General features: G+C 43.0%; 2 protein-coding genes across 9 annotated transcripts; one reads left to right on the top strand and one right to left on the bottom strand.

The window, feature by feature from the left end:
- Positions 1-36,000: 36,000 nt before the first annotated feature.
- On the bottom strand, positions 36,001-136,451 carry ATG2B (autophagy related 2B). Of its 4 annotated transcripts, none has more exons than XM_030558801.1 (42): positions 135,893-136,451; positions 130,900-131,062; positions 123,106-123,258; positions 122,246-122,348; positions 120,373-120,535; positions 119,670-119,849; positions 115,251-115,347; positions 113,944-114,126; positions 112,825-112,979; positions 111,860-111,980; positions 111,055-111,316; positions 105,557-105,707; positions 104,739-104,831; positions 104,357-104,545; positions 103,134-103,407; positions 102,463-102,565; positions 96,586-96,778; positions 96,312-96,454; positions 93,308-93,465; positions 92,863-93,035; positions 92,322-92,472; positions 91,272-91,471; positions 86,249-86,329; positions 84,250-84,356; positions 83,934-84,026; positions 80,239-80,309; positions 71,670-71,746; positions 71,160-71,330; positions 70,391-70,532; positions 69,329-69,531; positions 67,777-68,003; positions 67,055-67,163; positions 64,773-64,967; positions 57,067-57,168; positions 48,971-49,049; positions 43,943-44,147; positions 42,872-42,941; positions 42,159-42,241; positions 40,441-40,562; positions 40,155-40,309; positions 38,366-38,515; positions 36,001-36,964 (listed from the first exon to the last, which is right to left on the bottom strand). In XM_030558801.1, the coding sequence occupies exons 1-42, from the start codon at positions 136,052-136,054 to the stop codon at positions 36,734-36,736; spliced, it is 6,243 nt and encodes a 2,080-aa protein (XP_030414661.1). In that variant the 5' UTR covers positions 136,055-136,451; the 3' UTR covers positions 36,001-36,733. The 4 variants fall into 4 exon arrangements, with proteins under 4 accessions (XP_030414661.1, XP_030414663.1, XP_030414662.1 ...); XM_030558803.1 differs by having other exon boundaries at positions 43,943-44,057; XM_030558802.1 differs by having other exon boundaries at positions 92,322-92,469.
- A 34-nt stretch (positions 136,452-136,485) lies between these two features.
- On the top strand, positions 136,486-142,058 carry GSKIP (GSK3B interacting protein). 5 transcript variants are annotated; one of them, XM_030558806.1, is made up of 3 exons: positions 136,486-136,584; positions 137,778-138,036; positions 139,852-142,058. In XM_030558806.1, the coding sequence occupies exons 2-3, from the start codon at positions 137,779-137,781 to the stop codon at positions 140,011-140,013; spliced, it is 420 nt and encodes a 139-aa protein (XP_030414666.1). In that variant the 5' UTR covers positions 136,486-136,584; position 137,778; the 3' UTR covers positions 140,014-142,058. The 5 variants fall into 5 exon arrangements, with proteins under 5 accessions (XP_030414666.1, XP_030414669.1, XP_030414670.1 ...); XM_030558809.1 differs by having other exon boundaries at positions 136,487-136,603; XM_030558810.1 differs by having other exon boundaries at positions 136,487-136,646.
- Positions 142,059-144,179: the final 2,121 nt, after the last annotated feature.

Genomic DNA, 144,179 nt, shown 5'->3' with positions numbered 1-144,179 from the left:
CCCATTCACTGCCTCAGTGGCTGATAAGGGAACCCAGGCCTGCCCTCTGCTCTAGACACCAGTCCAGGGACCCTACTCCCAGCAGTTCTGGGCTTTCCTCTCCCACCCCTTACTGCTCCTTCCCTGGACTGCTTCCTATAACTCCTGGTTTTCCCCCCACCCCCCGCTTACTCTGGGTGTACTAGCTCCAAACCCCTCTCCTCCTCCTCAGAGATGATGGCAACCTCCATGCCCCTGCAGCCTACAAACAGGCCTGCCTTTTTTCCAATGAGAAGTTACCTTTTCCCAGGAGCAGCAGCCCCTGGGTGTTGCCAGATTCCCAGTTTTATGGGCCCTGTTTACTCCTGCACAGCTGAATCTGCTTGAACCTGCTCCCTGGCTCTTCCTCCAGATGCATCATGTGGAGTTGTTAGGTAATAAAGCAAGTCCTCACTCACCTCTCCAACACCCAAGCTCGTGCGGAGTTGGAATTTTGGGCACACAATTCTGTCAGAGACCAGACACTAATGCGTTGATCAACGGGCTCACACTAACCCAAAAGCTTTAGAATAAGTGTGGCACCTTTATTAGGGGTGAGCATCAATATTTATACACAGAAGTAAACAAAGTGATTAATAAAAGATAATGGTCATGCATAATCAATCAAGATTTTACAGGAAGAGCAAGTTTAACAAGTAAATGCATAGAGATAAAGGCTAATGGCTACTTGAGGAAGGGGGTGTCATGAGTAGTTTGCAGGTCAGTGCTTTGTTCAAAAAAGGTTCAGAAAGGATTATGCAGAGACGGCCAGTCTGGGTGTTTTTTGGCTCCAAAGTTCACCAAAAGTTTAGACCCAACATTCCTCCATTTGTAGCTTTGAGATAACTATTAATCAAAAAGCTACACCCTATTTCAAGATCTCAAGGGCCGCTTGGCAATTTCAGCCTGGGCCAATTCGAAGAGAGTAAGGCTTTTAGTTGAAGTGGGAAAAGAATAAACTGACTTACATGAGTTTATGAGGGAGGGGACACACTGAATACAGCAACACAGTATTATAAGGACTACCATGGCCCCAACAACACCCACCAAGAGGTTTTTAACCCACCCAAATCCGGGCAGCCAATTCCATAAGGCTCCCCACCAATCATAAGGTGGCTGGCCAGAGGAGTAGTTTTTAGCCATTTCCCTTAGGTGTTTGGTACGTTGAAAAGTGTCAGAGTAGGTGTCATTTACAAAAACACAGCATTCTTCATTTATGAGGGCGCAAGTTCCTCCCTGGGCTGCTAACATCATATCTAAAGCCATTCTGTTTTGCAAAGCCAACTGGCGCAGCTGGGACATTTCCCCGGCCTGGTTCTCAAATAGGGTTGCAGTTTCATTGGTCAAAGATTCTAATAGTCCCTGTAGACGGATGATGGCACCCTTCAAGCTAGTGTGACCAGCCCACCGCTGCCAGGACAAACCATCACGGAGATTAATATCTCTGTCAGTTTCACGGATGTTACGAACGTGGGGAAAATGAGGGGGAGTGAGGGAGATCCGAGAAGGCGGTGCTAGCCATGCCAAATAACATGACCCTGCCCAATCAGGGGAGAGAAAATAATAAGCCTTGGGCCCGCACACCCAGTATGTTCCATATAATGCGTTTTGGGTATTCCATTTCTCAAAGTAGGAAGTAACCCACCACTCGTTGTACCACTGTTCCCCTGGTAACGCAGAGGGGTCGTTGTGTGAACTGCAGAGGCACAATTTGGTAGTGTTGTCCTCAAAGGGCAGTGTAGTACTGCTTGAGCAGTTGTAGAAGGCAATTGTGTATCCTTTAACAATTAGTTGGACACCCTCGAGATCTGAGCAGGGCTTTTTAAAAACTGACTCTGAAAACCTGCCCCTCCATGAAAAAGTTGAAAAGGTTGGATCGGGGTGAGGGATCCACATATGGGATAAGTGGGATGCGCAAGGCTTGAAGCCAAGATTTTTACTAAAGGCGGTGCCATTAAAATATATGTTGCATTTACTTGTTCCCACAAAAGTTGACCCTTTTTCTTTAACAAAACACAGTGATCCTGTTTGATTGGTTACCCTGAGATATTTGTTAATTGGCACTTCTGTTTTGTCCCATGTAAGATTGGGTTGGACTGGATCTTTTATTCTAGTCGGTGGCATCCAAGTCATATTAGCAGTGGTTAGGGGAATGGGTGTGAAGGGGAGTCCCTGTGCTGCATTTACTGGAAATTGAGTACATACCCAGCAATCACTTCTATTTCTTAAAATACGAGTTTTAACCTCGTGGGAATATCTAATAAAAGCATTATCTTCATAAGCAGAAAATAAACTGAAAAAGCATAAAAAACATACAGTTGTCAGAATAAAGGGTCCTCTCATTTTTTTCGAGTTAATTTAAGTCTAATGTCTGAGAGAGGTAAGCTGGTCCACTGGTCGAAGGCAGTGTCCTCAGTGGTGACAAGAGCTGCTGGTCCGTCACTGTGGTCCACTACGGCTGGCTTGACGTGGGAGTGGTGGATCCAAGATTTGCGTCCTTCCAGGAACACTGCAGTCTGGGTTGTCAAAAGAACCTGGTGGGGTCCAGTAAACCTTGGCTGGAGGGTGTCGTCACGAACGAACTTTTTGGCCCAGACGAAGTCCCCTGGTTGGAACGGGTGGATTTGTTCCTCCAGCGGCACGGTCTGGGAAAACTGCGAGGCTTTCCAAAGGGTACGGAGGCGAGCCTGTAGGGAGAGAAACTGACACGCAGTCATATGATCCCCTCCCAATAGTGAAACATCAGCACGTGGTAGCGCCCCGCCTTTGAAAGGGGGGTGTCCATAGAGCAGTTCAAAGGGGGATAATCCCAATGCGCGGGTTGGGCGAGTACGAAGGTGAAACAGGACCAAGGGAAGTACCTGAGGCCACTTTAATCCTGTTTCCTGACAGTATTTAGCCAATGTAAACTTAAGTTCCCTATTCATACGCTCAACTTTCCCGCTAGACTGGGGGTGGTAGGGTGTATGAAAGGAGTGTGAAATGCCCAGTCCTTGTTCTAAATGGCCAAGGACATGACCAGTAAAGTGAGGTCCGCGATCTGAGTCGAGCACAAGAGGGATGCCAAAACGGGGTACAATATCTCTAAGGAGAATCTTCGCCACTGTGGCAGCAGTACAATTAGCAGTAGGAAAAGCTTCGACCCAGGAAGTCAGAGGGCAAACCAAAACAAGGAGGTGCTTTTTCCCAAAAGCCTTTGGCATATCTGCAAAATCAATTTGAAGATGTTGAAATGGAGCAGCAGGCGGAGGTCTTCCACCCTTAATTTTGTTAAGAGGTGGAGCAGGTCCATTACGCTGACATGTGCTGCATGCTTTCACTATTGATAGGCAATAGGGTTGAATGCCTGGAGCATACCAAAAGCGGGCGATAGTGTCCACGAGGGCGTGCGTGCCGTAGTGACCCCCTTTATCATGGTGCCAGCGAACTGCCACGGGGTATGTGGAGCGAGGGAGGCAGGCTCGGCCATCTGGCATAAGCCAGGTCCCTTTGACCAGAGTGGCCCCGAGGCTTTCCCATGATTTTAGTTCAGCAGCGGGTACTGGTACGGGGTGCGGTGGAGTAAAGGAGGAGGTTGCAATAGCCAATGTGGGCATGGCTAAAGGTAAGGTGGCAGCCTTCTTGGCGGAGGCGTCAGCCAGGGCATTCCCACGGGTAACGGGGCTGCTATCTTTAGTATGGGCCCGGCAGTGAACTACAGCCAGGACAGAGGGTTTTTGGAGGGCGTCCAAAAGCTTGTGGATGAGGGGGAGGTGCTGAATGGGTTTACCGGCAGCTGTCTGGAAACCTCGAAACTTCCTGAGGTGGATATGACAATGCACAACTCCAAAAGCATATTTGCTATCAGTAAAAATGGTAACGGTCTTACCAGCGGCCAACTGGCAAGCTCGGGCCAGGGCATAGAGTTCAGCGGCTTGGGCTCCCCAGTTGCCTGGCAGTGAGGCGGCCTCTTGAATGTCCCATTCAGAGGTGACAGCATAACCAGTGAAACGCTTGCCATCAACATAGAAGGAGCTTCCGTCCGAGAAGAGGATGCAATCGGGGTTGTCCAGTGGCACGTCAAACAGGTTGTCTCTTATCTGTAAGATGCTGTAAACTACTTCCACACAGTCGTGCTGGTCCTGGGGGACTGGCAGGTCAGGAAGCAAGGTAGCTGGATTAAGGGGTCCACACCTTTCAAAAATTAGGTTAGTGTCTTCTAAGAGTTCGGCCTCTAGCTGTTGCTGACGATGGGCCGAAAAGACTTGGGTTGTGCCCCTACGCAGAAGGGCTGACAAGGCATGAGAGGTCCAAACCGTGGTAAAATGACCCAGGGTTAGGCTCTTTGCCTTTGTGATCAGCAGGGCAGCTGCTGCCAGAGTCCGGGTGCAGGATGGGGTTCCCTGAGCGACAGGGTCGATTTGCTGAGAGTAAAAAGCAAGCGGGAAATGGTGGGGCCCGCTCAGCTGGGTAAGGACACCACTAGCAATTCCGCCCCTCTCGTGGACAAAAAGGTGAAAGGGTTTGCTGTAATTGGGGGGGCGGAGAGACATGGAGGAGGCCACACTGTCCTTGAGTAACTGAAAGGCTTGAATAGTGTCCGGGGACCACTGCAAAGGGTCAGGAGCAAGGTTAGCAGTGAGTCGGTGGAGCGGTTTGCTTAACTCCCCGCAGGACGGCAACCAGGGGCGACAGAAGCCAATTAATCCTAAGAAACCTCGAAGTTGTTTCTTGGTGTTCGGTAGAGGGCAGTTTTGAATAGTCTTTATGCGGGCTGGGTCCATCTGTCTTCCTTCTGGGGTTAACAGGAAGCCCAGATATCGGACCTTCTGTGAGACCCACTGAATCTTTTTAGGGTCTACCTTGTGGCCTCTGGTGTGTAGGTATAATAAAAGTGCCTTACCATCGATGCGGAGGGCATCTTCTTCGTGATTACCTAATAGGATGTCATCTACGTATAGGACCAATGTGGATCCCTGCGGACTGGTGAAACCTTCCAAGTCGTGGCGGAGGCACTGGCTGAAAATCGTGGGGCTGTCTCTGTAGCCTTGAGGAAGTCGTTGCCAGACATAACTTTGTCCCTCCCAGGTGAAACCAAAGAGATACTGAGAGTCTGGGTGCACAGGAATGCTGAAAAAAGCTGATTTTAAGTCAATAACAGTGAACCACTCAGCATCCCAGGGGATTTGGCTGATGATAGTAGCTGGGTCAGGAACTACTGCATGAAGAGGGACCACATACTGATTAACAACTCGTAGATCCTGTACAAAGCGCCAACGAACAGGGTCTCCGTCCTTTTTAGGAGGCTTTTTGACAGGCAGTATAGGGGTGTTACAGGGAGTGCGCTGAGGGCGGACTAGCTTTTGTGCAATGAATCCCTCGATAATGGGGCGGATGCCCTCCCGGGCTTCCAGCGACAGGGGGTATTGAGGGACTGACGGGGGGGTTAAGGAAGGCTTCACCTGAATCCTTACGGGCTCTGCCGAAAGGAGCAGGCCAACATCAGTGTCAGAAATTCCCCAGAGGGTTGAAGGCAAGTCAGTGAGGTCAGGGGAGAGAGAGAGAGGTGTTTCCCAATTACCCTGAGTAGGGGCCGAATCTCCTAATACTGTCATCAATAATCCTACCCCTTCAGGAGTGCAGGTTAAAGTAGCCTCAAGCTTACAGAGTAAATCCCGGCCCATCAAAGGGATCGGACAAGCTGGGGAAAAAAGAAAACGGTGAGAAAAACATTTATCAGCATAAATAACATTCAAAGGCAAAGTGAGTCCCAGAGACTGTGGGTTGCCCTCCACCCCAGTCGCAGTTTTAACCTCAGAGGATAGCCAGGGAGAGGGGGCATGATTTAAAAGAGAGAAAGTAGCCCCAGTATCAATGAGGAAAGAGACAGGCAGTCCCTGGACTGAAAGGGTTAAACGAGGCTCTTTGCTGGGAGGGGAGAAAGTGAGAAAGGAGCCGGCTACAGACATTAAGGAAATAAGACCATCACATTGTTTGCCTTCGCCCCCGGGGTACCGTCATTGAGGAGGCTGAGTTTGCTGCGGCTGCTGCTGTTTCCCGTAGTTGATCCAGGCCTGGGGGATGGGCTGAGCTGGTGGTGCAGGGGTGTATTCCTCACTTGTATAAGCATCTGCGGATGCAACCAGACCCTCTGGGCGTCCCCAGGGGCATTCACGTTTAAAGTGACCAGGCTGTCCGCACTGAAAACAATTTCCTGATGGCTGGGGTCGCCAGGACCCTCTTCCCCGGGCACCCTGGAATCCCCTGCCACGGTCACGGCCTTTGCCTCGAACACCACCGTGAAAAGCTAAAGCCATCAGCTTATATTCTTCCTTTTTCTCTTTCTTTTTACTACTTTCCCTTTCTTTCTCCCAGGCAAAATCAGCTACTTCCAACACTGAAGTGACTGACTCACCTCCCCAACCAGGGCGAAACTTTAAGAAGTAATCCCTTACAGGGGGCACCGACTGATTCACAAAAAATGAAATAAGAGTAGGGTGGTCTGCTTCTCTCTCAGGATCCATCTGAGTGAACATTCGGGCCCCCTCCAATAGCCTCGACCAGAACTTTCTGGGCGGCTCATCAGATTCCTGCCGAATCTGCATGAACTTAGCCTGATTAGGCGAGCGGCGAGCCATTTCCTTGAGTCTCTCTAACAATCGCTCTCTATCTGTTCGCAGCTGAGTCAGCCTTAGCTGAGTCCAGTCTAGGGGATTCCAGCCAGCGGCCAGATCCCGCCTATCCATCCAAGTAAGATTAGCTGCATTGCTATCTCCCCATGTCCTTTCTGCCATCCACAATCTACTACGTTCTTCTCCGGTCAAAACTCTACTTAACAACTGATCCACATCCGTATAAGTAGGATTATAACTTAAAAACAATCTTTCTAGAAGTTCTATGATCTTTCGGGGATTTTCCCCAAAAGACCCTGACAACTGTCCCCACTCTTTCAAATCCCATTCTAGCCATCCTTTATATTCCACAATACTAGCATGTTGCAATCGTCCATCATTGCCCATATAAGGTTGATCGTGCACCTGTAAAGGCATCTCTCTAACTATACTTTTATTATTCGCAAGAGATTTGACGGAGACATCCTCTGGGCTATCCTCAGGGGGGGGGCATGCACCCTGCTGTACCTGCTTGGACCTAAGCCTAGTAACTACTCCTCCCGAGGTTTGCCCCTCCAATTCCTCCTCATCCTTCTGCACAAATTCCAATCTGGGATCCTGCAGATTCCCCTCTGCTACAAGGAGAGAGTCCCCCTGCGGAGGAATAGGGGCAGGTGCAGAGGGGACCAGCTGACGAGTCAAAACACGCCGTGGTCTACACCCTTCATCGAAATAACCTGGAGGGGGTTCACTCTCGGGAGAGTACCTGACTGCCATAATTTTTAAAGATTTCCACAGCTCTGCTGCTGTGTCCCAACAAAACCAGTAACATAACTGTCCCGGATGGTCTTTTTCGATCTGGCTCTTTACTCCTCTTAAGGCAGCCTGCTCGAAAGAGCCATACGAAGGCCACCTCATCTCCGAGTCGGCCAATACCGCGGTATACCCAGTCCAATTCCTTACACATAGTGTGTACAACTTCTTCCTAGACATTCCTGTCTGTACTGGGAGTTTCCCTTCGTTCCATAACTTATTTACAATCCCCAACGGACTCTCAAGAGGCACGCTAGTCCCTTGACCCATGGTGTCTGACAGGAGCCCTCCAACTGGCGTTTACCCTGCTGTCCAATACACGACCCCTCAATATTGAATTGGCTGGGAGAAATCTCCTGTGGCGCCTTGCCAATTCATATATGAGTGGTCTGACCACTGGACAGAGGTACCGCACCAGAAGGAATCCCGGACGAGCCCCCAAATTGTTAGGTAATAAAGCAAGTCCTCACTCACCTCTCCACCACCCAAGCTCGTGCGGAGTTGGAATTTTGGGCACACAATTCTGTCAGAGACCAGACACTAATGCGTTGATCAACGGGCTCACACTACCCCAAAAGCTTTAGAATAAGTGTGGCACCTTTATTAGGGGTGAGCATCAATATTTATACACAGAAGTAAACAAAGTGATTAATAAAAGATAATGGTCATGCATAATCAATCAAGATTTTACAGGAAGAGCAAGTTTAACAAGTAAATGCATAGAGATAAAGGCTAATGGCTACTTGAGGAAGGGGGTGTCATGAGTAGTTTGCAGGTCAGTGCTTTGTTCAAAAAAGGTTCAGAAAGGATTATGCAGAGACGGCCAGTCTGGGTGTTTTTTGGCTCCAAAGTTCACCAAAAGTTTAGACCCAACAGAGTCAATAGAGTACTTGGCCACCATAACCTTTTCTAGCCCTGTGTGGAGGTTTAAGGTAAAACTGGGGTATGCTGCATCTTTAGGGACAGAAGATCTGGAATTTCTGATTAGCTAGAGTCAGGGGCTGGATATCATAGGATGAAAACTTCAAAGGGACCCTGGGATCAGGCTGCACCTATTGTTAACCTGCAAGGTGAAGCCAGGGCTGGCATAGCCCAGCTTGAGTGGCTGAAAGGCTGCTGGTGTTAGAGAGAAGACACCCAGCTGGCACAGGCAGGGGGTTGCACAGTGACTCACAACCCTGGGTACCCTGAGACCCATCACAGTGTTCAGTGCATACTACCAGCTGCCCATCTTGGGATCAGCCCAGATGTCCTGTTTTTTTCTACCTCAGAGGTATCTGTCTCGGAACCTGACACTCCCTTCCACCCACCAACACTGCCCTGGCAGTCCTGTCTCAGGAAGAATTATTAGGGAGGAGAAAAGAATATGATTTTGCTGGGCCAGGACAAAGTCAGGGATTGAGTATCTCCCCTGATCAACAGGCACAACTTGTTCGCCCCTCTTGTTTGGTTTGGAGGAGTGAGGAGCAGAGCTGGAAAGTTTCCCCTGACAGTCAGGCTTTACAGTCCTGAAGAAACTGGGGGATGGATAGGGGTGGATTGGGTGAAGCACAGATTCTCTTCTTCTGCTGAAAGAAGAGGGACAATTCCTCTTCCTCATCCCTGGGTGGCGTGGCAACCCTCTCCTGTTCCAGTTTACTTTAACCACACCTGACAGCTTCATGCCAGAGGACTAGGCTTAGTAAGCCAGGTGGGGAATACCTGCACTGCCACCTTCTCCCCCAAAAGACACCCACCTCTTTCCACCCTTGAAGCCATGAATATACAACTCCCATTGGCCACCTCTGCATTTCCCACAATACATCAAATCAATTCCATCCCCCACCCCCCAGTAAGTCATTTCCATTCCCAATCAGTTCTATACATTGAAGCCAATCCATGTTGTCTCCCCAGAAGAGATTCCAACCTCCATCAGTTCTGGTCCCAAACCTAATCCATTATTCCCACCCCTACTACATCACACTTTTTTTGTAGGACATGGCTGCTGCTACCTTCTTCTGCATTCCAGGGGCCCTCTATCCCCAAAACCCCCATTCTGAGCTAGGTCCCCTCCTTATCATTCCCCCAACCTGTGTCAATGGTGGTGGCTTCAGTTACTTCACTCTTCCTTCTCCTGCTGAGAAACAGCTGGCAATGCTTGAGCTGACCAGCTCAGTCCCTCCCTCTATGCCTGTTAAAGGAGCAGCAGGGTTTGCCTGCTCCCCTTTCCCCACAACCTAGGTCTGCCTTCTTGTGGGCCACTTCTCAACTAAGGGTCTCCTGCCACCACCGGTCTCATGGTCTGCTTGACTTGGGCCTGGGAGCTTGCCCTGCACCCAGCCGCACTGTTGTTGCTCTGTGAAGAAAGGGGTCCAGGCCTGGGAGGCAGCACTAACTCTATTTCTTGAATTGTTAAACATAGAAACATAAAATGAAATATCAAAGCAGCAGCAGCTGCTGCTGAATAGCATTCAAATGCAGAGAGCTAATTGTCTCACAGATGGCTAGAGCAGCAGCAAATGTTTGTGCTTGTGTGTCAGCTGGGTCTGCCTCACTCACTGGCCAGGAATCTGCCAGTTCCTGTTCACACTATCAGAAAGCCTCAATACTGAATTGTATAATGCTGACAGGCTCTGAGGGGAGGGATAGTTCAGTGGTTTGAGCATTGGCCTGCTAAACCCAGGGATGAATTCAATCCTTGAGGGGGCCACTGAGGGATCTAGGGCAAAAATCAGTACTTGGTCCTGATAGTGAAGGCAGAGGGCTGTACTCAATGACCTTTCAGGGTCCCTTCCAGCTCTATGAAATAGGTGTATCTCCATATATTTATATTTTATTATTTTGGTGCCATTTGCATTCCTGCCAGGAGGTATTTGGACCAGGTTTATTGTACTAGTGCTTATCCAGTGACAATATTTATTCCCATGCAGTTGATGGCATTCTGCACCCATGGTCTTGAATTCACACATTAGTATGCATTAGCTGTGATGTGACCCACAGGGACAGGATAGCATAGTATTCATGTGCTGAAACACCACAGGGTAGGACAAGAGGATGTAAGTGAAACTAAAATAGCAAAGATATTGTCTTCTCTAGGTGCAAACATAGAAGAGGTAACACTCCCAGTCACTAGGGAAAGGAGAAACACAGCAATGTCCCAACCACTTCACCAGTGACCCTGACCAGCTCCAAATGGAGCTCTGCATAGGGCCAGTCTTGAAATATGGTAGATGAGATGTAAGGCCCCAAAAAGTAGGGAGATGGAACATAATAACAACCATAGTGGGTCAGACCAAATGTCCATCTAGCCCAGTACCCTGTCTTCCGACAGTGGCCAATGCCAGGTTCCCCAGAGGGAATGAACAGAACAGGTAATCGTCAAGTGGTCCATTCCCTTTCACCCATTCCAAGCTTCTGGCAAACAGACTAGGGACACCATCCATGCCCATCTTGGCTAATAGCCATAGATGAACCTGTCCTCCATGAATTTATCTAGTTCCTTTTTGAACCGTGTTATAGTCTTGGCCTTCACAACATCCTCTGGCAAGGAGTTCCACAGGTTGACTGTGCATTGTGTGAAGAAATACTTCCTTTTGTTCGTTTTAAACTTGCTGCCTATTAGTTTCATTTGGTGGCCCCTAGTTCCTGTGTTATGAGAAGGAGTAAATAACACTTCTTATTTACTTTCTCCACACCAGTCATGATTTTATAGACCTAGTCTTCTCTTTTCCAAGCTGAAATGTCCCAGTCTTATTAATATCTCCTCATATGGAAGCTGTTCCATACCCTTCATAATTTTTGTTGCATTTCTGTGCCTTTTCCAATTGTAATATGTCTTTTTGAGATGGGGCGACCACATCTGTGCGCAGTGTTCAAGATGTGAGCATACATGGATTTATATAGAGGCAATACGATATTTTCTATCTTATTATCTGTTCCTTTCTGAAGGATTCCCAACATTCTGGTTGCTTTTTTTCCCTGCCGCTGCACATTGAGTGGATATTTTCATAAAACTATCCGCAATGACTCCAAGATCCCTTTCTTGAGTGATAGCAGCTAATTTAGACCCCTCATTTTATATGTATAGTTGGGATTATGTTTTCCAATGTGCATTACTTTGCATTTATCAACATTGAATTTCATCTGTCATTTTGTTGCCCAGTCACCCAGTTTGGTGAGATCCCTTTGTAACTCTTCATAATTTACTTTGGACTTAACTATCTTGAGTCATTTTGTACCTACTCATTACACAAATTTTGCCACCTCAAAAGGTGGAGGTGCAGGGGGAATGGAGGTATGGAGGGAAGAGGTACAGTATGTGCATGCTGATGTAGGAGAATGAGAGCTATCTACACAATTCTGTCAAGGATGGGGACAAGCTCAGACAGTAACAAAAGGATCTGTTCCCCCTGCCCCCAACACATGTTTGAAATACCATTGATGTGAGTGGTAGGAATGCAGTTTTATCAAAGATATTTATGTAGAGCTTTGTGGTCACTGAATTCACTTGAAACTATTTTGTGTTACTATTACTAAATAGATGGCATGTCTGAGGACAATATTTTAGTTACTTAACTTACATTTTTATATCAAAGGATATATATTGTTCCATGATCTCTGTTCCCAGCCAAATGATAGGGGAATATATTAGCAAATGCATATTCAATGGTAATGACCTGAGATCAACATAATGATTCTTCAGTTTCTTTCACCTTGCTGTTAAGTTATGGGCTCCTGGATCTGTTCCCCTCTAAGGGTACATCTATACTGCAATGAAAAACACATGGCACCAAGTCTCAGAGCCCAGGTCAAATTACTCAGGCTAGTAGGGCTTGGATTGTGGGACTAAAAATTGCAGTGAAGGTTGTCAAATTTGGGCTGGAGCCCAAGGTTTGAGAGCTCCTCTTCTCCTTCCCCACCAACCCCATTGTGGTGTTTCAGATTCAGAGGCCAGGCATCAGCCAGAGCCTCAATGTCCACACTGCACATTTTTAGCCCCGCAGCCCAAGCCTTGCAAGCCCAAGTCAGCTGACCTGGGCCAGCCAATGCAACAGGTCTTTTACTGCAGTATAGATGTACCTTTGAGGGAAATGCTAGGGTTGAAGAATGCCCAGGAGAGGAAAGACGGATCAGTGGTTAGGGCAGTAGTCTAAGACTGGGGAGACCTGGTTTCAACTCCCTGCACTACTGTGGGCATCCTGTGGTAGAATCCTTGTGGAATTCATGTAGCATCTTAGTTCCCCAGCTGTAAAACTGAGATAACAGCACTGCTGGGGTGTTTAGAGTACATCTATCAAGAACTGTGCCTGATAATGTACTGGGGGCCATAGACAGTACAGACAGCAGCATAATGTGCAAAAAAAAAAAAAAAAAAGGAGTGGGGCAGAGCTATGTGCAGAGATGAAAATAAAATGGCCAGGGTGACTGATATGAGAGTAAACCAATGAGGTTGCTTCAATCGCAGCAGCTCTCTGTTGAAGCACTGGCTAAAACCTATTCCATGTAAGAGCATTTGGAACCAAAAAGGCCTGATCCTCAGCTGGTGTCAATCAATCTAGCTGAACTGACTTCACTGGAGCTATGCTCTCTTACACCAGCGAGGAGCTAGCCCAACGCATTTACTCTTAATCAGGGCTGAATCAACTTATTAAATCAATTAAATCAACTGATCAGCAACACCCTTGGAAAGCAAAGTGATTTTATTTCAGCCCTAGGCCCTCTTCCCACCAATTATTTTCCATAAGGTGCCTTCTCCGAGATAAGTTCTTCTACAGCCTAAACTGCAGTTACTGGTGCTGCAAGCCCAGAACAGAAAGTGCTATAAATGCTATAGGGCTCAAATTTCCCCTCACCCTGGTTTCACACAAGTGTGACTCCCTCCATTGCTTGTAATGAAGCTACTCCAGATGTACACAGGTGCAAGCAATTGAAGAATCAGGCCCATAGCACTGATCTCAGCTGCAGAAGTGTTGTCACTTTGCCATTTTTTTATACTTTGAGTTTGTTACCAGGCAGCTTCCCAGCCTTCCAGGGTAGTTAAAAAACTAGACACCCTTTTTGCTGCCTTGCCTGCAAAAGAAGGGTCGGGTCTCTAGACATTGAAATATATCACCCAATAGTGCTCGACAATGAAGGGCTCGTTGTCAGATCTATCCAACTCCAAACAAAACTGGCTGACCAGTCCACCATTTTTAACTCTCCCCACACCTAAGGCTTCACTGCTGGGTCTCCTTCATAAGACTAGAAGGCAGGTTATAATGCCTTGCTGTGATGAATAAAAGAGAGTACATGGCAGCAGTCACAGATTGTGTCTCATGATGAAAGAGCAACCATATTTATATACTCTGTATTGTTGCATCTCACTAAGCAAAGGGAAACAAGACTTTGATGAGAATAGAACTGTCCTCAAAATGCACTCAAAGTGAGGACTCACAGGCACATGGCTGAATTGTGTTGGGACACTCTTGAGAACCAAAAATTGAAGCATAAGGACCTTCTATTGGCATGAGAGTTTCAACTGCTTTGTGGAGGACTTCACACAGACAGCAACAATATATCTTCAATGAAGACATGCCAAGTTGCAGTGTGAGTCTACAGCACAACAGTTTGCTGCATGCTAACTGGCCCTGGGAACCCTGCTACCACACACAGCGCACTTTGAAACAGTAGTATGTCAAAACATATGGAACATTTAGTGCATGGTAGCAGGGCCTCAAGGCCACTTCACACACGGCAAGCTGGTGTGCTGTAGATTCGAAGTCCAGATTGTATGGAGACAAGCCCTAAGCTGAAGTCTCTATGAAAGAGCATAGTGAGAGTCTAACACAAAACATTACTTTTTACTGGCATGATTGTATAATTTTGTGTAGACACTGTGCAAAGTGTGGATCAAGTGTTCGTGCAGCAGTTACTCTAGAATTTACGACAGGGTCATCTGACCTGAAAGCAAAAAGGTGCAGGACATGGGGAAAAAGTCGTAATAGCTTCATACATGACAGGGGATTTGGCTAAGAAAAGGGAGTGTCACTTTCCTCATTTTGGGTCAAAGACTAGAATATGCCATGCAGCAGATCCATCAGAAAGCTGTTAGGCACAAAACTGCGTGGCACAAATAGGTGGGTTCTTTTCACACATCTGTTCTTCTACTTTGTGCTCTTAAAGGAAAGTTCTGTTCACTCATTCATTATCTCAGTTATTAAACATGGCACATGGACAGCCAGGACCCCTCATCACCCTGGTTGGAAATCATCTCCTCCCAGGAGCATGTCTGTAAGGTTAATATTTGAGAAGTCCGATGGCTTCATAGTTTCAGGAGCTCAAAACTCCATCCTCGTGGGTGTGGAGGATGAAAAGTTGTTATTCCAGTCCATACCTGTGTAAAATTTGGGAGGGGGGCAGTATTCACATTTATTTGTACTGTGTTAGTACCTAGGACTCAGGAAACCAAGATTTAATTTCCTATTCTGCCACATACTTTTTGTGGGACCTTTGGCAAGCCATTTACTTTGTGTCTCAGTTCCCCATCTATGAATGGGGATAATAGCATTGCGCTACCTCAAAGATGTTCCAGTAATGAAGGCCATGAAACTAAGTACCTAAGATATGCCAAACTCCCCCCACCTCCACCCCGCTCCCCTACTGAGATAAGAAATTCATTATGGTGGGCACTATATGCAGGCATAGTAAGAACACTGCTCTACAGCCAAAATGCTTCTGAAATAAATGTAGTCCAACTTTACTAATTCTGGGTCACTGAGAATAAAAATAATGCTTAAAATTGTTGATTGGCTCTAGTTTTCAAGATATGCTATTGGGTCAGTATATACGACCCTTGACTTGGGAATGGCAGAGGATAAGTGAGTTATAAAGAGAAGGGATCTCAATTTAAACCAGAAATGACTAAAATACATCTTTGATTGGATCTATGAATAAATCTATGACTGGGTTTGGACAGTACTTGCTTTTTAGGCAAAACAATGAATGATGCAATCTGAAGCTGGTATTGCATCATACATGATATGAATTGCATCATGTTATTCCTAGAAGTCATGGATGATGCAATCATAACGAAGCTTACATCACTCTGCTGAACAAATTGCCCTATATCAGCTCTAGAAATCATACAGTGTCCTGCTCTCTTATTTGTCAGTGTTTGATTTTGCAAAGGGACACGTTTCTGTTTAGCCAAAGTGAGCAGAGATGCCTCGTACTTGTGTGAACAGTGCAGATAACTTCTGCTATGTTTGTGGTGAAGTGACTTTTGCATCACAAAAGCGCAGTATAACCACTATGGTTAAGAAAGCCTATCCCCTTTATTTTGACTGCAAAAATGGAGATCAGGACAAGAGGTGGGCCCCACACATATGCTGCAACACTTGTGCAACAAATCTTCGCCAGTGGTTGAACAGGAAAAGGAAATCTATGCCTTTTGCAGTGCCAATGATTTGGAGAGAGCCAATAGATCATACCAGCAATTGTTACTTCTGCATGGTGCCTCCAGTTGGGAAAGGTGTGTCAAAGAAGAAAAAGTGGACTGTGCATTATCCAAACATTCCATCAGCTATACGCCCAGTACCCCACAGAGAAGGACTGGCGGTTCCTGATGCACCAGAATCATTCTCACTTGAGTCAGACGAGGAAGAGGAAGAGGAAGAGGATGAAACTTCTGGTCCTGAACCATCAATGTCACAGGACCCACATTTTCTCCCATCCTCCTCCTCCGAACCACACCTCATAACACAAGGTGAACTGAATGACCTTGTCAGGGATTTGGAACTACCTAAGAGTAAGGCAGAGCTGTTGGGCTCCAGACTACAGCAGTGGAATCTCCTGGCAGGCTATCAGGGCAAATGGAGCCCATCAATGCTTGCAAACTATTGCTGGACAGTGACAAGAGATGCTCCATTTAATGAATACAAGAGACAAGCCAAGAAGTGCCGAGTAGACACTGAATAGGACTAAACTATGTACATAATAGTTTTTTGCCTTTTGTTTCATAATACATTTTATTTATATAACCCTTTTGCTGATTTTTAAAGTGTTAAAACAGGACAGGTGAAATATTATCATGTAAAGCAACCATAAACACATGAAAAGACCTAGGTTTACAATTTATGATTAAAACTCTATCTACACAATATACATAGACATAAAATGTAAAAACTTAAATATCTTAGAAACAGTAGCCAATCAGTTGTTTTAATTGTCATATTTGAATTCAGCACACCAAAATACATAATAAATATCACATTTTATCTCTGAAGCAGATGACTTCCCAAAAATTGTAGACCAGTGGAAGCAGTTCTTGCTACCAAGAGCAGGTAAAGTTTGTCTAAAACTGACAATCCAGAGAAAAGGAGGGATGAAGGATGGTCCAGTGGTTAGCGCATTCGCCTGGGACTTGTGAGACCTGGATTTTACATCCTCTTCTACCACAGAACTCCTGTGTGACCCTGGGCAAATAACTTAGCCTCTATGTGGCTCAGCTCCCCTCTGTGAAATGGAAACAATGGAACTTCCCTAGCACCTCACATGGGTGCTATGACGATAAATGTATTAAGGGACTCTGGCTTTGTGTGGGGATGGATGATTTTCAATCTACTGTTTAGGTTTCCGCCAGTAGTGAGTGACATATACTTCTCCACTCGGTGGTGTCTTACTGGCATAGATGTTCTCTGCCTGCGATACTCAGATGCCTAGTGTTCTAGCAATATATAAGCAGTTGTACCCCAAAATTCAGACTGATCTATAAACCTATTTTGTGAACAAATCTTACATCCCATGCAACATACAGAATGTATTAATATGGTGCATTTGGCTATGGGGTGGGTGACTAAAAGCTAGTTAACATTTCTGCCAGGGGGTTTATTTAGATCATTTGTCCAAATTATGCAGGGTTCTAACTAAGCAGCTGAAATACCAGGTTGAGGCTACCACTACCGTGGTAAGGCATTTAGAATTGGATACCTTCATAGCCTGTATGTCTGCTCCTGTGCCACCCTGGGAGCACATACCAGCTGTACTGCCAATAGAGGGGGACTCCCTGAATGGCATCCAGGACTGTGGATCCTATGCTGCAACTGCATGGGCCCCAGTGTAGGGGACGTGCCTGGAAGAAACAGGAAGTGTCTGGGGCATGGCTATGCCCATGTAATCCCTCACTGGTGGAGTATCCCCTTGGGAAACTGGGAGTAAATTATAGCAGACTTGAGGCTGCTCTAACTTTTGCTAGGGGATGGCTCACTCCCCGACGGGCCTCTGAATCTGGGGTGACATGGGACTCAGGATGCCAGTTAGACAAGCAGTAGCTATAACTAGACTCATCTAATGATGGATTCAGTGTTTCCATGATTTTAAACAAAACAGTCTCAGTGTTACCAGTTCTTCAAGCCTCATGCTATTTGGTTCTTAAAGCCTGGACTGCTAGAATCAGGAGGTTGCATGAGAACCAGCTTTCATTCAGACAAAGATTTTTCTAAATCTCATGTTTGTGAAGAGAAACTTGAGAATGTGAGATACGCGCAGCCTGAAGGCTCAGAAATCAGAAGGGAGTAAAAGAAAACGCAACTAAAAACACACAATGTTTAAGTTCATCTCATGATTTGGGGGCCCTGATTTGTGAGTTTTGAATGTTTGGGATGGAAAATATTGAAGTCTGGATGCATTTTGTTTGATATAAGGAAGTTGTACAGAGGCCTATAAGGTCTTTCAGAATGGTGCAACTATTTGACCAAGAAACAGTAACTGATCGCCCTCTACTGGAAAACTTTGAATTACTGCTCTTTAATAGTACATCTTAATGCCTAAGCCACCATAATATCCTTCTAAGATCACTTTAGTAGGTTTTCCTCTCTTATACTTATGCTGTCAATACAAACATTGCTGAGTTTACACCAGGCATTGTGCAATTACTCATCTATTAAATCAATTGATAGATATGGTGTAACATTCTCTTTACATGAAAAAAAGCTGAGAAGATTAATCTGAGTGCTTCAAGCAGGCCATGTCCTAGAATACCTTATTAGGTTGAAACATCAACACTGCAGTGAATTCCATGCATTAGCTGAAGTTGGTTAAGGCCTCGGTTAGGCAATCCTTCCCTATTCAGTATTAATCATTATCGGAAATCCCTTGAAGTCAATGATGATTTTCTTTCATGGATTGTCCATTTCAAAGTATCTGTGGGGCTGCTGATGGATGATAAGGCCTATTCTGGAGCCACAGACTCTACCACATTGCAGAGGTGTGTTTCTGAGCAAAGCAGGTGACCCTGGGGTATTGGTTCAGGCCATAGCATGCTCTTTCTGTTGCTTCTGTTTTTCCATTACATGTAGTTGCATCTGATTCTCGAACTGCTGAGTTCTCTGCCTCAGCCTCCATTGTTGTCTGTCCTGGGTTATACAGTCCTACAGGTTGATTTCAATGTTGCATTTCCTCATATTAGCCTTGAGGACATCTCTGTAGTGTTTTCTGCTTTCCTCTGACGCATTTGCCTTGGCTGAGTTGGGAGTAGAAGACTTGTTTTGGCAGACTGGAATCATCTGGACAGCATGGCCTGACCAGCAAAGCTGACGAAAAATAATCACTGCCTCGATGCTCATAATATTGGCTTGTGAGAGGATGCTGATGTTAGTGCATCCATCATCCCATTTGATTCAAAGAATCTTACGTGTACTACATTGATGATACTTCTCCTGCGACTTAAGCTTTCTCCTATATGTTGTCCACCTTTCAGCCCCATACAGTAGGGTGGGGATCACAACAGCTTTATAGACCATGAGTTTGGTTTTGATTCTGATGTTACAATCTTCAAACACCCTCTTTCTTAGAAGACCAAATGCTCTGCTTGTACATTTGAGCTGGTACTGGATTTTTTCAATCAATATCAACTGTTTGTGAGAGGTGGCTTCCAACATATGGGAAGTGAGCAATATTTTCTAGTGGGTTATCATGGATCTGTATTGCTGGTGCTGAGAATTGTGCACCAGGACCTTTGCCTTCTGGATGTTAAGTGTCAGTTCTGTTTTCTGATCTGCTTCAGCAAAGATGCTGATGATTGCCTGAAGATCTGTTTCTGAGTGAGCACATGCTACAGCGTCGTCAGCATACTGGAGCTCAATTACTGAAGTTGGCAATGCTTTGAATCTGGATTAGAAGCAGCCAAGATTGAACAGCTTGACATGTATTCAGTAGATTAGCTGAACTCCTATCAGGATCTTAAGGCTTGTCTACACTACCAGCCGGATCGACAGACAGCAATCGATCCAGCAGGGGTAGATTTATAGTGTAGTACAGACATCATAAATCGACCGCCAATCGCTCTAGCGTCAACTCTGGTACTCCATCTCAATGAGAAGCACAAGGGGAATCAACGGGAGAGCGTCTCCCATCAACATGTTGCAGTGAAGACACCGCAGTAAATAGATCTAGTATGTCGACTTCAACTATGTTGTTCACGTAGCTGAAGTTGCGTAACTTAGATCGACACCCCCTCCCCCCAGTGTAGACTGTCCCTTAGTGATCAAACAGAATATCACAGCAAAGGAGACAAAGACAAACGTGCAGCAATGACACAGCCCTCCTTGACACCTGCCTTAAGCTTAAAAGGGGCCTTAGTAGATCCATTACAGAGGATTACCACTTGCATGTCATCATGAAGAAGACAAAGAATGGTAACAAATTTCAGTGGACATTCATACTTCAGAAGGATTCTCCACCACAACACTTCCCTGGTAATGGAGTCAATGTCTTTTATCAGATCAATGAATGCTGGGTATACTGGTCTGTGTTGTTGTCTACATTTTTCCTGCAGATGGTGAGCAGTGAAGATCATGTCAATAGTGCATCTAGATCAGTGTTTCCCACACTTGGGATGCCACTTGTGTAGGGAAAGCCCTTGGTGGGCTGGGCCGATTTGTTTACCTGCCCCATCCGCAGGTCCAGCCGATCACGGCTCCCACTGGCTGCAGTTCGCTGCTCCAGGCCAATGGGAGCTGCTGGAAGGGACGTACTGATTATTTTAGTAGGTTGGACAAGGTGATGACATAGGTACTATTAGCTCAATTTCTGTTGGGTTTTTCACTGTTGTTTAATACTTTTCAAGTGATGCTGAACCTTTTCTCATTTGCTGTTCACTACTGCTATCTCTGAGTGCTAATATTACAGCCTCCTTAGGATCAAGAAGTCGATGGGCCAAATGCATCTGGTGTAAAGAGGTGTGCAACTGCATTGACTTCATTACTTAGATTGTACGGTCTTTAGCGCAGGACCTGTCTTTTTGTTCTACGCCTGTACAGCATCTTGTACAATGGGGTCCTGGTCCATGCCACTTAGGCACCTTGGCAATATCATCAATAATAAATCGAGCTGCACTCTTTTACTCTAGGGCTGAATTTGGCTATCTGTGGCTAATGTCATCCCAGAGCGTTGCTTTATTTTGTTACTGTTCTTGCCTCAGACCTGTAATTTAGTACCAGGTAGATCCTTTTCTCAATACCAGAGGTGATGCGCCTCTGAGGACATTCTGTGTTCATGCAATGCTCTTTGACAATTCTTTCAAAAAAATGTTCCCAAAATTTGAGGAGCTCTGTGGACATGGAAATATAAACTGGGTCCTGTCTCTTTGGACTATCCCTCAGCACACTGCAGAAGTGACAGGAGGCAATTACAGAGGAGCACGTCCCCCTACATTAACCATTACTGCCTTTACATCATCCCCTAAAGCCTCTTGTACCATTTAATGTGAAGATCCATACTGACATAAAGAGAGAAGGTTTTCAAATGCTGTTTTCATCATAACCCTTTTTCTCGCTGTCCTCTGCCAGGATTTTTATTGATGCTTCCTTCTATGAAGTGTGAAGTCCTAAGAATAGCTGTTAAAACATATTTAGGTAGTTACCAAAATGGCCAGTAAGTCTGATGAATACAGATGAACAGTCTTTTTGTTTTCTCCACCCAAAGGATCTGGGGGTTATAATGGATCACAGATTGAATATGAGTCAAGAATGTGATGCAGCTATGAAAAAGGCTAACATCTTTCCTGGGTGTATTAGGAGTGTTGTATGTAAGAAACAGGAGGTAGTTGTCCGACTCTACTCAGCAGTGGTGTGGCCTCAGCTGGAGTACTGTGTTTAGTTCTAGGTGCCACACTTTAGGAAAGATGTAGACAAATTAGAGACAGTCCAGAGGAGACCAACAAAAAAAAAAGATAAAAGTTTAGAAAACCTGATTTATGAGGAAAAGTTAAAATAACTAAGCAGGTTTAGTCTTGAGAAAAGGAGAATGGGGGGACATAAGTCTTCAAATACATTGAGGGCTGCTATAAAGAGGACTGTGATCAACTGTTCTCAATGTCCACTGATGGTAGGACAAGAAGTAATGGGCCTATTCTGCAGCAAGTGGGATTTAGGTTAGATATTAGGAAAAACTTTCTAATTATAAGGGTAGTTAAGGACTGGAGAGGCTTCCAAGGGATGCTGGGGAATCCCCATTATTGGAAGTTTTTAAAAACTTGTTGGACAAACACCTGTCGGGGATGGTCTAGGTTTACTTGGTCCTTCCACATCTTAGGGGACTGGACTTGATGACTTCTCAAGATTCCTTCCAGCCCTACATTTCTATCCCTGAAAGTTACTCATAATTTGCTAGTACTCTGTCTTTATTACTTGATCAATACAATTACCTCAGGGGAAACAATCTGAATTTAAACCTGCTATGAGCATGACATACTCTGGAAGGTGTGTTGTGAAGCACAATAGTGTAAGGAACAGGAAATTCTCATAGAGTCATAGAGTTTACAGACAGAAATGGCAATTAGGTGACCTAATCTGACCTCCTCTATATTACCAGCCATTACATTTCACCCAGTTATCCCTGTATTGAACCCAGTACCTTTTGTGTTGACCACTAAAGCATAACTTGTGTTTGGCTAAAGCACGTCTTCCAGAAAGGCATCCAGTCTTGATCTGAAGACATCAAGAGCTGGTGAATCCCCCATTTCTTCTGGTAGTTTGTTCCAATGATTAATTAGCTCATCATGAAAAAATTGTGCCGTATGTCCAATTTGAATTTGTCTGGCTTCACCTTCCTGCCACTTGTTCTTCTTGTGTCTTTTTCCACTAGATTAAAGAGTCTGTCAGAAAAGGAGTTAGCACAGCCCTTAAAAGAACCCCAGTGGCAGAGCATGTTAAGGAACGTTACAAATGCTTCCGTGGATCTCAGGCTAGGCCTAATACAGCAAAAGATTCTATTTGAAATGTACCGGATGCTACACAGGTTGTGCAAGATGGGGGCTCTGTATTCTGATGTTTGTTGACGCTGTAACAAAGAGAAAGGAATCTCGATGCATATGCTATGGGACTATCCAGCAGTCAAGCAGCTGTAGAAAGAGTTGGACAGAAGAGAGAAAAATGCTTGGCTTCAGTAACCCAAACTTAGCTTAGGGAACTGTCTTTTGCACAATGCATCTTTGGCATGATTCTGCTATTGTGGAGTCCTTGCTGGGAATGATTACTCTAGACAGGGCCGGCTCTAGGTTTTTTGCCATCCCAAGCAAAAAAATTTTTGGCTGCCCCCTGTCCCAGACCTGGGCTCCACCCGCACTCCCCTGCTGCCCCAGCCCTGGGCTCTCCCCCTTTCCCCCAGGGCCAGCGCTTCCATTTAGGCGACCTAGGCGGTCGTCATGGGCGCCAGGATTTGGGAGGGCGGCAGACTGCTGCTGTGGACCTCCCGCAGGTGTGCCTGTGGACGCTCCGCTGGGCCCGCAGCTCCAGTGGAGCATCCGCAGGCACACCTGCGGCAGGTCCACCGGAGCCACAGGACCAGTGAACTGTCCGCAGGAATGCTTGCGGGAGGTCCACCAGAGCCACGGGACCGGCGAGCCGGCCCTGCGCCTAGGGTGCCAAAAATCCTGCCGCCGCTCCTGCTTTCCCCCTCACCAGTGCCCCCCACCCACACCTCCTGCCACCCCAGCCCTGGGCTCTTCCCCCCCACCCACCTGCACCCTCCTTCCACCGCAGCCCTGGGTCACTGGTAACTTGCTCCCAGTGCAGGTCATTCGGTAGGAATTTTGGATGTGCACAGAACACAGACAGGATTGGTTCCCATATGGTTACAGAGCTGCAGTAAAGTGCAACAATTTTCAGCTTGTGTGATTGGAGGATATATGGATGCTTATTATAAGACTGTCCTCCATAAATGAGGAAAAGTTGAGGTGCCTTTATTATTCTTTTGGTTCACTCTTTCTTTCTATGGGGAGGGGAATTTGCCAATGCAATATTATTGTCTTCCTTTTAAACAAATAAACAAAAAAAAAGGCAATGGCTGTTGAAAATAGTAATTCCAGTCCTAATAACCACTGGGAAGCATTTCTTGCTCAATTTTATCCTACTTTTTCTACAGCAAGTTACAGTGGATCAGTATATTTGATTTGGGAGAAGTGAAGTAACAGCAGCCCAAACTGAGCTTGAGCACTCCTGAATTTTGAGGTGTTCAAATCTGGAGGGCAGATGCTGGGTGTGTGTGTGAGGGGCTGTGGGATCTGCAGGGGAGCATGGCAGCATGTATGCAGCAGCGTGTCTGGTGCTGCGCAGAGCCAGACACGGTCTGAGTGTCACAATAAGGGGGCTTTGGGGTTGGAGAAGGAGTAGGAGGTTCCAGGGGGGAGCAGTCAAGGGAGAGGGAGCAGGGGGGGTTGGATGGGGTGGAGGTTCGGGGGGGCAGTCAGAGGAGAAAGGGGGTTAGATGAGTCAGGGGTCCGGGGGGGGCAGTCAGGGGACAGGTACGGTTGGATAGGCATGGGAGTTCCAAGAGTTTGTCAGGGGACAGGTAGGGGGTGGGGTTCTAGGGGGGCAGTTAGGGGCAGGGGTCCCAGGAGGGGGCAGTCAGGGGACAAGGACCAGCAAGGCTTAGATGGGGGGTCCTGGGGGGCAGTTAGGGGCAGGGGTCCTGGGACGGGGTGGTCAGGGGACAGGGAGCGGGGGGGGGGGTTGGATAGGTTGGGGTTTCTGTGGGGGGCAGTTGGAGGGAGTGGATGGTCTCCCTACCATGCACAGCACGCTGCTGCATGAGGTCCCCCTCCTTCCTTCCCAGTTGGTAGTGGCCAAGGGAATGCTGAGAAATGTAGCTCTTTCCCTGCTCCAGTGCTGGTTCTATAGGCAGGGAGCTAACCAAGGAACTACAGCTCCCAGAGCCCCCTGTTGGTTCTCAGCTCCCATACTAGATCCCTGCCGCCCCTGCAAATGGGCTGCCCCAAGCAGGTGCTTGCTTTGCTGGTGCCTAGAGCTGCCCCTAACTCTAGAAGGAAACATGAAAATAGGTTTGTGCTGTGTATGCAAAATTCCAACCAAGTACCATGTTTTCTCTTAGGGTGTGTCACCTGCAGTCCCTGAATATTATTTCTCTGTACCTTAGGAGCAATGATGGACTAAGGCCTGATCTAAGAAAGTTATACAGATATTACTATGTTGGTTAGGGGTGTGAGTCTTATACCAGTATATCTATATTGGTAAAAGTCCTATTGTGGATGCAGTTATACTGGTAGCAGACACTTTAGATTGATATAACTTATTTTGCTTCATCAAACTGGAATAAACTCCATGTAAGCACTATTACCCATTATAACTGCATCTACACGATGGGTATTTTGGCACTTTAATTATGCGGGTATATATAAAGTGCCAAACTCTTACCTGTAGAGAAGGCCTAAATGTGAGTAATCCTACTTGAGGGTTTGCTTCAGCACAGCCACTGATGTGAGCACTCTGATGATTTGGGGAATGTGTCTATGTACAACTTATGAATTCTGGTTGATATGAAATGAATATCACTGAATGTCTCAGTGGATATGGAATCCATCATTTTCTGCCAGGGCTGTGTCTTGTATCTTCTAGACCAGGGACAATGGAGCATCATTAAATCTTGATGAATTCCATTCAAGTGGAAGCACCTGGGGAAGACAGTCTAAGTTTGTCTGCAGAGACAGGGTTTGGAGCGGTTGAATTTCCCCAAAAAGGGGGGACAAAGAAACTAGGTGTTAGTGCTAGGAGGGAGTTGCAGAATGAGTGACAAAGGAAGCAGGAGAGAGGAACAAAGAGGCATGCTTTTGTAGCAAATCGCACTTTTTTTTTTTTTTTTAAACTGCAGGACCAGCTAAAGCCAAAGGAAACTGGTGGGAGGAGAGGCTTTGTGATTTGGAGGAGAAGCCATGAGCTGCAAGTGGGGGATATTGGAGAACCCAGAGGACCATGGAGCATTCTTTGGGCTTACGTCAGAGTGGTGAGGAAATTGATGCAAGGAAATGCATGCTCATTTTTGAGCTCAAGGCCTCCAATAGATGCTATTAGCTCAATGAACTGATTATTTTAGTCCTCAAAATTATGCCATTGGCACTGGGTAGATAGGGACGTGCTATGTTAGTGGTGAAGAATTTTGTTTTGTTCAGTCGTTTCAGCAAATCCTGGGCCCATGTACAGAAGAGTTAAACATTACCAAAAAGGTACATGACACTAGGAGCTACATTTCCTAATAAAGCAGGAAGTATGTATAAAAGCAACAAGGCTTTTGAATATGCATGAATTCTCTTTAAATAGTATTTATTGCTCATGGACCGCCATCCTCAGGCATGGTCCTGTACTATTATTATTATTATTATTATGTATCCTGGTAGCATCTAGGAGCCCTAATAATGGACCAGGACCTCACTGTGCTAGGTGCTGTACAAACAGAACACAAAGATGGTTGCTGCCCCAAAGAGCTTTAAAAAAGTGGTCTGAAAAAAGTTGGGGGAGGTGTCTATCATAACCTGGGAGCAACAGCAGCAAGTAAGGCCATGCTTAAAAGAGTGCTTCTCAGTGACCTGGCTTATTTATTTATTTATTGCTGAATCTGCAACCCCTTGCAGACTCTTCTCTTTGCGCTCTGGAGCTGATGATCTAAGTATAAACAACAGGCTGGTACAATTAGTCACTATATTTCTCCTTACAACTTTGCCATGTCTAATAAATTGTTGATCAGTCCCTGGTCCCCTTTCCATTCAGATTACCTGGTGCTCAGCTTTTCCTGACTTTTACCAGTTGGGGTCCAGTCCATTACGTAAAGTCCTGGTCGTGCCAGAACACAGATGTAGCAATCCCCTTATTCTTCCATCCCATCACTTTATAAACACAGCCTTGACACACACCATTTCTCTGTGGGTCACTGTTTCCCCTCCAAATGTTCAGTCTCTTCTTTGGCACAGCATGTTCAGAACATACCAAGTTTCTGCCGCCCAAGGGCCTTAAAGCACTGGAGTCAGTATGATGCAGTGGATAGATCACTATTCTGGAAAGAGAACCAGCTTCTATTCCCAGCTCTGCAACTGGCCTGCTGGTTGGACAAGTCACTCCTCTCATTTTTCCTCATCTGTAAAATGGGGACAATGATATTTATCTTATTTGTGAAGTGCTTTGAGATCTACAGGTGAAAAGTGCTATATGAGAGCTAGGTGTTATTGTTATAACAATGGATTAGGTAAAGAATAAGCTTCACACACACTTACTTTCTTCACCATGCCTTCTGTAGTTTGTCAAAATCAGAGTTAAAATAAAGCATCTCTTCATCACCTTGTCCAATCTTTTATCATTCTTAATTAAAGTAGACAACCTGCCAACCTTAAGCATATTCTCACCAGCAACTACATACCACACCATAGCAGCTCTAACTCAGGAACCAATCCATGCAACAAACCTCAATGCCAACTCTGTCCACTTATGTACACCAGCAACACCATCACAGGACCTAATCAGATCAGCTACCACATCACTGGTTCATTCACCTGCACATCCACCAATGTTATATATGTCATCATTTGCCAGCAATGCCCCTCTGCTATGTACATCGGCCAAACTGGACAGTCCCTACGTAAAGGATAATTGGACATAAGTCAGATATTAGGAATGGCAATATACAAAAACCTGTAGGAGAACACTTCAGCCTTCCTGGCCACACAATAGCAGATTTTAAGGTAGTCATCCTACAGCAAAACAATTTCAGGACCAGACTTCAAAGAGAAACTGCTGAGCTTCAGTTCATTTGATTGTGAATGGCTAGCCAACTACAAAAGCAGTTTCTCCTCCCTTGATGTTCATATCTCAACTGCTAGAAAAGGGCCTCATCCTCCCTATTGAACTAACCTCATTATCTCCAGACTGATTCTGGCCTGCTTATTTATACCTGCCTCTTCCTTTATTTCCATTACATGAGTCTGATGAAGTGGGTATTCACCCACGAAAGATTGTGCTCCAATACGTCTGTTAGTCTATAAGGTGCCACAGGACTCTTTGTTGCTTTTTATAGATCCAGACTAACATGGCTACCCCTCTGACACTCTTCACAACTTGCTTCTTACCATCAGTGTGCACCTCTGGGCTACTGTACACTTCCACATAATACAAACATAATCGGCCTTTGGAAAATGGAATGTAAATTTTTATTTCTTTTCTGCAACAATCTGCTCGCTTGTTCATGACTTAGGAAGAGACCAATATCAGAAGCCTTTTACGGGGGGTAACACTCATTGGGATACAGTAATTTGGCTAATTTTTGTTTGCTACACAGTCTGCATCTGTGAGCGTACATACACTTATTGCTTGATGAAATATTCCTCATGAAATCTTCATAGCCTGGTCAGGGCAGTCAGGGTGAGTAAATTTTTTCAAAACAGCCCCTATGATTTAGGAGTCTAAGTCTCATTGATACTTAGTGGGGCTCCTAAGTGACTTAGGGCCAGATTTTCAGAAGTATTTAAGTAACTAAAGATGTGGATAGGTGTCTAATGGGATTTTCAAAACCCCCCTAAGGCACCCCCCACCCCCATGGCAAGATTTCCAAAGCTATATAGGCAATACTACTAGGCCGCCCCTTAAGGCACTATCATTGTTCATAACATATTAATAAGCTCAGAAGCAGCTAGAGGTTTTTTGGAAGGCTTCTGTACTCACCATTCTCCACCAGATGCAGAAGTATCATATAAAATGATGGGAATCCTTTAAAAAAAATAGTCTTAGTGATTTGCTCACAACAGAGGCAAAGGCTAAGGCAGTGGTGCCCAAACTTTTCCTGTCGCGCCCCTCTTGCCACTAATAGAATCTGTCCACATCACCCCCTCTGTTACAGCACAGCCAAGATTCTTCAGCAGAGGAGCTTGGGCTGAAGGCAGAGCTTGGGGCAGAACTGGGGATGGGGGAAGAGATGAGGCTAGTGGTGGAGCTGGCCTGGGGGTGGAGATGGAATGAGGGCAGAGCTGGGCTGGGGGCAGAGCAGGGGACGAAGTGGAGCTGTGGCTGGATCTGGTCTGGGGGCAGAGCAGGGGCGAAGTGGAGCAGATCCATGCTGAGATTGCTGTCAGTGCGAAGGTTAAAAGAGTCACCGGTGCTGAGGCTGGTGGCGGCAATGGTGCTGCAACTGATGGCATTGGCGTGTGAGTAGGCGCCAAGGCGAACTGTGCAGTTGACAGAGGGACAAATGTGGCTGAGGCCACCAAAGACTCTGCAGAGCGGTGCCCTTGGATCTCTCCCTGGCACTGGTGAAAGGCCCCGGGGGTCCAGAATGGTCACTGTGGCGGATTCTGCCACTGACGTGGCCACGCCTGGAGCTCTCACAGGTCTCGCCTTGACCTCGATCATCGGCTCCTACTCCTCCGAGAGTGGTAGGAGTCAGATTCTGACTCCTAGATCTCCAAGACTGAAAACCATGGAGGATCCGAGCTTCAGGGCATCAAGTGTCTAGAGCTTGGGGAGCGACTAGGCTCTCTGACCAAGTGGGCTGGTCCCATAGGACTTGGAGAGGATACCTGGACATCTTTGCCAGCTTCCCTCTTGACTGCAGTTGGGGGTGGGGTGGGACTGCCAGCTCCAGAGGTTTCTCCCTCATGGGGGGTGAGAACGGTGCCGTAAGGCGCAGCAGATCCCGAACAGCTTTGAAAGCTTCCAGCATCGAAGGAAGTGGCAGCTGCTGGCCTGTAGGGACCAGTGAACATGGGGGGGACCCAGACTCAACTGCCTTGCCTGGGCAGGAGTTGATGTGGTCTTAACAGGGGATCTCGAGCTGTGGCCTGCCTGGGGTCTCATATCTTTAGATTTAGCTGGAGATGACCAACTGCCCGGCTTCTTTTTCTTCTGAGGCACTGGTGAGTGAGACCGCTGCCTGCTCTCCGGTGGGCCTCGTGAGATGCCATGAGCATCCTAGGATGAGTCCTTTCTCGGCACTGAGCTTGATGATGGCGCCGGGGTGCTTCGCATTGACAAGGAAGTGCTAGGAGCTGGGTCCCCTGAGCCCAGGTCCGAATGGGGGCGTAGAGCTGCCTCCATGAGGATCACTTTAAGCTGCTGCCCCCTTTTTTAAAGAGTTCTAGGGCAGAACTCACAGCAGATCTTGCAGTGAGCCTTTTGATGACCCTCCCCGAGGCATCATAAACACAAGGAGTGTGGATCACTCTTTGGCATGTGTTTCAGACAGACCACACAGTTTTTAAACCCTAGAGACCACGGTATACCACGGCTCCAGGGAGTTAGAAGGGGGGTAGAGACCCTCAACAACTCTAATTACTAACTACTAAGATAAACTAACTATGTACAAACAACTGGAGTTGAACGCGCTTGCTAAAGCATGGGCTACAGGAAGTTCCAGCCTACTGTCACTGGTGATAAGAAGGAACAGAGGGGGTGGCGAGTTGGTAGGGCTCTATATTGAGTGCCATGAAGGTGCGACTCCTGGGGGGCCTGGACCGACCTGACAGAAGCTGCTATGGAAAAAATCTTCCAGCTACTGTGCACTTGAGTGTGCACACACTTGATTGGAATCAACATGAACAAGCGCTCAAAGAAGAACTAGACCTACTAAAAAATGGAATTAATCTAAACACCCCCACTAGCCTCCCTCTGAAATGGGTTGGGCTTCTTTTGAAAGACAGTGCCACTTTTTTTTTTCCTCATGAGACTTGGCAACACTCCCAATCTACTGGTCATAGGCTGAACTGCTTAAAACTGCCGTATCAGTCCTTGGGTGTGTGCCAATGTTGCACGCACACTTAAATTACCAAATGTTTAAACTATAAACCATCACCTTATTTCTTTAGTATATGCTTGTTATGCATCTTAATGTTATGGTCTACTGCTGCCACCCCATTTCTTACCACTTCAGTTAATTTTATTCTGGTTTTCCCCCCTATTTTCAGTTAATGGTGGCAAAGCAATGCTCTCAGTGCTGTGCTTAACAAAAGAGAGCAGCTCAAAACCCTTTGTATCAGTGGAAGGCTGAGTTATTTTATGATTATTACTATTTACATTATAAAGCGCCAATCCCCAAAGTGGACCCAACCCTGGGCAAAGGCACCTTGGGAGAAACTGCAAGGATGCCAGAGGGGCATGTCACCATCAGGTAGGTGGAGTGCTCCAGGAATGGCTCAAGAAGGTCCCCGGTGAACGGGATTCTACACTAATCACGAGAGGCAGGGATAAGTGCCACACTATGGACTGCTCACTGAGATTATAAACAGGAAAAAGAAAAGGAAGCAAGGCCCTTCAAGGTTTCCCAACAAAAACACCAAGATAATCTGCAGCTCATTGAGGGCTGCTTCATGAGAACCAGGATGGGCATCCGCAGCCTCCTGAATGCTCCTTTGCGAGAATCTGGGTGGATGTTTGCAGTCCACCATGGGCTGCTCTGCTAGATCCTGGCTAGACACTCCTTTCTCTGAGCCTCAGATTTTGCGCCTTGGGCAGCTGGACATTACTGACAGTCATATTTTGATGCAACGTATTTAAAGAGTGATTTTTCTCAATATGTTGGCGTTTGATAGGTGCATCAAATGCACCAAAATCACCCAGTCAACAAGTCTATGAGGTGGTCTGAAATGGGAGTCACTTCCAAGTCATATAAATGTAAATACATGTTTAAACTCACTTCTCTTTATTTCATTGCACAAAACCTTTCATTAAAAGGCACCGTCAACTCCATGTCACTATTTTAGAATAACATCTACCTAGATTTCCTGATCTGAAGCCATCTTCTTCTCTGTATAGCTTGAACTTCTCACTTGGCTCAACTTGCAATGGAGGTTGGGGGATAGCATCCTGACTTCCTCCAAGTTCTACAAGGATCAGGTCTTTGGAAAGCCTGACACCTGGAGCTCTCTCCCTGGCAAACAGAGTTCACTCCATTGCATTTACAAACAAGATAATACCAGTATTCTCCGTGTGCTATAGATAGAACTAATTAATAGCAAAGCATACAGTTAAAGTTACTTACCACTTTCCAAGTGCAAAATCCTGTCTTCAGTCACCTCTACCTTTGCCAAACTAACCATTTGAGCTGAAATTTGTCATGCTGGGTATCTGCCACAAGTAGATTAACAAAAAATTTTTTTTCAGAAAAACAGCTCAGCTATTTCTGAGTGAAAATATGGGGGGGGGGGAAAGAAATATGTTTTGCCCACATTACAAAAAAAGTCTTACATCTGTTTAATTACCTGTGAAACCTTAATTCAGCCCCTTTGTGTATTTGCATTTTGATACAGTCTTTAATGACATGATCTCATACTATTTTTCCATAGGACCCTTGCTGAATGAATCTGGTCTGGGGACAAACTGGGGTGTGTAGTGAAGGAGGCTGTTGTCTGTAAGACCCCACCTCATTTGTTGCACTAGTTGGAAGCTGTGTAGTGAAAGACAGGAGATTGCAGGAAGGGAAAAGGTTGTCTCCTGGATAAGAAAGTTGAATGCCAGCTTGCAGAATTGGATTCTGCCAAAGAGTTCCTGTGTGAAGCTGGGTGAGTCCCTTGAATCAAGCTTTTCAGAGGTGGCCACTAACTGCATGAGACAGCTGGGGCCAGATTTGCAGAAGTGGTGAGCACTCAGGACTGCAAGTGAGCTGTGCTTTGAACATATGAAGTGCTATAAAAATGCAAAGTACTCTGCGCCTCAGTTCACTAGCTACACAGTGAGGATAATAATACCACCTATTCTCACAGTGGTGTGGAGAAGATTAATGTTTGTGAAGCACTTAGATGTTATGGTGAGAGCACTATTAACACAGCCATCAGAAAATTAATAATTTTGTATTCATTCAGCGCAGGATTTGAATGGTGTGTAATAACAAAGACATGGGGCCAGACATTGAATGTGGAGGATAAAAGTAGTACTGAGTAACTTCCCATTCACCAAATGAGGCAGGGGTTCTATGGGAAAAACAGTACATGGTAAGGTAAGGCTGGTTCATAATGCTTGTGTAGAAGAGGGCTGAATTAAGAGGCACAGGCAACCTCAATTCTGCCATTTTCTAATTTTTTCTTGTCTCTGCAACCTTAATACTCGTTTAACACAGATATGCAGCATTAGATTTAAAAAACAACAAAACCAACTTAAGTCAGGTGAAAGGCTAACTGCTTTTACATTTTCTTATAGTTATTTTTTTTAAATGTCATTTTCTATATTAAATTTATTCAGTGGGATTAGAAAACTGACTTGAGGCAGAGTAAGACGTTTATTAAGTATTGATTCCAATCCACAGCTTTTTCCATTAAGTATATTTAACAGAACAGCCTATTTGTATGAGGCTTTTACCATTTTAATATACTAAAATATACATCAAGGTTGGTGCAGATAAGTTATGATCTAAAAATAGTTCTCAAATATATATGGAGGTCACAAGTACTTTAAGCAAAATATAGGAAGATTAAATATTTTAATTCCTTTCAAGAGTGTTTTTTAACTTCATAAGATTGACTGTTTTTACACTGACAAATTATATACAAACAATGCCACAAAACTACTTTACCAGCAAATATGTAAAAAATATACACATACATATACACACAGTTCCTTTTCTGTCTAAGTTGCATTAAGGTAGGTTTTTTTAAGGAAATACAATGTAAATACATGATTAATATTTACGTACTAACTGCAATTAATTTTTTTTTTTAATTTGTAAACAAGATTCATAGCAAGTTAAAATAGTTGAGAGAAGCATACATTGTGAAGGCTGGAAATGGATGGGACTAGATGAAAAGATGACTGTAAAATGATTTAATATATACGTTGAAAAAGCTTGTATTGCTGTGAGAGCTGGGATGGTCTGGAATATACACTTAATCTAAATTAAATGCTGGATTTCACTGTTATTTTACAACAAACAAACCAAAAACAAAATAGCCAAAAAACATTTGAATGTATTTAAAATTTGGGTATCACATTTTCAGGGGTTGGGATCAACTCCAGTAACAAAGGAATTTAACTTGTTGATGTCATCCTGCCATTAAATAGTATTTTGCTTTATCAAGAAAACCCACCTCACTAGTGACATTAAACACTGATAAACTGTACAACAGCAAATAACAGATGCAAAAAAACCAAAAAAAACAAAAAACTCCACTGTAACTGATCTTTTTAAGTGATGAAAAAAATAAACATGGACATCCACCAAGTATGTAGTCACTGGCAACATGACTGTATGTCCCTAATCTATGTGCAAGTAATTTAAAATTGTGTTCTGCTCTGCAGTTTAACGACTGCCAACTAATACCTGAAAGGAAATGGAAGCTGCTTCTGAATAGAGCTCCTCTTAGTCATAGAAGAGATGTTTATGAAGAAATTTTTAAGAATGATGGAAGTGATCTCTACACCAGGTACTTCCAGGGCACTTGCCACTATAGTGCTAAGAGCCAAGATGCTTAAGAAAATCAAGACAACAGTTTTGAGCCTGTCTCCCTGGATAGCATCAGATTAATCAGTATTAAAAGTAGTACTGGTCGGTATTTACACTTTTGTGAATGTGTATAGGGAAGAAAGCAAAATAGAATTGTCTGTTTATTTGCACATCTGCACATTATACAGTGTGTTCAGATCTGTTTAAGCTTATTAGGAGTTATAAAAAGTGTTAATAACTATAACAGTTTGTTACAATGAAGAGCTCAAGTACAATAACTTTATCACAAACCTCATCATGCTAATGGAGATATACAGCACTGGATTTGGAAGTTTGTGTGCTCATTACATACACACAGAGGTATAACCCACTACAATCAAAGTTTTAGTTGAACTTTATCTGGTGTATTTTGTAAAGTGCCCCCCCACACGCAAGCTTATAGTAATGAACAGCACATGTGGTGAATCTCTTTTTCTATCCCCTATACAATTTTCTAATTAAGATCATAGGGTATCCACATCTGCAACACATTTTAAAGACAGTGTCCTAGTTTAAAGGTGAATTTATTTATTTATTTATTTTTTATTTAAATTTAAACCTTTCTGTGCAGCTTTTGCAACCAAAACAAAATTCTTCTAGCCTATGAGAACCAAGAAGCTAAATCAGTTTTACTGAGCAAGTTGAATGAGTTGCAAGCAGTAAACAGCACAAATGGTGAAAAGTGAAGTTTGAACATCTGAATTATTAAGAGATAATGAAAAAGAGAGCTTATAAAAATATAATATTATACCTTGACAGTATGGATCTGTGTAGAAATAATATATTCTAAGGGCATCTCCCTGTATACTTTGATTGTGGGGAATCTGTAAATGAAGTAAAACTAAATAGCCATTTCCTTAAATTCAACTGTCAAAAATAGTTTATGTATATGATAAATAGACAGAGGTACGTTGTCTATTACAGTATATGCCAATTAACTTGGACATACCTTTACCAGCATGGCTGATATATTGGTATACTAGCCTAATAGTAGCAAATGGTAATGACTTCATCTACAATATACTACTTATAACATAACTCCACTTGCAAGGATTCATTCAAGCGATGTCAAGTGATTATGATGCATTTACCCAGGTGTGAAATGTTCACCTGTGACCTTTTAATATAGAAATTACCAAATAATTAGACAAGGAAAAAAATAAACTCAACCCTCCCCACCCCCCACTCCCCCCAAAAAACCCAAAGAAAGATGAAGTGAAGCAATTATTCTATTTCAGTACAATAGTTCATGTCATTAAATCTTCACCTTTTGGGGGGAGTCGGGGGAGTTAAATGGCATCTCCTCTCAGCTGTGACAAGATGCTTAATTGATACAACCAGCCAGTGACAGGGGTACCCCAATATAGTGGATTCTAGTGTATCTAACAAACAAAGCAGTAAAATGTGCCATTTTTAAAATCAAGAACACGTTTGTAAATAAAATTTTGCTTAAAAAAAAAAAGGCAGAAGCTGAATTGCTGCTCATGACATTCAGTTAATCAATATTGTATTAAAAGAGTCTGAAATATACCATGCTGTGAGAATGGCAAAAACAATAGTTTGTAACAATGTAACCTTTAAACAAAGGGAAGATTATTAAAATATATTCTGCATATCATTTTAAACTAAATTATGAAATTGTATTTTTTGTACTCTACTTAGGGTACCTCTTACCTACATCAGTTCTGTAACTGCTTTATATTTAAAGTATAATTATTTCGTGATAGGCATCAGTACATCAGAAGACAAAGAAACTAGTATTTTTCATTTAAAAGGTAGTTTAAACAAAGGTAAGCCACACGTCATTTTGTTTTTCTTCTCTTAAAAATTTTCATCAAATGTTGTCCCTTTCAATAATTTGCATAAATTTCTAAATCATAAAGGATAATGCACATTATTGTTTATTCACACTATTAAAAAGCACAATATACAGGCCATATCCTTTAAAGTGCAACACAACAGAACATGTCTGCAACATTCAGGTTCTTCAAACACCCACAGAAGTAGGAATTTGATATTTAGGAGGGACAATTATTGTTCGCAAGCATATGAACACTGAGTGTAATTTCTGAACAGTTACCAAGAGACCGTCCTTATTTTAAGTGCCACGCTAAAAACAATGCTCATGACCCATACAATTATAACGTTCTGTCTGACTTCTTGTCATATGGCTTCCATGTCTGATGTCCAAAATGAAACTCTTTAGTTACTGAAGAGCATCTGTGGAGCCCTTTATTGAAGACTTTTTATGAGCATGCTCAAAGAACTCTTTTAAAATACACACAGTATCACAAAGGGACTGCTGATTCTAATGGCAAATCAAATATGGTAACTGAAATACAGCAAGCATGTTTCTGACTTGGCAGCAAATGCTCCACTGTGTTTGACACTAGCTACCATATGTTTTGGTAACATGCAGCATGTCCACAAGCAAGTATCAATTTGCTTTTCACTTCTGAACTTTTGGTTGGATGTTTTGATATTAAATTGTTTGAAAACCTCCTCGTTCCTGAGATGAGCACAATAAAATGAAATGAGTTCCATCTAAAGCTGCCACTGGGACATAATGCTATGTATTTCAAGCATCGTTATTCTCTTGCTGAGTCATATTTAAAATATCAGTCCTCCTCAAGGCGCCATTTCTGTGACTCTTCTTGACGCACATCTGGCCGGATTTGGTTTCTCATTCCACCTAAAACATTTGAGGTTGCCTCTGTTGCGACAATGAGAGGTTTCACCACAGCTGGTGGAATTTGGCGGAGGACTCCTCCTACTGCTCCCGTTACCCCTCTGTTCTCATGCTCTCGAGCAGCAGTTTCATATATGGTCTGGGCAGTGTCTGTAATTCCCTTGGGAAATTAAACAACAAAAAAAAAATAATCAGTTACCTAAGAAGAAAATCCATCCTCTTCACGTTAGGGCTTGTCTATGTGGTGGGGTAATGCACTCTATGGGAGTGTGATTTCTAAAGCACACTAATATGCTGCGCATAAATTGGTCTGTGTAGCCCTGCTGTTGTGCACTAATGGTTCCCTAATGCACTTTAATGTAGAACTGTTTCAAACAGCACTATGTAAAAGTGCGCCAGCAGAGTCTACATGGACTAATTAATGTGCACCACATTAGTGTGCTTTAGAACTCAAACCTCCATAGACTGCATTACCCATTGTGTAGACAAGCTCTTGCTCAGCAGAAAACTATTTGTGTGTATTATATCAACATTTTACTGTAACTAGACAAGTTTAATGTGGTTGTTTTGATATTTTTTTTTATTAAAATCTGATAAACATAAGAAGACTGATTTATATAATTGCTCAGGGGAACTTCTTGGGCAGTGAAGGTAGCAGGTTTGGGCTATTCCAAAATGATGGAACTCACTGAAACTTCCTCAGCTCTATTAGACTCATCTGTCCTCCAACTATTCTTGTCACACAAATGTCACCCCAAATAATGACCAGAATAAAAAAAAAAAGATGGACATTTTTACTAACACACAATAGGTGAAACAAACAACTGAACCACAATATAACTAACTACAACACAGCTAATAATTCAACCTTTTAACATGGTGCTATGGTAGAGAAATTTCACTAGTTTCATTCACAGGCTGCTGCTTAAATCATAAATGCCTGAAATTTAATTTTAGATAGTTTTAGATGCCACAAAATAAGAATAACCCCTACGTCCTTCTAAGGTTGTTGATTTTACACTAGGACAAATCAGCAGAACAATATCAAGGGAGATTAGGTTGGATATTAGGAAAAGGTTTCTAACTATAATGATAGTTAACTCTGGAACAAGTTACATACTGAGGCTGTGGAATCCTCATCACTGGAGATTTCTATGAACAGGTTAGACAAACACCTGTCAGGGATGGTTTAGGTATACTTAAATCCTGCCTCAGCTCAGAGAAAAGGAGCAGATGACCTGTTGAGGTCCCTTTCAGCCTCACATTTCTATGATTCCATGAATGCAGATCTGTAGAACACAGATTTTCAATTGACTCAGGTTATAATTCATCTTGTTTGCAAGTTGCCTTGGCCTAATTCTGTTTGTCAGATTTTCCCTATGTGTGAGGCTTTTACAGGGTTTGGTCTAATGAATTAGATTGTATGTTTCAAACGATCTGACATTTCTCTCCAGCTGAAATTTCAAAATAAGAACTTTTTAATACCATTTTACATATTTCATATTTTGCTTTAACAAGGTTTAATGCCAGTTTGGTCAAAAATAACAGCATTTTTGCATACCTCTTTTACCACACTGTATGCTTTGGCCACACCTTCCCGTAGGTCTACTGGCTGATGAGCTAAGCGATGCCGAGAGAATCGTTTGACCTTTTTTGTCTCAATAAAACTAGGACCTGGGGAGACCATGTCATAAGCAGTTTCTGCAGCTGCCTAGGGATCAGTTCAAATGAAAAAATAAATTAATACATTCTTAATATAGCATTTGATCACATACCTAGCCAAAACAATTTACAAAAATTACAATGATAATCCAGCAGGTACATTTTTTTTAAAGCTATAAATATGCATTTTATATGCATTCCTCCCTCCTTCAGTTGTTACCACAATACTAGCTAAATACGAGTTAAAAAGGGCAGACAAACATGGTGTCAGAAGGTTTATATTACACTCCACATTACATATTAGTATAACAGTCTCATCACTTTTACTCACTGAACCACAACACAAGTCATCAGAAATAACAATTTATGTTCTGCCTCCTTCCCTCTATCTCAATGTACAGAGATACCATAACATTAAAACCCTTTTTATATTTTGTTTCACAGTGGAATAATTTTAAATCAAGGTGATTTTAATCACTGACTTAAATGATCATTTAAATAACTTTTAAAAAAAATTGATGTAAATCAGATTGGGGCTTTGTAAAACTATTTTTAAAATTTATGCCACTGCAATTTTAAATCATCTTATAATAAATTCAATTATAAATGCTGCTTTTTAAATGTCGCTACTGGTAAGGTTTATATCTTATCTGAATCTTACAAAATGGCAGTAGTTGAAAATTGAAAATTAAGGCTCTGTTCCTAAAACACACAAGTAGGTATGTACCTTTACTCATATGAATCATGTCATTGACGTCAATGGGAAATCTCATATGCATAAAGTTAAAAATGTGCGCAGTAAGTATTTGCAGCTTGAGGGGCTAAAATTGTAATTTTAATAAACTCTTTCCTCTTAGGGCATAGAACTGTTTTCACTTCAAAACAGAATTACTTCTGTTAACAGCAGAAAGTTATTCTGAGTTTGAAAACATTAATAAAGTTAATGTGAACTTTTATATACACAGGCCAAAATTTTCAGAAGTAGAAGCTTCTAAACCCATATTTAAGTACCTACACCAGGATATTCAAAATCACTTGAGTGACTCAAGAGCACAAATCCCACTGATTTCAAAACTTCAAATCCTAGTGGAAAAGTACAGCTTTGTCCAAGCATTTTGGCTTTTCTGACTCTTGGATGTTCATTAGATCAGAAGGAGGTGTGGGTTGCAAATACAGCATAAGTTGTTTGCTTACAGTTTTGTGCTGATCTCACAGTAGGGATGAGCCCCTGAGCTTGTCTCTCTCAGCACGGATGAGCATTTTAACAACAGAATTTCGTAGTGGAAAAAAATTCCTATGTGACATCTAAAATATGTAATTCTACTAACAAGGACAAAATAGCCACTTTCACAATTAAAGACTATAAAATGGGAGGAGGATGGTAAAAAAAAAAAGCAACATATACATTACAAATCATAAAAGAAATTAAAAAAATATTTTAAACTTTTTAAAGCATGATTTTTATCTACCCTGATTTATTTGCTGTCAATGTTTCCATATAGCAAGTGTTTCAAGTAAAATCAAATCAAATAAGCCCTCTGAGTAGAGACCATTTGTTTTCCATTTTTGTACAGCACCCATCATTGTGAGGCCTTGAGATTCCCAGTGGCGCTTTTGGGGACTACCATAATAATTATTACTAAAAAACCTGTTCTCTAGTCTAACCTCAGATATAATGTAAAATGTACCTGTATGGTTTGAACCATTCTGTTTGTTAGCTCTAAAGCTGCCATTGCAGTAGAAGTACCAAAGGAAGCTGCTCCTCTTTGAAAGCCTCTTACAATACGACCATCCTTTCGGTACTGTTCTATTGGTAACCATACTAAGTCCTTCAGACCTTGAACTGAAATTACAGCCAGAATGCAAAAACACATAACTTGTTATATAAACCTTTATACCTTGGAAAGCTGCTAAATGCTATATTCAGATTATTTTACCAATGTGATATTTGAACAGCAACAGAACTGAACTCACCTAATTGCACTAATGAATGCATAGGTCCTACTCCTCCCAGGATTCCTGGTAGCTGGTTTTTCTTTATGTCATTAAGCCATTCAGTGATGGCATAAGAGAATAGCTTATCCACACCTAACAAACTGGAACAGACAGAGTTATTAGTACTTATGAAAAGCAATGAGTGGGCTCCCGCAGGGATCAGTTCCAGGTCTGGTTCTGTTCAATATCTTCATCAGTGCTTTAGATAATGGCATAGAGAGTACACTTATAAAGTTTACGGACGATACCACGCTGGGAGGGGTTGCAAGTGGAGGATAGGATTAAAATTCAAAATGATCTGGACAAACTGGAGAAATGGTCTGAAGTAAACAGGATGAAATTCAATAAAGACAAATACAAAGTACTCCATTTAGGAAGGAACAATCAGATGCACACATACAAAATGGGAAATGACTGCCTATGTAGGAGTACTGCGGAAAAGGAAAAGGGGTCATAGTGGACCACAAGCTAAATATGAATCAACAGTGTAATGCTGTTTCGAAAAAAGCAAACATCATTCTGGGATATATTAGCAGGAGTGTTGTAAGCAAGACGTGAGAAGTAATTCTTCTGCTCTATTCTGTGCTGATTAGGCCTCAACTGGAGTATTTTGTCTAGTTCTGGGTGCCATATTTCAGGAAAGATGTGGACAAATTAGAGAGAATTCAGAGAAGAGCAACAAAAATGATTAAAGGTCTAGAAAACATGACCTCTGAGGGAAGATTGAAAAAATTGGGTTTGTTTAGTCTGGAAAAGAGAAGACAGAGGGGCCATGATAACAGTTTTCAAGTATGTTAAAAGTTGTTAGAAGGAGGTGGGGAAAAAATTGTTTTTCTTAACCTCTGAGGATAGGACAAGAAACAATGTGCTTAAATTGCAGCAAGGGAAGTTTAGGTTGGACATTAGGAAAAACTTCCTAACTGTCAGGGTGGTTAAGCGCTGGAATAAATTGCCTAGGGAGGTTGTGGAATCTCCATCATTGGAGATTTTTAAGAGCAGGTTAGACAAACACCTGTCAGAAATGGTCTAGATAATACTTAGTCCTGCCATAAGTGCAGGGGCCTGGACTAGATGATCTCTCAAGGTCCCTTGCAGTCCTATGATTCTATGACTTGAGGGATGTTTTTTTCTAGTGAATGAGAACAAGAAAAGACATTTAAACACTAAAATAAGGGGGAAAGTGAAGGCTATAATGCCATACTCACTTACTCCTGGCAAACTGAGGTATTTGATCTTTGTGCTCTCCCAAGCAAAAAAAATATATCTACAACTGCATTCTGGGGTATGTTAGTGGAAGAAAACTTGTGGGGAATATTGATAAAGAAGAAGCACAGCTTCATGTTATTCCCATAAGCTCTGAATCAGGAAAGAACTTAAGCATGTGTTTAATTTTAAGATTTTACGGTCAAGTTTAGTACATGGTTAAGAGCTATTTTGAACAGACACTTTCCTGAACTGGAGCCATATTTGACAATTCTCAGTCCTAGTTTTCATCTCATTCACACCACAAATGTTTATAAACAAACAGTTTAAGTGCATTAAAAATGAAGTTTCTCCTTATAAAAATCATTGCAGTGTGCTCTGAATTTTAAAATGATTAATATGAGAATTTGCTTTTTGCTTGGTATACCCAAGTATTTGCAACATCCACATCCAATTTCCAGAAAAAAAATCATATTAAAATTTTGTAAACTCACCCATGTCGATAGCAAAGTCTCTTCAACTTTAACTCTGAGCAGTTTAATTGCGCAAGACCAATCAAAATCCCAGCTAACGTACCCTGAAAATTAAATACTTGGTCAATCTAAAAGCCTATCTGCAATACGCAACCTGACGTTGGGAAATAAATACTTAAAAACCTTGGATCAAACACAAATTTTATTGAATATATTTTAAACTGCATACACGGAAATAAAACCTGCTCCTATAACCTCTACTTATTTTATTACTGCATTTTGAACTATGCCAGATGAAAACTGACATAAGGTGCTTTGGATAAAGAAGCCATAATACCAACTTAGCAAACTGGTGTAAGGGAAATCTTTGGGTGGCACAGGCCTCTCCAGCAGGAGAGGTGGAGATGGAGGTGTATCAAGGGGTGCACCCAACAGCATAGCTGGAGCTCTAACGCACTTCAAGCATCCCTTGAGATCCATTCCTACTGGGTGAAAGTGGCTGAATAACACTTCCTGTGCTGAATAATGGTGAACCAGACCCAAGGATCTACCCCACTGTTCTCACGTAACAGTTCCACGTTATTTAGTTTCATTGAAAGTTTAAATAAGTAATACTTGAGAATTTTCAAGACTACACTGCAGATGGGTAGGTAGCACAAAGTATAGTTCCATTCATAGAAAGAAAACACACAAAACATCAGTTTTATCAGATTGTGTCTGTGTTGTAAACAAACCTGATCCATTGAGACATGTTTGCCATGGTAATCAAGACGTATTGGAACTTCTGATATAAATCGAAATTCTCTGAAATATACAAAGGAAACAATTTATTACAGTGAGAGAAACTGAAACAGGAAATAAATGAAGCCACTCAAAAGAAAAACCAAAGCATGGACCACAAATAGGTGCATGTCACATTATAATATGATTCTCTTCAGTTTTTTTTGTAAGGCATATATCATTGTAGTGCACCTTAGATTGTTGTTCTACTCCAAAATGTGAGCATAAAAAACAATGTGGGGTTCCAAGTTCACTGTTTCAATGACTTCCAGATCAAATCTGCTTATTGTAAAAGTTTATATCATCTTTTTCTAACTATCAGCCCAGCAAATTCATCTTGTGATCAGAAAATCAAGCTGTATTCCTTCTGTATCAGCACAATCTTTTCCATGGGCCAATTCTGCCCTTAGTTACACTGGTGCAACTCTACTGTTTTCAGTGGCTTTGTACACATGAAAATGAGAGCAGAATTTGCCCCAGGAATTGGAATGTAGTTAACCATTCTGTTGGTGATGCACGTGCTGGAACAGAATCTAGCTCACTCTCCCACAGCTTGGTTCTGCAGTGGTAAGAAAGTGAAAAGTTAATTGTTATAAGTAGATATAACTCAATACATAAGGCAGAACTGTTGAATAAGAAGGTGCAATTTCTTCAGTCACTTTTTAGGGCAAAACTACTTTAAAGCTCAACTCACGATATTTTACTATTGTAACCCTCTTCTCTCCCATAACACCCAGACCCTCCCTTAATTCACTGTCATCCTTGATCATGTTAATTTTAATTTAGACTCAGCTCTTCAGTGCAGGGACCATTCATATACATGTGACAGTTTGAAAAAGCTAACAGGAAATTCAAGAAATGGTTATTTTTCAATGATACATCATAGTATTACATTTAAGCTCTGAAAGAAAAAGATAATGCCCATTGAGGCTGCACAGAAATTATTGTAATGCCGTATTTTATAAAAAGCAATAAAAATGATAGAATACGTGCACACCTCTGGAAATCTTGCAACCAAAATTTACCTGAAAAAGACTGGTTGATCACTGAACGATGTCTCTTCATGTGAAAAATGATGGTCCTCTCCATTAACCATATCCACAGAATCAACACTATCATTTTGGCTTGTTTGCTTGTGTACTGAGAAAGAAATGACCGGGCTTGGGTCCTTGAAACTGCTGACATGCTTGGGCAAACTACAGGTTACATCAGCACCAGGAGACTTTTTAACTGAGATAATAAAAATTTACATACAGTAAACAAATAATTCATAGTCTCTCACAGTAATTTCAAGCAGCCTGTTAAATAAGTGTTTTGGTTTGGTTTTTTTTTGTCTAATGAAACAAATCCATGCTGTTACAGTTAAATGTACTGTAGTGTATAAAAAACGGTTACTCGCCTTCTTGTAACTGTTGATCTTCAAGATGTGTTGCTCATGTCCATTCCAATCAGGTGTGTGTGCCACGTGCACTTAGCAGCTCCTGTCAGGTTGGCTCTGGAGCCCCCTGGAGTGGCTCCTTCATGGCACTCAGTATATGACCCTGCTGACCTGACCCCTCTTCAGTTCCTTCTTACCAGCTACTCCGACAGAGGGGAAGGAGGGTGGGTATTGGAATGGACGTGAACACCACATCTCGAAGAACAACAGTTATCAGAAGGTGAGTAACCGTTTTTTCTTCTTCAAGTGCTTGTTCACGACCATTCCAATCAGGTGACTACCAAGCGCTACCCTGGAGGTGGGGTCAGAGTTAAGGAATCGCTGGCTGGAGCACCACCCTGCTGAGTGATGCATCATCTCTGGCTTGTTGGGTGATAGCATAGCGAGAGGTAAACGTATGCACCGATGACCAAGCTGCTGCCCTGCAGATCTCTTGTATCAGGATCTGGGCCAGGAACACAGCTGACGAGGCTTGTGCCCTTGTTCTTGTGCGGCAATGGGGAAGTCAAGTGGTGCCATGCGTATGGAGCCAGGGAGCGCCAGTGCTGAGGGTCTCTTGTGGTAGAATCCTTCCTCGGCACTGTGTTGTGTATGGATGCCAGAGCACTCCATATGAACGCATGTGGTGCTGGGTGCTGGCAGTCTGCAGCCAGCTCTGGGCGGAGAACGGATTCCATTAACAGTTGGTTTAGTTGGAAATCACACCCTAGTTGGTTCTTGGCCGAAAAGCCCTGCAGATTTTGTACCTTTCTGTTTGGTGTGCTTCCCTCAGACACATTAGACAAGAGTCATTGGGGTCACTGATGGGCATAAACTTATTACAGGCACAGCAGGGAGCCAGGGGAGAGATCCCCACTCCCAACCTATCATCTATCTATACTAAATTACTATAATACTAACTATAACTGTAATGGCTAATAGAAGAACGCTAAGGGAGCACTGGCTGAGCAAGTGAGCACTGTTCCAACGGTAAGTAGGAACTGAAAGGGGGGTCGGGTTGGCTGGGTCATATATTGAGTGCCATGAAGGCATCACTCCAGGGGGCTCCAGAGCCCTCAACAACCATGCATGCAGCGCGCATACATCTGATTGGAATTGACGTGAACAAGCACTCAAAGAAGAACACTGGATTTTACAAATATTACTATTCTTGTGAAAATGTTCCCAATATGTAAAGTTATAAATAGTTCTATAGGTAGCTAAAGCTAACAAATAAATCATTAAAAAAAAGTTAGGAGTAAAGATTTGTGGTAAAAAGCTCTTGATGAGAGACTGAGTAAAATTCTCAGAATTTCAAGTAAACCTTTGTAATTTCTAAGTATTCGTAGGCTTGCAATAGCATTCATGGAATTTTAAAAGAAACCCTACTGAGAATTACACAGCCTGTATATTTCTGCAAGTTGCATCACAGAAAGTAGGTGGTCTAAGATTGTTTACATACATAGAAGAGAATACAATATAGTCAAAGAGGGAATAATTCTTAATTTAAAAAAATCTTATTCTCTCATTTTTGGCTAGGTTTACAATGGATGGAAAGACTACTTTAACTTAATACTAACATTTTACTACTTGTATATAAATTTAGGATATAATTCCTTCTGCAAGAGCTGCATTTAATTTTAAATTAGTAACTATACATACCCTCAGTTCATCCATAGCTCCAACACTTTACACATATATGCTCACAACTTTTCAGAAGCGTTCACTAATATGCTTCAATTTTTGGGTGCCCAACTCGAGAGATATCTTGTGATTGGTTTTCAGAGGTGCTGAGGACCTATGTGGGTATCCAAAAACTGATGAAGAAACAGTTACTTTCTATAACTGTTTCTTTGAGATGTGATGCAGATGTGTATTCCACTTAGAAATTCCACATAGAGGGGCAGTGCTTGTGCTTCACCTGGCTATATGAGGCAGCGCTGCTCAGTTCCTTCCAACCGAAAGCCCACAGAAGGAGACTCCGATGCAAAGGGGATGGAGAGTGGGTCACGGAATACATGGCTGAATCACATCTCAAAGAAACACAGTTACAGTAAGTAATAACTTCTTCTTCGAGTAGATCCAGATGTGCTTTCCACTTACGTGACTCACAAGCAGTACCCCAATCTGGAGGTGGGGCTCTGAGTCTAAGCAATACGGACTGTAGGACCACCCTTTGGAGGCCTGCATCCACTCTGGAAGATACAGTAATAGCATAATGGTTCTTAAACATACCTATGGATGACCACCTAGCTGCCATGCACATGACCAGCATGGAAACGTTACTGAACAACACTTCTGCTGTCACTTGCACTCTTGTGGATTGAGCCTATAGCTGTGGAGGAGGCGTAGCCGAAGGTATCTCAAACTCACTCTTGATATAGGATGTTATCCATCTAGAGATGGTCTGTGCAGAGACCAGTCACCCTTTCATGCAGTCCGCATATGATACGAACAGGTGAAGTGAAACACAAAATGGCTTAGGACAGCCCAGATAAAAGGCTAGACGTCACCTGACATCCAGAGCATGGGGACACTTTTCTTCTGGGGAAGAGCGCAGCTTAGGGAAAAGCCCAGGTAAATACACTGCTTGATTCAGAAGAAACTGAGAGACCACCTTGGATAAAACCTTTGGATATGGTCCCGCCGTTAACTTATCCTTAGAGAACTGAGTGTAAGACAGTTCAGCCATAGGGCCTCTCATACTCTTCTTGCCAAAGTGGTGGCTAGCAGGAAAGTGGTTTTCTAAGACAGGAGGGGCAGCAGACAGGACACAAGGGGCTCAAATGGAGGGTCCATCAGAGCCACCAAAACCATGTTTAGGTCCCACAAGGGAACTGAATCTCAGACCAGAGGATGCAAGCAGATAAGCCCTTTCAGAAATCTCACTATGGTATTGGAAAAAAACGACTTCCCCTGAATAGGGGGATGAAACACAGATATAGTTGCCAAATGGACTCTCAGCAAGCTGAGTGAAAGGTCCAATTTCTGAAGATGCAGCAGATACTCCAGTCTAAGATGTCCTGGATGAAAGCCCTTGTCACTTGGGTCCCATGGGCCACGGATCAGAGTGAGAATCTCTTCCACTTTGCTAAGTAGGCCATCCTAATGGAGAACTTTGTATTGTTGAGTAAGACTTGTTGGATAGCTGCCGAACATTGCTGGAGCAGCAACAGAAAAAAATTAGTGGGTGCTTAGCACTCTCGGGCAGCCAGCTGCCCCACTCCCAACTCCAGCGCCTCCCACCTGTTGGCAGCCTGCTGATCAACCCCTCCCCATCCCTACCAGTACCTCCCACCCACGGCGATCAGCTCTTCTGTGGTGTGCAGGAGGCACTGTGCGGGGAGGAGCGGGGACAGGGCGTGCTCAGGGGTGGGGGCAGAACTGGGCAGGAAGAGGAGGGGCAGGGAAGGACCTGGGGTGGGAAGAGGCAGGGAGGGACTGGGGGCTTGGAAGAAGGGGCGGGGTCTGGGATGGAGCAGGGGGTTGAGCATCCCAGACCCCGCCCCTTCTCCCATCCCAATAGGGCCTGGGCCCTACTTCCCAGCTTCCGGGCACATGCCAACCCTGAGAGTCATATTGATCCATTGGCAGCCCTTGGAGCTTGTCAGGTGATGTGGAGTGGGAAGATGACAATCCCCAACTCGGAATCAGAAGAGCCCTGTGATCTTGGGAACATGGAAGGAGTGATGCCCGAGTCAATAGATGGCCCGATTCATCCAGAACGAGGCAGGAATTGGTGCCCCCAATGAAGGCAGTCCCGTCGGTACCGAGCATGCCAGTGCCATAGGCAGCATCAGTCCTGGTGCAAACAGTGGTACTGGAGCATCTGAGTGCATTGACGTTGAGGGTGGTGAAGGCAGGGGAGCCGAAGAGGGTCCCTGTACTGATTCCAGTACTAGTTTCATCTCCAATGGGGGAGGGGTGCAACTGGATGTGGTGCTGACAGACACAAAGGTTCGGCTGCTGGCTCCATTGGAGGGGCTATTGGTGGCGCACCCCTGGCCATTGTTAAGGGCAAGACTGAAAGGCAGAGGAGATCTGTTGCTGCCTGGTACGCTGACACAGCTGGGACCACCATCTCCATCATCAGTACTGGACTCAATGGAGGCCAGATCCAGAGTTTCTGCCCTTCCCATTCAGTACCAGAGAAGGGTCCACAAGTACCCGTACAATCCTGAACACTGGATTCAGTCTCAATCTGGTTTGCACTTTTTCTGGGGGAGGCAGAGGCATCATCCTGCAACCTGGAGCAGTCCCGATTGATCTTATGAGACCTCTTCCTCAGCACCGACGGAGGAGAACAGCTCAAATAGCCAGGGGAAGGGCCACAGCCATGTGGCACAAGCACCACCTCTATGGGGACTGGTAGGAAAACATCTCTAACTCCAGCACGCTGAGCGCGCATACACCTAATTGGAATACACCTAAATGGAATACAACTCTGCATCTACTCGAAGAACACTACAGAATTAGAGAACTCTTCTGAAAGCTTTAGGCTTAATAAATTATGTCTAATATAGTTCTTTAGCAAATAGAATAAATTATGTGTATGCGCGCGCACACACAAACAGAGAAAAAGAAGAAGAGATGGGGGTAGAGGTGTGTTTCCAGCTTACTACACCAATGATAGTACCTTCTGGATCTGGAGTCATTAAAACTTCCACTTCTGTAGAAAGGCTAGTGAAAAAATCCTTCAGGAAAAACAAGGCATCCTAAAATAAAGGAATAACGCAATTACGTCAAAGGAAAGAAACAAATCACTTCAATCTAGAGTTCTCTGTAGAACCCATCCTCAATCCTGGATAAGACGGTTACTCACCTTTGTAACTGTTGTTCTTCGAGATGTGTTGCTCATATCCATTCCAGTTAGGTGTGCGCGCCGTGCGTGCACGTTCGTCTGAAACTTTTTACCCTAGCAACTCCAGTGGGCCGGCAGGTCGCCCCCTCGAGTGGTGCCGCCATGGCGCTTGATATATACCCCTGCCGGCCCACCCGCTCCTCAGTTCCTTCTTGCCGGCTACTCCGACAGTGGGGTAGGAGGGCGGGTGTGGAATGGATATGAGCAACACATCTCGAAGAACAACAGTTACAAAGGTGAGTAGCCGTCTTTTCTTCTTCGAGTGATTGCTCATATCCATTCCAGTTAGGTGAATCCCAAGCCTACGTAGGCGGTGGGGTCGGAGTGAGAAGTCGCGGCATGGAGCACTGCCGAGCCGAAGGCTGCGTCATCTCTGGACTGCTGGACCAGGGCGTAATGGGAAGCAAAGGTGTGGACCGATGACCAGGTCGCTGCCCAACAGATCTCCTGGATGGGCACACGGGCGAGGAAAGCCAGCGACGACGCCTGCGCCCTTGTAGAGTGCGCAGTCACACGGCCCGTAGGAACATGAGCCAAGTCATAGCAGGTCCTGATACAGGACGTTACCCACGAAGATAACCTCTGTGAGGAAATGGGAAGCCCCTTAATGCGGTCCGCTACTGCCACAAAAAGCTGGGGGGATTTGCGGAACGGTTTGGTCCTCTCCACATAAAACGCGAGAGCCCGACGGACATCAAGCGAGTGGAGTTGTTGCTCCCTGCGTGAGGAATGAGGCTTCGGGAAAAAAACGGGGAGGAAGTTCTCCTGGTTGACGTGAAAGGCTGAGACCACCTTGGGGAGAAAGGCCGGGTGCGGTCTCAGCTGCACCTTATCTTTATGGAAGACCGTATACGGGGGATCTACTGCGAGAGCCCGGAGTTCCGACACCCATCTAGCGGAGGTAATGGCTACTAGAAAGGCAGTCTTCCAAGAAAGATAGAGCAGGGAGCAAGTCGCTAACGGCTCAAAGGGGGGCCCCATGAGCCGAGTCAGAACCAGGTTGAGATCCCAGGTAGGGGCAGGGTGGCAGATGTTGGGGTATAGACGTTCCAGCCCCTTCAGGAATCTAGTCACCGTCGGGTGAGAGAAAACGGAGCGGCCATCCTCACCCGGATGAAAGGTGGAGATAGCCGCCAGTTGAACCCGACGGGACGATATCGCCAGGCCCTGTTGCTTGAGGGACCAAATATAGTCCAAAATATCGGCGACCGAAACTTCCATAGGGAGGAAACCCCTCTTCGTGCACCAACAGGAGAAACGCTTCCACTTGGCTGAGTACGTCGCTCTGGTGGAAGGCTTCCTGCTGCCCAAGAGTACCTCACATACCGGGGTAGAGCAGCGTAATTCGGATCTGGTCAGCCACACAGGAGCCACGCTGCTAGGTGCAGCGACTGCAGGTCCGGGTGACAGAGAGTACCGTGGTCCTGGGTGGTCAGGTCCGGGTGAAGGGGCAGGGGGACTGGGTTGGCTATGGCCAGGTCCAGCAACATGGGGTACCAATGTTGCCTGGGCCACGCTGGAGCTACCATAATCACGCGGGCCCTGTCCCTGCGCACCTTCAGAAGGACCTTGTGGACCAGTGGGAATGGAGGGAACACGTAGAACAAGTGGGTCGTCCACGGAATAAGGAAGGCGTCCGCTATAGACCCGGGTTCCCGGCCCTGAAAGGAGAAGAACGCCTGGCATTTCCTGTTCCCCCTGGACGCGAAGAGGTCCACGCGGGGACAACCCCACCTCTGGAAGAGCAAGAGGGCGACGTCCGGGCGAAGGGACCGCTCGTGCGTGAGGAAGGATCTGCTCAGGCGGTCCACCAGCGTGTTCCGTACTCCGGGGAGGAAGGAAGCCGTGAGGTGAATGGAGTGGGCTCTACAAAAGTCCCAGAGTTGCATCACCTCGTGACATAGGGGAGAGGATCTGGTGCCGCCCTGCTTGTTGAAATAGTACATGGTCGTTGTGTTGTTGGTGAACACCGCGACACAACGACCTAGGAGCTGATGAGAGAATGTTTGACAAGCAAGGTGGACCGCTCTTAACTCCCGCATGTTGATGTGTAAATCCACCTCCTGCGGGGACCACAGGCCCTGTGTCCTCAGGGTTCCCAGGTGGGCCCCCCAGCCGAGATCTGAGGCATCCGTTGTTAGGGACACCGAGGGTTGGGGCGGATGAAACGGGAGACCCGCACACACGACGGACTGGTCTAGCCACCACCAGAGGGAATCCAACACCCCCTGGGGGATGGTGACAACAGTGTCCAGCGAATGTCTGGTCGGCCAGTACTGCGCGATGAGCCAAGATTGGAGGGGCCTCATGCGGAACCGCGCATAAACTGTCACGAATGTGCAGGCCGCCATGTGGCCTAAGAGGATTAGGCATGTCCTTATAGAGGTCAGGGGGGCCGCCTGCAAGCGTTGAATAATGGCCGACAGTGACTGGAACCTGGGCAACGGCAGAAGGGCCCTGGCCAAGGTGGAGTCCAGAACGGCCACGATGAACTCTATCCTCTGCGTGGGGAGCAGAGTGGACTTGTCCACGTTGATAATGAGGCCCAAGGTAGTAAAGAGGCCGCCGATCCTGCGGACGTGGTTGCGGACCTGCAGCTCCGATGTGCCTCGGATCAGCCAGTCATCGAGGTAAGGGAACACGTGAATGCGACTGCGCCGAAGATATGCAACGACGACAGCCATGCATTTGGTGAATACCCTCGGGGCCGTAGAGAGGCCAAACGGGAGGACCGCGAATTGGTTGTGATGGCGGTCGACCACGAACCGAAGGAAACGCCTGTGATGTGGTAATATGGCGATATGAAAGTAAGCGTCCTGCATGTCGAGGGCGGCGTACCAGGATCCAGGGATGGGATAATGGTCCCCAGGGATACCATGCGGAACTTCAACTTCACCAGATGTTTGTTGAGTTCCCGCAGGTCGAGGATAGGTCTGAGGCCTCCCTTGGCCTTGGGGATGAGGAAGTAGCGGGAATAAAACCCCTTGCCCTTCTCATTCTCCGGAACCACCTCTATGGCCCCTTTGTCGAGAAGCGTCTTTACCTCCTGGCGGAGGACTTGCTCGTGAGAGGGGTCCCTGAAGAGGGACGAGGGTGGGGGGCGGGAGGGAAGGAAAGACGTAAACTGCAGACGGTATCCCGTCTGCACAGTGTGTAAGACCCATCGGTCGGATGTTATTTGGGTCCACGCCTGGAGGAAAAACGAAAGGCGGTTGGAAAACGGGGGGGAAGGATCCGTGGGGGAAACTGGTACTGCGCCCTCGGGCGCACCTTCAAAACGAAGGTTTGGGTTCCAGGCGGGGCTTTGGAGGAGCTCTGACTCTGCCCCCCTTGGTTCCCCGACTATCTGCGCCTGCCATTTCTGCCGCGGCGCCTATTGAGGCCCTGGCGCTGGCGGAGCTGGAGGAACGGCCGGCGCTGCTGCTGTTGCTGCGGCCGGAAGGGTCTGCGTTGTGTCCCGGGCGTATGCATCCCAAAGGAGCGCATGATGACCCGATTGTCCTTTAGACTTTTTAGTCTGGGGTCTGTCTTCTCCGAGAACAGGCCCTGGCCTTGGAACGGGAGGTCCTGGATGGTATACTGGAGCTCCGGTGGAAGGCCAGAAACCTGAAGCCAGGAGATGCGGCGCATTGTAACCCCTGAGGTGAGGGTACAAGTGGCCGAGTCTGCTGCGTCCAAGGAGGCCTGCAACGAGGTTCTTGCGACCTTCTTGCCCTCGTCAAGAATTGCCGCAAATTCTTGACGTGCCTCCTGTGGCAACAGCTCCTTAAACTTATCCGCTGCCACCCAAGAGTTAAAGGCGTAGCGGCTAAGGAGGGCTTGCTGGTTGGAAACCCTGAGCTGAAGGGCCCCCGCCGAATAGACCTTGCGGCCGAGGAGGTCCATACGCCTGGCCTCCTTGAATTTGGGAGCTGGGGCTTCTTGTCCATGACGCTCCCTCTCATTCACCGACTGCACTATGAGGGAGCACGGTGTCGGGTAAACATGGAGGTACTCATAGCCCTTGGAGGGGGCCATGTACTTCCGCTCCACGCCTCGCGCCGCAGGGGGGATGGAGGCCGGCGATTGCCAGATCGTATTGGCGTTGGCCTGGATAGTCCGAATAAAGGGCAGGGCGACCCTGGTGGGAGCATCTGAGGAGAGGATGCTCTCCACGGGATCTTCGATCTCGGAGACCTCCTCCGCTTGTAGGTTTAAGTTCTGCGCTACGCGCCTGAGGAGGTCCTGGTGTGCCCTGAGGTCGAGTAGGGGAGGGCTGGTGGAAGAAGTGCCTGCTAGAGCCTTATCGGGAGAAGACGATGAGGAGACCCCTGGCAAGAGAGTGTCCATAGGGGGGTCTGTCTGAGCCTGCCCCTCTGACTCCAGAGGGAGCTCAGGGTCCTGCTGTTTGGACCTGTCCTCCGCATCCGGAGAGGGAGGGGGGGGCGAGACAACGATGCCTCCGGCGCCCTGTGCTCCGTCGTTGCAGGCCTAGGAGGAAGCTGCTGGGGGCCCTGGGCTTGGTGGTACGCCCAGGGCGTCCAGAATCCCCACTGCTGCGTCCCTGGTCCTTTTGAGGAGGGTCTTGAAAAAGGGCCGGGTGCCTGTCTGTGTCCAGTGCATAAACACTGTCCGCCTGTGACAATACAGACGGCTGTCTGGAGGGCCATGGAGGAGCCGAACGCGGCTGGTAGCCATCCCTTCGTCCTGACGCCGAAGATGTTCTCGGTGCCGGGGACCGGTACCAGGAGTCATACCAGTGCCGGGATCGGGACCGGGGCCTGTCTTTGACTCGGTGCCGGGAGCAGGACCGGTACCTGCCGCCGACTTGGTGCCGGGCTCGGGACCGGGACCTGCCACCAACACGGTGCCGGGAGGTCAACCGGGACCGGGACCTGCCACCAGCTCGGTGCCGGGCTCGGGACCGGGACCTGCCACCAACACGGTGCCGGGAGATCGACCGGGACCGGGACCTGCCACCAGCTCGGTGCCGGGAGGTCGACCGGGGAGTTGATCGACGGCGGGAACGGCTCCTAGAGTCCCAGTGCCGGTATCGGTGACTGGAACCAGACCGGGACTGTTTGGAAGATGACCGGTGCCGTGAGTGCGACCAGTACCGCAGAGGGGAGCGGTGCCGGGACTGCGAGCGGCGCTGGGATCGGGAGCGTCCACGGTGACGGGACCTGGACAGCGAACGTGAGTCCCGAGACGGTGCTCTCATCGTCGGCTTGCCTCTGGACACAACCCGCACCGGAGGTACCGGGGGTGGAGGCTGAGCTGGCTCTGTCAGAGCGATTAGGTCCCGTGCTGAGGCAAAAGTCTCCAGCGTCGATGGGACCAATAGCTCAACCCCAGATCTTATGGGGGAGCTAGGAGGGACTGGACTCGACGGACCCTCCGGGCCCGGAGTCGACGGGATCCCTGTCGGTGGTGTCGTGGCCGAGATAGGTGCCGAGCGCTCCACTCGAGTCTGCCTGGATGGAGTTGCAGACTGGGCCGGGGAGTCTTTCCGGTGCCAGCGCGGTCCGGTGCTGGTGTAGAGGCGACGGTCTGTGAAGCTGCCAGGTTGAGTGCCGCTTCCATAAGGAGAGTCCTCAATCTCTGGTCTCTCTCCTTCTTTGTTCTAGGCTTAAAAGCCTTACAAATGCGGCACTTGTCCGAGATGTGCGATTCCCCCAGGCACTTTAGGCACGCATCGTGGGGATTGCTGGTCGGCATCGGCTTCTTACAGGCCGTGCATTGTTTGAAGCCTGGCGAACCAGGCATGGGCCCGGTGCCGGGAAGGGCTATGGCTCAAACCGGCTAACAAATATTTGCAACTATTTACAAAATACTACTCAACTAACTATACTTAACAACTATTTACTACTAACTACAACTATGAACTGTACAACGAAAGAGAGCTAGGGACGTGGAAGGCAGCCAAGCTGTGTTCCACAGTTCCAACGACCGACACGGCAGTAAGAAGGAACTGAGGAGCGGGTGGGCCGGCAGGGGTATATATCAAGCGCCATGGCGGCGCCACTCTAAGGGGTGACCTGCCGGCCCACTGGAGTTGCTAGGGTAAAAAGTTTCCGACGAACATGCATGCACGGCACGCACACCTAGAATGGATATGAGCAATCACTCGAAGAAGAAGTTATGTTTCTGTGGGTACTTGCACATCAATCAAAGGAACAAGAGAATACATTTTAGCATCCAGAGCTCAAGTCCTTTTTTCAGTTGCAACCTAAACCAAACAATACATTGGCCCATATTGTGCAATGGAGAGCCACAGGCAGAAATGTGGGAATCCCCCCTGCATTGCACAGCACGTGGGGCAGCTGCTTTTGCAGTACTGTCCCAATCCCTTTCCTGGGACCCTTCAGAGTGTGGGGGACATGCCTGGTCCCTGCACCAACTCTCACAGATTACAGTCTAGCACTATATTATTTTTTTTTTGTCCTCTTCTATGTAGCTAGAAGGTAACCTGTTAGCATGGATCCACTGGAAATGAACTACTAAAAAGCTGAGGAGGTCATTATTGGGGGCCCCAGAGCCAATGTGAAGGCCCTTTCCTCCAGGGAACACATGGCATAATGTAGTTCATTCTCTAGGGGCTGAAAAAGAGGACATCATGTACTGGGCAAAGCTAAAATCATGGTACAGGAATGTTTCAAATAGGGGGCAGAGGGAGGGATAGCTCAGTGGTTTGAGCATTGGCCTGCTAAACCCACAGTTGTGAGTTCAATTCTTGAGGGGGCCACTTAGGGATCTGGGGCAAAAATTAGTACTTAGTCCTGCTAGTGAAGGCAGGAGGCTGGACTCAATGACTTTTCAAGGTCCCTTCCAGTTCTGGGAGATATACCTATCTCCTATTATACATATTTAAAAAAATGCTATATTTCTGTTCTTGGTGGATATAGCATGAAACTATTACAGACTATGGCAGGACAGGTTTTAAGAGGCACAAATGGCAGTAAGTTAGGTGTTTATCATCCACTGAAAGCCAATGGAAGGTAGACAGCTAAATATAATTTGTACTTTTGAAACTCTCCCACTCCATAGTCTGCAGAAGTCAGTCAAGGAGATAATTTCAAAGCCATACTGCTCATTTCTATCAAAACCATGTCATTACACTTCTAAACTTTTAAAACTTCTGGGTTTGGGAGGCCTCACATACAGTGGATACGAAACAAATAAACATCCTGCCTAACTAATAAAAAACATCCTGATAGAATTAATTTCTACCATCTCTTTTCAGTGCTCTCTGTCATTAATGTCCCAAACAGGTGTTAAGGGTAACAAATGGCAAAGAGCTTGTGATACAGCAGTCTTACCATGTCATGTGCTTCTAACTAAAATATTATTGACTTCTCTTATTCACATTAGAATTCAACATTATCGGACTTACTTTCAAGCCAATGATAATTTACTGGGATGACAAAGCTATACAAATGTTGCCAAAACATAAGTGTACTCAGGTCTTTAAAAATTCACTGTTTCAAAAATCACTGAATTTTTCAGAAGTCTCACTGAATGAAGTGCAATCTTTGAGAGCATAGCCATTTCTGCAAATAGTACTAGTCTTTAAATTAAAAAGTCTAGTCACTATGTTGGCTGAAGCACTAAATAAGCTCAATTGTTAAAAAGGAGATTTTTTCATATAAAACGGACATAGACAAATATACAAGGAGATACATTTACAGCTGCACGGAATCCAAAGCTACATAACAGAAGGCAATCAAACCCACAAAAGAATTGATAAAATGTGTATTCGGAGGTTAGAAGTGTAAAAGTTATAGTACTCATATTAAATTTCTCCACACAAGCATTTAGAAATTGTACATTGCCACAATCCAAAGGACACAATGATGTTTCATCTAATGGACAGTGTCTCTAGCATCACCAACCTGGTCAATATTGAGGCGAAGTGGCATTAGTGATACACGTAAACAACATTCTTGTGGGGATCTGCCAGACTCTGGACGGACATGTAATGCTTTAACTGTTAGCTGCAGAACAAGAATGAGAGAGAAAAACTCAATATATAAAATTCAAAATATAAAAACCCAAATCAAAAACACTGACCAATGAAAAGTGTTCATCTTTCATTCATACTTTGAAATTATTACAACTTCTGTCTTTGTAACATATCTCAATTTGCCAATTATATAGCTAACAGAGGATGAGTAACTTATCATGGATTGATGTATGTCTGAAAGTTCACTGGAAAAGGAAAGCTACAAATGAAACAGGTCTCCAAAGCCTCTGACATGAATGTACTTAGGTGTATATGCCTCCTATCATAACCTTATTCCCAGATTCTGGACCTTAGCGTCCAAAATTTGGGGGTTAGCATGAAAACCTCCAAGCTTAGTTACCAGCTTGGACCTGGTACTGCTGCCACCACCCAAAAAATTAGAGTGTTTTGGGGCACTCTGGTCCCCCTGAAAAAACCTTCCCTGGGGACCACAAGACCCAAATCCCTTGAGTCTCACAACAAAGGGAGATAATCCTGATTCCCTTCCCCCCTCCAGGTGCTCCTGGAGAGATACACAGACACAAGCTCTGTGAAACTACGCAGAGTAAGTCCCCCTCTCCGTTCCCAATCCTGGAACAAAAGCACTTTCCTCTTCACCCAGAGGAAATGCAAAATCAGGCTAGCAATCCAACACACAGCTTTCCCCTGATTTCTTCCTCCCACCAATTCCCTGGTGAGTACAGACTTAATTTCCCTGAAGTAAAGAAAAACTCCAACAGGTCTTAAAAGAAAACTTTATATAAAAAAGAAAGAAAAAATACAAATGTTCTCTCTGTATTAAGATGATACCACACAGGGTCAATTGCTTAAAAGAATATTGAATAAACAGCCTTATTCAAAAAGAATACAAATCAAAGCATTCCAGCACTTATATTCATGCAAATACCAAAGAAAAGAAACCATATAACTTACTATCTGATCTCTTTGTCCTTACTCTTAGAAACAGAAGACCAGAAAGTAGAAAGTACTTCTCCAAAGCTCAGAGAAGCAGGCAGGCAGACAAAAGACTCAGAGACACACTTCCCTCCACCCAAAGTTGAAAAAATCCGGTTTCCTGATTGGTTTTCTGGTCAGGTGTTTCAGGTGAAAGAGACATTAACCCTTAGCTATCTGTTTATGACACGCCCCCCAAATTGCAGACAGTGGGGAAGCTCACTGGCGGCAATTTCCTTCTAGAACTTGAAAATAAACAGATTAATACAACACATGCACCTTTACATATACTACTAAGTATATAACTAACAGACTTTTACATTTTAAGAACACTTTTTAACTACTGGATTCTGGGAAACTCTCACGGGAGAGTGCATCAGCAACTTTGTTAGAAGCTCCTGTGATGTGTTGAATTTCAAAATCAAAATCTTGGAGAGCTAAACTCCAACGAAGAAGTTTCTTGTTGTTCCCCTTGGCAGTATGAAGCCACTTTAGTGCAGCATGGTCAGTTTGTAGTTGGAACCGCCGTCCCCAAACATATGGGCGTAGCTTTTCCAGGGCGTACACAATGGCATAGCATTCCTTTTCACTGACTGACCAGTGACTTTCCCTGTGAGACAGTTTCTTGCTGAGAAACACGACAGGATGGAAGTTGTGATCTGTTGCTTCCTGCATGAGTACTGCTCCTATACCACGCTCAGATGCATCCGTGGTTACTAGGAATGGCTTGTCAAAGTCCGGGGCCCTGAGCACAGGGTCCGACATGAGCGTTGCCTTAAGCTGGGTAAAGGCTTTTTGACACTCATCAGTCCACTTAACGGCATTTGGCTGGGTCTTTTTGGTCAGGTCGGTCAATGGGGCAGCGATTTGGCTGTAGTGTGGTACAAATCGCCTGTAGTATCCGGCCAAGCCTAAGAAGGATTGGACTTGCTTTTTGGACCGTGGGACAGGCCACTTTTGGATAGCATCCACTTTGGCCTGTAGGGGGTTTATGGTTCCTCGACCCACCTGGTGCCCCAGGTAAGTCACTCTGTTTTGGCCTATTTGACACTTTTTGGCCTTAACAGTTAGTCCTGCCTGCCTGATGCGCTCAAAGACCTTTTCCAGGTGTAGTAGGTGTTCGGGCCAGGAGTCTGAAAAAATGGCCACATCATCGAGGTAGGCAACTGCAAATTCTCCCAGTCCAGCTAGTAGACCGTCTACCAGCCTCTGGAAGGTGGCGGGTGCATTTCGAAGGCCGAAAGGAAGGACATTGAATTCATACACCCCCGCATGGGTGACGAATGCTGACCTCTCCTTGGCGGGTTCATCTAGCGGTACTTGCCAGTACCCCTTGGTTAAGTCTATTGTAGAGATGAACTGGGCACGTCCCAACTTTTCCAATAGCTCATCAGTGCGTGGCATTGGATAGTTGTCCGGACGAGTTACCGCATTTAGCTTACGGTAGTCCACGCAAAAGCGTATTTCCCCATCTGGTTTGGGTACCAGAACCACTGGAGATGCCCATGCACTGGTAGATGAGCGGATTATACCCATCTGTAGCATGTTCTGGATCTCCCGTTCTATAGCAGCTTGGGCATGAGGAGACACCCGGTAGGGTGGGGTTCTGATTGGGTGAGCATTACCTGTATCAATGGAGTGGTATGCCCGTTCAGTCCGTCCTGGGGTGGCTGAGAACAATGGGGCGAAGCTAGTGCACAGCTCCTTGATTTGTTGCCGCTGCAGACGTTCCAGGGTGGTTGAGAGGTTCACCTCTTCCACGCCACCGTCTTTTTTCCCGTCGTAGTAGACACCGTCAGGCCACTCAGCATCATCTCCCTGGACTGTAAACTGACAAACCTGTAAGTCTCTGGAATAGAAAGGCTTGAGAGAATTAACATGGTACACTTTAGGCTTTAGTGAGGAATTGGGAAATGCTATGAGGTAGTTCACAGCTCCCAGGCGCTCTTGGACCGTGAATGGCCCTTCCCATGATGCTTCCATCTTATGGGCCTGTTGCGCCTTCAAGACCATAACCTGGTCTCCTACCTTGAAGGAACGTTCTCTGGCATGTCTGTCATACCAGGCCTTTTGCTCTTCTTGAGCATCCTTTAGGTTCTCTCTAGCAAGGGCTAAAGAGTGTCGGAGGGTGCTTTGTAGGTTGCTTACAAAGTCCAGAATGTTAGTTCCTGGAGAAGGCGTAAACCCCTCCCATTGCTGCTTCACCAACTGTAACGGCCCCTTAACCTCGTGACCATACACAAGTTCAAATGGTGAAAACCCTAAACTGGGATGTGGTACAGCCCTGTAGGCAAACAGCAACTGCTGCAACACTAGGTCCCAATTATTGGAGAATTCGTTGATGAATTTTCTTATCATGGCCCCCAAAGTTCCATTGAACCTTTCCACCAGGCCATTGGTTTGATGGTGGTACGGGGTGGCAACCAAGTGATTCACCCCATGAGTTTCCCACAGTTTTTCCATGGTCCCTGCCAGGAAATTAGACCCTGAATCTGTAAGGATGTCAGAGGGCCAACCTACCCTGGCAAAGATGTCTGTTAGGGCCAGGCACACAGTGTTAGCCCTGGTGTTGCCTAGAGCTACTGCTTCTGGCCATCGGGTAGCAAAGTCCACTAAAGTCAGTACGTACTGCTTTCCTCTGGGCGTCTTTTTTGGGAAAGGGCCCAGAATATCCACAGCTACTCGCTGAAATGGGACCTCAATTATGGGGAGTGGCTGGAGAGGGGCCTTGACCTGGTCTTGAGGCTTTCCCACTCTTTGGCATACCTCACAAGACCGGACATACTTGGCAACGTCCTTGCCCATCCCCTCCCAGTGGAAGGACTTCCCCAACCGGTCCTTGGTTCTGTTCACCCCAGCATGGCCACTGGGATGATCATGGGCTAAGCTTAAGAGCTTCCCCCGGTACTTAGTTGGAACCACCAACTGTTTTTGCGGCTGCCATTCTTCCCGGTGTCCACCAGAAAGAATTTCCTTGTATAAAAGTCCTTGGTCTATAACAAACCGGGATCGATTAGAAGAGCTGAGAGGCGGTGGGGTGCTCCGTGCCGCCGCCCAAGCTTTCTGAAGGCTGTCATCTGCTTCCTGCTCAGCCTGGAACTGTTCCCTTGAGGCTGGGGTCACCAGTTCTTCCTCAGACTGTGGACTTGGGCTTGGTCCCTCTGGAAGCGATGTAGGTGATGGGGTTGTTTTCGTTGCTGGTGAACCGCTCTCCGCTGGTGCACCTGAGGGTATTTCAGGCTCTGGCTGAGCCTTTTGGGTATGGCTGTCTTTTGCTTCTGCCAGTTCTGGCTTGCTGGCGCCCTCTGGCGTTGAGTTTGAAGATGTGGTTGCACTTGCTGGTGCTGGTTGCTGTTCCAGTTCCGGGCCTGGGACTGGAGATGCTGTGGCTGTTTCAGTGGTAGGCATGGAATCCGGGTCCACTGCCTCTGTCTGGGTCTCTGGTAACACAGACGGGGCTTCTGTGGACGGCTCAGGAACAGGAATGGGTCTGGAAGCTTGCCTGGTTTGGCTACGGGTAACCATTCCCACTCTCTTGGCCCGCCTCACCTGGTTGGCCAAGTCTTCCCCCAGTAGCATGGGGATAGGATAATTGTCATAGACTGCAAAAGTCCACCTTCCTGACCAGCCTTTGTACTGGACAGGCAGTTGAGCTGTAGGCAAGTCTACAGCTTGTGACATGAAGGGGTAAATTGTAACTTTGGCCTTTGGGTTGATGAATTTGGGGTCAACGAAGGATTGGTGGATAGCTGACACTTGTGCCCCCGTGTCTCTCCACGCAGTAACCTTCTTTCCGCCCACTCTCAAATTTTCCCTTCGCTCCAAGGGTATTTGAGAGGCATCTGGGCCTGGGGATCTTTGGGGTGATGGTGGTGTAATGAATTGCACTCGCATGGTGTTCTTGGGACAGTTGGCCTTGATATGTCCCAGTTCATTACACTTAAAGCATCTTCCATCTGATGGGTCACTGGGCCGAGGTGAGTTACTGGAGACTGGTGAGGTTGAAGAGTAGGGTATTTGTGGCTTTACTTGGGTGGTATGTAGGGTCTTTGGCTGTCCTCGGTTGTAGGGTTTATGGTCTGTGTGCCCCCTGGGGTAATCGTTCCCCTTGACAGTAGCTTTTTTGCTTTCTGCCAGTTCCATCCATTTGGCTCCAATTTCCCCCGCCTCAGCGATAGTTTTGGGATTTCTATCTTGTATGTACCGTGTGATGTCTTCAGGAACACCATCCAAGAACTGCTCCATTTGTATGAGGAGGTTCACTTCTTCCAAGGTTTGAATGTTGTTTCCTGTTAACCAGGCCTCATAGTTTTTTGCAATGTAGTAGGCGTGTTTGGGAAATGACACCTCTGGTTTCCATTTTTGGGTTCTGAAGCGCCGACGGGCATGATCTGGGGTTATCCCCATCCTGTATCTGGCCTTGGTTTGAAAAAGTTTATAGTCATTCATTTGCGGCTTGGGCATTTCAGCTGCCACCTCTGCTAAAGGTCCACTGAGGTGTGGCCTTAATTCTACCATGTACTGGTCTTCGGGGATGCTGTACCCAAGACAGGCTCTTTCAAAATTTTCCAAGAAGGCCTCGGTGTCATCACCTGCCTTGTAGGTGGGAAATTTCCTGTGCTGTGGAGCAATAATTGGCGCCGGGTTGTTAGGGTTGGCTGGCACATGCAGCCCAGCTTTTGCCATCTCCAGTTCATGTTTTCTCTGTTTTTCCTTCTCTTCATTCTCTTTTTGTTGTTTTTCCATTTCTTTTTGTTGTTTTTCCATTTCTTTTTGGTGTTTTTCCATTTCTTTTTGGTGCTTTTCCATTTCTCGGCGGTGGGCCACCTCTTCTTCTTCTAGTTTTCTTTTGTGTGCTGCCTCTTGGGCTGCCTGTTCTCTTTGGAAGGCTGCCAGTTTGAGGCTTTCTTCCTTTTCTTTTATCTCCATCTCTTTTTGTTTTATTTCTAGTTCCTGTTTGTGTTTTTCCATCTCTCGCCTGTGTTCAGCTTCTTTGAATTGGTCTTCGGCCTCCATTTTTGTCCTGGTAGACATGGTTCCTGTTTTCTTGTGTTGGGGTGCCCTCCGGTGTTTCTCTTTTGAACTGCAGGCTCTGTTCCCTCCTGGAGTCTGCCTAGCAACAGTGCTTTTTTCCCTTTCTCTCTCTAGCTAATGTTCAATGAAGGGAAACCAGAAAAACCACTTAATTTGCATGCATATAAGTGCTGGTACTTGCCACCTAATGGGAGGGCTATTGCATGACAAAAGACCCTTAACAGTTTGGTAATGGCTTCTCGCTTAACATGCAAACCACAAACTGCTAGAGAGCAGAAAAAAAAAATTCTCTCTGGTTCCCTTTTAAAACCAAACTGTTTCTCTCTGCTAAAAAGCCCCTAGCAGAGAAAAGAAAAATATAATATTCCTACTGGCTTCTGGATTGTATCTTTCCCACAACGCTGCACACCATATCATAACCTTATTCCCAGATTCTGGACCTTAGCGTCCAAAATTTGGGGGTTAGCATGAAAACCTCCAAGCTTAGTTACCAGCTTGGACCTGGTACTGCTGCCACCACCCAAAAAATTAGAGTGTTTTGGGGCACTCTGGTCCCCCTGAAAAAACCTTCCCTGGGGACCACAAGACCCAAATCCCTTGAGTCTCACAACAAAGGGAGATAATCCTGATTCCCTTCCCCCCTCCAGGTGCTCCTGGAGAGATACACAGACACAAGCTCTGTGAAACTACGCAGAGTAAGTCCCCCTCTCCGTTCCCAATCCTGGAACAAAAGCACTTTCCTCTTCACCCAGAGGAAATGCAAAATCAGGCTAGCAATCCAACACACAGCTTTCCCCTGATTTCTTCCTCCCACCAATTCCCTGGTGAGTACAGACTTAATTTCCCTGAAGTAAAGAAAAACTCCAACAGGTCTTAAAAGAAAACTTTATATAAAAAAGAAAGAAAAAATACAAATGTTCTCTCTGTATTAAGATGATACCACACAGGGTCAATTGCTTAAAAGAATATTGAATAAACAGCCTTATTCAAAAAGAATACAAATCAAAGCATTCCAGCACTTATATTCATGCAAATACCAAAGAAAAGAAACCATATAACTTACTATCTGATCTCTTTGTCCTTACTCTTAGAAACAGAAGACCAGAAAGTAGAAAGTACTTCTCCAAAGCTCAGAGAAGCAGGCAGGCAGACAAAAGACTCAGAGACACACTTCCCTCCACCCAAAGTTGAAAAAATCCGGTTTCCTGATTGGTTTTCTGGTCAGGTGTTTCAGGTGAAAGAGACATTAACCCTTAGCTATCTGTTTATGACACCTCCATATGCAGCTGAAATTCAAAGTGTACACACACAAGGTGATGCATACTCAAAACTGAAGATACAGTGCAGGTTAAGTAAGCCTGTGTGCGCTAGATCTATTTTAAAATTGCTATAACCTTGAAAAATAGATTATTATATGAGATGACCTTTTATACCAAACTCTACTCATAAGAAATTAAGAAAATAGCCTACATTGACATAAAGCTTATGCTATTACAACATTCCATTATCTCATACTTGCTCTTCTGCAATACCAAAGAACCCACACCATTCTCACAATTAAAAGGTATGGATACTATAATTCTCTATGAATAAGTTTCATAACCTTACCATATTAGAATGTGCTTTTCTGGGCATCTCCTTACTACAGTAAAGATAGAGAAATTTATTCATCTGTGATGTAGCCAAGCGATCTCTGATCTCAAGGTCTTGAACAATAAAAACCTGCCGGGACACTGGCTGCTCCAACAGACTGCATTCACATTCCGGCCCTCCTGGAGGGTATACCTCATGCTGGAATTTCACCTTTGAACAGAAAGGCAAAAAGGGATATTAAGGTTCAATGCATACAAGCCTTTACAATATAACAGTACTGATAAATCTTGGACTTTAAAAATCATGGGTCAGGCTTTAAAATCATGAAATTTTAAAATAAATAAATAAATGGTGGGGGCTTGGGGTCTGATATTTGCACTCAACAGAAAAGCCTCCTAACCCTGCTTTGTTTGCATATTCATATTTTAGGATGAAGATTCAATCTGAAGCAAATGGAAAATACAAACACAAAAAGAGAGGGAGAGAGAAGAGGTGTTTTCCATCTATTCATCCTGCCAGACTATTATTTTCCTCTCAGTCCTAGGGTGGCATTTCCCTCACTGACCGACTGTTCCCCATGTGGTCTCCAGTGACGTTCTGCTTCTGCCCCATCCCAGGAAACTCATGTTTCTGATCCAGTCAACCTCATCCGGCAACTTTATCTTCTCTTACTTCCTTGTCTCTACATACACCCAATCCCTCCATGACTCCAACCATTATCCCCCCGCAACACTTCACTAATCCTGTTTCTCCCTTGCCTGCTGGCAGCCTGCCCTCCACAAGTGCTTCTCTCCAGCAACCCCCATTTATTCCTCTCCTCCACTCCTATGCTTCATTAACCCTCAAGTCATCCGCCTCCTTCTCCCCTTGCACACTCAGCAACCTCCCCTCTCTACTATTTAGTGTAGAATAGGACTGCAAGCACAGCAAATGGAACAGTGACCTCTGGTGACCAGCAAGGAGACTGCAGGCAGCTGAGGCCAAATTCCTGAGGTTGCCTGCAGATAGAGCATGACTGTGAGAATATTAAAAATGACCCCAATCCATGACATTCGCAATAATATTGTGAGTGTTGGCAATGCAGATATCAGCAAATCATCAACTTCTAAGTCAGGTCATCTGACATTTGAGCACTGTTCAGAATCCTTATATTTTTCACACTATGACCCCACTATTTTCAGATGAATATCTTTGCATCAGCATGGCAATTGATTTATGTCTTTACACTGCACTAAAGAGAGAGGAAAGCCTTAATATACTGTTAGGATTAATATGTAAAGCATCCACAACAATCTAGAAGGAGCCATTACACTTTGACAGAATCACTGAAATATTCAAGTGGAATCTTTAACTTTTCTTTTTTCCTCTTTTTACCATGGCAACGGGTCCCTAGAAAAGGATAAAATAGAAAACCATCACACGTTTTGCTGCACATTAACAGTTAATGGGCTGAATTACTTTAAGCAATACAAAATGTACAAGGAATTTGAAGGATAGAAGTAATTTGGCTTTACTTAAGAGCTTTCATGCTCAAGAGGCTTTCCAAAACATTGTAAGAGTGAGAAAATGAAAAATGGTTCTGGCTAGTTTAAAAAATATCCATCCATTTACTTTAAATTTACTTAACCAGTAGCTGTTTGTTAATGATATTTTTAATAGTCTCACATTCACCTTTCTAAGTTCCATACTAAAGCTGAGTATATCATTAAAAATAATTAAATTAAATGTAACTTAGCATAATTTGGTTATAGCAGTAATAGATTGTTGTGGCAAATGGTGTTAATGATGCCGTGAGGTGGGCAAATATTACCGAATATCAAGTTACGGAGAAACCCCAGGCATCTCAGAGCTAATTCCAACGGAAATGTCTACAACAATGTCTTCATAATATCAATTTCAATTTGGAGTAAACTGAAAGGAAAGTTATATTATGATAAAGATAGCAAAAGTGGTGGGAAAAAAAGGATTCTGTCAAAATAAAAATACTTTAAGAACTAAAAGCAAATATTTTAATAACTGTTCAGCCTTCCTCATTTCAAATATGGTTGCCAAACAAAGAAAGTTGCACTATGCCAACCATGCAGCCCCGTAAACTCATTTGGTAAAGAAATTCTAAGTCTATCACTCAGCATAACTGTGTTAATGGACTTCTGCATCTAAGTAAGATTAATGCTCATTTTTACTAGTAAGCCTTCTAGCTTCATGGAGTCAATAACTCATCATTAGGGTTTATAAAGTCTTTAGAATATGTATTATATATGCCCTTGTGTCTGCAGATTTTTCTGTTACTATCTCACCTTGCTTAACTGTATTTCCATTAAGAAGTCTGGGTTCCTTCCTCTTCCCCCACATGTCATACTACGTCCATGTCTTGTTGGTGTGAGAGAAGGAGAACTATGAGGACTACTAAAAGTGGGAGAAAAGGAATATTTTTTCTGAGTTTAAATTGAAAGTAAGCCCATACCATCTCTAACCACACAAGCATGCATATTTTACTGGGTTTTACTAAATATTTTCATAGTCAAAAAGAGAAAATTAACACTGAAAAATTGCAACATTAATGTAAACTAAAAATATGTCTCATTTTCACTGTAATAGTCATGCAGAGCTTTAGGCACTGTAAAATATTATAAAACGTATACACTGTTTCCACTGAATTACCATTAATAAAATAACTCCTATTGTTATCCAAAATAATATTAATTCTCTTCCAACCTGCTTAAATCCGCAAAACAGATACCATTCTCCACAACCACCTTCAACACACTCATCCCCAATTAAACCCACTCCCCGCAGAGAAAGCTTGGAAGAATACATTTGACTTTCAAAGTACCCTGTAGGTCAACAAATTTGAACTCATTCAGATCAAGGGGTGGGAGAAATACATTCCAGAATTAAATTGAACAGGATAGTCATTATAAAAAGAAAGTACGTTAAGTTCATTTAACTCTTCGTTTTGAAATCAAATGCAGCATGTGTGGATCTGAAAAAGAAATACTTAGTTACCTAAAGCACTTACATAAAACTTTTAGCTGGAGAAGTAGTAGGTGCAGTCCCAAAATCCTTTCCTCCATAAAGGTGCCAAATAAGAGAGATTTCCTTCACAACATAGCGAACCAAAGGAATAGGAAAATGTAGCGGGGCTTTGCTCGTATCTGCCTTTTTTACAGGCAGGCTGAAATGATTGTCTTTTATCAGAATTGCATCATCAACCATTATTTTCACTACTGGCTCCTCCTCTTTCTCCTAAAAAAGTTACACAGGAAAGTGAGTGCAATTCTTAATTTCTTCATTCAGTTGTTTAATTTCTTCAAGATAAACACAGATCAGTGTCCTCTTTGCTTCTATACTATGAAAAATATGGAATACAGCCCCAATAACTGTTCTTGTTTTGGTAGTAACAGGTTATATAGAGAAGCTGTGGAATCCATGTATTTGGGGGATTTTAAAAACAGATTAAACAAAACACCAATCAGGGATGGTCTAGGTATACTTAATCTTGCCTCAGCACAGAGGGGGTGAGGGGTGGCTAGATGATCTCCTGAAATCCCTTCTAGTCCTACATTTCTATAAATTCTAAGATTGCACGGCCTTAAGACTCAGAACAGCTCTCTCTTGAAAGTTGGCCCCAGTAAGATTACTCTCTCTCTCATAGGAGATATCAGGTTAACTGGAAATTGAAAGGAAATAAAATGCGACTCTTCATCCAAACTGAAAAATTAAGTCTTAAAACATAAAGAAGTGCTACTATTATGCTAGTACTGCTGGAGATGGGACTTCTGAGGGTTAGCCAAGTGAATGTGGGGCTCAATATCAAAAACCGAGAGTTGACTCTGGTCTGCCTAGATAAAGGGAATCTATCAGTAATAGTTTAGTGGTGATACTATGAGGGAAGAGAAGACCTATTTTTAAGTGTCAGTGCTTTGTCTCATAATTTTTTGTGCAGTGGTGAGACAGACACTGGGAGTTAAGAACTGATGTTTTTGCTGCTGCTGTTGCTGTTTACCCACAGAAACTTTTGTGCAAAGTTTGGTAATAGGGTCTATAACAGCAATGGAAAAAGGTTGGCATTCTTTTAAAATTAAAACTTGGATTTTCTGATGAATGGATACAAGACAAATGCTTGCAAGGACAAAATATCTTGGTAATACTGTACTTTTCCTATAAGCCTTTTTAACTACACTACATGTTATAATTAAAGATTTGTTGAAATGCCAACACAGGAAAAATGCAAATTTGCTACTAGGTGACAATCATAATAGAAGAGGACTAAATACTATTTATATATATTCTAGTATATTTGTTGTCATTCCTGGGAAGAACAATGCATGACATGAATTCTCAGGTTTATTCTAAAAAATTGCTACATATCTTTTATATGAATGGTGGGACTTCCTCCAAAATGGCAACATTTCAATAACAACAAAATATAAGGAATATTCTCCTTTCCGTACCCCTGTTGACCACCCAGACAGTTGGCAGACAGTTACAAAATCTAAAGGGACAGGTCTCAAATGTATTTTCTTCAATCTATCTTATATCTAGATTTCTTAATTTTACAAACTTCTTACAGAAACAACAGCTTTGGGTGCAAAAAGAATGCAGAAGTCATCATTTTCAGTCGGTATGTCTCCCATCGCCTCTTTAATCAGGTGGTGAGTAAATGAAGTGTATGTGGGACTTGGTTCTTGTGAGATGTTCCCACTTTCATCTGGAAACAGGAAGAGATCTGAGCAAGCTGGTTCCTGGGTTTGAGATTTTTCATCCAAGATTCCTGATATAAAAAAAGTAATTTCAATGGAAATATCTTTGTAAGATACACACAAGATTCAGTGACTGAAATTGTGATATTTAGAATAATTCGAAAATTAAGTATTAAAAGAATCGGAAATAAAATAAGCATATTATATGGCTAATATATTCCTAACATAAAACAAACCCATCTTTCTAAAATTAATTTACTATTAAGACTCAAAACAATCACAGCACTGATCATCAGCAAAAACTGTATTAATTTTATTATTTTAGTTCACCTTGGTTAAAGAACCCATAGAAACTGTCTTTACTACATAATCAAATAACTCTTGACATGACAGCAATCAATGTCTAATCTTCCATTCCTTAGCAACAGACTTGAGAACACAGCCTCTCATCTTAGCCTCTTATCTTTCCCATCATATCTTACAATACAATATTCTTAACCAATCTCAAATTGATATTTAGTTCTTACCATGAAAAAAATAAAAGAAAAAAAAATCACAGTCCTCTTACATAATCAATTACCTTGTTTTTTCTCCTAAAGGTTTCTCCCTAGATGACTCTCTTGAATCTAAATTCTTCCTTTGATACTGTAGACTACTACGCCCATCCTCCTGTACTGACTCAACTGCTGTGAATGAGTTCCGGGTTTCCTACTTGATGTAGTATCTCATATCCCTTTATGTCTGCCCAGCCCCCTAATGCACTAAGTCCCAAAGAGTTAAAGTTGTTGCCTACTGTTCTAACTACCTGCTCTTACTCCATTACATATGTCTGAATTTAACCTTAAGTTGCTACTTCTGCAATATTGGCATTAAGACTGAAATCTGATATAAAATTTTGAAGTGTTAAATGTGATTCAAGGCTTCTTCTACCGTTAGATTGTGGCCTAATGGGGGAAGCAGCTTGATGGGTCTCAATTTCCTCCATAGCATCACTCATCAAATCCCGTAAAATCTGTTGTTCCGCTTCAGCAAGGACTAGTCCTTGAGAAGATGGTTGGCTAGAGGCATATGCCTACAAACAGAAGAACTATATAAAGTTACAATTATAAAAAAACTGAAGCACTGTGCTTAACAAGTATTTATGAATATGATTTTTGCTTTCATGGTTTGGTATTCCAGTGTAAAACCACAGTGTGGAAGATAATTGCATTTTAAAATAAACATTAAACTGGGACTATACTCTAGATTAGCCAGGCAAAAAGGTTTTAGTAAATGTTTTGAAGGTCCGTAACATCATTGTTGAGTGTGAATACACACTGTATTAGAGAAATGCCTAATTGTCGCAGTGTTTGAAATATATATGTCTGTCCACATATGGCTATGTCCTAGAATCTTGTCTTCAAAATGAGAATTAAGTATATCAGGATGGTATTTAAAAGATTTTGTACTGTTGAGCTTAAATGTTATGAGTGCCAAGAGGAAAGGAAAAATTATTGCCAAAAGCAATTACTGTGAGAACTGCTTCAGCAACATTAAGCCCACACAATAAGTTAAGTATTTGTGGGGAAAAACCTATAAAAAGTATATATTAATTATTATTACTATAATTATTATTGTGGAAAGCACAGCTAATGTGTCAGATTAGGAAATGTGATGGTGGTAGTGTTATGTGAGTAAGTATTACTTTGCCATTTCATACCTTGGTTTTCTGCTTGACGACCCCAGCTTTAATCTCTGTCTTGCTAGGCGGATACAAATCGCCATAACTCGCAATATACTGTATAAGATTCATTAGCGCAGCACAAGAGTCTGAGCATGTTCGGATATGGATTACATCACTGGAACTATGTAGCTCAAAGCGTGGCTTAATCTAGGAAGCAATAACAGATAATGACAGAAATTTATCCAAGATCAATTTAATGTTCCATATGAATAGTGTACACAGATTTATTGTTAACTAGATTACTTAGGTGTCTGATCGTTCAATATAAAAGCATTAGAAACAGAGCAATAATTTATAAATTACTTCGGAACCTGAAATCTCACAATCTGATGATGAGAGAAGGGATGTTTTTAAACTGTTAAGTAGGATTTGATCCTAAATGAGATTTAAGCTTTTCAAAACGTTTTAAAATCAAAATGCAAAAGATGTATTTTTATCATTTAGCTTTAACATTATTATTTTATTCTTTTTATTTTAAGTACTTACTCTCTCCCCATCAGAACCAGGTTTTACTGCTGTTATAGTCAGTTCCAAGAGTCCCATATCCATAACACGAATATAATCTGAAAAGTTAAAATAACTATTTTAAACACTGCTCAACATCAAATGTCATCTTAAATTCTGTTGTTTTTTTTAAATCACCCATTATTAATCTCTGTTAAGAAGCACAATGAACTAAATTTTGTTGATTTTGGTCTTGTCAACACATTTTACACTCCTGCGTTGCCTTAGATCAGAGGAGCTCTCTAGGCTCAATCCTCAGCTGTTTCTAGTTTAAACTTGGTGCAACAGAGAGAAGAGGAGAATGGTGGTTTTAAGCTACCTTTCCATTTCCCCAGTTCTTGGCCAGATGGGGCCAAAACAAGAATTACTTTGCCAGCTAAAAATCAAGTAGAGTACTGCACACCCTGCCCAATCCTGGCCCCTGCCCGTGCGTTATGGAGTAGGGTGCCAACAGGCAGCATAAAACAGTGAGCTGATGGAGCTGAACTGGCTTATCAGTTCTAGGCTAATGGCCTAACCACTTCCTCAGAAACAGCCCTTTAAAAACCTTAACCCACAAGCAAGGCTCTTCATTTCTGCTTTTTATTTTGTTTAAAATCTCCTGTGAATTTAATGATGTTTATTACAAAATTTCAAAAAAAATGGGTGAAAAATCAGGGGAAAATTTTAACTTCAGTTTTCTGGGTAAATATCAGCATTAATATTGGGGGATAGGAGGACAGAAAAAAAGCAACAAATAGAGAAAAATAAGAATACTTCTGACGTAGATTCCTGCTCCAGAAGGAGAGATAGTGGCTCAGTAACTTGGGTGGCCCAGGCTACTGAGCTGCCACATCTCCTTCCAGAATGGCCCAAAGTGGAAGAGGTGAAGAAGGCAAGGACACCATCTGCTCACCCCTCTTCTGCTTCTGGGCCTGCTCTGAAAGGAGAAACGGTATCACAGTTAACAGGGACGTCCATGTTAGCAAGTCACCATCTCTCCTTCAGGAGCAGGAAGCCAGGTGTGAAGGGACAAGAGGGTGTCCCCCTTGTTCTGCACAGGTTACTCAGCTGCCATCTATCTTTCTGGACTGGGAAGCTGGGTCTGGGGAATTCTGGCACTTCTTTTTTTAGGAATCTAACACTGATGTATACATACGCATGTTCATGCACACGTGTATCTTCCACTACATTGCCTTACTTTAACAGAGAGTTTCACATTTCTACTTAGATGTACATAGTGTTGTAGCTATGGTGGTCTTAGGATATTTGAGGTGGTGGTGGGGTAATATCTTTTATTGAACCAAGTTCAGTTGGAGAGAGAGACAAGCTTTCAAGTTACACAGAGCTCTTCTTTCAGCCAGGGAAAGGTACTAAGAGTGTCACAGCTAAATGCAAGATTGAACAGATAATTTAGCAGAAGTAGCTAGCATATATTGTAAGAGACCATTCAAGGTGCAGTGGGCAGTTAATACTCGTATAGTCATTAGACAAAAAGGGGCTTAGTGGGTTATAGATTGCTGTAATAAGCCATAAATCCAGTGTCTTGATTAAGACTATGACTTTTAGTGTCTAGCAAAGTTATGTATTTAAGCTGCCAGGCTTGACTTTTGACTATGTTGTGCAGGATGAGGACTGATAGGTCAGATAGAAAGTGATCTCTTTGAGAAAAAAATTCACCCACAGGTGATAGGGTATTTCTGTCTTTTATCATTTTCCTGTGAAAGTTCATTTGAGATTGTAGTGATTGTCTAATTTCATCCACATAAAAGACGGTTACTCACCTTTGTAACTGTTGTTCTTCGAGATGTGTTGCTCACATCCATTCCAGTTAGGTGTGCGCGCCGCGCGTGCACGTTCGTCGGAAACTTTTTACCCTAGCAACTCCAGTGGGCCGGCAGGTCGCCCCCTGGAGTGGCGCCGCCATGGCGCTCGATATATACCCCTGCCGGCCCACCCGCTCCTCAGTTCCTTCTTGCCGGCTACTCCGACAGTGGGGAAGGAGGGCGGGTGTGGAATGGATGTGAGCAACACATCTCGAAGAACAACAGTTACAAAGGTGAGTAACCGTCTTTTCTTCTTCGAGTGATTGCTCACATCCATTCCAGTTAGGTGAATCCCAAGCCATACCTAGGCGGTGGGGTCGGAGCGAGAAGTCGCGGCATGGAGCACTGCAGATCCGAAGGCCGCATTCTCTCTAGACTGCTGGACCAGGGCGTAGTGGGAAGCAAAGGTGTGGACCGATGACCAGGTCGCTGCCCGACAGATTTCCTGGATGGGCACACGGGCGAGGAAAGCCAGCGACGACGCCTGCGCCCTGGTAGAGTGCGCAGTCACACGGCCCGTAGGAACATGGGCCAGCTCATAGCAGGTCCTGATACAGGAAGTAACCCATGAGGATAACCTCTGTGAGGAGATAGGAAGCCCCTTCATGCGGTCCGCTACTGCCACGAAAAGTTGGGGGGATTTGCGGAACGGTTTGGTCCTCTCCACATAGAACGCGAGAGCCCTACGGACATCAAGCGAGTGGAGCTGCTGCTCCCTGCCGGAAGAGTGAGGTTTCGGGAAAAAAACCAGGAGGAATATCTCTTGGTTGATGTGGAAGGTCGAGACTATCTTGGGGAGAAAGGCAAGGTGTGGCCTCAGCTGTACCTTATCTTTGTGGAAGACTGTATACGGGGGGTCTACCACAAGAGCCCGGAGTTCCGACACCCGCCTAGCTGAGGTGATAGCTACTAAAAAGGCAGTCTTCCAAGAGAGATAAAGTAGGGAGCAAGTAGCTAACGGCTCGAAGGGGGCCCCATGAGCCGAGACAACACCAGGTTAAGATCCCATGTTGGAGCAGGGAGTCGGACGTTAGGGTATAAACGTTCCAGCCCCTTAAGGAATCTAGACACCGTCGGGTGAGAAAAAACGGAGCGGCCATCCCCACCCGGGTGAAAGGTGGAGATAGCTGCCAGGTGGACCCGCAACGACGATATCGCTAGACCCTGTTGTTTGAGGGACCAAACATAGTCTAAGATAATGGCCACCGAAACTTCCATAGGGCGGAGACCTTTCTCCACGCACCAACAGGAGAAACGCTTCCACTTGGCCGAGTATGTTGCTCTCGTGGAAGGCTTCCTGCTGCCCAAAAGCACCTCCCGTACCGGTGTGGAGCAGCGCAGTTCAGAACCGGTCAGCCACGCAGGAACCACGCTGCTAGGTGCAGCGACTGCAGGTCCGGGTGACAGAGAGTCCCGTTCTCCTGAGTAATCAGGTCCGGGTGAAGGGGCAGGGGGACTGGGTTGGCTATGGCCAGGTCCAGCAGCATGGGGTACCAATGTTGCCTGGGCCACGCCGGGGCTACCATGATCACGCGAGCCCTGTCCCTGCGCACCTTCAGAAGGACCCTGTGGACCAGAGGGAAAGGGGGAAACGCGTAGTACAAGTGGGTCGTCCACAGAATAAGGAAGGCATCCGCTATAGACCCGGGCTCCCTGCCCTGAAAGGAGCAGAACGCCTGGCACTTCTTGTTCCCCCTGGACGCGAAGAGGTCCACCCGGGGATAACCCCACCTCTGGAAGATGGAGAGGGCGACGTCCGGGTGAAGGGACCACTCGTGCGATAGGAAGGATCTGCTCAGGCGATCCGCCAGCGTGTTCCGTACTCCGGGGAGGAAGGAAGCCATGAGGTGAATGGAGTGGGCTACACAAAAGTCCCAGAGTTGCATCGCCTCGTGACATAGGGGAGAGGATCTGGTGCCGCCCTGCTTGTTGATATAGTACATGGTCGTCGTGTTGTCGGTAAACACCGCGACAGAACGACCTTGAAGCTGGTGACAGAACGTTTGACAAGCAAGGCGGACCGCTCTCAACTCCTGCATGTTGATGTGCAACCTCACGTCCTGCGGGGACCACAGGCCCTGCGTTCTCAGGGTTCCCAGGTGGGCCCCCCAGCCAAGATCTGAGGCATCCGTTGTCAGGGACACCGAGGGCTGAGGCGGGTGGAAAGGGAGCCCCGCACACACTACTGACTGGTCTAGCCACCAGTCGAGAGAATCTAACACCCCCTGGGGGATTGTGATCAGCATGTCTAGCGGCTGCCTTGCCGGCCGGTAATGTTCGATGAGCCACAACTGGAGGGGCCTCATGCGGAGCCGAGCATAACCGGTCACAAACGTTCATGCTGCCATGTGGCCTAACAGGGTTAGACATGTCCGTACTGATGTCAAGGGGGCTGCCCGCAATCGGTGAACGATCGCCGACAATGCCTGGAACCTCGGCATCGGCAGAAGAGCCCTGGCGACGGTGGCGTCCAAGACGGCCCCGATGAACTCCACCCTCTGCGTGGGGATCAGGGTGGACTTGTCCATGTTGATCATGAGGCCCAAGGTAGCAAACAGGCTGGTGATCACGCGGACGTGGCTGCAAACTTGCAGTTCCGACGTGCCCCGAATTAACCAATCGTCTAGGTAAGGGAACACGTGGATACGACTGCGCCGAAGATGTGCCACAACGACTGCCATGCATTTTGTAAAGACCCTCGGGGCCGTAGAAAGGCCAAATGGGAGGACTGCAAATTGGTAGTGAAGGGGGCCCACCATGAAACGAAGGAAACGTCTGTGGTGTGGCCAAATGGCAATGTGAAAATAAGCGTCCTGCATGTCGAGGGCGGCGTACCAGTCTCCCGGATCCAGGGATGGGATAATGGTCCCCAGGGATACCATGCGGAACTTCAACTTCACCAGGTATTTGTTGAGCTCTCGCAGGTCGAGGATAGGCCTGAGGCCTCCCTTGGCCTTGGGGATCAGAAAGTAGCGGGAATAAAACCCCTTGCCTTTCTCGTTTTCCGGAACCGCCTCTATAGCTCCTTTGTTGAGGAGCGTCTGTACTTCCTGTCAAAGGAATTGCTCGTGAGAGGGGTCCTTGAAGAGGGACGAGGAAGGGGGGCGGGAAGGAGGAAACGATGTAAACTGCAGGCGGTATCCCGTCTGCACCGTACGCAAGACCCAGCGGTCCGATGTCATTTGGGTCCACGCCGGAAGGAAAAACGAAAGGCGGTTGGAAAACGGGGGGGAAGGATCCGTGGGGGAAACTGTTACTGCGCCCTCGGACGCACCTTCAAAATGAAGGCTTGGGTCCAGGCGGGGGCTTAGAGGAGCTTTGATTCTGCCCTCTTGGTTCCCCGAATGCCTACGCCTTCCATTCCTGCCACGGCGCCTATTGAGGTCCTGCCGTTGGCGGAACTGGGGATATGGCCTGCGCTGCTGTTGCTGCTGTGGCCGGAAGAGTCTGCGTTGCGTTCCCGGCGTGTGCATCCCTAGGGAGTGCATAATGACCCGATTGTCCATGAGACTCTTAAGTCTCGGGTCTGTCTTTTCTGAAAACAGGCCCTGGCCTTCGAACGGGAGGTCCTGGATGGTATGTTGGAGCTCCGGTGGAAGGCCAGAGACCTGCAGCCAGGAGATACGGCGCATCGTTACCCCCGAGGCGAGGGTGCTGGCAGCCGAGTCTGCAGCGTCCAAAGAAGCTTGCAACGATGTTCGTGCAACCTTCTTGCCCTCGTCTAGGATGGCCGCAAATTCCTGGCGGGCGTCTTGCGGCAGCAGCTCTTTAAATTTGTCCGCTGCCACCCACGAGTTAAACGCGTACCTACTGAGCAGGGCTTGTTGGTTCGAAACCCTGAGCTGCAGGGCCCCAGCCGAGTAGACTTTGCGTCCAAGGAGGTCCATACGCCTGGCCTCCCTGGATTTGGGGGCTGGAGCTTCCTGTCCATGACGCTCCCTGTCATTCACCGACTGCACCACCAGGGAACACGGTGTCGGGTGGACATGGAGGTACTCGTAGCCTTTGGAGGGGGCCATGTACTTCCTCTCGACACCCCTCGCCGTAGGGGGGATGGAGGCCGGCGACTGCCAGATTGTGTTGGCGTTGGCCTGGATCGTCCTAATGAAGGGTAGGGCAACCCTGGTGGGAGCATCCGACGAGAGGATGGTGACAATCGGATCCTCGATCTCAGAGACCTCCTCGGCTTGTAGGCTCAGATTCTGAGCTACTCGCCTAAGGAGGTCTTGGTGCGCCCTGAGATCCAGAGGGGGGGGGCTACTGGAGGAGGTGCCAGCCACCGCTTCATCAGGGGAGGAGGATGAGGAGACCCCCGGCAAGAAAGTGTCCAATGGGGGGTCCCCCTCAGCCCTCACCTCTGTCTCAGGAGCCAGAGCGGAGTCTTGCTGCTTGGACCCTTCCTCTCCATCCGGGGAGGGAGGGGGGCGAGACAACGAGGCTTCCGGCACCCTGTGCTCCGCTGTCGCAGGCCTAGCAGGAAGCTGTTGGGGGCCCTGGGCTTGATGGTATGCCCATGGGGTCCAAAACCCCCACTGCTGCGGGCCTTGGTCCTGTTGCTGCGGGTCTTGGAAGAGCGCCGCCTGCCGGTCGGTGCCTAGCGCATACCCGCTGTCTGTCTGCGAAGATACCGACGGCTGCCTAGAAGGCCACGGTGGGGCCGACCCTGGCTGGTAAGGGTCTGCGCGAGTCGGCAGCGAAGATCTTCTCGGTGCCGGGGATCGGTACCGGGAGTCATAGCGGTGCCGGGATCGGGACCAGGATCGGGTTCTGTCTCGGTGCCGGGATCTGGACCGGTACCGGCCGCCGCTTCGGTGCCGGGATCAGGACCGGGACCTGCCACTGACGCGGTGCCGGGAGGTCGACCGGGACCGGGACCTGCCACCAGCTCGGTGCCGGGAGGTCGACCGGTGCGGTGAGTGACGGCGGGACTGGCTCCTGGAGTCACGGTGCCGGTATCGGCGGCTGGAGTCCGACCGTGACCGTCTGGAGGTCGATCGGTGCCGCGAGTGCGACCGGTACCGCCAAGGGGAGCGGTGCCGGGATTGCGAGCGGCGGTGAGATCTTGATCTGCCATGGCGTCGGGACCGGGATCGCGAGCGCGAGTCCCGAGACGGTGCCGACATCATGGGCTTGCCTCTAGATGCGACCCGCACCGGAGGTACCGGGGGTGGCGGCTGAGTAGGCTCCGTTAAGGCAATAACGTCCCATGCCGAGGCAAAGGTCTCCGGCGTGGATGGGACCAATAGCTCAACCCCAGAACTTATGGGGGAGCTTGGCGGCACCGGACTCGACGGACCCGCCGGGCCCGGAGTCGACGGTGCCGGCGGCGCCGCGGCCGATGTCGAGGCCGGGCGCTCCAGTCGGGTCTGCCTGGCTGGAGTAGCAGACGCTGACTATCTCGGCTCTGCACCCGGTACCGGAGAAGGTCGGTGCCAGGGAGTCTTCCCGGTGCCAGTGCGATCCGGTGCCGGCGCCGAGATCACGGCCTGCGAAGCCGCCAGGTCAAGTGCCGCCTCCATAAGGAGAGTCCTGAGTCTTTGGTCTCTCTCCTTTTTTGTCCTGGGCTTGAAAGCCTTGCAGATGCGGCACTTGTCCGATCTGTGCGATTCCCCCAGGCACTTCAGGCACGCGTCGTGGGGGTCGCTGGTAGGCATAGGCTTCTTACAGGCCGCACACCGCTTGAAGCCCGGCGAACCAGGCATGAGCCGATGCCGGGTGCCGGAAAGGGCTACAGCCCCCGGCGAACAACTATCTACAACACTATTTACACCTAATTACTTACTAACTACACTTAACGATCTAACTAACAACTATAACAATAACGAAAGTTAACAAGGAGAGCTAGGGACGTGGAGGACAGCTATGCCGCGCTCCACAGTTCCAACGACCGACACGGCGGTAAGAAGGAACTGAGGAGTGGGTGGGCCGGCAGGGGTATATATCGAGCGCCATGGCGGCGCCACTCCAGGGGGCGACCTGCCGGCCCACTGGAGTTGCTAGGGTAAAAAGTTTCCGACAAACGTGCACGCGCGGCACGCACACCTAACTGGAATGGATGTGAGCAATCACTCGAAGAAGAATTGTTATTGGGGCATTTAGTGCACTGGATGAGGTATACCACACAAAGAAGCCATGGATCTTGAAAGGTATGTTGTGGGGGGATGCTGATCATTGTAGTAATGGAGATATGTCTGTAGGTTTTGTATGTGTACTTGTAGGGTCTGGTGCTGCTTTGAGTTGGTGTCCCCTTGTCTGTGAAGAGCTTGCTTCTGATAATGAACTTGGAGAGGCTAGGGGGCTGTTTGAAGGCCAGAAGAGGGGGTTCAGGAAAGATTTCTTTCAGGATGGGGCCCCTTTGAGTATGGATTTTAGTTGTTTGATGATACCCCATATGGGTTCCAGTGTGGAGTGGTAGGTGACAACTAGAACTGTGTGGACAGAGGGGGTTTTATTTCTGTATTGAACCAGGTTCCATGAATAGGCCACCCAAATGCTCCAAGAGAAACTTCTAGAGCCATATAGAAAAGAACTTTTATTTCTTTGTTCTGTGACATGACCTTGCACATACATTTTTCTGCTATACTACATTACACACTCAAGTCTAACTTGATGCTCACTATTAACCCAGCTCCTATTGCCTATAGCCTATTGGACTGTTTTTAGTATTTCTGTGGATTTCTTTAAATTTTGAAGGCTATATTTATAAGGTTAGCATATGGTTACCATTGCTTCTAAAACACCCTTACCTCTCTGCAGATTCACTGTAACAGCGTTGCACTTGTCAGACAAATGTAAAGCAGCCTCATCCAAGATTATTCTACAGGAGAAAAATGAGGGGAAAAAATGGCCGGTTAAAAACTGTGCACTTCACACTCAAAGTAAATTATATGACATTACGTAAAAAGCCAGAACATATTTAAATCCTAAAGTTTTTACTCTCTATTGTAACAGTTTTTAATAATTATCCTTTCATCTGGCTGTAAAGGCATGGAGATGATTATTGGAGAATAAAATAATTTAAATTTTTACTACCATCAGTTTAACTTTTTGTGGGGTAGTCAATTATCCAGGGCTACATGTAGTCTCCCTAGATCAGAGGTCCCCAAACTGTGGGGCTGGCCCTGTCACCAGCCTCAGCGCAGCTCTGCTCCCGGCCCCACGCCAGCCCCCAACCTTGGCCACTGGCTGTGGCTTCGTTCCAAGCCTGGGGCTGAGGCCAGGGGCAGAACTGAACCTGGCCATAGGCCGGCTGCTGGCCCCCATCACAGCCCCACTCCTGCCCCAAGGCTCACCCCCAACTGCGGCCCCAGCCTCAGCCCCTGTGTCTCTGTCTACATCAGTCCTGCACCCCACCCCACCCCGGAGCAGGGGCCCTGCTCCCAGCCGGGCACAGACAGGGGTAAGGCGGGTTGGGGGGTGACCCTCAAAAGTTTGGGGACCACTGCCCTAGATCCTTCTGGGAATGATGAGTAGATTCCTTGGAAGGCAGTACAGCTTTCCTTTACCATATGGTAGAGCTTTAAAATATTTTTTAACAACATAACATAAAATTTATTTCCAGAATACAGCACTATTACAAGACCATTTAAAAGGACACCACAATAGGAACAGGCTTTAAATCCAATAAAAATACTAAAGAACCAATACTCAAGTAAAAATAGGGGAATAACAATGTTAATTTAGGATGAGCTATAACTATTATGTATTTCTTTATCTACTATCCAACCTGACCTAAACAAATCCTTGTTCTAGAGATCTAAAGATGCCACCACGCTCAGCAGCCCACACACAAACACCTGATTTTACAATATTTTTCAAGCATATTTAAAGGTATCACAACAACAATTAGCAATGAGACAAACAATGCACTCAAGAACAATGGATTTAAGCAAACCCAGGATTATATCCAGGCAAAGTATAATACATAGTCTGGAATAAATGTAATTCTCCATTCAAGGACAATATTTTCTCCATAAATGACAGAAAAAATGGTTACTAACCTTTCTGTAACTGTTGTTCTTTGAGATGTGTTGCTCTCATCCATTCCATGTTAGGTGGCGTGCACACGCTGAGTGCACAGTTGATAGAAATTTTTCCCTCAGTGGTGTCTGTTGGGCAGGCTCTAGTACCCTCTGGTGCTGAGCATGCATGTGCCGGTATAAGGGGCCTGGCCACTCCACACCTTCTCAGTTCCTTCTTACTGGCTAACTCCGAAAGAGGGGGAGGAGGATGGGTTGTGGAATGGACATGAACAACATATCTCAAAGAAAAACAATCAGAGAAAAGTTAGTAACCGCTTTTTCTTCAAGTGCCTGCTCGTGTCCATTCCACGTTAAGTGACACCCAAGCAGTACCTTAAGAGGTGGGCTCAGAGTTCACGGATATGAGGATTGCAACACTGCTCTACCAAACCCAGAATCATCTCTAGCCTGCTGGGTGATGGCGTAGTGGGATGAAAAAATATGAACTGAAGACCAGGTCGCTGCTCTGCAAATACCTGGATTGGAACCTGGGCCAGAAACGCCACTGAGGAAGTTTGAGCTCTCATTGAGTGGGCAGTGCAGATGGCAGGAGATGGAGCACCCAACCTGCTCATAGCCCAAGTGAACGCAGGAAGTGATCCAGGATGAAATTCTTTGGGCCAAAACTGGCAGACCTTTCATTCTGTCTGCTATTGCCACAAAGAACTGTGTGGATGTATGGAATGGTTTGGTCCTTTCTGTATAGAAGACCAGGGCATGCCTAACATCCAATGTGTGGAGACACTGCTCCTCTCTATTCTTGTACAGTTTCGGGAAGAATACTGGCAGAAAGATAGCCTGATTACTGTGAAACTGCAATACCTTCAGAAGGAACGCGTGGTGAAGTTGAACCTTGTCCTTAAAGAACACTATATACAGGGTTTCTGACATAAGGGCCCTGATATCTGAGACCCTCCTGACCAAGGTAATCGCTACTAGGAAGGCAACCTTCCAGGAGAGGTACAAGGGGAACGATGCCAACAGCTCAAAGGGAGGGCCTGTGAATCCTGACAGGACCAGGTTTAGGTCTCATGGGGGAATGAATTCACGAATCTGCAGGTATAGTCTCTCTAAGCCCCTGAGGAAGTGAATGGACATTTTGTGAGGAAAAAAATGACCTACCATCCATCGAAGGGCGAAAGACTGAGATAGTCGCTAGCTGTACCTTAACTGATGAGATGAGTAGGCCCTGATGTTTCAGATGAAGCAGATACTCCAGCACAAACTGGAGAGGTGACCTAGAAGGTGAGATGCCTCACTGGGACAACCACACGGAGAAATGCTTCCAGTTGGCGAGGTAAGTCACTCTAGTAGATGGTTTCCTACTAACTAGCAATATCTGGCAGATTTGCTCCAAACAGGCCAGCTCTGCTGGGTTTAACCATGGAGCTTCCAGGCGGTCAGGTGGAGGGCCTTGAGGTTTGGGTAGAGCAATCAGACATGATCATGCAAGATCAGGTCTGAAGGGGAGGGAGCAGCACTGGGGTCACTACTGACAGGTCCAATAACATTTTGAACCAGTGCTGGCATGGCCATGCTAGGGCCACAAGAATAACGTTCTGTCTGTTGTGCTTGACTTTGAGTAAGACTGTGCATGAGAGGAATGGGGGAAAACACATAGAACAGGTGCTTTGTCCAGGGGAGCAGGTATCTGTGTGCAAGCCCGGGCTGCGTCTGCATAGAGATCAAAACTACTGACACTTTCTGTTTTGCCTGGTTGCAAACAGGTCTCTGAGGGGAGTCACCTGCTGCTGGAAGATGGTCCTGACTATATTGGGATGAAAGGACCACTCACATTATGAGAGGACAAAGATCTGCTGAGGTGATCTGCCAGATTGTTTTGAGCTCCTGGAAGGTGAGATTGAGTGCTTTACGCAGAACTCCCATAAGCAAATGGCCTCTTGACAGTGGAAAGAACATGCCCCTCTCTGCTTGTTGATGTAAAACATGGCTGCCATGTTGTCCGTAAGGACTTGTATAAGCTTGCCTGCAATCTGGGATAAAAAACATGCTAGGCGGACCCCACCGAGCTCTCTGAGATTTATATATAAGGAGAGTTCCTCCTGGGACCACAGACCTTGATTCCTGAGGTGCTCCAGGTGAACGCCCCAACCTAGCTTGGATGTATCCAAGATTAGGGATACTCAGGCATAGGGTTTGACAAAGGGAATCCCAAGCCTACCAACCAGGGGTCCCCTCCATCGATCTAGGGAGGTGAGGACCTGGACAGGAACTGTAAGCACCAAGTACAACGAGTGCTAGAACCAGCCCGATGGACATCACTGAAGGAAAAATCTCGGGCAACTGTGCATGTGTGCCATACCACCTAACATGGAATGGACATGAGCAAGCACTCGAAGAAGAAATAAAGGCTACAATGGTTATGTGAGCTTCCATATTTTAAGAACTCTAATTTATACCTGAGAGTAGAAGAGGACTTATCCAGTGCAACGTTACTGGAAATGCTGAAAGTTTCAACAGTAAGTAGAGATCTGGTTGGCAAAAACAAAGGCCTAACAACAAAAAAAGGAGAAAAAATTATAATACATCCTACATATTTAGAAATGCAACAATGCAATCTTAAAGGTTGATAAACTATTTTTAGTTATAAAATTTTCTTCAAAACAAGCCTGGACAAATATGCATTCTGATATGTAAACTAGAGCATTCCTAAAGAGTATTTTACTAAACAGTTACAGTACCATAAGGAGACAAACACACATTCATTTTATTTACCTGTAATCAAGAACACAACTCCAGAGGTGTATATGAAAAGTTGTAATGGAAGCTGGAGGATTATATCCCAAAACAGGCTCATCAGAAATATTCAAAAAATATAAAATCTACAATCACAAAAATACGATTATGATCTTCCAATATATGCTATTTTAGTAAACAACATGGATTTTTAAGAGAGATAATCCTTAATACATACTATAACAAAATGTTTGAGAGAGAGAAGATGAGGGGGAGAAACTCAAAATATTAAGGGGGCATTTACTCAGTAGTTGAAAGGAAGGGAGAATGTTCTATGTAAAAGGGGCAGAACGTATGAGAAGGAAATCCTCAAACTGTTGAGAATTAGACAGTAGAAATGGAAACCTTTTAATCCAACCCAACAACTACAGAAGTTCATGTTAGTTTCTACATAAGGATGCAAGAACTTAAGAATGACCACACTGGATCAGACTAATGGTCCGTCTAGTCTAGTAAACTGTCTTCCAATAGCGGCCAATGCCAGATGCTTCAAAAGGTATTCAACAGAATAAGGAAATCATCAAGTTATCCATCCCCTGTCATTCAGTCCCAGCATCTGGCAGCCAGAGGCTTAGGAACACCCAGAGGATGGGGTTGCGTCCCTGACCACCTTGGCTAATAGTCATTAGAGGACCTATCCTCCATGAACTTATGTAATTCTTTTTTGAATCCAGTTATAGTTTTGGCTGCCACAACAGCCCCTGGCAAAGACTTCCACAAGTTGACTGTGCATACTGTGTAGAAGTATTTATTTTTGTTTGTTTTAAACCTGCTACCTATTAATTTCATTGGGTGACCCCTGGTTCTTGTGTTATGTGAAGAGATAAATAACACTTCCTTATTCATTTTCTCCACATCATTCATGATTTTATAGCCCTCTACCATATCTCCACCTAATAATCTATATTATTCCCTAGAGTCTATTTACCCCCCACTAATTTGGTTTGAACCCACTCCTGACAAGTTTTTACTATTAGGAAAATTTGCTCTCTCATCTAATCTTGCCCATCTTTAGTTGAAAGGTCAACATTTCATTGTAATACTATTTGAGTTTATTCCTCTACATTTACTCCTTTCAAGTATTTGTTCTCTCCTTTAATTTAAGATACAAATGTTACGTTTCTTCAAACCTCCCTCATGTACAATACAGTCCATCATTTTCTTTGCAGCTCTTGCCCCCTAGTTTATTGCTATCCTTTTTATAAAGAGGTGCTACCCAAAGGTGTTCCAGATAAGGCTCTCACCTCAGTTCTGTGCACTCAGGAATTTTCTCTCTAGTCATGTGTGCTATATCCTGAACCTCTATATTCACACATCTCAATATAGCCTTTTATTCTACTGCAGTCTGGCATTACAGGCTTATATTTAATCAGTCATTCACTCCTGCTCCAACGGTTTTTATTCCAACTACTACTATTCAAGCTAGTTGTGGGTAAGCGATAGGAGAGAAGTGATTTAATAAATTAAATGAGCAGACGGAAATGAAGACAGTTATAGGGTTGCAGATCTGAAGTGGAGAGTGTCCCTCAATAGCCTTTTTTTTAAGTTGAGAATTATTTATATTATAGGATTCAGAGGTGGACATGAAAGTGGTGAACATAATCAAGCAGGTGTGTTGAGATCTTCTACCTAATAGTGAGAGAGCAGTTTGAGGTCAACATTCTGGATTTCCTAAAGTTGAAAGGGTAGGATTCAAAATGATCATAGTAGGGGGAATTGTTGCAAGTGAGATGGGAAATAATGACACAGATAAGGATTTCACAACAAGATCAAACTCTAGCAATGCTCTGGAGGCAAGAGGGGAAAGAATGTCAAAAGGACAGCAATAACACTTCTGAGAATTCCGTAAGGTAGTGATATTGAGTCAAACACAAAGCAAAAGACAAAGATTTTTCATGAAGGATCAGTTCAATCTTTAAAACAATCAGTAGTAAAACTGAAATTAAGCATGAAATCAAGAAAATTACATTAACCTGACCTGTTCATGCCAGCTTAGACCTGAAGGCAATACTCTGTGCTGGAGAGTGGCTCCTCTCAGCCCAATAGCAACTAGAAATTCCTGCATAGAAAAGTTATGCAAATTAGTGTACATTAAATTAGTGTATATGTTTTGAGATTTGGAACTCTGAACTGTTGGTTTTGTCTTGTTCCCATTTAAGTCAACAGCAGGACTCCCACCACCATTCAAGGGGGACATGATTGGGTCATAAGTCTGAATTCAGTAAGATACTATTTCAAGAAGATAAATACTATGCATCAATAGTCACATCATTGAAATCATGGTTAACACAGTCTAACCCTTTTTGTAAAATAATATTTTATGAATATCAAACCACTATCATTCAGGGGTGCTGTTCTAAACAGTACTGTGAAGACCAAAATAGGCCAAGAAGCTACACTGTAATGAACAAACAAAACACACTATTATTTAAAAGGAATAGATTTTTCTAGTTTTAAGTAATAATATAACCATCTATCTGTAAGTACACATAGCATCTTTTGCCCTGAAATATCCCAAGGCACTTTACAGATTATATTCACAGGGATCACTCAAAACCAACTGACATGCAACCACATCTAGGGTGGAACCTGGCAGCCATTCTAAGAGGAGAAGCCACAAAGTGACTGACTTTTTTTTTTTTTTAAATAATGTTCTGCAGGCCTGCCTCTTCTGCTTTGTTGATCGTAGGGTCTTTCTGTCTTTTGCTTCAAAATTTTCTCATTTGCTCCCACTGTGACTTAATCACATTTCCTATAACTGGATGGAAAGAATTCAGACGTTTTTCTTAGAGGCTGATGGAAAGTACTCACTGTTATCTCACTTTCCATTTCATCAGTCACTTACTTCAGAAGTCTCTGAATTGCCCTAGGGCAACAGAGCATGAACTCACACTGGTACAGAGGAAAGAGCTTTTCCTGGTTTCTTCCTCTCCAGGGCTGGAGGCTCAGACTCCTCTACAGATAAGATGATCTGAGGGTACTAGATTTTCCCTTTTTTATGAGTGACACAACTTTTCCTCCTTCAGAGACAGATTAGGCTTAGGCAAGCTTTTTGCTAGTTCCCATTTATTCTTAGATTTTGCTGATTCACTGTGGACTGACAACTGAAGTCAAGTTCTGACCTGAATTTTCTCTTTTCCTCCTTTCTTGTGCTTAATGTTGAACTGGGGAGGGCATAGTGCTCATTGAGCCTGACAACAAGGGGTCATTCCCTACTCTGTGTTGAGAAGATAACCCCCTTTTTTTTTTTTAAATAAGGGAAAGATCTAAATACTTCAACTTCCGTAAAGTATTTGACATGCTATTACAGGGAAAATTATTTGTCAAATTACAGAAGATGAAGATTAGTACAAGAATTCCAAGGTGGGATAAGGAATCGGCAATGGGTTGTGCTGAAAGGTGAATTCTTCAACTAGAGGGAGTTTACTAATGGGAGTTCCTCAATGAACACTTGGTGATACATAAAATAGTAGTATGCTAGTGAAATTTTCTAATACAAAAGTTGGGAAGCATCATCGTTACAGAGAAGGATTAGAATATTATACAGGAAGATCTGGACAACCTTGAAGACTGAAAGGAACAGATATGGGTTGAAATTCAATAGTACAAAGTTCAAGGCCATGTACCTAGAGCCTAATAATAAGAATTTCAGCTGTAAATTGAGGGTTTAACAGTTGGAAGTGGCAGAGGAAGAGAGATGGTTGATCACAGGATGACTCAATGTGCTGTGGCTATGAAAAAAACAAATACTATCCTAAGACTTATCAGGAGAGGCATTTCCAGTAGAAATAAAGTATTAATGCCATTTTATAAGGCACTGGTAAGATCTCATTTGGAATACGGTGTACAATTTTGGCTACCCATGTTCAAGAAAGATTAATTCAATTTACAAAAGGTGCAGAGAAGAGCTACTATGATGATCAGAGGAATGGTACACTTATCTTACGAGAGGGGACAAAAAGGGCTTGGCTTGTTTAGCCTAGCAAAATGAAGGCTGAGAAGGGATATAATTGCTTTCTATAAATATACTGGAGAAGGGGTGGGAGGAGTAAACACCAGCGAGTGTGAAGAGCTATTTAAACTAATGGACAATCTTGGCACAAGAAGAAATGGGTATAAACTGGCCATGAACAAATTCAGGCTGGAAATTAGAAGAGGGTTTCTAACCATCAGAGTGAGGTTCTGGAACAGCCTCCAAATAGGAGTTGTGGGGGCAAACAATTAGTTAATTTAGTTTTCAGAGACAGCTGGACAAATTTATGAATGGGACTATGTGACAGGGTTGCTTGTGATGAGTGAGCTTTATGTCTTATGTTCCTAAAATCTCATGCCTCAGGGCTTCAGCTGGCTGCCTGAAGTGGGTCTGGATGGATTCTCTTTTTCCACCAACATATTCTGTGTTTGTGCTCTGAGGGGGCACTGAGCATTCTTGTTCTCTCTCTCAGGAGCTTAGTTGGCTGGCTCTTGCTCAGAGTCTAACTGACTGCCATATGTGGGATTGGGAAGGAATTTTTACTCCGTGTCAGATTGGCAATGACCTTAGAGGGTTTTCTCCTTCCACTGCAGTGTAGAGTGTGGGTCACTTAATGGGATCATCTGGGTAATCAACTGCCTGCCATCATGGTGTCCTTGGATATTGGTGCACCTTGGTCCTACTTATTGTCTTCCTGTGGCACATAATAGTTTCATCTCCTGAGAGCTGTAATACTTTGGTCTAATTTTGGTTTTTAGTTTTAGTGTGCGGGTACTAGGTGGTGTCGGTGGCTTGTGATATACGGGAGGTCAGTGCAACTGGCTGTACCTCATGTTCACCATTTTTACAAGACTATGATAAATGTTGCACAGAGTATGCCTTGTGAGGTATCATTTGGAAACTCATAATATACTGAACATTACTGTCCTGGTAAAATATGTGTATGTGTATGTAAAGTTAGAAGATTCTACTGTATAACATAACTGTAACATGTTCCAAGTTTAAGAAGAGCAAGCCAAAACCAGTTTTTCAAAGACAAAAGATACCTGGCTGGGGCTCCAGTGTATCAGCACAACCAGATGAACTATATTATAGATCATCACCTAGTTAAATGGCCATTCTTCAGCAGGAGGGAGAGTGTAAGCAAGAACTTTGCATACTGATAATAGAACTGGGGGTTCCAGTGTAAACAGAGTGGCCTATTGCCTGAATCCGAGCTGGAGGTAATCCTCAAAGAGGGGAGAATGGAATAAGAATGGAGGACACACACAACACAAATTACCTCTCGCCCTTCATCTATACACATGACAGCTACAACATTTGAAAGACAAAGGAAACATCATTGAACTGGAGGAGGAGGTGGTCCTGGCTGAAGCAATCCAGCCAGCCTGCTGTAAGCCCTTGGTGAAAAAAAAACCTTTTTGCTTTTAAATTCACTTAGCTTGTTAAGTAAAGTATCTGTTTGCGTCTTATCTTTTTATTTTCTTTGTAACCAATTCTGACTTCTATGCCTTATTACTTGTAATCGCTTAAAATCTTTCTGCAGTTAATAAACTTGCTTTACTGTTTTATCTAAACCAGTGTGTGTTTGGACTGAAGAGTTGGGAACCTACACTTGAGATATCAGGGACTGTGTATATCATTTTCCATTGATGAAATGACAGACTTTATAAAGGCTTGCATTGTCCAGCGGGTGCTGGGCAGTACAAGAGATACATTTCTGGAGGAAGGTCTGGGAATGGGAATTTGCTGCTATAACCATGTATGTAATTCATGAGTGGCTGGCCAAAGCATTTACGTAATATAGCGGGGAGTGATTTTGCATGCTAGAAGCTGGGTGTGAACTGGCTAGGAGTGGTGGTTCTCACAGCAAAGCAATGTAGAAGGCACTCCAGGCTGGAGTATTGAGAAGACACAGCTGTCCAGCAGTCCAGATTGTACCCCGTGGAATGTTACAATCAGATTAGATGATCTTGTGGCCCCTTCCAGCCTTAAATTCTATCTTATAGCTTGCCTTTTCCAGGCAGTGCCCAGTTGCAGCTGGAAGAGGGAGACCCCCTATCCCGGTCAGAAGCCACTGTCGCACTTCCAGAAATATGGCTTGGTTGTGGAAAGGAAAGGCACTTACCCCAGCTGATGAAGATCAATGGTGGCTAGCGGAGATGCTCTGTAGTTAGATGCAGTGGCTAAAGGGCATTAGGAAGGTGCACAATGATCTGTTGCATCATTCTGGGGTCCATAAAGAATGGAACTACAGGTCTATTGGTGTCCCTGTTCTGGAGGTTGCCAATGCCCTGGCAAAGCTTGAAGCCATTGACCTGTTGAGCCCTTGTGATGGTCTGAAGTTGGTTGTCAATGGAGACTCCCTCTTTTTCCATCCCACCTGTGTGTCACTATAAGAGCTGTTGGATTCTGGGTGGGGGGAGCAAAGCAGAGCCAGAGCTCTCATCTTCTGCCCATACCAATGAATGCAGGAGCCAAAGCCAAATGAACTCCTACCAATGCAGACAGTGAGACTGGAAGTAGGCAGGCAAAGGATGCTCTTTAGGGTAAAGGATAAAAAATTTCCCTACCAGGCAAAGCTGCCAATGAACTGAACACTAAGCTTACAGCTCTTTGTATTATCCCTGCCTGAGGTAGGAGAATCTCCTTCACAAATGCATAGCAGAGGTAAGACAGAGCGAAGAATGGGCAAGAAGGCTAACTGGCTAAAAAATACAGATCCTTTATATAAAAGCAAAAGTGATCAGCACAAGGAAGCACATGAAAAGTTAGGCTGTTATGTTGGTAAATAACAGATATAACCACAGGTAAGATTAAAGTAGCTTTAAAGTCTAGTAAAGCATTCAGATTTCAATAGTTATGAAACGAACAGTTTAAAAATGGACATGGTTCAAAGTTTGTAGTTATTTGTGTTTATCTATGACCTTTCGAAGGAAGTTTGAATTCTTGTAAATGCTTTCGTGTAAATTAGGTGTCTGAAATAATCTAGATAATGCATGAAAGCTCAAAATTAGAAAAAACAAACCTTTGTGTTGCTCTCCGATTTATTTGACTGGATTTTCACTGCAACAGACAGCATACTTAAACAGTCCACTCCCACACCATCCGAAGAAGTCCTACTGAGACCATCTTCTTCGGAAAAATAAATGGTAGGTTCTAACCAATGTGGACGCATTGTGGTAGGCAGTCGTATTTCAGATGGAGGGACAACTCCATCCACCACACCTGTATGGAGATTGTAGCTACAGTTATCCAGTGCAGCAGAGATGTTTGTGATTTAGGTAAAACCATTGGAAATCTGTCTACCCTTACCTGGAGATAAGATCATTTTAAGTTTCCAGCTAATTACCAGCAATTAACTTTGCGATATTATTAGCACAAACAGAAACGAGAGCTCAGACATGAGTGATAGGAAAGCTTCTGCTGTTGTACAACCTCCGTCCCTAGAAGTTAGTGATTGGGAGGCTGGTGAAGATCATGAGAGACAGTGCCAGATGTATGTCATCCCCCCAACTTAAAAGAAGCCCTCACACTGAAATTCCCTTAACCCCATTGCCGCACATTTGAAGTTATATGAACAGGAAACCTTAAAACTGACAGATCCCACTCTCTCCTTCTTGGCTACAATGGAGCTGTCATCCATGGAGACTGTTTGGTCCTTTTAAAATACTTTACTGGCTGACTGCAATTTAGTCAGTTAGGAAAGGACCTAAACCCTACATTAGGATTTCAAGGAGTGCACAAAAGATTGTACCATTTTGGAATTACATGGAAATTAACAAATGAGAATGACATTTTTTGAAAAAGAGACAGTTTCTGCAGATTTGAGAGTTTTGCAGGCCAGCAGTTGCAGAGGTCATTTTAAACTAGATAGATCCTGAAGCAAACATATTAATTATTGTTATTTATTATTTGTATTACTATAGTGCCTAGGGACCCTAGTCATGGACCAGAACCCCATTTTGCTAAATGCTGTACACAGAATAAAACGACTGTCCCTGCCCCAAAGAGCCTGTATTTAACAGTTAATTAATCTTTACTCAAATTTACATCCACTGACATTTTCAATTCCTACCTTGATGATGTAAACTGAGACTGCTACAATGAAGACAGATGTAATGTTTGTCTTCAAAACCTTCATATTTAGTCACACAGAATAATGAACCACTGTTGAACTCAAACCAGAATTCACCACGCTTGCCTTCCAAAATATTCCCACCATCCTGCTGAAGAAAGAATCAAGAAACATATCGCTGCTTGTGGAATTATTGTTGCTTAGGACAGTGTAATATAACATGCCACTTGCTACCATACAGCTTTACTCTCCTTGTATTTAATTTTCCTAATATCAAATATGAAGTAACCAAAAATGTTTAAACATAGAATCACAGTCAGATGAATCCTTAACCATATAATTAAGATAGTGATACTCTAATATCTGAAAGACACTCATATGACTACTTGTGGAGTCATATTTGCTGGTTGTACAACAAAACTGCTAATAAAGCAATAATACAACAGAAATGCTGACAGGAGCTCTCAGTGCTAACAAGATACATTATGCCTGTAAGTAAACCTAAGACTCAGCACAACATTTTCCATTCCTGATACCTCACCTTTACATCTGTGAATATTGACACTAATCCATGATTAACGTTTAGAATAACAGAGAGAGAGCTCTGTGTGTTCTTGTTTTGCAATTCAAGTTTTTTCTTCCGGCGTGAACGATAGTTTGGATCAACTGTGGAATAATATTGTAGAGTTTCCTCCTCAGATCCACTCTCATCATCTACAAGAAAACAACAACAAAATAACTTGATGTGACGAATACAAAAGTTATCAAGGAAAATTACAAGTTTTTCACTTTTAACAACATTCAATTTCATAGCAGTATTTAGGCTAACATTCTAACCATATCAAAACATTCATTTACACATTTCTTTGTGGGATATACAATCACTTTATTTTATATCTTCAAGTCTTCCCTTTATAAACTTAATAGTCTCAGGCAACTGTATCAATCTTATACCACTGTTCGAGAAGATTTATAAAATACATTACCATAATGAATTGTAGATTTGAATTGACTAAAGCTGTCTTTACTGAAAGTATTGATCATTTGGCTGGCCACTGAGAGTCCAACACCATATGAAATATTTTCAAATGTTTCTACAGGAGATGGAGCTGTGGGTTCCCACAATAATAAATCATTGCTGATCCTAGAAAGAAAAAAAACATTATTGTTGCATTATTAAACTTCTTACTATATTCCCGCTTGAATTAAAGCTATTTAATGTGCAACAGTCCTGTAACAGATTTCATAAAAAATAGTCTGCAAAAGGATAAGATGAGTTCAAGAGCACAAATCACAGTAACATGTATTAGTGAGCAAAGAGATGCTAATAATCTGCTCTTTAGATTTTTTTACAAAAATATGATTATTATTAATTACATGTCACTCATTTGATTGTGCAGCACAAATCCTTTACATACGCTAATTCAATGGATATGCCAAAGATAGTTACTTTGGTTGCCTCATGGATGTTAAAGAAATTCACAGGATGCACATTCTAGATTTCTTTGCTTAAGACAGCCTTTTGGGCAATCTGAGTTTAAGTTTTACTTGAAGTGGAAGTGACTTCCCAAGACTTGTCTTATGAGAGGACTGAAGGGGCATGGAGTGCTTAATTAATGGCTGAGGTGTCATGCAGAGTGCAAAATCAGGCTTCTGAGGGATAGCTGAGGCCATAAAAAGGACAGGATTTCATAATTTTCGAGGGTAGGGTTATAGTAATTTAGTGTAAGTGCATATTGATTAGAAATTTAATAAAATTTTGGTTTGTGATTTCACTAAGTACTTAAAGTGTCAATTTCTATATCAACTTCTCTGTTCTTTCAAGACGGGTTCAATTTTCCTTGACGATTTTTGTATGTTATTATATTGTACATTACTAATGCTAAGATTGTAAATAGCCATTTTTTTTCTCTGCCTTATCAAATCTGCTTTATTTAAAACTAATGTCAAGCCATTAAAAAAATGAACTGTGATTAATCTCACTGTTCAATAATAATATACCATTTATTTAAATATTTTTGGCTGTTTTCTACATTTTCAAATATACTGATTTCAATTACAATACAGAACAACAAAGTGTACACTGCTTACTTTATTTTTTATTACAATTATTTGCACTGGGAAAAAAAAGAAATAGTATTTTTCAATTCACCTAATACAATTGTACTGCAATCTCTTTATTATGAAAGTTGAACTTACAAATGTACAACTATATTAAAAAAAACCCTGCATTCAAAAATAAACCCATGTAAAACTTAAGAGCTTGCAAGTCCACTCAGTCTTGCTTCTTGTTCAGCCAATCGCTCAAACAAGTCTGTTTACATTTGCAGGAGATAATACTGCCTGATTCTTGTTTACAATGTCACCTGAAAGTGAGAACAGGCGTTCTCCTGGCACTGTTGTAACTGGCATCGCAAGATATTAACATGTCAAATGCACTGAAGAGTCTTATGTCCCTTCATGCTTCAACCACCATTCCAGGGGACATGCGTCCATGCTGATAACGGGTTCTGCTCAATAACAATCCAAAGCAGTGCAGACTGATGCACATTCATTTTCATTATCTGAGTCAGATTCCACCAGCAGAAAGTTGACCTTTTTTTTTGGTGGTTCGGGTTCTCTAGTTTCCGCATCAGAGTGTTGCTCTTTTAAGACTTCTGAAAGCATGCTTCACACCTTATTCCTCTTGGATTTTGGAAGGCACATCACATTCTTAAACCTTGGGTCGAGTGCTGAAGCTATCTTTAGAAATCTCATACTGGTATCTTCTTTGCGTTTTGTCAAAAAGTGTTCATAAAATGAACAACATGTGCTGGGTCATCATCCAAGACTGCTAAAACATGAAATATATGGCGGAATGTGCGTAAAACAGAGCAGGGGACGTACAATTCTCCCCACAAGGAGTTCAGTTACAAATTTAATTAACTTTTTTTAATGAGCATCATCAGCATGGAAGCATGTCCTCTGGAATGGTGGCCGAAGCCTGAAGAGTCATACGAATGTTCAGCATATCTGACACGTAAATACCTTGCAATGTCAGCTGCAAAAGTGCCATGCAAACGCCTATTCTCACTTTCTGGTGACATTGTAAATAAAAAGCGGGCAGCATTATCTCCCATAAATGTAAACAAACTTGTTTGTCTTAGCAATTAGCTGAGTAAGAAGTAGGACTGAGTGGACTTGTAGGCTCTGAAGTTTTGCATATTTTTTTTACTTCAGTTACATAACAAACAAACAAACAAACAAACAATCTACATTTGTAAGTTGTATTTTCATGATAAAGAGATTGCACTACAGTACTTGTATGAGGTGAATTGAAAAATACTATTTCTTTTGTTTATCATTTTACAGTGCAAATATGTGTAATCAAAAATAATATACACTTTGATTTCAGTTACAACACAGAATACGATGTATATGAAAATATAGAAAAAAATTCCAAAATATTTAATAAATTTCAATGGGCAGGCAGTCTATTGTTTAATAGTTTGATTAAAACTGTAATTGTGATTTTTTTAATTTAATCATACGAGTTAACTGTGATTAATCAACAGCTCTATTTAAAACTATACACACACACACACACACACACACACACAAAGGGAAGGGAAAATAATCTCATTCAACAATTTTTTGAAGTGGAATTTGAAGAGAAGTTCAAGTAGACTGTGGCAACTGTAAGATCTTAAAACAAACATTCATTTGGTGGAAGCAAAAACGTATTTCTTTTATTCTCAACAGAAAAAATCTGCCAAACTGTTCTGAGTGGCTGGCTGCTCAAATAGGGTCCTGGGAGGAGACTTCATTGCACTTCTGAAAATAATTTAGAATAGCATTTATACAGCACTTTAATTTATCCTGTAAGATTTGTACAGCTCTATAACAATGTAATTACTGCTGTAGCTACTGACTTAGTTGTTCTTATGACCAATGAATACACTGATCAGAAGTACAGTCATACTAACCAAGAAAACTAATGCTTATACTCACCTATTGTAAAGTTTCTCATAAAAGCTCTTGTTTGGGAGTGTTAAGTGAACTTTTGGTAACATGAGTTCCAGTACATAATGAGAATTGCTGATTGCTTTATCCTGAAACTCTGTCATCTCAACTGCATCACCTGGCATCACCATCTGAAAATAAAACAAAACATAACAATCTCAAATTGTCGAGGGTTACCTGGAACACAAACTGCATATAAACCAGAAAGGCAATATTCATTTGTATCTACAATGATTCTGTAAACAGTAAGACTTTGTTTTACCTCTTCATTTTCAAACATGACCCTACGAGAGGAAAAAGGAGAAGGTTCTGGTCTTCTAAGATCACAGACATCCTTAAGAGAATGAGATCCTCCTTCCTCTTCCTCTTGAAAGTTTCCATCACCCTCTTCTTCTTCAGCTGCTATCCTTTCCAGAATGGAGTGTATAGCCAGTGGGTTTATTTTCAGTACAATCCTGATATTGAAAAAAGCAAGCAAAATAAAATTATTAGTGATATATGCTGAGAAATTTTACAGTAAATATCCACTGGAGATATATATGTGCCTTTTTCATGAATTAGCCTGTGAAAATGCATTAATACATATAATATGTATAAACTAATACATTAGATGTCCAAATTAATTGTTACATTGCTTACATGTACTATTGTACATAGAAAGTCATCACACTATAAACTTTCATCCAAAAAAGTGTGAGAATCCATTACATTGTCTGGCATAAATCAATGAAAAACAGGACATTCAGAACGTGGATTGAAATTGCCTCTTTAATTTATGTAGCTACATAGGTTGCCACTTTACATTATAGATCGTATTAACATCTAACCAGAGATCTCCCAAACATTAAACATCCTTGTATGTGACATGAACTACAATATCCATGCTCAAGAAGAGGTTCAGTATTAGCTCAATTTTTCTGGTTTTGCACCAGCATCTTAACAGTTAAAAATTAATTTTGTGTTAGATTTTCACTTTAAGAGTATAATAAATTCAGAGGTAGAAGAAAAAGTAAAATGAACATGAACAGTGTACAGATGGAAGAATTGTTTAAACTTTTAGTCATATCAAAAATTAAAAGCAATCATACTGCCAAACATCACACACCTGGCAGTGCCATTATGCATTCCCACAGCTCATCGGGATCCTCACATGTTCAGCTGATTATTTGTTGTGCAGTTATACAGTTGCGCCTTCTTGCCGCATGGGCCGCTGTGGTACCTGCTGACAAGCAAGCCTCTCTGCCTCCCACTCCCACTGCCCTCTGTGCTGAATCCCAGGGTATGTCTACACTACGGAATTATACCGATTTTACAAAAACCGGTTTTTTAAAACAGATTGTATAAAGTTGAGTGCACGTGGCCACACTAAGCACATTAATTCGGCAGTGCGCGTCCATGTACTGAGGCTGGTGTCGATTTCCGGAGCGTTGCACTGTGGGTAGCTATCCCATAGCTATCCCATAGTTTCCGCAGTCTCCCCTGCCCTTGGAATTCTGGGTTGAGATCCCAGTGGCTGACGGGGCAAAAAACATTGTCGCGGGTGGTTCTGGGTACAGCCTCACCCATCCCTCCCTGAAAGCAGCAGACAACCGTTTTGGGCCTTTTTTCCTGGGTGAACTGTGCAAACGCCATAGCACAGCAAGCATGGACCCTGTTGAGCTCCAGACAGCAATCATGGACGTTGCAAACACCTCGCACATTATCGTGCAGTCTTTGCTGAACCAGGACCTGCAAAGCCAGGCGAGGAGGCGGCAGCTACGGCAGAGCGGTGACGAGAGTGATGAGGACATGGACACAGAATTCTCTCAAATCGCCGGCCCCTGCACATTGGAGATCCTGCTCGTAATGGGGCAGGTTCTAGCTATTGAACGCTTAGTGGGACCGCATAGTTTTGCAGGTTTGGGACGATTTCCATTGGCTGCGAAACTTTCGCATGCGTAAGAGCACTTTCATGGAACTTTGTGACTTGCTTTCCTCAGCCCTGAAACGCCAGAATACCAAGATGAGAGCAGCCCTCACAGCGGAGAAGCGAGTGGCAATAGCCCTCTGGAAGTTTGCAATACCAGACAGCTACCGGTCAGTCGGGAATCAATTTGGAGTGGGAAAATCTACTGTGGAGGCTGCTATGATGCAAGTAGCCAAAGCAATCTTTAAGCTGCTGCTACGAAAGGTTGTGACTCTGGGAAATGTGCAGGCCATAGTGGATGGCTTTGCTGCAATGGGATTCCCTAACTGTGGTGGGGCAATAGATGGAACTCATATCCCTATCTTGGCACCGGAGCATCAGGGCACCCATTACGTAAACCGCAAGCGGTACTTTTCAATGGTGCTGCAAGCACTGGTGGATCACAAGGGACGTTTCACCACCATCCACGTGGGATGGCCAGGAAGGGTTCATGACGCTCGCGTCTTCAGGAACAATACTCTGTTTAAACGGCTGCAGCGTGGGAATTACTTCCCAGACCAGAAAATAACAGTTGGGGATGTTGAAATGCCTGTAGTTCTCCTGGGGAACCCAGCCTACCCCTTGATGCCATGGCTCATGAAACCATACACAGGCAGCCTGGACAGTAGTCAGGAGCTGTTCAACTACAGGCTCAGCAAGTGCAGAATGGTGGTAGAATGTGCTTTTGGCCGTTTAAAGGCGCGCTGGCGCACATTACTCACTCAATCAGACTTCAGCCAAACCAGTGTCCCCTTTGTTATTGCAGCTTGCTATGTGCTCCACAATCTCTGTGAGAGTAAGGGGGAGACCTTTATGGTGGGGTGTGAGGCTGAGGCAAATCACCTGGCTGCTGATTATATGCAACCAGACACCAGGGCGATTAGAAGAGCACACCAGGAAGCGGTGCGCATCAGAGAAGCTTTGATAATGAGTTTCATCACGGGTCAGGGTACGGTGTGACTGTTGTGTTTGTTTCCCCTTGATGAACCCCCCACCCCCCGATTGACTCATTCCCTGTAAACAACCCACCCGCTCCCTTAGATTACAGCTTGCTTAAGGAAATAAAGTTACTATTGTTTAAAAATCAAGTATTCTTTATTAATTCATTATAAAAAGAGAGAAAGAACTGACAAGGTATTCCGGGTGTGGCTTGGGAGGATAGGAGGGAAGGAAAAGGCCACTAAAAAAATTTCAAAGTAATGACAGCCTTTTGGTTGGGCTGTCCACGGGGGTGGAGTGGGCGGGTGCATGGAGCCTCCCTTCACACGTTCTTACACGTCTGGGTGAGGAGGATGTGGAATATGTGAGGGTGGTTATACAGGGGCTGCAATGGCACTCTGTGATCCTGCTGCTCTTCCTGAAGCTCCACCAGACGCCGGAGCATGTCAGTTTGATCATGCAGCAGCCCCAGAGTTGCATCCCGACACCACTGATCTTCCTGCCGCCACCTCTCATCTCGAGCGTCTCTCCTGTCCTCACGTTCACTGGCATCTTTCCTGTAATTTGATACCACGTCCTTCCACTCATTCAGATGAGTTCTTTCATTGCGGGTCACTTCCATGATTTCCGAGAACATTTCGTCTCACGTTTTTTTTTTCCGCCGCCTTATCTGAGATAGCCTTCGGGATGGAGTACGGAGGCATGAAAAACTTGCAGCTGCATGAGGGAGGGAAAAAAGAGAGAGAAGTATTTAAAAAGATACATTTTGCAGAACAATGGTTATACTCTTTCACAGTGAACAATACTATTCACCTTACATAGCACATGTGATTTCACTACAAGGTCACATTTTGCATCTTGAGTGCCTGCGGCTCTGGTGTTAGACATCTCACAGACGTAGGTCCGGGCAGCAGAATTTGGCTTACATGCGGCCATGGTAAGCCACTGTCTTCTACAGCCTTCATATATCCAGCGCCCTCCTTTACCAAATAGCAAGCAAAGCCCATTCAGTGCTGCTTCTTTCCTGTTAACTTGCAGCAGCAGAAACCAGCCCCCCCCCATCCAATTCTCTGGGATGATCGCTTTACCACTCCTCCCACCGCGTGACTGGTATCATGGAAGATCACTGCTAAACACCTCCCTCCCCGCGCCCCACCACCGTGTGGCTGGTAGCAGGGAAAAACCTCAGCGCGAATCACCCGCCCCCCTCCTCCTGCTTGGCTACCTGCAAGAAAGGATTTCTTTTAAGCAACAGGCAAACAGACCACTAGGAATGGCCATCTCTGTCTCCTTAATAAAATTCCGGAATTTCAGCCAGGTTACCATGAACGATATCACTCTCCTGAGGATAACACAGCAAGATAAAGAATGTATGTTGCTTCAGTGCCAGCAAACACCAGGACCATACGCAGCTAGGCTTTGTCATGCAATGATACCAGATTACTTGCTACATGCATGGCATGGTAAAGTGTCCTACCATGGAGGACGGAATAAAGCTGCCCTGCCCACAAACCTTCTGCAAAGGCTTTTGGAGTACCTTCAGGAGAGCTTCATGGAGATGTCCCTGGAGGATTTCCGCTACATCCCCAGACATGTTAACAGACTTTTCCAGTAACTGTACTGGCCACGAATGCATCCCAAGTCCTCAGGGCAAATTAATCATTAAAAGACATTTGCTTTTAAACCATGTTTTATATTTATAAAGGTACACTCACCAGAGGTCCCTTCCATGGCTTCATTGTCTGGGATAGTGACTTGGGAGGGATGGGAGGGTAAATCCGTCTGGGTGAGAAAAAGCTCCTGGCTGTTGGGGAGAACGGAGTGCTGTTTGCTCTCTGCAAGCTCGTCCTCCTCTTCCTCCTCCTCATCTTCCCCGTCCGCAGAATCCTCAGGCATGGCTGAGATTACCACCCCCACCTCGGAATCCACGGACAGGGGTGGGGTAGTGGTGGCGGATCCCGAGAATTGCATGCAGCTCAGCGTAGAAGTGGCATGTTTTCGGCCCTACCCCGGACCTTCCGTTTGCTTCTTTGGTTTTCTGGTAGGCTTATCTGAGCTCCTTAACTTTCACACGACACTGTACTGAGTCCCTGGTGTGTGTGGCCTCTCTGCATCATGGCCTCGGAAATTTTTTCAAATGTTTTTTCATTTCATCTTTTGGAACGGAGTTCTGTTAGCACGGAATCCTCTCCCCATAGAGCAATCAGATATAGTACCTCCCGTGCAGTCCATGCTGGAGCTCTTTTTCGATTCTCAGGAGACTGCATTGTTACCTGTGCTGATGAGCTCTGCGTGGTCACCTGTACTGGTGAGCTCTCCATGCTGGCCAAACAGGAAATGAAATTCAAAAGTTCGCGGGGCTTTTCCTGTCTACCTGGCCAGTGCATCCGAGTTCAGATTGCTTTCCAGAGCGGTCACAATGGTGCACTGTGGAATACTGCCCAGAGGCCAATACCATCTATTTGCGGCCACACTAACCCTAATCCGATATGGTAATACCAATTTCAGCGCTACTCCTCTCGTCCGGGAGGAGTACAGAAACCGGTTTAAAGAGCCCTTTATATCGATATAAAGGGCCTCGTAGTGTGGACGGGTGCAGGGTTAAATCGGTTTAACGCTGCTAAATTTGGTTTAAATGCGTAGTGTAGACCAGGCCCCAGCCAGGAAGAGACAGTAGCACTCTACCAGCAGCACAAGGCGAGGGGCTCAATACTGACTCCAGGCTTCCTCACCATCTAGCTTGCTAAATCAGGGTGTCTCTTCCCTCCCCCATCACTCATACCTTATGCACCTCAGCAGCCCCAGGCACCACATTACATACCCATCACATATGAGTTCTGGTGAAAATGCTCTATGCATCTGAGAAGTGAGCCATCCATCCGCTAGCATCTCCAGTCACCCCATTACCTCCAGACAACTCCACCAGCCATCACCCCTACATAACATCTTTGGACTCTCTCACCACCCAGCTTTCTTCTCTTATAATTCTCCATTCACCTAGCTTTTCCCCACCAAAAGTGTAGGAGTTTAGTTATAATTGGCTCACTCCATCCAGAAGTCATATTATCCACTAATAAAGATTTGTGTTATTTCTGCATGTAAGATTTCTTCATTTCTAGGTTTTATTCAATTATAGGGCTCAATCACGACAAATTCTGATATTTAAAGTAGCGGTCTCACGGACTGTTTCTTTATATTAGTTATTAGAGAAAGTGTTGATTTTAAAAAGATGATGAAAAATTAAAGATATTTTACCGTGGCCAATCAAAGTTGTCAGATGATATCATATCTCCATCTATGCCACTGGACACTTGAAAGAACTTTATTGAAGATTCTGTTTTATCTTCTTCAAATAAGCCTTAAATACGAGAAAAGTTTGTAGAAAGATCAAAAATACAGGGGCCGGAATCTGCCTGCAGGTATAGCTGAGCAGAACCCTGCTCTATGACTTTAACAATTTTGAAGCTATTGCTTTTACAATGTTGATATCTAGCAACTCCAGTAAAACAAGTCACATCTTAAGTATCTCTTTGTCCTAACAACAACTACAAACTGTATTACCCAGAAAGACTTTACTTTAACTTCAGTAAGCTTTTGCCTGTATTTATTGGTACATTTCAGCTAGAAACAGAAACCTTAATTATATAATGCAAGTAAAAATATTAAACACTAAGTGTAATTATCTTGGATTATGATTCAGTTTTGTATCATGCTAAGACATATACTTTGACTTGGGTTGACGTTCTATCAGAGAAATACCGGAAACTGAAATAACACAGCTAAAATGCTCCTAAGAGCAAAATGAAAGTTGTATTCTCAAGAGGGCAAGAGTTCTATTTAAAGTTGCAAGACCTCTTTGTCAACCAAATGACTGTTTGACAATTGACAAGTATAGTTAGCATTAATATAACATTTGTACTTCTTACCACCTAGCTCTTTGAAAGTAAGCTCCAGTTTAACTTGTTCTGGAGTTGAACCTCCTATAAACTCAGTCTTGAATTCCATATCTGTAAATTCAAGATGAAGGATTTCCTTCTGAAGTGATTTTTTAAACCATGGTCCTCTTTCCTGATCTGATCGCAGGTCAGGTATAGGGAAGCGAACAGAAAGATCTAATGCTGGTGAAGTAACTTGCACAGAAATTCTACAGTTTGCTGGTGTACATGAATCATCCAGAAAAACTTCGGTAAACGCTTTGTGCTAGAAAATACAAAGTGAAAAACAAACTAGAGAAGCAGCATTAAAAAAACAACACCCCCCCCAAACCCACTTTACTGACTTGTTAAAATGGTTATAATAGGTAAAGCTGCAATTTTTTTATACAATTTCATACAGTACTGTACATGAACTATAAGAGAATCTGGACCACCCGTACTTTTTTTTTTGCTAAGCTATTAGAACAGGTACTGTCAAGCTTCTATATTTAATCAGGATTGAAAAAAATGAAGTATTCAGGACAGAGCCATAGAGGTATAAAATTTGAACCAGCGGTGCAGGGCTGCTTCTAGATTCCCATTATTGGAAGATCAAATAGGTATTTTGGGGCACCTGTATTTAAAAAACAAAACAACCTTCCAAGACAGGGGTCAACAACCTTTCAGAAGTGGTGTGCCGAGTCTTCATTTATTAAAACTCTAATTTAAGGTTTCGCGTGCAAGTGATACATTTTAACGTTTTTAGAAGGTTTCTTTCTATAAGTCTATAATATATAACTAAACTATTGTTGTATGTAAAGCAAATAAGGTTTTTAAAATGTTTAAGAAGCTTCATTTAAAATCAAATTAAAATGCAGAGCCCCTCGGGCTGGTGGCCAGGACCCAGGCAGTGTGAGTGCCACTGAAAATCAGCTCGCCTGCCGACTTCGGCACCCATGCCATAGGTTTCCTACCCCTGAGCTATGGGTTAGTTAGATGCCTAGAAAATCTTGGATTTTAAGAGTTTAAAAAAGTCAAATTTGGCTAATATGTCGGTATTTATAATTTATATAAAAAGATGACAACTCTTCAATCTGCCACTGCCCCACTACTTTACATTGGATGGCTTTGTACATATTCTGGCCAGACAATAATTTTGAACTCCTTTAAAATGTTCCCTTTGCCTCCTGGTAGCTCCAGGCCTGCCAGCACACACACAAATTAATTTCACTCACCAGACTAATGTGTTTGTTGTAAGATGTGTACATGTGAGATGCCATCATCTCCACCGTGGTTAGTTTCTGTGGCTGAAGTAAAGAATTTAGTCTGTCTACAATACTAATATCCAGTTCACAAAATACTGGACTTAGCTTGATTTGTAATTCTGCTTTCTGTGGAACAGAGCTCAGTCTTCCTTGACTACCCTACAAAAATAAGTACATCAATATTCTCAATTAAATACTGAAAAATAAGTTACAAAAACAAAGGATGCTTGCAATATACATCTGTCTATGCAACTATCAGGATTAATAAAATTACCTTTAAAGATTAGAGAAAACATATTATGCTACAGCATAATGCAACAATGCAGTCAGGTGGGGTTTTTTTCAACCTTACCTGAGGTCCTCTGTTATCTGAGTGCTTATAATGGAGTTGAAGGCATGAAAGAGGATGTGTATCATTTCCTTTTTCAGAATGAAATGTTAGCAGCTTGAAAATAAAAAATAAAATAATTAATAGATGTAAAACAAACAAAAGAACTAGAGAGTAGGAAAAAGCATAGTCTACCTGGCCCAAGCTGCCAGCCAATCCAGTATTCAGCTGCTTGTTTGATAGCCACAGGCCCAATAAAGAACCACAACTTCTGATTCAGACGGGGGAGACTACCCAGAAAGCCCTGACCCTCACATACCACATTTGAGGAGACAGATAGCAAGTGATCAACAAGCACAGGCGCAGCTGGGAGCAGATGGACTATAGCACCTGAATGACAGCAACTAGGGCCACCATCACGAATCCAGTATCATAGACTCATCTCAATCTGAGTATGAGCAAGGAGGAGTTGGGCCAAGAGCAATCACCTAAGAAAACCTGTCCACTGCCCAACTGGATAGGGTGGCAAGCAGCACTTCCTTTGAAATGTTTCAACCTCATTTTCAAAACAAAGATCCTTTTGCTTCACACACACAAAACATTAGAGAACTCTACAGGCTTGATCCTTTGGCGGCAGGGAAGAGGACATTGTTGATCACTATCTGAGTTTTCAATTAAAATTTAAGACGTCTTAACGTTATCCAATCACTACAAAAAGACAATAAATTAGTAATCTTAACTTTTCCACTTCTAAGAGTAGTGTAGGATTTCCCTTCTGAAAACCTCTCCAGTTAACATTTCAATTGCCCTGGTGCTTGCCTAACAATAGTACTTTTAATTACCTCTGTATAGTGAGGTTGAATGGAGCAGGAGTCGGTAGAGAAAAGACATTCCAGTAGTTCCATATGCCCAATGGACAAATCTGTGCTGATGCATCGAGAAGTAGACCTTTGTCTTTGTTCATAAGAGACTTTGATACCAGTACCTATAAATCTGTTATGAGAAATAAAGGTATAAATATGTATAAAATGGATTGCTGCAATCATTTTGAAAATTCAGAAACATCTTGTGTGTGTGTGCGTGCGTGTGTGCATCCATATGTTAGGGCTGTCAAGAGATTAAAAAACTAATTATGATTTATCACTCTGTTAAACAATAATAGAATACCATTTATTTAAATTTTTTGATGTTTTCCACATTTTCAAATATACTGATTTCAATTACAACAAACGATGCAAAGTGTACAGTGCTCACTTTATATTTATTTTTTATTATAAATATTTGCACTGTAAAAAATGAATGAAATCATATTTTTCAATTCATCTAATACAACTACTGTAGTGCAATCTCTAAGGTGAAAGTTGAATTTACATATATGGAATTAGGTACCAAAAAAAAAAATAAAACAACCTGCATTCAAAAATAAAGCAATGTAAAACTTAACAAGGCCACTCAGTCCTACTTCTTGTTCAGTCAATCGCTCAGACAAACAAGTCTGTTTACATTTGCAGGAGATAATACTGCCTGATTCTTGTTTACAATGTCACCTGAAAGTGAGAACAGGCATTCTCCTGGCACTGTTGTAGCTGGCATCGCAAGATATTTACGTGCCAGATGCACTGAAGAGTCGTATATTCCTTCATGCTCAACCACCATTCCAGGGGACATACGTCCATGCTGATGACGGGTTCTGCTCGATAACAATCCAAAGCGGTACAGACTGATGCACGTTCATTTTCATTATCTGAGTCAGATGCCACAGCAGAAAGTTGATTCTTTTTTGATGCTTCGGGTTCTGTAGTTTCCACATCAGAGTGTTGCTCTTTTAAGACTTCTGAAAGCATGCTTCACTCCTTGTTCCTCTCGGATTTTTGAAGGCACATCACATTCTTCAACCTTGGGTCGAGTGCTGTAGCTATCTTTAGAAATCTCACATTGGTACCTTCTTTGCATTTTGTCAAATCTGTAGTGAAAGTGTTCTTAAAATGAACAACATGTGCTGGGTCATCATCCAAGACTGCTATAACATGAAATATATGGCGGAATGTGCGTAAAACAGAGCAGGAGGCATACAATTCTCCCCACAAGGAGTTCAGTCACAAATTTAATTAACAAATTTTTTTTTAACGAGCATCACCAGTATGGAAGCACATTCTCTGGATTGATGGGCAAGCACTGACAGGGCATACGAATGTTTAGCATATCTGGCATGTAAATACCTTGCAATGCCAGCTATAAAAGTGCCACGCAAATGCCTGTTCTCACTTTCTGGTGACACTGTAAATAAAATGCCGGCAGCATTATCTCCCATAAATGTAAACAAACTTACTTGTCTTAGCAATTGGCTGAACAAAAAGTAAGACTCAGTGAACTTGTAGGCTCTGAAGTTTTGCACTGTTTTTGAGTGCAGTTATGTAACAAAAAAAATCTACATTTGTAAGTTGCACTGTCACAATAAAGAGATTGCACTACAGTACTTGTATGAGGTGAACTAAAAAAACCTATTTTTTACAGTGCAAATATTTGTAATCAATAATAATATAAAGTGACCACTGCAGACTTTGTATTCTCTGTTGTAAGTGAAATCAATATATTTGAAAATATAGGAATACATCCAAAATATTTAATAAATTTCAATCAGTATTCTATTGTTTAACATTGCAATTAAATTTTTTTTTTGAGTTAACTATGTGAGCTAACTGCGATTAATTACTTCTTGGGGAATTCACCAGTTTCACTTATTTTGGTAATTTATTTGAACTACCATACAGAAAAAAACAAAAACAAAAAAACAAAAAGACACTGTAACTGCTCAGCATTTCCTAAACACATGAAAGTTAAGCCGCAAATACTTGGTAGCCAATACACTGCATTCCAGTAATAATCCTGGATTTTCATTTAAATAACATTACTTTTATTGTGGTGTTCTGTAAAGTAAAATGCTGCTTTAAATTACTCAGACTTTCACACTGTTTTGCTAATCACTGTCCTGCTTTTTTTTTAAATAGATAAGTAAAATAGATCCTGAGCTGTAATCTAACCACACTCTGCCTCTCTGGTACAGGAAGAAAAGCGAGTAAGCACACAGACTTTCCTAGCTGAGGATTCGGTTACTGTCATTTACAATAAGGCTCCTTTACACCACTCTGGAAAGATAAAGGAGCCTTAATTGACTAAGAATGGGAACAACTAACAGTAGGAAAATTAGCAGCCTACCTTCTTAGGCCTGGTCTACACTACGCGTTTATACCGATTTTAGCAGCGTTAAACCGATTTAACCCTGCACCCGTCCACACTACGAGGCCCTTTATATCGATATAAAGGGCTCTTTAAACCGGTTTCTATACTCCTCCCCGAAAAGAGGAGTAGCGCTGAAATCGGTATTACCATATCAGATTAGGGTTAGTGTGGCCACAAATCGACGGTATTGGCCTCCGGGCAGTATTCCACAGTGCACCATTGTAACTGCTCTGGACAGCAGTCTGAACTCGGATGCACTGGCCAGGTAGACAGGAAAAGCCCCGTGAACTTCTGAATTTCATTTCCTGTTTGCCCAGCGTAGAGCTCTGATCAGCATGGGTGGCGATGCTGTCTCAAATCCAAAAAGAGCTCCAGCATTGACCATACGGGAGATAGTGGATCTGATCGCTGTATGGGGAGGCAAATCTGTTCTATCAGAGCTCCGTTCCAGAAGACGAAATGCCAAAGCATTTGAAAAAAATCTCCAGATAGAGGCCACAGCAGAGACTCAGCATAGTGCTGCGTGACAAGCGTAACAGAAAGCCAAAGAATCAAATGGATGCTCATGGAGGGAGAGAGGGGGTACTGAGGACTCCTGCTATCCCACAGTCCCCGCAGTCTCTGAAAAGCATTTGCATTATTGGCTGAGCTCCAAATACCTGTAGGGTCAAACACATTGTCCGGGGTGGTTCAGGGTATAGCTCATCAATTTACCCCTCCTTCCCCCCCTCCTGTGAAAGAAAAGGGAAAAAAATCGTTTCTTGACTTTTTTATATGTCATCCTATGTCTACTCCATGCTGCTAGTAGACGCGATGCTGCGGCACTGAACAGCAGCACCCTCTCCCCTCTTCTTCCCTCCCCGGTGGCAGACGGTACAAATTGACTGCTATCCATATTCATAATCAGCCCGTGAGTGCTCCTGGCTGGCCTCAGGTGAGGTCAGCCGGGGGCGCCTGGGTAAAAATAGGAATGACTCCCGGTCATTCCCAGTAGATGGTACAGAATGGCTGGTAACCATCTTCATCATAGTAACTGGGGGCTCAGCTCCATCAGCCCCCTCTTTTCATGTCTAAAGAAAAGATTCTGTACTGCCTGGACTATCATAGCAGTGGGATGCTGGGCTCCTCTCCTCTGCACTGTTTAATGTCCTGCCTGGACTATCATAGCAGCTGGAGGCTGCCTCCCACTCATTTTATCTCACTAACAAGTCAGTGTTTCTTGTTCATGCATTCTTTATTACTTCATCACACAAATGAGGGGAACACTGCAATGGTAGCTCAGGAGGGTTGGGGGAGCAGGGAAGCAACAGGTGGGGTTGTTGCAGGGGCACCCCCTAGAATGGCGTGCAGCTCATCATTTCTGTGGGCTCTGACATGGAGCGGCTGTGCTCTCTAGTACACTGGTTCTCTAGCACACTTGCCCCATATTCTAGGCAGGACTGACTCTATTTTTAGTACAACATAAAGGAGGGAATGACCCGGGGGGTCATTCCCATTTTTGTCTTTGCGCCCCCAGACGACCTCAGACAGGAGCACCCAGGACAGCAGCAGACGGTACAGAACGACTGATAACCGTCACCTCATCGCCAATTTCCAATGGCATGGCAGACGGTACAGAACAACTGATAAACGTCTCTGCTTTCTTGCAAAGGCAAATGAATGCTGCTGTGTAGCGCCGCAGTACCGCCTCTGTTAGCAGCATCCAGTACACATACGGTGACAGTGACCAAAGGCAAAACGGGCTCCATGGTTGCCATGCTATAGTGTCTGCTAGACCAATCCAGGGAAAAAGGGCATGAAATGATTGTCTGCCTTGCTTTCACGGACGAAGGAATGAGTGACGACATTTACCCAGAATCACCCACGACACTGTTTTTGCACCATCATGCATTGGGATCTCAACCTAGAATTCCAATGGGCGGGGGTGACTGCAGGAACTATGGGATAACTACGGGTAGCTACCCACAGTGCAACCCTCTGGAACTTGAGGCTAGCCTGGGTACATGGACGCACACCACTGAATTAATGTGATTAGTGTGGCCGCATGCGCTCGACTTTATACAATCTGTTTTACAAAACCGGTTTATGTAAAATCGGAATAATCCCGTAGTGTAGACGTACCCTTAGTTGTTACATCTCTGCCTCAGGGACAGAGCCTGACTGGGGCTCAAGAGCTGCAAGTGGCTCTTTAATGTGTCTACTGAGGCTCTTTGCAGCACATGATATTAAAGCTCTGTGTGATTTAATTATTAACCAATCTAAGATATTAACTAATCAGGATTCTTTTACTATGTTATTAACCAACTGTAGAATACCTGGTCAGGACAGTCATTTTCCTGTGAGAATAATATATATAATAGTAAATGAAACCATGAATTCACACTGCTGTGGCTCTTTTGGGTAACATTAATTGCTAATTTGGCTCTTGAACCACTGAGGTCTGAGTATCACTCCATTAGTACTTAAAATAGAATCTGACATTAGGAACCTAGAATAATGGAATCCACCTATTCTGCCTTCAACAGTGACCAATGCCCAATGCTTCAGAGGAACACATAAAACCTCTCCAATGCACATATTGTAATTTAGCAATATTATGCCATGGAAAAATTGGTTCCTGACTCCTGGATGATTTTGTTCACTTTTTTATTGTGCCCCAACTGACATCTCATTTTGCATTACAAAGAAAAACAAACTCACTCAAAACCACAGACCGCTTGTGCAATAAGGCTGCTCTATAAACTATACCGACTTCGTAAAGACGCTGTATAAAACAGAGAAACATCCTGATTTATGCCCCAGACCCTGTGTGTTTGATTGCAGAACCTGCATCTGTCTTGATCGATCTCAGCATTAAGAGATTTAGGATGAGTTATGCACACACAGTTCTTTTTTTCCTGAGATTTTTCATTTTGCAACTCAAACCGTCCCAAACTATTTTAAACATTTAATGAAAAAACAAACAAACAATCTTCTACTATGTTAAATAAAGTATGATTTGATTCCAAATATTCATGGACATAAACCTAAATTGTCAAAGCTTATTTAAAAGAATATTTGGTTCTTTGTTTGTTGTATTAGTTAATAGGCAAAGTTGTACCTAAGGTGGTCATGAGAACAAGCTTCTGCAAACACTTCTCGGAAGGACAGAAAATCTTCTGTTGAAAACTTAACTGGATCAATCTTTTCTATTCGGGTAAAGAAATCCAGTGTCATTGGTGTCAGCGGGTTAAGATTCAGTGATGTTTCAGGTGGTGGTAGAGGGTCAATGTGAAGTACAGATACTGAGAAAGTGCCCAGTGCCAGTCTAAAAAGAAGTTCAGGCCTGGATTCATCCACTGAAACAGATCTGGATGGAAGTGCTGAAATACAAAATTAAATCAAATTTCTTACTAAAAGTTAGTTTTCAATAGCAACTTGTACATCTATTACACTTACCAACATAGCCTTAAGAAATGCATAAATGTCAAACTATGAAAACTACGCAAATCACAATAAGACGAATTTTATACACTGTAATATACTGAGTCTTTGTTTAATTACAGAATACTTACACTTTGTGTAGAACTACTTTTGTTGACGTTATCTTCCCTTACCTCATTTCTAAATTTGGCCAAATCCCCCACATACATGAAAAATATCCATGTAAACCTCTCACTCACTTAAGAGAAAGCAGCTAAGCAGGAATCTGTGCAATAGACATGTCATGAAGTGCACCACTCAGCATAATCTTTACAAACTGTACTGTCTAGAGGAAAAGATACACACTAATTGAAGAAGCACTTAGAGAAAGGTCACATTTTGGTCTTCTGGATTTTGATGCTCTTTTGCCAAGTTTCAGAACAACAATGAAAAATGTCTAACAGTATAAAATGATTAGGAGGTAAACACATGTTTTTACTTACAAGTCCTTCTGAAAGGAGTTTGGTGAACAGTACTGGGTGTAAATGATGAACTTCTTGGTGGTGGTGGTGGTGGTGGTTCTTGTTTATTAGGGTCATGAAAATCACCCCACATTGGCTGAAGCTAAAACACAAATATATCTGATCTCTCATCTGCATAACACAACAGTTCTCAAGCTAATGCAAGCAGTAACGTATGACCATAAAACAGTATGCAAGACCTTTGTACATATATGCTATCAAAAGTAGTTTTCCAGCTTGTCATTTTCACAGTATATTAATCAATACGTTGTCTATTGTTTATCTGGATGTTAAGCTACATTCTTTAGCTCTCATGATGACCTTCCCTTTGTATTTCTGAAAGGGAGATAACATTGCCCTCACAACTAACACATGTTCTTCTGTTACCCAATGGAAATTAGAACTGCTCTCTATGACCTCCATTCAGCAAAGTAATTAAAAGAATGTGCATAAGAACTGAGTAGAGATGAACATAAACCACAGTAATACTTTGCTGAATTACAGGCTATGACCTTAACTTAGGCAATACCACAACTTTGTGTGCTTCTATTGTGTTCCTAGCCTTCTATATTAAACATAGAAATGTAGCACAAGGGTGTGTCACAAATACTCCACATAAACTTATAGCAGCTTGGAAATATACATAGTCTATTTCCTGGTCTTCAAGCCAAACAAATTAATAACTTATGGAATTCCTAGGTTTCATAGCTGCAGCTTGCTGTGGAAATTATCACTGAAAATCTACCTAACTCCTTAATAAAGGAAAGCCAGAAAGTGATTTATGCATTAAGGAACCATACAAATTTGCTTGTTGATAATGCCACTGGAACAGTAGGCTTAACATGTTTCTATTATCTGAGAATTTTTCAATAGCAGTAGCAATGAGGAATCAGTATCAAAAAAAAGCTTTTACTCTATAAAGATATTAACTGTAAATAATACTATACCACTGTAGCACTCAATGGAGAACCTGCTGGTGTAGTAGTGTATGTACTAGTTAAAGACAGGTCTAGATCCATAGTTGGTGGGTCTCCAAGAGGTGGAAGAGAGGAGAGACTGTGAGACATGTCCATGTCAGCCATTGAGAAGAAAACTTCTTCTTCTAAGGAGAAATTATGTATAATCAATAGGGTTTTTTTCTAATGACAAACATTAACTTTAGTTATAATACACCAAATTAATCATAGCTGCAGAAACAAAATAGTCGGGATATGACATTAACTAGCTAAAAGTTTATTCACAGCATTTCCTAGTTCACTTATACTGAAGCCCAATAATAACCAAGAGGAAAAAATATTTTTCCAAACAAGAGTGCATGACCAAGGCAACGCAAAACACCAAATTCCAGCAATGTTATGAGTATACACATAATAAAAAATGTTTCCATTTATTTTCATGTTCAGGTTAAGGCTGCTACAGGTTGCAGTGATTAATTCACACTTCCCATGCTGAATCAAGATATGAACTGGCACCTAAAAAAACCAGTAACAAATTATCCATGAGCTCAAAATTAAAAGTAAAGCAGTTCACATTTAATACAAACAATCATAAAATAAATTATAAGAACAGATAAAATAATAGACTGTTGTAAACCTTTGTTAATGGAGCTGTACTAATCTAAGTACTGGCATCTTTCAGATTCCAGGTTTCTTCTCCATGAAATTCATGTCTTAAATCCAAATACATTCCACCAGTACATGCATGTTTAAACTAGGTTTTATAATAGAAAACCAAAAGAAAGTTTTATAGTATTCTATATTTCACTTAGTTCCTTCAAAAATTAGTTCTGAAAGGGATTTTACAGACCTAGGGTCTGTTTCGTTGTGTATTAGTGTCCAGACTATTAAATGCCCCAAATGAACGACTTCAGTCTCAGCTAGTACCATGAATAGGCCTTATATCCTGATTTAAGGGTATAATTAGTGGTAGACAATAAATCTATAAAGGTTACTGTTATTTTGCCCTTTTGAAAGATCAAGAGTACTTTAGCACTGTACATTACAAATTATTTTGCATGATGTTGATACTAGGCTGTCTGACATACTGGCATCATGTCTCATACTTACCACGGCTAGAAGGTGTTCTGGTGGTCTCTGTCTCGTAAAAGCTCTGCTCAGATGATGCTACTGCTGACAAAGATTCTTTTCTTAAGTAACGTTTCAGCTCCATCTGAATCCGATATTCGTCCTCCTGTTGCATTGGTCGGTTCTTTCTATCTTTATTTGATAATTCTATCCTGCTGGGGCTCTCTGTATTCAAATAGAGGAAATGGAAACATAATTTGTATTTCCCTTCCATTCCGCCATGGAAAACTTCAACAACTAGTCAGAAAACTGACTGACATTTTATGAACTTATCTTCCATTTTCACTTCTCCAAATACAAACCAGCATGGAAAACTAACTCCTTTTCCTTCTGTATTATTATGCCCAAAACTAAGAGGAATATTTTGAGGTTATGTAGTCAGAATAGTTACAGATTCTGTTTTTAAAAGTTCTAGTCCATGTTGGCTTTAGAGGAATATGGAACTTCATCTATAAATGACATTATAACATGAATTGGCCCTATTTAATCAATGGAATAGGAAAATATTTCCAACATTCTTCCAAGGATATTAATATCATTACCTAAATTGACATAGTAACTGAATATGCAGCATTGGGAATATATCTAGTTATACACTTGATCCAGTAAAATAAGTTTTATTATTTTATACACTAGGATTCCAAAAAGGACTGTACATTTATATGAACAATGGGAGCATCCATAGTTATATTAAGTCTGGTCTATACTACAGGCTTATATCAACATGAAAAATCCACAGCGCTAAACCATCTCCTCCTGTGTAGACAGCGTTATGTTGGCAGAAGAGCTTCTCCCATTGACATAGCTACCACCTCTTGGGGAGATGGATTAAGCACGCCGAGAGGAGAGCTCTCTCCCATTGGTGTAGAGTGTCTTCATTAAAGCGTTACTGTGGTGCAGCTGCATCAGTGCAGCTGGACTTGATGGATCCCACTCTGGTTCAAATCATCCAAACAAAACTGTTTCACTATTATGTTGTCCTTTTCTCTCTCCACCACTCCTCTTCCCCAGGCATTTGATTGTATTCTCCACCTGTTAGCGCAGCACAAACTAAGATTTCAAGCTCTTTTAAAGAGGCTGTTACATATGTGTACACCACATAGAACAATGAAGCCTGGAGACCTGATTGGGGCCTCTAGGTCTTATCTTTAAGCAAATAAATAGATAATTAACATTAATCATTAATCATTAATAATTAATAATCTGAGAACTTGTTTATTGTGCAAGCTCTCTTTACTGCTTTCTATCTCATCAAATACACATTTAATAGTAATATAATGTTTACTTGCCTGGCCCAGCAATGGCTGCTAACATGTCCAATAGAAGATGTACCTGCCTTGGTGACAGGAATAGGTGTATAGAGTCTATCTCCCCATCTACATCCAACTTTAAAAAAAAAAAATTATAAATTCTTAGAACAAAGACATGTGTGTTAAGCTTCCCCAATCAACTATAAGTCACTAGATAGTGTACCGCGTCACTCTATAGCAGTGGCTCTCAAGCTTTCCAGACTATTGTACCCCTTTCAGAAATCTGATTTGTCTGGCATACCTTCAAGTTTCAACTCACTTAAAAACTATTTGCTTACAAAATCAGACATAAAAAATACAAAATACAAAAGCATCAGAGTACACTATTACTGAAAAATGGCTTTTTTATTTTTACCATATAATTATAAAATAAATCAACTGGAATATAAATACTGTACTTACATTTCAGTGTATAATATATAGAGCTATACTGACTTCGCTAGTGCTTTTTATGCTTTTATGTATTGTAAAACTAGGCAAATATCTAGATGAGTTGATGTACACCCAGAAGACCTCTGTGTACCCCCAGGGGTACACTTACTCCTGGTTGAGAATCACTGCTTTGTAGGGCAAGTAAACTAAAGTCCTTATTCTCCTCCTTTCACTCTCTTCTCTGCCACCACCTCCATGCTGCTTTTAAGTGAACTGCAGGTTATATCTGGAAGCTTTGAAGGATATAGTCTTCCTGCAACATCTGGGATTGAACCTTCATATTCTTCCAATTGGAAACAGCCTGAAATTTAACTATACAATTGCTTCCAACATTGGAGTTCCTACCAGTTCTACGAAACATTGCTACTGTGCCAATGACTATTTATTTTGTTATGCTATACACAAAACAAACAAAACCACACAAAAACCATGCATCGCTGGAGAAAAATTCAGCATCATTATTAAGCAGTTAGCGATTTTGTTTCTTTAATACTCTTGAATGAAATTAATGGCACCGACATAAGGCTTATTTTATATACTACATACAGAATAGTAGAACTTGCACCTTATGTGGTACATTTCCTTAAAAATTCAAATACTTTTCACATAAATACTAGCCTATCTATATTATACAAAATTACTGATTTTCTTAAATAATGTTGTGGGTTATACCTAAGATTTATTATAAATTGTAACAGTAACAAAACAAGGAAATTAAACTAGTTCTCTCCAGACCACTAGACAGCACCACAAACTGAGCTTGTTCCCAATGTTTGCTGTAGGATTACATACAGATTTAGGGTCCAATTCTAAAACCCCTTACACTCTCACTTGTTGCTCCACTGTCAAGGGTTATATGTTGGGAGAAAAGATTTGCTGGAGCAAGTAGTCTTCATGAAATCCCTAAGCGCTCTCCTGTCGACTCCTGTACTCCAGCTCGGCGAGAGGCACAGGCAGAGTCGATGGGGGAGCGGCAGCAGTCGACTCAACATAGTGAAGACACCACGGTAAGTAGATCTAAGTACGTCACCTTCAGCTATGTTACTCACATAGCTGAAATTGCATAACTTAGATCGACCCTACCCTCCACTCCCTTCCAGTGTAGACCAGGCCTAAAGGTGCCACAAGGATTCCTCATTGTTTCTGTGGGGAGTGTGTGCACCAAAGATGTCGGGGGGTTGGAGGGCTGGATTTCACACCTTCGGAGCTGAAGAACCAGAGAGGAAAAGTCTGAGGGTCTGGTAGTTAGGAACTCACAGTGGATGAATTTTTGGGAGACCTGGGACTCAAAGGGCTGTTGGGGTCACCCTGCAATGAGTAATTAAGCTGGTGAATGCCAGAACTTTATGCTTGTGGGCAGGCTGCTAGTATTAGGGTTCTGAACCAAAGCAACACAGCATAAATCAGCTAAGGTAACAAGGCAGGCAGTGACCAAACCCCTTACTGATCTAGGAGACCCCCAAAACATTACAACTGGCTCTTACTGCCTTTTCCTTTCCTTGAGAAAACTGGAAAAAAGATTCAAATTATTAAATTCTGCTAGCACTTGAAATTAAATTAAATTCTGTTCATTCCTGAGAAGGTTAAAATCTGGATAGATTTAATTTAAACACCTTATTTAGTCCCATATTTAAATAAAGAAGCCAGACCGTACATCAGGAGGAAATCTTGGACTAGATGGTATGTTTTGAAGAAGAAAACCAACTGCACATTCTGTATACTTTCTCTATTTCTATGACTATATATAGTCTATTTAATGAATTAACCAAAATCAAAACTGAGTTCACTTTTTAATTTTGCACATCATGTACCGGGCCAGCTCCAGTGTTTTTGCCACCCCAAGCGGCAAAAAAAAAAAAATATGAAAAAAATAAAAGCCACGATCAGCGGCAGCTCTGCTGCCATTTCATTTTTCAGCGGCAATTCAGTGGCAGGTCCTTCCGTCCGAGAGGGACTGAGGAATCCGCTGCCGAAGAGCCGGACGTGTCACCCCTCTCCGCTGGCCACGCCAAGCACCTGCTTTCTCTGCTGGTGCCTGGAGCCGGCCCTGACCATGTAACATGTATAGTATTCACTGACTGGTGTTAAACAAAATGTATTTTGTATACAGTTAATACAAAAAGATGAAGTTAATATTCCAAGTCAGTAACAGAAAATCACAATACCATTTACCACACCAACTGATTTGCTCAGTGTTTCTCCCACTACAATGCCAAACACTGCACAAAGCATGCTAGAAATGTTGCTCTGTGTTCTGTTTAAGGCATCGGACAGGTCATCAAATAGAAGTGCAACACAGAGTCCTCTACTCAGATCTTGAACTAAAGAGGTGTTTTTCCTGCCACCTGTAAATAAATGTAATGATTGAAAGTAGGAAATCTTTTGATCTTTAAAAGGATTGCAGAAAAGCATTTAGCTATTAAAAAATCTAGAACTGAGAACCACAGAGCTTTTAATATCTTATAATAGTTTGTTTCTCTATTTCACACACTGCATTTTCATGGTTATCTTCCTTTTCAGCAAATGTTGCCACAAAGACTTTACGTCAAGAATTTTTCTTGAATGAAAAAATACAAAAAAGTTCCAAAAAAAATCAACCAGCAACTGCAGGATATGTAACAAAGTTCCCCACTGTAGTAGAAACCATATTGAGTAGTTTCGGATCTCTGTATTTTATATGTATTCTTTGTTTCAATTAATTATATTTTCAATTTAAATTTTAAAATATTTTCTATCATTTACCTTTTGTGTCAGGTATCAGAGCACATTATAAACCACAAATGTGAGTACACTTCATTGAAGATGATTTCAGAACCGATTTTATTATCGAAGTTAATATGAACATTCATGTGAGTAAAGTTTATATTTGCCTAAGTGCTTGTAGGATCAGGGCCTTATATTTTCTATACTTCTGTTTTATCTACAGAAGTTTAGAAAATTCAAACAGAATACCCTACCAGTAGTGGTATTTTCTTTTAAAAAACAGCATTATAATTTAATTCACTGTAAATTTTAATCTAAAATTTCAATAGCATAAATTTTCAAATTAGTTTTACAAAGCAAGCATCAACCTGATTTAAACTGATAATTTTTTTAAGTTACATTTTTTTTAGTTTCAAAATGAGGAGGCTACAATACACAGAGCAAAAAGATAATGGGTAGCAACAGGACTTTTCACGAAAACAAAGCAATTCTCTCAGGAATTACTGCAATACATAGAATTCAAGCTGTCTCTAAGATACACTGCACCTTGTTTAAGAAACAGACAACACTGTATTGTCTGTACTTTTGAAAGTAATTTAAATGAGATCACCAAATGATTTATCATAGCTTCTTTTACATTTTGCTTCGGTAGAAGTTGTGAATAGGGCATGAAAATGGTCAACATGCCTGTCTACCAAAGGCAGAGGGGAGGGATAGCTCAGTGGTTTGAGCATTGGCCTGCTAAAACCAGGGTTGTGAGTTCAATCCTTGAGGGGGCCACTTAGAGATCTGGGGCAAAAATCAGTACTTGGTCCTGCTAGTGAAGGCAGGGGGCTGAACTCAGTGACCTTTCAGGGTTTTTTACAGTTCTGAGATGGTATATCTCCATATATTATTAATTTAAAATAAGACCCCCTCCCCATAAGCATATTGGGACAAATTCTGCACTCAGTTATGAGTGTGCAACTCCCCTGATACGTATGCACTTGTGAACACAGCAAATCTGCCCATGGTGTTTAGACATGCATTCCACAATGTATTCTCAGCACTCCAGGATCTTGCTGGTTAAAGAAACGATATTCTAACAAGGATTATTGGTTATCTTTAAATGCAGATAATTTAAAATAAAATTAGCAAAATTAAACATAGCCCAAACCAATTATTTTTCTTTAAAACTCTCAAAACTTTTGCAGTAGGCAAAAACCAAAAACATAGCTAATTGACTGTGTCCAGGTAGTTAAAGAATATAAAACTACAGCTAACCTTAGCTCCAGGAAGTACTTCATGTTGTTTTAATGTAAGGCTCAACTTCATTTTACCAATCAGCCTACTAATCTGCACAGGGTCAGAAGGAGCAACTTCTGGCAAGTTTCTGGTTAACTGTGGATGTGGCTCATATACAATTTTTGGGTTCCAGCTAGGGGAAAGCTTTGGTTCCACTGCCTTTAAAATGCAAGGGGAAAAAGAGGTGATTAACATGCATCACAGTATGTGTCACAAAGTATACATATACAAGTCTGATAAACCTACACTACATCTAAATGACAAACAGTTTCACATAAAAGCAAATTTGGCATCTGTATTAAACATATTTACTAGCAAATTTTAAACAAACAGGTGTTGAATGGCACTCAGAATCTTAAAGCATCAGGAAGTGATGGAATTTTTCTTTGAATAGTAAATTATGGAGAGAAGTCTCTCTCCACAGATTAAGGTTGCTCTTCAGACCTCACCATCTCCACTCTTACATAATATAAGTGTTTGACAAAAAATTTACAAGGGTTGCTGGGCTCAGAAGTTTGAGAACCACTAATGTAAATGAGTTAAGAGTACAATGAGCTACCTAAACATTGTTCCAATAAGAGGTTTGAGTCCTTTGTACTTCAATATTAGGCTTATATGTATGTTACAATACATTTTATCCTTCATCAACTCTACATATTTATATGATTTATTTATTTTTTACCAACTGTGTAGCTGAACACATGGGAGAGGACTTTGCTGATGCTGGAAACTCATCCCAGAAGAGAGAAACACCTGAGAGCTGAAGTAACTTGTGAGCAAAGGCTGTGGGCTGATGTACATTAATTCCAGAGCATTCATCAGCAGTTTCATCACAGTACATAGTTCTGGGAGACAAAAGCAGGGAAATAAGCATGGTAGGGATGGCATGCACACTTTTACCTTCTACTGAGCCATTTACCCTACAGTTCATGTTTATATATGCTTTCTCTACATAGATTATTTACAAGGACATTGACTGATGTGAAAGGAGAAACCACCACTTTTTGCAAATGGGTGGAAATCTTGAGGTTCTTGCAGGACACTCTTACTAACAGTTGCGCTGTATGTTTGAAGTCAATGTGTCCTAATATGAGATCCTACTATTTACTGTTTAATCTTATCTCAAAGTGAAGAAGTTTGCCCTATATTACTGTTTTTGTTTGTTTATATTAAGACATCTGTAACTGCGTTCCAGTCTCATGACTAAAGTATGGTTTTGGAATGGATAATCTACAACGTATGTATTTTATATAGTCTTAAAGCACTACTTGGATGGAACGCTTTCCTTTATGTCAGTCATTTCCGTTTAATAAATTAACAGAACTTAAGTTATGCCTAGGACATGTCCAAAATTCACCCTTCTAAATTTTCTGAAATGAAATATTATCTATTAAAATACCGCTAAATTGTAAAAATAGAAGAACAGTAGAAATTTTAAGAGATATAATTTACAATGAGAACACACATATAATTTCATCTTAACTAAAATAACTCAAACACTTAAATTAGATGTTCTCTCTTCAAATAGTTTGTGTAAGGGTAGCTTTTAATGTACAGGGGACTTTTAAGAGGGGAGGGGTGGAGTGCAGGGGTTCGGATAGACATGTTTACTGACAAGTTCTCTCTTGAACTGAACTCAGCAACTGCAACAATGATTTTTTTGTTATTTGTTTAAGAACAAACTATAATTCATCCAAATTTCTATGTATGTAAAAACATTATTTTGAAGTGATTTTAATATTCTGCAACACACTTTTGTTTTCATCATGGCACCAACTAAAATGAACTTATTAGTCAAATAAGCTAAATAAATACCTTAAGAACATCTACAATTCACAAGTTTCAATTATTTATACAATTTGCTTTACACTGTATGTGGGTTCTTCTAGCAGGTCATGAAAAAGCTAGAATTCTGCTGATCTGATATATTAGTACTTTTGCAGGATTAAGGCTTCTTTCCTAAATATAAAATTGTGAGGTCAGGTTTTCAAAAGTGCTCAGCATCCACAACTGGGGCCAGATTTTCTAAAGGATTAAGCTCCAATTCAGTCACCTAAATGGAGTAGCCCAATTTAACATTGAGAGTTATTGGGTGTTGACCATTTAAGAAAATCTAGTCACTCATTTAGGGCATTTCCATGGAAAAACAAACAAACAAACAAACACACACACACACGCACACATACCCTGCAGCAGCAAGTCTCGGAGCCCAGGTCAACTGATTCAGGTTCACGGTGCTCACGTGCAGTGTTAAAAATTGCAGTATAGATATTTGGGTTTGGGCTGAAGCCCTAGGTTCTGAGACATTCCCTCCTCGCTGGGTTTCAGAACCCAAGCTCCAACCCAAGCCTGAAATCTACAGTGGTATTTTTAACCCTGAAGCACAAATCTGAAAATTCACTTAAGGCATCAAAAGTTAACCGCATGCATGATTTGGACTTCAGAGCTATACTATGTGAGGGGATGTGTGCCTGTGTGTAAATCTGTGGATATAAAGATAAGAGCCATCCAGTTTCATTTTTTTTTTTTTTAGGTTGATTTTAAGCAACACTTACTTCTCAATTCGGATTTCAAGTGCAGACCCACTTTTAGAATTTTCCAGCACATGTTCAATTCTCAAAACAGTATCTAAAAAGGTAACTTTCACTCTTCTTAGAACTGAAGCGAGGAAACCAGAAGACAATACAGTTACACCATGACCATTTTAAATCAGTAAGACACACTGATGACTTAATATATAAATAAAAAGATCAGTTCTTCTTTGTTGACAGAAAGCTAATATTTATTTCATTAGGACTATAAATAACTTCCAATATAAGATCATAATTCCAAATGAGAATCTAGTTTTCTATCAGTAAGTCTTAGCTTCTTCCAGCTGGACATTCAAAAATGTAAAGCAATCTGAAGAAGATGCAGTTTTGGCATCCAGTGCTGCCCTATGCTAAGTCTGATTCTTCAAATAAAAACATGAACTGTACAAAAGACTGTTCTATCAGGTTTTTCCTCCTAGAGCTACTAACAGCAATGCTGGTCCAACTGTCACATGATGTGCTAAACCAGAACTGCCAGAACCAAGACATTCTGTCAGTCAGTCCTGTCAATGAAAGGAATTATCCAAATTTATACTGGTATGATTGAGAGAATTTGGCTCTAATGAAGAGCTGAATCAGCACACAGCAGGAACAGTTTTTTGGGGTTGGTTTTTTTTTTGTTTTTGTTTTTTTTACTACTGTGGTTTTACTTCCTGGCTCTCTCCTTCTGTTTTATCTGTTAGAAGGTAGAGTCACTGATAAAAAGTTGAGAGAGAAGAGAAGCAGTTGCAAGGGAGCACTCATTTTGTAATATCACGACATGGTGTAGGCTAACATAATGTAACTTAAGATGTTAACTCACAAGGTGCATAGTAAAGTCATACCTGTTTCAATAGTTTCTGCAAACTTCTCAAGCCCTTCGAAAGGTTGAGACCCTTCTCCTTGTTCATCTGTCAGTTTTTGGCTAAGACATTCTTTTGCAAGTTGCATACTACTGGTCATAAAACTTGACCAATACATAGGCTCTGAACCAGATGCTGTAGAATAAGACAAAATTCTTAAATACAAAAACCAACAAAACCAAAGCAAACAAATGATATGTTTTGTATATCTTGACAAAGGTCTGGTGTACACAGAAGCTGCACCAGTTTGACTAAAAGTCCGATTTTAAACCAGTAGTTAAAGTGGTGCGAACCCCTGCATAGACACACTCAACTCAATTTAAAAATGGGTTGTTTTTTTTTTTTTAGCTTCTGTTGGTAAGTTTATAGGTACAAAATAAATCAATACAACCAGTTTTAAACCAGTGTAAGTGGGGTCACAGAAGGTTTGGAACTGGTTGAATTAAATCAGTTTTTAAAATAGATTTTTAATTACACTGGTGTGACTTCTGTAGATAAGACTAGGCATAGACAAGGCCTAAGAAAAAATGTTGTTCTTTAAATGGAATTAGCTTCCTTAAGGTAGCTGTAACTGAAGATGCCTTCCGGGTATTAGGGAAGAGCACCAATTATTAGTTTGGTTGCTACCATAATGTAAAACATACTAGACTCTGTCCACATCTATAGGAAGACCATCTCTACCTTGAGACAGCTAATCAGATTTGAAACATCACTTAACCACTCAATCCCCATCTAGCCTAGGATTTAAGGTGTGATTTTAGCACATTAGCTAGCACATGCTAATAGCACGTTTAAAAAGTCTAGCTAGACTAGGCACAGTGCCCTCAACATGTGCTAAACTGGTCAAGTTAAACACTAAGGGGAAGCCTCGAAATTGACTCGATCAGTTTAGCATGTGTTAAAAGCAATGTATCTCATCTACACTAGACTTTTTAAAGGTGCTAACATCACATCTTTAAATCCTAGTCTAGACAAGGCCTTAGACACTGTTTGACACCTTTACAATCATGTTTGTTGATAGAGGTCAATCCTAGGTCTACTAGCTGCCAGATAACACAATTGATGGTCATCTCTAACAGCGAACTTGATAATACTCTGACATTTGCTCATATTAAAAGTGTAGTGTAGACAAGGCACATCAATTAATTAGAGGTAAAAGCTCGACTGTAGACAAGCCCCAACTGAGGCTAACACAACAATAAAGATACTAAACTGCATTCATGTTAGCACCTCAGTGGTGTTTCAGATGTGATTAGATACCTCAAGGTAGCTAGCTCTGTTTTTAAAAAATCCCTACACGAGGTATTAATTTTGTGGCTGCAGCTGCTTGGTGACAATATTTCTTTCCTACATGCTCCATTTTTAAACAATTTGTGACAGCAAAGGACACCCATACATTTGTGCAAAAAAGTAAAATAAAGCTCATTGACAACTGGGGAGAGGAAAAGCATGACCAGTGAAAAATTCCTTCCTGAATCCCATGAAAACAGTGATCAGAGATTTATAAGTAAAGAGCTAGTACAAAGAACTAATTAATAATGTATTACTTTTCACATTCTCATTCATATTATTAGACTCCAGCACCAAACTGAAGGCCATTCCTCCTATTTATTGTTGCCTATTATTACCATTCTTTTTAAGATAATATCTTAGATGGACATTAGCAAGTAAAATTAGCCTAAGATTTAAGTTCAATTATAATAAATTAGAATGAAACATAGACCAACAAAAATATATGCAATTTTAAAAGAAATCTATTCAAATAGGGCAATGGTTCCAAACCAGGGGCATGTGTACCCTGGGCGTACACATACATCATCCAGCGGGTACATTAAATCATCTAGATAGTTGCTTAGTTTTTCAATAGGCTACATAAAAAGCACTAGTGAAGTCAGTACAAACTAAAATTTCATACCGATAATGACTTGTTTTTATGGTTCTATATACTATACACTGAAATGTAAATACAATATTTATATTTAAATTGATTTATTTTATAATTATATGGTAAAAATGAGAAAGTATGCAATTTTTCAGTAATAGTATGCTGTGACACTTCTGCATTTTTGTCTGATTTTGTAAGCAAGTATTTTTTAAGTGAATGAAACCTGGGGGTATATAAGACAAATCAGACTTCTGAAATGGGTACAGTAGTCTGGAAAATTGAGAGCCACTGTACTAGGGCACAGCACCAAAGGGCTGGTCTACGTGAACACTTAGTTCACAGCAAGTTCGGGAGTAAATCTATCCGGCACTAGGTAACCATGAATTAAGTGTCCTCGCAGACTCTGCTGTCGAGCGCTAAAAGCTCCCTAATGCACACTAATTCACTCCAATTTCAAAGCAGGACAGATCAAACCCACTAGGGAACCTTTAGTGCACAGCAGCAGGGGCCACATGAACTGTAAGCATGTAGCAAATTACAGTGGAGTAGATTTACACTCAGCTAGTTGCAAACTAAGTGTGTATGGTAGCCACCAAAATGTGCTTTGTATGCTGGCAGGCCAGATGCCAGGCATTAGAATCATAGAATCTCAGGGTTGGAAGGGACCTCAGGAGGTCATCTAGTCCAATCCCCTGCTCAAAGCAGGACCAGTTCCCAACTAAATCATCCCAGCCAGGGCTTTGTCAAGCCTGACCTTAAAAACCTCTAAGGAAGGAGAGGTTTCAGAGTAGCAGCCGTGTTAGTCTGTATCCACAAAAAGAACAGGAGTACTTGTGGCACCTTAGAGACTAACAAATTTATTTCAGCATGAGCTTTCATGAGCTACAGCTCACTTCTTCGGATGCACAGAATGGAACACACAGACAGGAGATATTTATACATACAGAGAACATGAAAAGGTGGAAGTATGCATACTAACAGGAAGAGTCTAATCAATTGAGATAAGCTATCATCAGCAGGAAAAAAAAAACTTTTGAAGTGATAATTAAGATGACCTATAGAATGCATGAGGAGAACTTAACATAGGGAAATCAATTCAACTAGTGTAATGACCCAACCATTCCCAGTCTCTGTTTAAGTTTGAGTTAATTGTATCTAATTTGCATATTAATTCGAGTTCAGCAGTCTCTCTTTGGAGTCTGTTTTTGAAGTTTTTTTGTTGCAAAATTGCTAGCTTCAAGTCTGTCACTGAGTGGTTAGAGAGATTGAAATGTTCTCCCACTGGTTTTTGAATGTTAGGGACTGTCCGGTCTGGCCAATGTACATGGCAGAGGGGCACTGCTGGCACCTGATGGCATATATCACGTTGGTAGATGTGCAGGTGAATGAGTCCCTGATGGCGTGGCTGATGTGATTAGGTCCTATGATGGTGTCACTTGAATAGATATGCAGACAGAGCTGGCATCGGGCTTTGTTGCAAGGATAGGTTCTTGGGTTAGTGTTTATGTTGTATGGTGTGCGGTTGCTGGTAAGTATTTGCTTCAGGTTGGGAGGTTGTATATAAGCGAGGACTGGCCTGTCTCCCAAAATCTGTGAGAGTGAGGGATCATCTTTAAGGATAGGTTGTAGATCTCTGATGATGCGCTTGAGAGGTTTTAGTTGGGGGCTGTAGGTGATGGCTAGTGACGTTCTGTTATTTTCTTTGTTGGGGCTGTCCTGTAGGAGGTGGCTTCTGGGTACTCTTCTGGCTCTGTCAATCTGTTTTTTCACTTCAGCAGGTGGGTACTGTAGTTTTAAGAACGCTTGATAGAGATCTGGTAGGTTTTTCATCTCTGTCTGAGGGACTGGAGCAAATATGGTTGTATCTTAGATCCTGACTGTAGACAATGGATCGTGTGGTGCATCCTGGATGGAAACTGGAGGCATATAGATAAGTATAGTGGTCAGTGGGTTTCCGGTATAGGGTGGTGTTTATGTGACCATCACTTATTACCACAGTAGTGTCTAGGAAATGGACCACTTGTGTGGATTGGTCTAGGCTGAGGTTGATGGTGGGATGGAAATTGTTAAAATCAAGGTGGAATTCCTCGAGGGCTTCTTTTCCATGAGTCCAGATGATGAAGATGTCATCAATGTAGCGCAAGTAGAGTAGGGAGGGGCGTTAGGGAATGAGAGCTAAGGAAGCATTGTTCTAAGTCAGCCATAAAGATGTTGGCATACTGTAGGGCCATGCGGGTACCCATAGCAGTGCCGCTGACTTGAAGGAATATAGTGTCCCTAAACGTGAAATAGTTGTGGGTGAGGACAAAGTCACAAAGTTCAGCCACCAGGTTAGCCATGACATTATTGGGGATACTATTCCTGATGGCTTGTAGTCCATCTTTGTGTGGAATGTTGGTGTACAGGGCTTCCACATCCATAGTGGCCAGGATGGTGTTTTCTGGAAGATCACCGATGGATTGTAGTTTCCTCAGGAAGTCAGTGGTGTCTCAAAGATAGCTGGGAGTGCTGGTAGCACAGGGCCTGAGGAGAGAGTCCACATAGCCAGACAATCCTGCTGTTAAGGTGCCAATGCTTGAGATGATGGGGCATCCAGGATTTCCAGGTTTATGGATCTTGGGTAGCAAACAGAATACACCTGGTCGGGGTTCTAGGCATGTGTCTGTACAGATCTGTTCCTGTGCTCAGGGAGTTTTTTGAGCAGATGGTGTAGTTTCTTTTGGTAATCATCAGTGGGATCAGAAGGTAATAGTCTGCAGAATGTGGAGTTACAGAGCTGCCTAGCAGCCTCTTGTTCATATTCCAACCTATTCATGATGATGACAACACCTCCTTTGTCACTGTTTTTGATTATGATGTCAGAGTTGTTCTTGAGGCTGTTGATGGCATTGTGTTCAGCACGGCTTAGGTTATGGTGGGAGATTCCACCACCTCCCTAGGTAACCAATTCCAGTGCTTCACAACTCTCTGAGTGAAAAAAGTTTTTCCTAATAGCCAACCTAAACCTCCCCCTCTGCAACTTGAGACCATTACTCCTTGTTCTGTCACCAGGCACCACTAAGAACAGTCTAGATCCATCCTCTTTGGAACCCCCTTTCAGGTAGTTGAAAGCAGCTATCAAATCCCCCCCTCATCCTTCTCTTCTGCAGACTAAACAATCGCAGTTCCCTCAGCCTCTCCTCATAAATCATGTGCTCAAGCCCCCTAATCATTTTTATTGCCCTTTTCTGGACTCTTTCCAATTTTTCCACATCCTTCTTATAGTGTGGGGCCCAAAACTGGACATAGTACTCCAGATAAGGCCTCACCAATGTCAAATAGAGGGGAATGATCACATCCCTCGATCTGCTGGCAATCCCTCTACTTATACAGCCCAAAATGATATTAGCTTCTTGGCAACAAGGGCACACTGTTGACTCACATCCAGCTTCTCGTCCACTGTAACCCCCACGTCCTTTTCTGCAGAACTGCTTCCTAGCCATTCGGTCCCTAGTCTGTAACAGTGCATGGGATTCTTCCTTCTTAAGTGCAGGACTCTACACTTGTCCTTGTTGAACCTCATCAGGTTTCTTTTGGCCCAGTTCTCTAATTTGTCTAGGCCCCTCTGTATCCTATCCCTACCCTCCAGCGTATCTACTACTCCTCCACGTTTAGTGTCATCTACAAACTTGCTGATAGTGCAGTCCACGCCATTCTCCAGATCATTAATGAAGATATTGAACAAAACCGGCCCCAGGATCGAACCTTGGGGCATGCCACTTGAAACCGGCTGCCAACTAGACATGGAGCGGTTGATCACTACCCACTGAGCCCGACGATCTAGCCAGCTTTCTATCCACCTTATAGTCTTATTAGCAAAGAAATGACAATCCTGGGGAAACCAGAACAAGTCACTTGCACGTTAGTTTTGCTCAAAACAGATATGAGTCTTATCAGAATGTATTTTGTGTGTTTAGACTATGAAATACTTGTAAATTGCTATATACATTAATCTTATTTGCAATGTCTGTATTCCATGCTATAAGAAAATATGTTAAGTTTTGCTTTATAACTTTGAATATGCTTTTGCTCTGAACTTGTGGATTCAGGCATGGGAATTGTCCAGCTGCCTTCTGGGTCCACTCTGAAAAACTTAGAATTGGCAGATCACTACAACTCTGTCACTCTAAGGGGTTAGATGCTAACTTATTTGTGTGTATATGTTTGCTCACTCTAACCTGTAAATAATTCATTTCTGTTTCTTAGTTAATAAATCTTGAGTTTATTACAGGATTGGCTACAGGCTGTGTCTTTGGTGTAAAATCTATGGTGCCAATTGATCCAGGTAGGTGACTGGTCTCGTGGGACTGGAATCCACCTGAATGTGGTGTGATTTTTGGTGTAAGTGACTATTTATCAACTTATTAAGTCCAGTTTGCCTGGGGTGCAAGATAGACTGGAGAGTCTAAGGGGCCTGTCTGTGACTCCATGGTAAGATGGTTATAGATATCCAGGAATTCACATTTGTTACTGACTTAGTGAAATTTAATTATAGATCACAGTTTGGGGTGTTTGCCCTGAGGTAAGCACTTATGGTTGTGAGCCACTCTAGACAGCATGACAGTGCTTATACGCAAAGAGCCTGAAAGAACGCTGTAGCAGGATGGCTCACCTCTTTAAGGTTTGGAGGCCAGGGGACAGCCAACCCTAGTTACTAAGGAGGCACATCTGAGCAAGGATCAGCTGATTCTCCTAAAGAGAAGCAAGAAGCTGTAGAGAAGGGATTCTCAGGGAGACCAAAGGTAGAGTACAGAAGCTGCTGGGAGCAAATAGACTCCAGTAGAGAAAGTTGGGGAGTGATACTATAGGCAAGAAAGGCCTGGGAGTGACCTGATAAGGGGTAAACAAATGGACTTGCAAACTTTATTTTGAATGTTTGCTAACTTAAACCAGAACCCAAGAAGGGGTGAAAATGGATACAAGGGTTTGTGAAAAGAACAGGAGTACTTGTGGCACCTTAGAGACTAACAAATTTATTTGAGCATAAGCCTTCATGGGCTTTGTGAGTTACTGAAGACCCATGAAGGGGGAAACTGAGGGGGAGTGGGGAGCCTATTTGCAGGGCCACCCAGAGGCCTCAAGAGAACATATGTGAAGCAGTCACCCAATGACAAACCCATGGGAAACAGTATCACTATCTCTCCTCATAATAAGTTCATGCCATTGCAGCATCCTCCAGCCATGAGCAGTAATCAGTTCCCATCCAGTCAAGTTCAGCTATCTACTCAAACTGGCCAGTAGGAGCTACTGTATAATCGATAACTAATAAAGCACTCTCTTCCATCCACAATTTAAAGGGCCACCTATACAATACAGCTTGCCCAAATAGCACAAATGAAACAAAATACAAACTTGTGGTCCTCACACGGTAGCATACCACATTACGGGTAGATCAGTCCCAATTAAGGTCTCTAGAGAATTTTCCTATGCCTTAAAAATAAGCAGAAGCAAAAGTATGGGAGCATGGCTGTTTGACTATAAAATGTTAGGGACTAAACAGACACTTATGAGGAAACATTTTTTTATTAGTTTCTAAAATTACATCTATGTAAATGTGGAAGCAAAGACACAGAAGTTCAAAATATTAAAGATTTAAATGAAGTAAACTGCTGACATATTGAACAATACTTGGTAATGATTGTATTCTCTTTTTCTAAGATAGATATGCTAAACAAATAGTGCCCAGGAACAAATTTTTATCCTGTACATGTAATGTTATAAGAAAAATTAAATAAAAAACAGAACCAGTTGAAGCAAAACTGCCAGTACAATCTCAAACATTTGAACATTAGAATTCACCTAATTTATCAATGTAAAACACTGAGCCAAATAAGATAATGCAGTAAACCTACCAAGACGAGGCCTTGGCCTGAAGACCATCTCTAATCCTTTCACTTCTAGTGCACAGTTATCCTGTAGCAATGACCCCCATGGAACAGACAGAGAAATTGACTGGATAAACCCTTCAGTGACTTCCAGGGGTGCATCTGCTGATTCCAGAATCTCATTAAGACACTAAAAGTAGAGAATCCAAAATTATGCTCATATTAACAGAAGCAAAACATTTAACATATGTTAAAAGGAACTAAATTAATATATTTAAAAAGCTGGAAGATATACTCTACTTTGGTTCTGTCAATGATGCATGCTAAATAACACTAAACTTTTTATCTAATACAGTCCCAGCTGTGGTTTTTCTTATGATCTATACTACTGAACTGTTCACATAAATTTCCATATGTTGCTAACAGAAATATTATAGTACCAAAGCTTAAAGTGTTACCACAAAAATAAAAATTAATTACAGTTATAGGAAAGGCCAGAATAGTAAATAGATAAAAACAGTTTGTTCATTGTGACAGGAATCTTTGAATAGGACACAAACCAAACAACTAAATTTGATGTAACGCTCATTGTATACTTGTCTGACTGGGAAAACTGAGCCAAAAAGATTTATTTCTATTATACTGCATGTAAAGAGTCTCACTGACTTTAACAAGAGTTGAATCAGACCCTGAAACAGTTCTGGAAAGCAACAATTTGATTTATCATATGTATATGACTGATTATAGTTCAGTGCAGTTAAACATGTTTCTGTAATAAAAAATAATGCAGTAACTGTAGACATCAATCAACAATGCAAAATGTTTCAAGCAGCAGAAGTATCAGCAGAAAAATATTAATGCACATTAGTTAAAACTTGTTGCTACCACAAAAATGAGCTATACATTCAAACTGTGGTATTTCACATGTATTTGAGTGATGTGTATGGACATTTCTATATACGAATATTATTAAAATCTAGCATATCAAAACAAATTTTGAATAAGTCTGGCCTCAGATCTCTTTTAACAAACTACATATAGGGAAACAGAAAGGAACATTTATTATCATCTTTCCAACTATTTTAAGCAAACTATAAGAAAAAATACAAGTGTATGTTTATTACAGTTAAATGGCGTTAATAAAAAGATAAATAGCTGTTTAGCAAGTGAACGATTAATAAGTATTTAAAATAAAATTGTAAAATTCCACACATCTACACCAACTGCTGGCTTGATCCTACATCACTGAGGAATTTCCACTAGAGTCAATGAAAATTCAGGACATGGAAAGGCTTTGCAAGGTTAACATCAGAAGCAGCAGAGAAATCAATTATTAAGCATATTTATCTATTCCATCACAAATATTGTGGGCTAAATTCTGACCTGCATTAGACAGTGCAACCCTCTTGAGGTCAAAGGAGTTGAACAAGTATAGTGGAGGCAAGAACTTGTCCCTCTATATACTGTAAACACCAAGACAATGGTGTATATATTATGTACGTTAAAATATTTTAAAAAGTTAAATGAAACTAGTAGATGAAAAACAAACAGTTCAAAACAGAACAAAAATGAGAAAATAATTAAGGTTAAAACTACAGCCTCCTTGAGGACATGTAGACAGCAGGTTTAAAGTCACTTGAAAAAAAAAAGCAGCTGTAGCACTTCCGCAACACCAGTTTTTGCATTCTTTCTGTCATGCATGAGTGAGCCATATCTAAAGAGCATTAGCTACTCACTAATTTATAGGCCAGAAAATACTGCCCAGAAAAAAAAATGTTTCTCCAAACCGGAAAACAAACATTATATGCAAATTTTACTAACTTTCTTTAGTACAACAAGCACTTTACTAAATTGCAAGGGTTTGTAATGTTTATCTTTCAAGTCTAGTGAAACTAGCAAAGGTTGTTTTAATATTCACTAGCGGGCACTGAAATCTTATTAAAACAAAGTCTGCCCATCTATTACACAAAAACGGCTGCCCCACGGGACTAAATAAATAAATAAATATTTTGCATTCACAGAATGTCTTTTATCTAGGGCATCTGAAAAGTCCTTTACATAAAACACTTACAACACTCCTATCATAATATCTATTTTACAGAATAAGACCCCAAGTCTGCAAACACTAACATGCATGCTTAACTTTACTATTAGCAAAGTTTAGTGGTAGTTTACTAGTAGCAAAGTTAAGCACACATGTTTACAGGATTGAAGGCTTAAACAAACAAACCAAGGCCTACAACCCAGATTTCACATAAAAGAATTCTGGAATCATAGCATCACACTGAAGCCCATGAGACTGACCCATGGCCTTCCTCGCTGGTGAAGGACAGTTAAGAATTCTGAGGTCACATATTTACAGATCTCAACAACTCCCTTGAAGAGAGAAGCTTACGACCTTTGTAACAACAAAAAAAGGCATATTCGGATCTGTAATTTGACATATTATACCACCTAATGTCTAGTTTCCCATTCCTGAGCAAAGTGATTGAATAGCTTGCAAAACATCAACTCCAAGAACACCAGACCTCTACTACTATTTTGGAACCTGCTCAGCTGGACTTTATATCAGAATATGGTACAGACACAATTTATGTTTTGTTGGTAGTTGGGCGGTCTGTTCATAGCCATGGACAGCTAGCAAACAGTCATATTCATGCTACTAGACCTCCCTAGTATTTCACAGTCAGTCACAAGATATTTGTGACTTGCCTTAGAGACCATTCAGAGTTATGTAGAGTTACATTAATTAAGATGGCTCCCAATTTACCTCAGACTAGACCTAGATAGTTCTGACAGGCAAGCTCCTATGCCTTCCAAACTCTCACCTATGGCATTCCACAGTCCTTTATCCTCTCCTCCACCTAACTCAACATTTGTATAAATACATATTAAAAGACTGACTCTAAGCTAACACCATCCAAAGTTACATCTCCATCATAAAAAGTGCAAAAAATGACAAACTACCCATCCTAGGGTCTCAAAGAAATCAGCACATGGATGAAGACCAGGTGACTACATCCTAACACAGGGAAAACAAATGATGCTATTGAAAAGAGGAAAGTGTCATAGAATAATAGAATATCAGGGTTAGAAGGGACTTCAGGATGTCATCTAATCCAACTCCCTGCTCAAAGCAGGACCAATCCCCAACTAAATCATCCCAGCTAGGGCTTTGTCAAGCCTGACCTTAAAAACCTCTAAGGAAGGAGATTCCACCACCTCCCTAGGGAACCCATTCCAGTGCTTCACCACCCTCCTAGTGAAAAAGTTTTTCCTACTATCCAACCTAAGCCTCCCCCACTGCAACTTGAGACCATTACTCCTTGTTTTGTCATCTGCTACCACTGAGAACAGTCTAGATTCATCCTCTTTGGAACCCCCTTTCAGTTAGTTGAAAGCAGCTATCAAATCCCCTCTCATTCTTCTCTTCTGCAGACTAAACAATCGCAGTTCCCTCAGCCTCTCCTTCTAAGACATGTGCTTCAGCCTCCTAATCATTTTTGTTGCCCTCCACTGGACTCCTTCCAATTTTTCCACATCCTTCTTGTAGTGTGGGGCCCAAAACTGGACATAGTACTCCAGGGGAGGCTTCATCAATGTTGAATAAAGGGGTTATGATCACGTCCTTAGATCTGCTGGCAATGCCCCTACTTATACAGCCCAAAATGCTGTTAGCCTTCTTGGCAATAAGGGCACATTGTTAACTCATATCCAGTTTCCTGTCCACTGTAACATCTATGTCCTTCTCTGCAGAACTGCTGCCTAGCTATTAGGTCCCTAGTCTGTAGCAATGCATGGGATTCTTCCATCCTAAGTGCAGGACTCTGTACTTGTCCTTGTTGAACCTCATCAGATTTCTTCTGGCCCAATCCTCTAATTTGTCTAGGTCCCTATCCCTACCCTCCCAGTTTAATGTTATCTGCAAACTTGCTGAGGGTGCAGTCCATGCCATTCTCCAGATCATTAATGAAGATATTGAACAAAACCAGCTCTAGGACTGACCTTTGGGGCACTCCGCTTGATACCAGCTGCCATCTAGACATGAAGCCATTGATCACTCATGGAATGCCACTGAGCCTGATGATTTAGCCAGCTTTCTATCCACCTTGTTCAGTGAAGGTGGATAGAAAACAGTGAACTTGTTTGTTCAGTGAAGAATTGACATCCTTTCAGTCAAGCCACATATAGTCAAAATGATGCTCAGCCTTAAAATCCTCACTGATAATGGAGACCCAGATGTCAACAGCTCCTAGAAATACCTCCTTTTTCTGACAGCTGGCCAAGAGACTGCCAAATATTAATAGATACAGACCCAGCCATAAAGATTCATGTTGTTGTGACTACCAGGCTGGATTACTGCAAAAGTATATCTGGGAATGAATATGCAAGGCCTGAAAAAAATCAATTTGGTTCAGAATGTGGCAGTCCATGAGCTAAACAACACCAGCAGAGCAAGATACTCCCACTCCCACTGCTTCTGTTATTGACTCACAACCAAATACAGGATCCATTTCTAGGCCAGGGAGCTATTTATTAAAGCTCTCAGTGGTCTGGGTTTGAGCTACCACTTCCCTCTCCACTACCAGGTCCTTCCATGACAGCAGAGCTTCCTCTATGGAGCTGTCCATAAAGCCACAAACGAGTTGGAGATGGAGCATTTTTATCAATCAGCCCACTGAAAGATGGATCTCCCTTCCAAAGAACTGATTGACCAGCCATGCTCAAGATTCTTCTCTTTGCCTTTGCTTTCAAACAACATTTTTAAAAGCACCCAAACCCCACTCAGTGTGACTGCACATGGGGAGGACAGGAATACCAACTGCACCAAACTGCCTATTTATTTTATTGCAAGGTGTTCAGACACTATGGTGACAAGTACAATAGTTCCCTAGATAAAATATTAGATTTGACTCTTATTTTTAAGGCAAAAATGTTATTTAAAAATAAAACAGGTAGCACCCGAGGACGGGGCTTGAGGCTGATCCCTCAGGAGCAGCAGGGACAGCACCTCTCTTACCCATTTATCCAGAGGGACCTGCGCCAGAGAGCCGGTGCCCTGGTACAGATCCAGGCTGAGCTGCTCCAGACTGAGCTTCTCCTGCAGGAAGTGGCCCAGGTACCTCTGCAGCAGGTACCTGCAGGCCCTTTTCTTGATGGACTCTGAGAAAGGCCAAGGCATGGTAGCAGGTGGTTGTCACTAGGCTGGAGCTGCTGGGCTAGAAAGAGGGGGCTAATCAGCTGGGGGGATGGGGGGCGGGGAGCTGCCGGGCTCGAGTCAGCTCTGCTAGGGAAAGGGCTCCCTACGGTCCCCCCACTCGCATCCCGTGGGGCCGGACCCCGCACCCTCACGGGGAGAAAGCAGTGACAGGTAGCTCCATTCTCACTGAGCCGTCGCCGCCATCTTCTCGGCGCCCTGGGATGTGGGGAGGTGGGCGGCTGGTGACTTCGGGGCTCCACCGCGGGGGCGCGCGCGCGCGCGCTCTCTCTGCCACCTGGCTTCTATCCCCTCAGCGGACCCGCCACCTCCTACGCGCCTCTACTCTCCCCCTGACACCAGAACCGAGCGACAGTGACGCCAGCTGACGTTAAAGCGGAAGTGAAGTCACAGAGAGGGGGCGGAAGTGAAGGGGCGGGCATGAGGCGGAATCAGCGTGGGTGGCTGGTCGGCAGCAAAGCTGCTTCTCCGCGGCTGTAGAAGACGGGCTGGAGGCGCGTTTGTGGCGGACGGGTGACTGGGTTGGTGGGGGGAAGAGTCCTGGCCTGCGGCACGGGGGAATAGCGGAAGAGACGGCGGCTTTGGCTTTGGGGCCCGTCCCGCCGCTGCGTTAGGGTTTTTTCCCCATATTAGGTTCAGGGTGGAGCTAACGAGGCTTCGCTGCCCGATTCTCCTGCACGCCGTGCGGCTGTCACCGTGGTGACTGCGCTCCAGGCCCTCCTCCAGGGAGCGGCGGGGCTGCCTGCAGCGAGCTGCTCTTCCGGGACCGGCCCCTTCTCGTCTCTGCCTCCAGCCCCAGGGAGTTACCAGGGGTAATGGGGTCGTTCTCGAGCCTCGTGAGGTGCCTTGTGGCACTGGACGTGCACGGGTGGTCCCAAGCCCTCTCGACTGTGGTGTGTTGCGGTGTTCTGGGAGCTCCCTACCCCGAGGACAGAAGGGGGCTTGCAAAGGGATTCTGCGTTGCTTTTCGTCTTGCATGATTTGCATCTTAGGACTAACGCAGAAAACGTGTCCGTTTGTTCAGCCTTTTTGTGTGTCAACCCATGCTACTGACCTTTGTATTAACACATAGATACAGAGATAGGCTGAACGAATTGACTTTCATTACAGGCAAACAGCCAGGTTTAGTAAATAGCTCCCTTAAATATTAGTGATGTTCACTTTCGCTCCAAGAGTTTAAGCTTTCCTTTGACTCAGTAATTTCCCTCTTCCTCTCTCTCTCTCTCTTCCCCTTCCTGCACCAGCTGATGCAGACATCAATTCTTGACTCATTGGGGACCAGCAGATGAGTTGTTTAGGTTTGACTCATAATAGGTTATTGTAAAGCAATGTCAGTTGCTTGTATATTAAGAACACTGCATACTGTGCTTATAAAATATAGACGTGTGTATTCTCACTTTAATACCATATCTGTTTATTCACAGAACTTTGAGTTTGTTAGGCTGAAACATTGTGGTTAATACCCCGTCTTTTGAGACTCCTACAATTAAAAAAAAAATAAAAAAAAAATCCTGGCTGGTCTGCAAGTAGGCCTACAGGGCCCATACATTCAATGTCATGCAAAAACAAAGGAAGATATCTCGGAATAGTTCTTTCTGTTGGAAAAAATCTGTTGTTTTATACCATTGATCATGCATAATAAGCATTTGTGGCCATATAAAATTGAATATGGTGTTTCTGTACACAGAATGGAGACTGATTACAATCCCATGGAGTTGTCCAGTAACGCAGGGTTTGAAGAAGATTCTGAATATAAGGACATTGAAGGAACAGATGTGAAGGATATGAGACTAGAGGCAGAAGCTGTTGTGAATGATGTTCTGTTTGCTGTCAGCAACATGTTTGTCTCAAAAAATCTTCCATGTGCAGAGGACGTGGCATTTATCAATGTGGAGACAAGGGAGAGAAACAGATATTGCCTGGAACTCACAGAAGCAGGACTTAGGGTAACTTGTTTATCCTTTATAAAGCTTCTTTGTTTACAATAAATATTAATTGAAAGATATCTAGTAAAAATTTTCAGTTGTCTTCAAAGCAGCGTAGGCTCTTTTCTTTATTGAATACTTTTTAAACTCTATTTCATACTTCAAAATTCAGCTTTTTAGGGAACTACTAGTATGCCATTTCAATTAAACCCAAAAGGAGAGGATTTTACACACTTGTGTTGCCAAAGTGCATCTTACATGCATGGAAAAATGTTAAATTAGAACTGATGCAATGACCACTATTTGAAGTAAAACTCTGTATGTTGTAACAGTGTTTATGCCCTGCATAACTGGGGTATAGTATACAATTTTTATTTTTCTGTGCATGGTTTTATCTTGATTCTGTGTTTCACTAACACAGGCTGATAACAGTAACTGGTGCTAAAGTTAAGCATTATATAAAGATAAGAAATTTTGGAACTTTTAAAAAAATTTCTTACAAATTGGTACAACCCTGGAAACTAAGAACTGAGGCTTGTGGTATCTTAGCGACATGCGCTCTTAGCGAAAGTAAAGGGTACATTTTTGGCACCCTGTTTAACGAAGTGAGGTAATGCCCATCCTCATCTCTTTTCTCCAATGCCGTTAGTCTAATAACTCATAATCTAGGTTAACTCTGTTGTAAGCAGAAACATCTACAGAATGATAAAGACAGAAGTAGATAATTGAAATGTTTGGTGTTACAAGTGACTTTTTTTTTTTAACTGTAGTTCTTCAATCTTCTAGTCCACAGCTGTCTGAGAAAAGTGCACTACAATGGCAGAAGGCTTTTAAAAAAGTAGATGATGATATAGTATTGTGCCCACATCAGACTACATTTTATAAAACAGACTACTGTAATTTTTACTTTGTCTATGTCTATAAGAAACTAACTATTGATTTCTATGCATGCATCTCCCTTTTATACTGTTTGAATTGCTTGTGCAAATACTTGTGTGGTGAAATGAGAACTTCCAGCCAAATTCAAAAGTAAGCCTCATATTTAACGTCTTTGGTGCTCTCGATTTTATGAGAAAAGAATATTGGAAACTCCTTTAGATGATGATGAATTGTTACTAACGTCTTGAATAGGGAAGATGAAGTATAGGCTTTATTGAATCAACTTCTCTTGGTAAAAGACAAGCTTTCGATCTTACACAGAGCTCTTCTCTTCTTCAGGGCTTGTCTGCACTTGAAGTGCTACAGTGGCACCGCTGTACCGCTATAGGGTTTCAAGTGTAGACACTACCTATGTTGATGGGAGGGCTTCTCCATCAACGTAAGTGATCCACTTCTCTGAGAGGTTGTAATTAGGTTGACAGAAGAATCCTTCTGTCAACCTAGTACTTTCTACATTGGGGTTAGGTCAGCTTAACTACATTTTTCACATCCCTGAGCGACATACATTTGTCAACCTAACTTCTTAGTGTAGACTAGCCTGAGTGTCAGTTAAGTACACTTCACCTTGAATGGTCTCCTATGTGTTAACTACTTATGCCAAACGGTCTGTTCCATCTTGTATTTAACTGTGACACTGAGTACCTTTTGAGATCTGAAGGGGAGCTTTGTGTAAGATCAAAAGCTTGTCTCTTTCACCAACAAAAGATATTACTTCACCCACCTTGTCTCTGATATCCTGGGACCAACATGATTACAACAATACTACAAAATATAGGTTTGTCGTGTCTGGAAATCCTTCTGTGTAGTGTACTAATGTGACTAATTTTGTGATTGTTATGGTTCCCATGATGAAATGACTAACCACAAAAAAATTAACTGTTGATCTCTTTGCAACAGGTGGTGGGTTATGCTTTTGACCAGGCTGATGATGGCTTACAAACTGCGTATCATGAGACTGTCTACTCTTTATTGGACTCTCTTAGCCCAGCCTATCGTGAAGCTTTTGGAAATGCACTGCTACAGAGACTGGAAGCTTTGAAAAGGGATGAGCAATCATGATTCAGTCTGCAGGAATAAGCACATATTGGGGAATGATTAATGATTGTGGGAATTCTTAGTATGAGTTACTGATATCTTGCTTTCAGATATAGCCAAAAACATACATCAAGCTTCATTTCTTGCCTAAACATCTAGGTTCCTTACAATAGTACTGACTTGTAAAATAACAGTGTTGCTATGGCTCTGCTTTGTCCACAAGGCTACTTTAAGCTATCTTGGTGGACTATAGAAGTAGTACCTTTTTTGTTTAACTCTGCTGTAGATCATCAGTTGAAAGTGACTTGCTTTCTACAGCATTTGAAGAAATTTGATCTCTTTGCAGAACAATATGATCCAATATTTTATTCTAAGAAATATCTTAATTGGTACTGTGGAAATCTTGAATGCCATGTATGGAAGTAGTAATACTTTCTTAATGTGTCTATCTGTAAATTTTAACTCTGCTCCTTAAAACCAAATTTTAACTACTTGCTCTCGCTAAATTAATGGGAACTACTTTAGTCCACTTAGAGGATATCTTTTTCAGCTCAATTTTTTTTGTATGCAAACCTGAAAACTCTCTGCTTCATTCACAAAATATGCACCTCACAATATCATTTGAACATTGCTTACTCTGGGCTTGTCTGTACTTAAAATACTCCAGCCGTGCTGATGTAGCTGTGCCACTGTAGCACTTCAGAATCTCCTGTTGGAAATCCACCTCCCCAAGAGGTGACAGCTAAGCTGCCGGAAGAATTCTTCCATTGATCTAGCGTTGTCTACATGTGGACTTAGGTCAGCTTTAGTGCGCTACTCCGGGGTGTAGATTTTTTCCATAGCCCTGACCAACATAGTTAAATTGAACTGATTTCTAGTTTAGACCAGATCTTAGTGTCCTTGTTGAGTTAAAAGCAATGTTCAGTATTATTCAACGTACCCTTGTCTGCAGCAACCAGTAAACAAAAGATAACTGTTGGCATATGAATGTATCATCTAAATTTGCAAACGAGCTAAGCACAGAACTAAAGTAGGAAGAACAGGTGACATTTTTTTCTTAAATATAGACCATACTAATATAACTTTAGGAGGTCGAGGAAGACATTTTAGCCTGTTTACTATTCTAAATGTTTGTTTACATGATGTACAGAATATACTCAAGTATTTTTGCTTCACGGTCTTTACTTTTTACAGTGCAGTGCTTAGGTATTCCTGTAAGGCTGCCCTCTTCCTCAATTGTACAGTGTCCTGTCCTAAAGAACAGTAAGTATATAATGTCAATGCAGTGTATTGGTTTGAAACCAAGGCTGTAGGAAACATTCAGAGATTGATTTTGAATTGGGAGACAGTTATGTATTTTCTATTTTATAAAAAAATACAAAGCTCTTTATAAATGTATTGTGCTACTTTTAAGTTTTCAAATGTGTGGAAGAGACTTTTTGAAAAGTATTCAGTTGGTTTAAAGCACCAGTACTATTGAACTAACATTATATGATCAAACACTTTTTTGCATTCTTATACCATTCAATGTTTATGTAATTCTGCCTTTATTCTCCCATGTTTCATGCTAGAAACAAAGTAAATGTGAATCCAAAGAGAGGGCTAGATCATCAGCTGTTGTAAACAAACATCCACTGACATCAACAGAACTAGACTAATTGACACCAGCTGAGGATCAGTTGCATTAATTTGTGGGACCAGTTAACAAGTTGAGCATTTATTATAGTTTTGTGGCAATGATGCTGTAATTATGACTGAGAGAAGGCACCTACAGTCAAAGCTTCTGTTTTCAAATGTAATGTTTTTGTTTTATTATCTTCTTAGGTTGAAACATTTCATGTTAATCTTCTGTCCTAAAGTTTAATATATATTTTGGTTAAAAGTATTTTCATGCTCTAAGAAAATTGTTCAACTCCTCCCCCTCACCCTCCAGTTTTGTGGCATGTGCTTTAATCCTCTATGAGGAAAATGTACTTTGCCAAACTTATATCTGAATATCTAACCCTGTAACAATGCACCTGTTATTTCAATGACTAGACACTTTGAATAAATGCAGAACTTATGTATGATGTATGATTATTCTTCTTCCCCAAAATAAATTGAAAATGTATACCATATCTTTCTAAACTTGCAAGTCTCAGACACATAAGTCAGGTAAATACATGGCAGCTTAAACAATACTTTTGGCTGCAGTATACAAATATATAAGAGCATTTAAAATTGGCATGTTGAATAGTAATACAGATCAATGTAAAAAAGGGATGGCTATTAAGTACTTAAGAAACATTAGTGAACAACTTTAAGGGTAGCTATTACATTATAATAACTCTTCTCTTAACTTGAATATGCCTGTGGCTGACAAGGAATATTCTGAAGCACTTAAAGCTTTACAACAGAAATTAAGAAGCCTTTAACAGAAGGCATAAACTTGGGGGAAGGCTGCGTAAGCCACAGTTCTCTCTTGCTTCCCTAGAAATAATTGACTACACTATAACTTGAAAATGAAAAGGGATTCCAGTCATGCACTTAGTGGGGTTCGGTATGCTTGTAACATGTGGGAATGCTCTTAAATAGTTTTACTAGAACATACTGCTTGTGTGAAATGGCTCAATTGGAATTTCAATTAACAGTAGACCTTTTAATTGCAATTCCTTACTTGGTTGCTTTATATCACCTACCTGTCTGAATCCTTGATCCTGTGCTGCTGGGCATCTGAGAAAGCCATAGATCTGTGAAAGGATATATCTTTCATAAGGATGAGAATGGATAGGCTTTCAATTAAATAAAAATGGGAAGGGACAGCAAAACACAATATTTGACAGTATGAAAAATCTCAAAGATTAGCACTGTTTAATCACTTCGTATTCTCTTAATAAGAGCCTGCTCTAAGGATGTCGGGTAACATTTTGAAGAATGGAGTTGACCTCAATTCTGCCAAAGATTTTGTGTCATGCTGAAGAAAGTGCTATGTACTTAAAGCTCTGAATTGGGGACATATGAGGAAGAGAGCCTGCTCCACTTCAGAGTACTGTTGGAATGCAAATGTAAAATAGGATAAGATGAATTCATCTTTGTTTAAACAACAGTATCAGTCTTTATCTGCTATTGCTGACTATCACTGTGTTTATATCTACTGCGTGATCTAAAAATTACTACGCGTACCTCAAGGTTGTCTTTCAGGTATTAGCTTGCATATTATACTAAAAAAAGCAAATACTAAATGCTTCTTTAAACACTATTTCTCAAGATTCAGCTGCAACCACCTAATAAGATCAATGGAATTTGTGTGCTAAAGCTCATATCATACATTAACAGTGCAGTCAAGTGTTTGCATTGTTTGTTATGTATGTATCTATCACTTTGCTTAGCTCAGCAAATGAAACTGCAACAAGGTCTGATGCTGTTCTCATTGTAAAACTGCATTATATTAAAAAGTACAGGGGTTAATGCTGGGACATTGATCGTTCTTAAAAAAATGGCTGTCTCTATAGCAACTTTTTGCTATAAATTGAGGACGGCTCAGTTGAAAGTGGGAAGCATAGATCAGCATTTATGTTGCATTCCCCCTCAGTACCTTGTCCGAGCTCAGAGAGCTAATGATCCAACCAGCAGACTAAATTTGGTGATGAATCCTGGTCACGTGCCACCTGAGGCACGTGCATGTGCCAAGAAGTTTGGAAGTGACAAAGAGAGACCTGGAGGTATTGGTTGTTCACAGGAGAACTATGAGCTGCAGCTGTAAAAAAGGCTAATGCACTTAGCATGCTTTCCAGTAGAGATAGGGAAGTGATGGTACCATTACACAAGATAGGGGTGAGATGTCCTCTGGAATACTGTGTGTAATTCTGTTCTCCAATGTTTCAGAAAGATTAATTCAGACTGGAACAGGTACAGAGAAGAGCTACTGTGATGATGTGAGGAATGGAAAAACCTACCTTATGAAAGGAGACTCAAAGAGCTTAGCTTGTTTAGCCCAATCAAAAGAAATTTGAGGGGTGAGATGATAGGGGTTAATTAATATAAATGCTCAATATGTTCTTGTTTCTTCTTAAAGTGTTAGTACATACATACAGTGATAACAATTGCTCAGTGGTGCATGAAGGTGCAGATCATGCACTATAGAGAATGTGAACTATGAACAAATCAACAACTGTAAAATGTCTCTCTTGAACATACATATTTATGATTTT

Source organism: Gopherus evgoodei, chromosome 4 (genome assembly GCF_007399415.2).
Source record: "Gopherus evgoodei ecotype Sinaloan lineage chromosome 4, rGopEvg1_v1.p, whole genome shotgun sequence".
Lineage (NCBI taxonomy): Eukaryota > Metazoa > Chordata > Testudines > Testudinidae > Gopherus > Gopherus evgoodei.
The sequence above is the reverse complement of the archived record's forward strand: the minus strand, read 5'-3'. Positions and strand labels throughout refer to the sequence as shown.

Coding starts and splice junctions, on each gene's coding strand:
- ATG2B (XM_030558801.1), bottom strand. CDS start 136,054: ATGCCTTGGCCTTTCTCAGAGTCCATCAAGAAAAGGGCCTGCAGGTAC. Junction 84,027..84,249: donor AGTTGTGTTCTTGATTACAG/GTAAATAAAATG, acceptor TTTTGTTGTTAG/GCCTTTGTTTTTGCCAACCA. Junction 42,242..42,871: donor AACATGTCTCAATGGATCAG/GTTTGTTTACAA, acceptor TTTAATTTTCAG/GGTACGTTAGCTGGGATTTT.
- GSKIP (XM_030558805.1), top strand. CDS start 137,722: ATGCATAATAAGCATTTGTGGCCATATAAAATTGAATATGGTGTTTCT. Junction 138,037..139,851: donor TCACAGAAGCAGGACTTAGG/GTAACTTGTTTA, acceptor TCTTTGCAACAG/GTGGTGGGTTATGCTTTTGA.